Here is a 144179-nt window from a genome sequence, read left to right as displayed (position 1 = left end):
TATAGTATCCCTAGCCCTATTTATTTTATTACCGGCTTAGCTATAGAGCGCCCTTAGTTATAATTAGTTTTTCCTAGCTTAGCTATACTACGCCCCCGGCCCTATTTATTTATTACCTTAGTTTAGCTACTTAGCGCCCTTAGTCCTAGTAGTATTTTACTCCTAGCTTAGCCGCCTCGCGCCCTTAGTATTAGTTATACTAGGTTATATTTTAAATAAGAGATAAGTTATTCCTTATACTAACCTTAGAAATCTATATAACTTTACTACGATTCCCTATTAGCGCGACTCCCGCTTAAATACTATAGGAAACCGATAGGAACGTTAGTTAATTTTTTCGCCCTAGGTATTTATTATAGGATACCTTATAGTCGATAATCTAAGTACCTATAACGATATCGGCCTCTTTTAAGGAAGTTACCCTTAACTCTTTAAGGCTCCTTATAAAAGAAGGAACCTAGAAGCTATTAAGTAAACTCTAGGAAATTACCTAGAAATCCTAGAAATAATAACTAAGCGGATTATATAGATATTTTATAGAGACTTCCCTTAGGGATATATTATATAGGGAATATACTATAATTTCCTAAGTAATAATAGTTCCTTAGGGATTATACCGATATTTCCTTAAGAAGTTACTATAAGAATATAGCGGGGAAATTATAAAGAAATACCTATGCTTACCTAAGGAAAATACTAGGAAATACCGCTAATACGCTATACTACTATTATATAATTATAAGGTTAAGATATTACTTAGTTAAAGCCCTAAGTAAGGTCTAACGCTTACTATAGTATATATAGAAGATAAAGAACCTATTAAATCTTAGGTAAGTAGAAAAGAATATAGATAGTTATTACTACTCTTACTTTAACTTATAAGACTAGTAGCTAGTTTATATTTAACGCGCGTAATAATATATAGTAGCTAGTTTATATAATATATTTAATTATATATAGTAGCTAGTCTATTTAATTACCTATTAAACCTATACTAAATCTAGGTAGATAGTAAGGTTAACGTACTAGCCCTATACTAAGGGACTAGTATATAATAGTTAATATAATATTAGAACGTAGCTAAGGTACCTACTAAGCTAAAAGGGGTAACTATTTACTTAAATAAGCTATATCTTATATAAAACGCTATCTTTTACTCCTCCTTATATACTATTTATACCTTATAGAATACTTAGATAATATTGAGCTTTATAAACTACTTTACCTTTACTAGGTTATAAAGGGTCTCTCTTATAAGTAAAAGGAGGTACTAATCTAAGCGTATAATTATATTTAATACTTAGTAGTTTATATAAAAGTAAAGACCCTCCCTTTATAAGAGTCTTTAACTATTATAGGTTATAGGCTTAGGCTACGGCCTAAGCTATATAGTTACGAACGGAGGGCCGGATCCTATACGTATATATATAGGCTAGCCGCGTATAAAAGAGCTCTATATAGCTTATTAATATTATCTAACGGATAGTACCTATATATACGCCTCTACCTACTCCGTAATAGTATAAGCTATTAACTAATAAACCTAATAGATATCTCCTTAGAAAGGGCGCCGCTTTCTTAAGGGAGTACCCCGCTACCCCTTAAGCGGATAGGAAGTATTATTGCTATCCTAGAAGCGATTAAAAGCGCGATAGCTAGCGAGAAAAATAAGGTTCTCGCTATACTAAGGGAGCCGTCTATAAGACTAGCGTTAACCCCTACGACCTCCGTAATACTAGTTATAGCAGTAGCACTACTAATATAGAAGCCGCTTCCTTAGCCGACTTAGGACGGTAAGCCTAAGTCCTTTTACTTCTTTCTTAGCCGGCTATAGATAAAGTTTATAATAAATAAGAAATAGGGCCTAAATAGCTATCGTAATATAGCGTAGTATTTACTCCTCTATATACTACTAGAGCCCTAGATATAAAGGATCTTTAGATTCTAGGATAAGGGCGGCCCTAGGGGTAAACGCGACCTATAAGACTTCTTTTAATATCTTATATATACGTTTAGCAACGTATAAGAGCGCGAGAAAGCGTAGGATAGGCTATAGACCCTTAGGTAGAAGGATAGGTAGTCCTTTAGCGAATTCCTCCTTAACTTTAAAGAGACGCTCTTACGGGCGGCGGGAACTATAGTATAAGAAGATAGCGCGAAGCTTATATACTTATAGAACTCGATTACGCCGGCCTTATAGGAGCTACTTATCCTTATAATTATACTTACTAACTATAGTAAGTATATAAGCCGGTTAATAAAGGTAGTATAAGGCTATAAGTAGACGCTATATTTCTAGAAGCTTTATAAGCGTACGCCGTATAATAGTAATAGGATTACCGCTCCTTTATAAAAGGAATAGCCGACTATTAATACTAATAGGGACACCTTAATATCGGCTACCTATATAAACCGAGCTAAATATAGTAGGAAGTTATTATCGAATACCCCTTATACTATTCCGCTCTCTAAGTAGCGGGCGAAGTAAGTAATAAGTAAGGAAATCGGGAAAAGGAAGGCTAACGGCCGCTGCCTATATTACGGCGCGTCTATATACTTTATATTAAAATACCCCTTATTTTTAGCTAAGCGGCCTATAGTAGTTCGAGTAGCGAAGATAGAACCGCTCCTTACCTTAAACGACGAAGAGGACTCTACGCCCCTAGGCTTAGAGGAAAAAGAGTAGCTCTAGAGTAAAAACAGGCTCTAGAGCCTTAATTACTAGTACTAATAAAGGAGAAGAAGGAATTATCTACTTATATAGAAAAGGAGCCTACTTTAATATAGGTTATAATTAATAACTCCTTACTTATCGCCGCCCTTATAAATAAGGGCTATTAGTACTACGCTATAGTTAACGAGGCGCTTATATAAGAGATATAAGTACTAGTAAAAAAGATTGCTTTAAAGCGAGTATAGGGCGCCTTAAGTATAATAGAGGGTATAGTAATTAAGGGTATTATATAGCTAGCTATAAAGGTCGACGGCTACTATAAGCTTATTATAGCCTATATAATCCCTTAACTAGAGTTTCCCTTAATCCTTAGGAAACCCTAGTTATTATTTATAGAGTTATACTCGGTTTTATATTAAAAGAAGCTATAGTTTAGGCCTATATAATAGTAGGTCCGCTATAACGATAGTTCTATAAGCGTAGGACTAAGCGTACGAGCTTTATACTTAGCCTAAGAAGTCCTTACCTCTATCTTTATAAGAACTATATAATAAGTAAAGCGGGAGGAAGGCCGGGCAGCGGCTAATATAGCGGTCTACGTAGTTAGCTTAGCGGATATTAATAAGGCCCTCTAGATAAAGAAGCTAAGGTCGCCCTCTAAGCTATAGTAGTAGATACTAAAGCGCTTTTACGACCTCCTACTACTATTTAAGTCCTAGGAAGTAGATAAGCTTAACCTATATAAGCTAAAGGTAGATTATAGGATTATACTCTATACTAATAAGAAGGGGTAGGAACTACTTATACTATTTAGACCGTTATATAATATATTATACGTAGAGCTACTAGTATTAAAGAAGACGCTAAGGGACCTTTTAAATATAGGTTTTATTTAAGTAAGTAGCTCTAAAGTAAGAGCGCCGGTCTTATTTATATATAAACTAAGGGGCGGGATATAGTTCTATTACGACTATAGGGCTTTAAACGTAATTATAAGGCTAGACCGCTACCCCTTACCTTTAATCTTAGATACGCTCTATAACCTCTTAAAAGTAAAGTAGTTTATAAAGCTAGATATAAAATAAGCGTTTTATAAGGTATAGATCTTAAAGGGTAATAAGTAAAAGACAGCGTTCTATATATACTACGGCTTATTTAAGTAGCTTATAACGCCCTTCGGCCTATTAAGAGCGCCTGCTACCTTTTAGCGTTATATTAATAACGTACTTTATAACTTCCTAGATAAGTTCGCTTTTATATATATAAATAATATCCTTATCTATATAAGCGGCTCTTATAAGGACTATATATAGAAAGTATAGAGGGTCTTAGAGCGCCTCTAACTTTATAGGCTCTACCTTAACCTAGATAAGTACGAATTTAAGGTTAAGAGGGTTAAGTACCTAAGCTTTATTATCTACGTAAGCGTAGGTATATAGGCGGATCTTATAAAGATCTAAGCGATCTAGGACTAAGCGGCCCTAACTATATAAACGGGCGTATAGAGCTTCCTTAGGTTCGCGAACTATTATAAGATATTTATTAAGGGCTTCTCTTATATTATAATACCTTTAAATAAGATTACTAGGAAGTAGACCGCCTTTTATTAAGGGCCTATATAAGAAGGAGCGTTCTATACGCTTAAGAACCTATTCTCGTAAGCCTTAGTACTACTTTAGTAGGACTTCGACCGGTCTACGTTAGTCGAAGTAAACTATAGCGGCTAGGCACTTAAAGGAACGCTCTCTTAAGAGGTAGATAGGTAGAAGTAACTAATAGCGTTCTACTCCTATAAGCTAACCTTAGTAAAGTAGAATTACGCTATTTATAATAAAGAGATACTAGCGATTATTAGATACCTTAAGCGATAGTAAGCGGAGCTCTAAAGCTATAAGAGCTTTAAGGTTCTTATAGACTATAAGAACCTTAAGTACTTTATAACCCGCTAGTACCTCTTAAAGCGGTAAGCCCGCTAGGTAGAGTATTTCTTATACTTTAACTTCTCGATTAAGTACCGCCTTAGGCGGGACTTTATAGTCCTAGACGCGCTTTCCTAAAGGGATTAAGACCGGCCGACGAGAGTAGATATCGAGGCCTAGGATCTATAGCTTATCCTATAGGAAGCGCTATAGACTTATATAGGAGCTTCCCTAGTAAAGGAAGGCGTAGTACTAGCGGACGAGCTTCCCCTTATACCTTTACTACTAAACGAGCTTCCCTTAGCGCCTTTACCTTAGTCCGGCGAAGAGGGATAGACCGGCCTAAGGGCACGCGCGGTAAGAGTATTCTAAGATATAGCCCTTTAACGCTTATAAGATAGGATAGCGGCTCTAGACCGTACTTATAAGAGCGTACGCCGCGCTATAGAGTCTAGCACTCGATGCCTAGATCCGAAGCTAAAGCTAAAGGTATAGGTAGCCGACTACTATATTAACCTATAGGGGCATCTACTTTAGCGGGGGAGACTATAAGTACTAGGCGCACCGTATACTATAGAAGCTAAGGAGAAGGATAGACCGCCGGAGCTAGATAAACGGAATAAGCTCTAAGGGAGGCTAGTCTAGCTTATCTATAACTCTAGCGTTATAGGTTACCTAGGTAAGTAAGGTATAGTAGTAAGCCTCGCGAGGGACTTTTACTAGCCCCTCTTATAGTACTATATTTATCGCTTCCTTTATAACTATAATATCTATAGCTATATAAAGATTTAAAGGGCGTAGCTTAAAGGGCTACTTAAGTAGCTTTTAATACTAAACTAGTTCTATATATATATATAGATAGACTTTATAATAGACCTCCTACTTATAAAGAGCGGTAACCGCTATATATAAGTAATTAAGGACCGACTTAGTAAATTAGTAGTACTAAAGCTAATACTATTTATAGATATAAAAGCTTATATAAAGCGCTTCCTTTAGTACTAAGCCCGCTTATATAGCTAGCTAGCCTTTATTATAAGCGATAAAGGGTTAAACTAAACTAGCCGCTTTTAATAGTACCTATACTAGCTACTTTAGATTATATAGCTATTTAATATAGCCTATTACCTATAGACTAATAAGGGACCTAAGAGGGTTAACTAAGAAGCGTAGGCGTACCTATAGGTAGTTATAGCCCGTAACTAAGTAGACTAAGACCGCTAGCTCCCTACTACCTAGCTTACGCTAAATAGTAGACTATAATCCTTTATTTAAATAGCCCCCTTCTTTATAACTTATAGCTTTAAGCCGCCCTCCTTAATCCTATTTACCGCTAATATAGTAGTAGAGTAGTATAGTAGTACGTTACTAAAGAGCCGCGCTTCCGCGTTTATATAGAAGCTATAAGAAACTATAGAATACTATTAATCCGCGATAGCCGCGGCGGTATAGGATTAAGAGTAGCACGCTAATAAGACTAAGGCGCTAGTAGATAGGTTTATAGTAGGAGATAAGGTATAGCTCGACCTCTATAACTATAGGTTAGTATAACTAAAGAAGAAACTAAACTAGCTATATATAAAGTTTATAGTATAAAGGGTTATTAGCTTATAGGTAGTTAAGCTTAATAGTCTCTTAATAGGGGTCTATAATAAGATTAATATTAACCTCCTTTGCCGAGCCTCTTTTAACCCGCTACTTAGATAAAAAATAGCGGACGCTTAACCGCCTATAATTAAGGTAGAGAGGGATAATAAATTTAAGGTCGAGGAGATATAGGCCGTACGCTAAAGGAAGGTAAGCTAAGGGATATACTAAGAGGTTCTTATTAAGTAGCGTAGGTACCTTAACCTTATATAGGAACCTATATATAAGTTTATAGGAGCTATAGCCCTTAATAAGTTTAAGACCCTATATAAGCTAGTAGACGAGAACGATAAACTAATAGACTACTAATAGTAGCCTAGACTAAGACTATAAAATAAGTAAAGTAAAGTAAGTAGTTATAGTAATATAAGCGTAATAGTATAAGTAAAGATAAAAATAGTATTTATTTTAGGGCGGAGCCCTTAGACTTCTTAAGCTTATTCCTTATTATTACCCTTACCCTTACTATTATTATTATTATTATCCTCGTTAGCCTCCTCCTCCTCCTCCTCCTTAGCGGCGGCGGCAGCGCTCTTTAGCGCGCTAAGTCGGCTATCTAGGCCTATAAGCTAGTTAGCGGCGGCGGCGGCTCTAGGGGCGGAGGGGCGGCGGCTAGCTCTAGCAGCGGCGGTAGGGGTAGTAGTAGTAGCGGCGGCGGCGGGCACGGCTATAAGGATCGCTAATAAGGCAATAGAGGCGGTATCCCTAGTACTAGGAGAGTTAGTAGCAGAGGTAAGAGAGTAGAGGGGGAAGAACCTACTTAGGGATAAGCCCCTAGCGCTCTAGGGCGTAGAGGTTATAGTCGGCGGCTACGGCGGCGGTAAGGCGCTTCTTAGTAGCCCCCTAGGCCTACCTATACGCGCTAGCCTTCTAAGCTAACGCCGTAGTAAGTAGGATAGGAGGCGCTGCCTTATAAGCGCGGCCGGCACGTATATACTAGTAATAACTACCGCCGCGGCGGCGCCCGACTTAGTCGGCGTAAGGGAGCTCCTACGACGTATACTATATATAGGGGGCCGCTCGAGCGGCTCCGGCCTAGACCTAGCGCTTATACTTTAAGGAGTTAGCGGAAGATGTCTATTACGCTTACTTAGCTATAGACTTACGGGGGTAGCGGGGATAGAGGTAGGGGCCGAGGGGCTAGGCGTTATAGGTAGTAGCGGGGATAGCGTCGTTACCCTAAAGGGCGACGTAAGGGTAGCTAGCGTAGCGGAGGCAGTAGCGGCGGCGGTAGGCGCGGTAGTAGGGGCGCGGGTAGGAGTAGCGGTAGTAGCGGAGTTATTATCGGCCGTACTTAGTATAGCGTCGACGAACGACTCTATACGCTCTAAGAAAGAGGAGGCGGGGGAGGGGGAGGTAGATATATCTATCGCGGAAGTTAGTATTATAGATTACGGCCTCCTACTCTATAGGGCGGGGAACTTACTAGTTAAAGTTATTATTATTACTACTATTATTAAGGCTATTATTACTACTATAGCTATTACTATAAGTATATATTAATAGAGCGGCCTATATAGCTAGGAACGAACTAACGCCTTAAGTAGAGCGGAACTTACTTATTACTACTATTACTATAGTTAAAGAAAGAAGAGAAAGAAGGAAAGGAAGAAGGGGGGGATGCCGCCTTATATACCCCTTAGTAGAGGAGGCTGCCTAAGGCTAAGGGGACGGGTAACCTAAGGCTTACGTAGGTCTAGGCCGGCCGCCGGCTACTTAGGGGCGTATATAATAGGTTACGCCCTTATTTAAACGGCTAGCCGGCTAATAAGTATAGAGCCGGGTTCCGGCTACCTAGGCTAATAGGTATAGGGATAATAGGGCTAGTAGGGCTAGTATAATTAATAGGAAAGGGTAGGGTAGAGCTAGTAGTATAGGCCTAATAGTATAGAAGCCGTTAATAGGGCAGCGCCGCGCCGCGCTTAAGGGAAGGTATTATATAAGAGTCTTTAACTATTATAGGTTATAGGCTTAGGCTACGGCCTAAGCTATATAGTTATATATAAAGGGCCGGATCCTATATATATATATATAGGCTAGCCGCGTATAAAAGAGCTTTATATAGCTTATTAATATTATTTAATAAACGGTACCTATATATATGCCTTTACTTACTCTATAATACCCTTAGCTTTTATATAAATAGGACCGGAGCCGCTACTTTAAAGGAGCTAGCCTTAATAAATCCCTTATTAAGGAGGCTTATAAGGGTCTTTTTTAATACTAATAGTTCCTCTTATAATATATAATATAACGGCTTAAATTATAAGGGAAGCTCCTTACTATTATCCCTTATATAGAGCGGTATTAAGTAGTCTATACCTAGCTTATAGGGGTTTAACTTATTAGCCTTACTCTTTTAAAAGAGCGGTAGTAAGTTATAGAAACGCGGCGGGATAGCTTACTATAGCTCCTCTTTTAATATAGGGCGCTTTAGTTATAGCGCTTTCTTAATATCTATTAAGCTAACTACGTAGATCGATACTATAGCTATAGCTAGCTCCTTCCGCCTATAGATTTACTATATTATACTTATAAATACTAAGGCTAAGACTTACTAAGCGTCTTATAAGTTAAGTAAGGCGTTTAGCGCTCCCTCCTTATTACTATATTAAACCTAGGACTATATAAAGCTAAACTATAGCCTCCCCTTATATAGTATTAAATATAACTTTATATATATTAACTATAGCTTCCTAAGAATTAAGGGAAACTTAAGCTAAGGGACTATATATACTACTAATAGCTATAGGGGGCCGTTAACCTTTATAGCTACCTAAGCGATGCCTTTAATAACCGCGCTCTCTATCGCGGCTAAAGCGCCCTTTATATACTTAGGGCGAATCTTTTTTATTAATAAGTATAGCTTAAGGGCTTTCGCTTTATTAATTATAGTATAATACTAATAACCCTTATTTATAAAGGTAGAGAGGAAGTAAGTTTAGTTAATAATAACTAGTATTAAAGTAAGTTCTTTTTTAATATACCTTACTAGGTCCTCCTTAGCTAGTATTAGCTTACTAAGCTCTAGGGCCCGCCTTTATACTAAAGCTAAGCTTTTCCCTTTACTTTATATATAGCGAAGGTTCCTTTATCTCCCTTATTATTAGATTTTAATAAGGCGCGGGTAACCTATATCTTTACCGGCCTCCTTCTTAAGAGGTAAAAGTAAGACCTAACTATATATATACTTACGCTATAATATATTTTAATAAGGGTATCTATACCCTAAGGAATATATAGCCCGCGTAGTAAAGTCTTTAATAGGGTCCTTAGTAAGGTCCTTAGTAGGGTCCTTAGTAGGGTCCTTAATAGGATCCTTAGTAAAGTTTCTAGCTAGCCCTCTTCTTAATTAAATAATCCCTTAGCCCTTATCTATCTAAGAAAGAAAGAGGGAAAGAAAGAAAGAGGGAAAATCCGGTTTATAAAAGAGGTCTTTTTTCCTCCTTAGCTAGTAAATAGTATTAGTATCGATATCTTCTTTTATATCCTCTTTTACTAATATACCTTTTTTTAGCCCTCTTTACCTTTACCTTACCTTACTTAGTACTTTCTCTTTTCCTTTATTCCCCTTAGACCCTCTTATCCTTTAGTATTTAGCTACTACTATTACTATTAGTATAAGTATATCTTTAAGTATATACTATAGCTACTATTAAAGTATATAGCGGCCCTCTTTATATTATTTACTAATTTCCTTATAGGGCACCTACTTAGCTATCTTACTAAACTACGCTATTAGTAGAGCGGCTAGGGTCTTACTATTACCGCGCCCCTTAAGGCGTATAGCCGCTATTTAGATATTACCGTCTATATTAACCGCTAACTTAAGAGCGGGCCTAAGCATAGATAGGTTAAGTAAGGAGGAACTATCTAGCCTATTAGTCCCGCTTAAGGCTAAGCGCTTATATAGCTTTTAGAAACGCAGCGTTTACTTATATCCTTAGGCTACCTTTATAAGGCGGGCTATAAAGCCCTTATAGGTAGAGGGTATTATAATAAGGATAAGTAGCTCTTAGAGTACTAAGGAGATTAAGTTCTATAGCTAGGTAAGCTTTACGCTATCCTTTTAAGCGGTATTACCCGCCGCTTAAGTTAAGGTCTCTTTAAATTCTAGTAAGAACTCTTTAAAAGACTGCCCCTTTTACTAAGTAAGGGTCTATAGCCTATCCTATACCTTCTCTAATTCCTATACGTTGCTAAAGGTATAGACTAAGTAGTTATAAAATACTTAGGGGTCTTTTATCCCTTTAAGACCGCCCTACTCTTAAAAGCCCGCTACTCGCTATATCTAAGGCTCTAGTAGTATATATAAGAGCGAGAACTAAGCCGTCTCCTTATAGCTATTAAGGCCTTATTTCTTATTAATATAGTATTTTACTATTAAGCGGTTAAGGAAGAAGTAAAAGGTCTCTAGCTTACTATCTTAGGTAAGCTAAGGTAATAGCTTTTATTTACTAAGGGCCGCCTTACGCTTTAACCTCTTAGTAGTAAGGGGCGTATCTATTAAAGCTAGTATTAAGAGGGTATTAAGGATTTAGTATAAGGTTACTTATTAGTTTAGGTCTTATAATATCTAGTAAAATAGCTTTATAAATTAAGCTTATTTATCCTATTACTATTAAGTCTCTTCCTATAAGTATTACTAGTATAGCTCTTTTACTTATTACTATAGCTATTAGTACTAAGCATTTTCTTATAATAGCTACTACTACTACTACTACTTTAGCTAGTACTACTAAGGTTTTAATATTAAGTTTAATATAAGGATAACTTATATTATTATAAGGTAAGTAAAGGGTTATATTATAAGTGCCTTTTATTATATTATAACAATAAGCTATATAAGATCTAACTATACGCCGCGCCTACCGCTATTAAATACGCGTTTATATATATAGCTTACCTTACCTTATAACGCTATCGGCTAAGGTCTAGGCTAATACCTAGACCTATACTAAGGGTAAATACCCTTATACTAAGCTATAAAATAAGGTAGGCGTAGTAAGAGGTTATAAGCTATTTATAGATATAAGCGTTAGCGTAATTTACTTTAAAGGTATTAGGTTAGCTAGTAAATTAGTTCTCTTTATAGCTTTATATAGTAATAGCCTTAAAGTAATATTTTATATTATAGTAATAGCGGCTTTAAACTTAGTTACCTATTCCTTTTAGTATACCCTATAGTTAGTATACTATCCTATAAACTTAGTAGTATCCTTTATACTTTAAAATTTAACTTTAAATAGGTCTTACTTATAAGTATAATAGTTATAGACTACCTAGGGTATATTATACTCTATCTAACTATATATATATCTACCTCTTAATACTTAGACCGCTAGGTATAGCTTAGAAAGTAAGGCTTTAAAAGGGCTAATATTTAATACTATAATAGACCTTAATAAGGCGGTTATCTAAAGTAGTTAGATTAGGTCTAAATAATTAAAAGGGAACTAAACTACTTACTAAAAGTAAGGTAAATAAGGAATATTAAGAGGTAAGCTAGCTATAATAGTAATATATAAACTAAGATACCTATAGTAAACTAATAGGTTTAATAGATTTATTAGGAAAGGAAAGTAATAGCTATTTAAGCTAGTATAAGGAATATAAGGTATATAGCTTATTAAGCTAGAATTATATTTAAAAGTTTAATAAATAAATTATATTAAAGTAAAGAAGAACTAAAAGCTTTTAAAGAGCTTATTAGTTACTTAGTTAACGCTTAAGGGTTAACGCTTAAGGGTTAATACTAAGGCCTTTATTTAGTAGCGTTTATAGTTAATTAATTCCTATATAAGTTAAGTATAAGTAGAAGGCTTACTAGCTATAGCTTACGTAAAGACGCTTTTTAAAATAAAATTAGTAATAGGAGAAGGTTAGCGATAAGAGAGAGTTAGCGATAAGAGATAAGAGATAAGAGAAGTAAAAAAAGGATAGAAAGAAGAGTAAGGTTAAGAAATAAGATAAGGTAAGAGATATAGTATATTATTATAAGTAAAACTAAGATAAAGTAAAGGGGAGGTAAGATAAGCTAGTAAAAGGAGATTTTTCTTTATAAAGGTATAAAGGGTATAAAGAGATAGTAAGGTTAAAGATATATATAAGTAAGTAATATATATCTAAGTAAGTAAAAGACTTAAAGGATTTATAGGTACTATAAGTTATAAATATAATTAAAATAAAGAGTATATTAAGGAAGTTCTAACTTAATTATCTTTATAAAAAGGAGAATAAAAAAAGAGAATTTATTATATAAGCCTTTAGTATTTAAGTTTAAGGATAATAAAATATATTATTATATTATATTATTTCGTTTATTATATTAAAGATAATTCTTAGGCGGATATTAAGTATAAAGCGGTTAGGAAGAGATAAATATAAGAGGTTTAATAGAGCTAAAGGTAGATATACCTAGGTAATTAAATAGTTTAGTATTTATCTTTAACTCTATAAGGTCTTTTAAGGATAAAAAGGAAGAAGTATTAGATTTAGTAGTCTTAATTATTATAGGCGGTAATTATAATAAAAGTTTTAAGAGAAAGTCGCGGTCTCTTAGTTAGGGTTTAATAAAGATTAAGTAATAACTAACTTAATATTTATTAAAAGGTATAAGTAATAAGCATAGGATTAGGTAATTAATAATATAAGCGGAAGGATTAATTAAAAGAGTATAAAGTAGGATTTCGTTTAGAATTTATAATAAGTATATAAGGGGCTAAATAATATATTAAAAGAATAGCGTTATAAAAGATACTTATAAACTAAAATATATTTTTTTATTTATTAGGATAGGCTTATCTAAACTTACTTTTCTTAAAGGAAGGTATAGATATCTAGTAAAGGACTTTTATCTTTAAGGGTTATTCCCTTAAACTATATTATATAGCCTTTATTTATAAGCTTATTCTTTAAAGCCTCCTTATACTTATTATTTCTTTATAGTAGTAAAATAAGAATATAAAGGTATATTCTAATAGCCTCCTTTAAAGAGTACTAGGTAAATAGTACTCTTTACTAGTTATTTCTTTTATAGTAGAATTATCCTTATTAAGAATAAGGTATATAATAGGAATATAAAGGAAATTTTTAAAAACCCTTTCTAGGAAAAACCTTAGTAGGAAAAATCCTAGTTATAGTTATAATTAATTTTTTTTCTTTTTAAGTAAACCTTTATATAAGGAAAAAGCCTTATAAAGTTATTATAAGAAACCTTTAATAAGGAAAACCCTTATTTTTATAAGTTACTTTTTACTAATAAGAAACCTTTTTAAAGGAAAAAAACCTATTAGTTATATATAAAAGAAAAGCTAAGAAAGTAAAAGATAGCTAAAAAAACCCTTTATTAAAGGGATATAAGCTTTTCTTTTTAAGGCTCTTTTAATTCCTTAAGGGAAAGAAGCTCTTAAAACTTAAAGAATTTTTCTTTTCTTAGTTTCTTAGTAAATATATCGGTAATATTATCTTTAGATTTAATATAGAAAATCCGAATCTTCTTTTCCTTAATATTTTCTTAGGTATAAAAGTAAGTAATATCTATATACTTTATCTTTTTATAAAATTCTAGATTTTTAGCTAATTTAATAGCTACCTTATTATCTATTAAGATAAGAGGTATAGTATTAAGAATATTAATAGATAAGCTATTATTTATAGAATAAAATAGCCGATTTAAATATAAAGCTTCTTAATTAGCTTCCTTAAAATTAATAAATTTAGCTTTATAGGTTAATAGGGCTATAGACTTTTACTTTTAACTAGCCTAACTTATAATATTTTTATAAATAAAAAAATAGTATTTAAAAACGGATTTTCTATCTTTAAGGTTAAACGCTTAGCTAGTATTAAAATAACCTTTTATAAAATTATAAGTATAAGGGATATTATAGTAATAAGTTATCCCTAGGTTAGGGTATTTATTTAAATATTTCTAGATAGTATTTAATACCTTAAAATATATATTATCTAGTTTAAAAGTAAATCTAGTATAGGAAATAATAGTATATAAAATATTTAGCTTACTTATTATAGCTAGATATAATAAAGCCCTTATTTCCCTTTAATAAATAAGGATTTTATTTTATAAAAGCGTTATAATAACCTTTTTAAGCTTTATTCTTTTTATAATAGGTATATTAAAAGTCCTTAAGTCTTCTTTATTATATCCTTATATTTTATTATAAGCATACCTTTCCTAGGATATAAATATCTCCTTTCTACTTTAGTTTATAATTATATATATTCCTAAGAAGTCTTTTAGTTCTCTTAAAGGCTAAACCTTTATATAATATACTACTCTTTTAAGTAGACTATTTATTATACCTTTATTAGGCCCTATTATTAAGAGGTTATTTATATAGATTACTATTATAATTTTATATTACGTATTTATAAATACCCCTTTATTTATAAGAAGGGCCGAAAATCCTATCTTAGCTAAAATAGAGCTAAGATAGTTATACTAAAGCTTTAAGCTTTATTTAAGGCTATATAATACTTTCTTTAACTTTACTACTAGCCTTTTCTTTTTATATAGCTCTAGGAACTATAAATAGCTAATATTATACTTATATTAGTTTTTATTAAACTAGTCTTTAAGTATTAGCTCTTTATAGCTTATAAGGATTTTTATATAAATATCTATTTTTTTTAGTATATATAAAGGCATTTTTTATATTATATTATAGTAAAGTATAATTATTAAAATAGCTATTATAAGTAGTATTATAATAGATTTAGGTCTTACTATCGTAGAAAAGGTTTTTAAATAATCTAAGCTATAAACCTAATTAAATCCTTATATTATATAACGGGCTTTATATTTAATAATTAATATTATTATTATCTTGCTTTATTTTATAGACCTAACGGCCGCCTAGGGCCTCCTTATTACTAGGAAGAGGCTTTATTTACTAGGTATTTTAGTTTAAGAGCTATTTTATTTTTAGAAATAAAGCTCTTTTTTATTCTATAGCTTCTAAGCTATTTATAGCTTATTTAAATATTTTAGGCTCTATAGGATCCTTATTTTCTAGTAAAGATAAAATAATCTCTTTACTTTTCCTATTTAAAATAGTATTTATTTTAGGGTATATAATATAGTCTTTATAAAATCTATTTAGCTTCTTAGGTATATTAATATGGATTTTTAGATCCTTATTTAATCCCTTTTCTAAAAGAGGATTATTTCCCTTTTTTATAAAAGGGTTATCTTCCTTCTTTATAGGATAGTTATCTTTCTTTTTTATAAAAAGTTATTTTCTTACTCTATAAGAGGGTTATCTTCCTTCTTTATAAAAAGGTTATTTTCCTCTTTTTTTAAGGAAGAGTTATTACCTTCTTTATATATAGGTTCCCTTTATAAATAGTTATCTAAGACCTTATTTATAGAAGGTAAGGTATTAAAGTTAAAGTCCTTAAGGTCTTCTTCTTTTTAATTTTCTATAAATTTATTTTCTAAGATAATAATATTTCTAGAAATTATTACCTTTCTTTTTAAAATGTTATTTATTTTATAAGTATTTTTAGTATAGCCTATAATAATACCCTTATAAGCTCTTATTTCTAGCTTATTTAAGGGGTCTTTATTTTTATAATAAATAGTACTTTTAAAGGTCTTAAATTCCTCTAAGTCTTTTAAGGCTAGAGATTTATTTTCCTTTTTTTCTATAAGAGTTTAAAAGCCTATTTAGAAGTAAGGGGTCCTATTATATAAATAAGCTACTATAAAAATAACTTCTTCTTAAAGATATTTAGGTAGTTTTACCGTAAATAAAATAGCTCGGACTTTATTTAAAATAGTCCTATTAATCCTCTTTTTACTTTATTTAATTTAAGAGTCCTAGGAAGGCTAGTATAATATTTAATTCTCTTTCTTAAGAAGTAGGGTTTTATTTTATATAGGAATTCTTTTATATTATCCGAAAAGACTTCTTTTATATTAATATTATCCTAGTTATTTTTAACTAAGGCTTTATATTCTAAGAATTATTCTAGGGCTTTTACCTTAGACCTTATTAAATATAATTCTAAATATCTTATTCTTATATCTAAAAAGGATATAAAGGAGGTATATTTATTATAAGTAAGGGTCTTTATAAGGCCCTAAATATTAATAGTAACTTTATTAAGGTAATTATATACTTTATTAAATAGGAATTTATTCTTTCTATTAGTTACCTTTACTTTAATATAAGCTTTATATTTTTTTATTTTTATAATATCTTTCTTAGGGATAGTTATATATTTATTATATCTTTTAAAGGTTTTTAAAAAGGCTTTAGGACTTATATATCCTAGCGTTAAATACTATAAATAAATATTAAGGTCCTTTATATTATTCCTTATATTATTAATATTATATAGGAATATCGTTTTCTTTAAGAAAGGAATTTCTAAAGAGAAAATATAAAGGTTATCTTACTATTTTCCTTTAAATATAATATTAGCTTAGTTATATAGTAGGAAAATATCCTTGCTATTAATAAAGGTATAAGTATTTTTAAAATACGATTAGCTTATAATATTTACCCTTAATTTAAGTATTAAAAAGCAGTTTCTTAGAATAAATAGCCTTTTATTATTTAGAAATCTAAAAAGAAGATCTTTATAGCCTTTAATAACTATATAAGATGCTTTTCCTTAATTAACCTTAGTAGAAATAGTTCGAAAATTAATATAGAATTTCTTTTTTAATACTATATACTTAGTAGTACCGGTATTATATATAAAATTATAGAAATTTCTATTCTCTAAGGTTTTATAAGGGATTTCCTTCTCTTTTACCTTATATATAAGGTTTTTAATTTAAGAGGAATTTAAAGGTCCTTTACTTTTTCTTCGGAGCTTTTATAACCTTTAAGGGTAAGAGGAGGAATAGAAAAATCGATTTCTAGTTCTTTATCTATTTAAGTATCGATTTCTATTTTTTCTACTTCTAATATAAATAAAAAAAGGGGGTTTTCTTCTTCTTATCGATATAAGAGTCTAATTTAAAAGGATTTCCTTTTATAAAAGGCTTTCTAGGCCTCTTAAAAAGTATTCCTTTATTTTAATTTTTTAAATTTTTCGAAAAGCCTTTAAGAGCCTTTTCTAAGTAAAGATAATAGTATTATAAAGTAGGTAGAAATATAGGCTTAAGTACGGTCTATTAAAAGAAGGTTAATAATCTATAAAAGGGAAAAGGAAGAGAAGTATAGGCTTAGCCTATATAGGCGCGGAGGCTACTTATATATAGACTTAGCTTAGACCCTAGTCTAGGCCTATATAAGGTAAAAGCCCTTATATTATACCCTTACTTAGCTTTTAAAGAAGCGCGCCTTTAAATAATATAAGCCTAGCCTATATAAGCGCGGAGGCCGCTTATATATAGACTTAGCCTAGACCTTAGTCTAGGCCTATATAAGGTAAAAGCCCTTATAAATAGTAGTCTTTAACTAGATGCCCTTTCTTCTTATAGTAAGTATAATATAATATAATTTTTATCTTTTTCTAAGGCTTCTTAGTAAAGAAAGCTTACTTAAAAGGATTTTCTAAAGACTTAGTCCTCTTAAATTTATCTATAAGACTACTAAAGAGAGACTCTAAATTAAAAGCCTTTAAGTTATTTCGAAGAGCTTATATTATATTAGTTATATAGCTAGAAAACGAGCCTAAAAGGCTATTTAAAATCTAAGCTATAATAACTACTTTTAGAATTATAATATTCTATGCTTTTAGCTCCTTAAATACCTCTTTTACCTTATTTAGGTAGCCTTTTAAGGATTTAAAATCCCTTACTAAAGTATTAAAAAGCTCCTTTATAAGTAGGTAATTTTATCGCGTACTTTATATACGTTAATTAACGCTATCGCTTATATTTAATAGGCGGCTATATCTTTTTTATAATAGTTATAAGCTTAGGCGGAGTAGTTACCCTTTTAAGAACTTCCTAGTAACTATATATATACTTCTTTTAGCTAGCTTAGCGCGTACTACTTAAAAGGCCTAAGGTTTAAGTCCCGCCGAAGTAATTACGCGGTATTAGTATAGGGCCTACCTATATAAATATTCCCTCTATAGTCTAGGATATCTAGGTATCTTAAGACGAATTAACCTAGTATCCTTAAGGGGGTATAACGCGTACTCTATATATATTAATTAACGCTATCGCTTATATCTAATAAGCGGCTATATCTTTTTTTATAATAAATTTAAAGTAAAGGAAATAAGGTTATATAGGTTTTTTAACCTATCCTACGCCTCTTTAGTATTTATTATATACTTTATTTAGGTTAAGGGACTATCTTTTATATAAAGAAAAATTAAAGTAAGTGCTTCTTTTATTTTTAAGTAGTTTTCTTACTATATAATAGTAGAAAGCTTTTGCTTAACTAAAAGAGCCTATATTTAAATAGCCTAAAAGGTATAGTTAAAACTACCCTTAAGTTTAGTAAATTCGAACTTATCCTTAGAGCCTATTTTAGAGAATTCGAGGTCGTATAGTTAGTATTAGAATTTTAAAGATTTTTTAAAGTTATTACCCGACTTATAAAGAAGCTAGGCTTATAACCTATTAAGAGGTATAAGTAATAAGCATAGGATTAGGTAATCGATAACGTAAGTAGAAGGATTAGTCGAAAGAGTATAAGGTAGGATTCCGTCTAGAATTTATAATAAGTATATTAAGGGCTAAATAATATATTAAAAGAATAGCGTTATAAAAGATACTTACGAACTTATATATCCTATCTACTACTCTTAGGGAAATCCTTTATCTTTTATAGACTATTGCTTGCCTACTAGTAAACTAATTAGTTAGCTTTCTAGTATATTCTATAGTACTTAAAAAGCTCTATTTATACTATATCTTCCTAACTTAGTAGGTAGTCTAATTATAACGTAATAGTTAACGTAAGACTATAGGTTTTAGTATAAGTAGTAGATTTAACTAAAATATTCTATGCCTTACCTATTCTTATATCGCGGATATCTTTAAAACCGCTAAGCTAAAATAGGTAATAGGGTTTCTATTCTACTTATAATTAACTTATATATTTTATATATATTTTTATTTATTAAGATAGGCTTATCTTAACCTGCTTTTCTTAAAAGAAGGTATAGATATTTAATAGAGGTCTTTTATCTTTAAGGGTTACTCCCTTAGACTATATTATAAAGCCTCTTTTTACTAGCTTATTTTATAGAGCCTCCTTATACTTATTATTTCCTTATAATAGTAAAATAAGAATATAAGGGTATATTCTTATAAATACTTATAAGACTAGCTAGTAGTATAAGATAGTATATATATAAGTATACGCTACGTTATAGAGGTAGGGGCGCGCCCTTTTAACCGCGGCCTTAGGTTAAAAGTCTAAGTAAGTAACTACTATATTAACCCTTATAGCTACCTTTACTATAAAGGTAAGCTATAGGTCTTAGGCGCGCTAGTAATAATAAAGGCTATAGCTAAGGCGGCCCTTATAAAAGTTAAAGAGTAAGATATATTAAGAGGGCGGATTATATAGATAATTTATAACTTAAGCGTAATTAACTATCTTAGCTATAAGGGCACGCTAATAGTAATTAGCTAGGACTTTTACTAGCTGCTTATAGTACTATACGTCCGCTATTTCCTTTATAACTATAATATCTATAGCCGCTTAAAGATTTAGTAAGCGCTTAAGAGGGGGCTATTAAAGTTACTACTAGTCCTTAACTAGTTTTATATATATATATAAATAGACTTTATTATAAACCTCCCTTTTATAGCGGGCGGTAACTATAATCTCTAGGTAATTAAGGACTATTTAAGTAAGGAGGTAGTATTAAAGCTAATACTATTTATAAAAGTAAAGGCCTATACTAAGCGCTTCCTTTAATACTACGCTTACTTTTATTAATAGCTAGCCTTAATTACTAATAATAAAGGCACTAATTTAACTAGCTACTTTTAATAGTACCTTTATAAGCTACTTTAAGTTACTTAGTTACTAAGTATAGCTTATTACTTATAAACTAATAAGGGGCTTAAACGCTTTAACTAAGAAGTATAAGCCTACCTTTAAAGGGTAATAGCTTATAATTAAGCGGACTAAGATAAGTAGCTTCCTATAGCTTAAATAGCGCTTAATAGTAAGTTAAACTTATTTATTAGTATATCCTTCTTCCTTATACTATATAGGTTTAAACCGCTATTAGCGTAGCTTATTACTATAAATATAAGTATAAAGCGCTAATTAGCTAGCTCTTTAAAGGGTAGGGCGTTTACCTTTATATAAAAGCTATAATAAGTTATAAAGTTCTATTAATCTTTAATAGTATCTACTACCTAAGACTAAGAGTAGTAGGTAAATAAGTTATAAGATCCTATAAATAAGTTTATAGTAAGGGATAAGGTTTAGCTAGACCTTTATAACTATAAGTTAATAAAGCGAAAGAGAAAGCTTAACTAGTTATATACTAAGTATATAGTAAAGAGGGTACTAAGTCTATAAACTATAAAGCTAAAGGGGCTGCTTTTTAGTATTTATAGTATAATTAATATTAACCTTTTTATTACGCTATTATAGACCCCTTACTAAGCTAAGAGATAGTAGATCCTTAACTAGCTACTATCTTTATTAAGGGGGAGAAGGAGTTCTTAGTAAAAGAGTTATAAGTAGCTTATTAAAAGAATATAGGCTATAGTAAGAGGTATAAAGTCCTCGTTAAGTAACGCGGCTACTAAGACTTAATATAAGAGTTAGCTTTTAAGTTTAAGGGTATAGTAGCTCTAGATACGTTTAAAGCCCTTTATAGGCTAGTAAAAAAGAATAATAGCTTAGTTAAAGAAGCTACCCCCTTAGCGGTAAAGTAGCTAGGACCTTAAAATATAAGGGAGACTATACCCTACCCTTAAGAAAGTAGTAAGGCACTAAGCTTATAGCGGTTACTATACTAATATAAGCTATAAGTATATATTATAAATACCGCGACTATAAATAATAAGTAGGGTATACTTAGGTTAGCGGTAGTATAAATAAATCGTATTAGCTTTTATAAGTATACTTAAGGGTATATAAACTAAGCTTAATAGGCTTTTCTCTTTAATATGGTCTTAACTACTAAATAGTTATCCTTATCCTTCTCCTTATCTTCCTCCTTATCCTCCTCCTTAATATACGGCGCGGCCCTAGCCTTAAGGGTATAGATTAAGCCCTTTAAGCTACCTAGCTAAGTAGCGATAGCGGCGGCGTTAAGGATAGTAGTAGCGGCGGCGGCGGTATTAATAGTAGTAAAGGTAGCGGCGGTAGAGGTAGTAAGGGTAGCTAGGGTAGTAGCGACGGTGCCCTTAAGAAAAAGAGAGTTAGCGCTATAGAGAGTATAAGAAAAGGAGCTTATATACTTAGGTATAAAGGTAGCGCGCTTAAGGAACTATAAGTTATAGTAGGTAGCGGCGGTAGTAGTTAAGGCGCGCTTAGCTTTATTTTAATCCTTACCTAGCTCTATAGCGCTTTAAGCCGTAGTAGTATAAGTAAGAACGAGCGGCGTAACCTTATAAGCGCGGCTAGCTTAGGCGTATAAATAGTAGCTACCTTAAGGGCAGCTAGCTTAGTTAGTATAAGGGAGGGACTATAAGGTATACTATATATAAAGGGAATCGCGGGTAGCGCCTTAGGCTATATCGCGCTTATACTAATATAAGGAGTTAGTAATACTTATAAGAATAAAGCTAGAAGGGCTTATAAAAGAAGGCGGTAAGGACCTATACTTATTATTATTATTATTATTATTATTATTATTATAGCGGCTAGTAGTAAAGAGCGTAGTAAGGGCGGTAGCAGCGTAGGTAGTAAAGTTAACGGCTAAGAAGCTAAGTAGTAGGTAACGTAGAGCGGCGGTAAGCGCGACTAAGGCGGCGGGGGTAGTAGGTAAGGTAGCGGGCGAGGTAAGGGCGCGATTAATAAAGTTATTAATCTTAGTAAAGAAGTAAGATAAGGTAAAGGAGAATATATTAAATTATTTAAATAACTAGTAAGGGTATAGTTTAGCTTATATATAAGTAGTAGCGTATAGCTAGACGCTAAGAAACTTATAGTTATAGTTATAGCTACTACTATTAATATTAATAATAATAGTATAGTTAAAAAGAAAGAGTAATAAGAGTATACTAATAAGTTATTTACCTCTTAGCTATATACTAAGGTATAAGATTAACGTTATAAAAGACCGCTTATAAAGAAAGGGGTAGGAACCTTATATAAGGGCATTTACCCTTAGTATAGGTCTAGGTATTAGCTTAGACCTTAGCTAATAGTATTATAAGGTAAGGTAGGCTATATATATAAACGCGTATTTAATAGTAGTAAGCCTAGTATATAGTTAGATCCTATATAGCTTATTATTATAATATAATAAAAGGTACTTATAATATAACCCTTTAATTACCTTATAATATATAGCTATACTAATACCTTAGCTACCTAGGGATCTTTAGTAATAAGCTAGCTAACTAGCTAGCTAAGAGAGGCTTAAAGGCCCTTACTTAAAGGACCTCTTTAGTCTTTATTAGCTACTTATAAAGAAAGGTATAGTAAGCTATTAAAGACTACTAAAAGGGCCTTTAAGCTACTAAGGCAGCTAAAGGCTATAAGGCTAAAGGCCTAGGTAAGTACTATATATTTATTTAAAAGACCCCCTACCTAGCCCTTAGCTTAGAAAAGGACCTTATAAGGAGGCCTAGGCTAACCTTCTTAGCCTTTTACTAGCTCTTCTTTAAAGCTAGCTTCTTATTTTCCTTCTTAAAAAGGACTAATAAGGTAAACTAAGATAATTACCGCTATAGCTAAGGAAAGTATATAGCTGCCCTTATCTTAAAGTACTTAAACTATAAGAGGGAAAGAGAGGTCCTTTACTAAACCTTTAAGAGATAGAAGGGGGCCCTTAGCCTACCTCTTCTTTATAGCTTTAAGGAAAAAAAGGAAGCCCTTTTAACTATAACGACTAGTATTATTCTTAAGGGATAAACCTATTAAAGGGTTTATATTAATAGATATAATAGGGCGTAGTTTAAGTAGTAATAAGTATATTATATTAATAATAAGTTAGAGGTTATAGACTATAGACTATAACTAAGTAATTAAGTAATTAAAATTAAAGATAAGATTATAATAAAGATTATAATAATTATAATATTAAAATCTAGAGAGCTATCTATTTAAAGGAGTAAAAGTAAGTAGCTATATATACTTATAAAGACTATCCTTAGATTATAGGCCTAGCTATAATCCCTAATATTAAATTATATAAAGTATAGTAATCTTATTAATCTTAGATTACCTAGATCTTTATAATCCCTTTAATCTTATATCTATTAAATAGTTATACTAAATATTTATTTATTAAACTATATTATATACTTAATATAGTCGACTATTAGTAGCTTAGTAGCTATAATTATAATATAATATCTCCCTTCTTTTTTATCTTATTTATAAGACTTACTATAGCTACTTTAGCCGCTATATATAAATATACCTTTATTGCGTTATATATAAGTATATTATTCTTTATTTCTTTATCTTTTTAGGATATACTATTAATAGTATATTTAGTTATATACTTAAAAATCGTTCTTAAAAAGCTTTTAAGCGCGCTACTCTTATTAAATATATAGACTTAAGTAGAGATCCTATTAATATACTATATACTTAATACTTTAAGGTAAAGAAAATAAATTATTAAATAGCCGAAAATTCTTTACGCTATAATAATTATATTACTAGTAGTTATCCTTATTATAATAGTATCTTAGTAGCCTTTTCTATAAGTATCTTTTAATTCTTTCTATATATAGTAGCTAATATATTTCTTTTAGTAACTAAATTATTAATAAAGTAATATAGACTATATTTTAAAGAGGAGGAAGCTAGGGAAGCCTTATTAAAGCTTTAAGTATAGCTTATAAACCTTTAGTTATAAATATCTATTATAGTTAATCGTTTAGCTTATATCTAGAAGATTTAGAATTATATAAAGAAAAAGAGTTCTAAGTTATTTTATTATAGTATCTAAGAAGTAAATACTAAGGATAGCGTTTTACCTATACTTAATATATATAAGTATTAAGTAGTAAATAACTTATAATCGTAAAGTATTTTTAATAAAGTAAATTAGCCTTTATTTAATATTAGTAAAGAGTTTATAGATCTTAGTCTTTTAATCCCTCTTAAACCTTTTAGTAAAATTATTAAAGTAAAAAGCTATAGTAAGTTAAGTACTTAAGTAGTTCCTAAGTATTTTCCTTTAGTTTATATCCCTTTTACTTAATAAGGTATTCTTATTACTAACCTTATTTTCTTATATTTAGTATTTATTTTACTTTATATTCTTAATTATTATTAACTTTAATTTTTTCTTATAGTTTAGTATTTTATAGTACTAGTTTTAATAATAAGATATAAAATATTAAGTATATCTATATTATTATTAGTAGCGAAAGTTTATAGTTAACTTTTAAATTAGTTTTCTTAACTTTAAATAGTCTAAGTTTCTTAAAATTTAATTTATTACTTAGTCGTTTTATTTTAATATTTTATTATATAAGGTAAACTATATCTCCTTCTTAAAAGATTAGTCCTTATAAACGTTTCCGATTATAGTAATTAGATATTTACTCTTTAATAAATTAAAGTTCTTATTATATTTCTTTATATAGTTTTTATAGCTAATCTACTTATAGTATTACTTATTTTACTTATAGTCCTTATTAAGTAACTTTAAATACTTCTAGGTTATATCTATAATTAGTATATATTAGTAAGAGCTTAGTTATTTCTATAACTAAGCTATTATAGGCTAGTTATACTATTAATAGCTATTTAACCTAATTATTTTATTTATAGCTAATATAGTATTATAAATATTATTTAAGTATTTAGTTAAGTTATTTTATTTATTTATTTATTTATAGATAATAAGCTATACTAAGCTTATATTTTATCCTTAATTATACTATATAAGCTTACTAAAACTTAGCTATAAATATACCTTTTTTATTAAAGATAATCTTATTTAATAGTTTATAATTACTAATAATAGTTTATAAGAATATATATACTAGCTCCTTTATATTACTTACTTTTTTATATAGTAAGAAGTATCTATACTTTATTAGTCTATTAGTAATAATAAATATACTATTATACTTAACGTTAATTATAAGTTCTTTTAATAGTAATAGCTTTATAATATTATTAAAAGCTATTAAATCCTATAGTTTCCTTAATACTAATAGTAATTATAATTCTTTATATAGCTTATATTATTTAGCTTTACTTTTTATATAAAGTTCGTATTCTTTAATAACTTATTATACTACTTCCTTAAGCTATAAAAAGTTATATTATCGTTTAATATATTTTATTATCCTTTAGATTCCTTAGTATCTATATATTAAATATTTATATATATCTTATATAACTTTATCTTATAAAAATAATAGTATTTAGATTTTATTTTATATATTAAAACTTCTAAATATTTTATATTATATCTATTTAGTACTTTATATTCTTTTATTTATTTTAAGATCTTTTAGTATATTAAGTTATTAGGTTATACTTTAAATATTATATTTAGCTATTATTACTAGTAGTTTTTATTTTTAATAATTTCTAAGGGCTATCCTCTTACTATAGGTACTTTTATATTATAGTTACTTTATTAACTAAAGGTATTAGCTCGACTATTTTCTATTCCTTTTCTATAGATTATTTTATAGTTAAATTCTAATAGATATTTAGCCTATTAAATCTATTATCTATTTAACTATTACGTTATTATAAAATATAAGATACTCTTATAATCTATATAAACCTTAACTTTATATTTACTTTTAAAAAGGTAGTATTAAAATCCCTTAAAAGCTTAAATAATTATAAGAAATTCTTTATTATAGATAGGTTAATTAAGTTCTATACTATATAGCTTTTTTAAGTAGAATATAATTAGTTATAGTCTTCCTTTATTATCTTTTTATCTAATTTATACTCTTAAAGTAAAGTTTAATATATTAGTTTTAAGTTCGATTTATTATTTTAGATTAAAAGTAGTTAAGACTAGTTCTTATATAAGTATTATCTTAATATATTCGAAAGCTTTATTAGCTTTATTATCCTATATAAATCCTTTTTCCTTTTTTATTAAGTTATATAATAGTACTATAATCTTTCTAAAATCTTTAATAAATCGTTAGTAGTAATTTATAAATCCTAGAAAACTTTATATATCCTTAACGTTCTTTAATATTAGCTATTCTTTAACTAAGTTAATATTATCTTATTATATTTATATCTTTTTTAGTAAGATTATATACTTAAGGAAGTTTACTTTTTATATATAGAACTTACTTTTCTTTAACTTAACTAGTAACTTTATATTCTATAGTAAATAAAGTACCTTATAAACTTATTCCTTATATTCTTTTAGGGTATCTAAGAAGATTAAGATATTATTTAAGTATACTATTATAAAGATATTTAAGTATTTATATAGGATATTATTAATTATCCGTTAAAAAGTAGCTAGTATATTTATAAGTCTAAATAGTATTATTAGATATTTAAATAGTTTAAATTTCGGTTTAAAAGCTATTACCTATTTATATCCCTTTTTTATACGTATAAGGTTATAAGCGCCTTTAGGATTAAGGGCTATATACTATTTTTTACTATATAGTCGATCTTATAGTTTTAATATAAGCGGTAATAGTATTTAGTTTATTATTATAATATCGTTTAAGCTTTTATAGTTAATAACTAGTTATAGCCTACTATTTTTCTTTAAAATAAATATAACTAGGTAGCTTACTTTAAATATTAACGTTTATATATATCCCTTTTATAGATTTTCGTTTAAGTAGTTATATAGCGTTTATAATTACTTTTCGTTTAAGTTATAGATCTTATAAAACGTTAGCGTTATTCTATCCTTAAGATAAATTTTATAGTCTTATTAGCTATATTTAAGTAACCTTATCTTAAGTTCTTCCTTAAAAAGTTTATTATATTTCTAGTATTCCTAGGGGATATTTTTTATTTTATTTTATAAGCTTTATTCTTTTTTTAAGAGCTAGTTTCTCTTAACTTAAGCTCTTTATTAATTTATTTAAGGTCTTTCCTTAAAGTAGTAATAACTCTTTAAATCTTTATATTATATCCTTTATTTTATTTATATTAGATACTAGGTTATATAGCTATATTAATTAGTATATAAGTCTTATTAGTTAATCTTATTATATTTATTAGTTTAGTTACTATTTTTATTTATATTGCTAAAGCCTATAATAATTTACTTAAACGGTTATCCCTTTTATTTTATTTAGTAGCTAAATTATTATAAAATTTTACTTTCTTTTAAATCTATTAGTCTTAAAAGCTTATATCTTTATTTTGATATAGCTAGCTAGTTTTCTCTAGTTAATTAATAGGTTACTCTCTTATAGCTATAAAAGTCTTAATATAAGGTTATATTCTTTAATATCTATAATATTTAAGTTAACTTATTTATCGTAGCCTTAGATATTAATATTAAGGTAATTAATCTTTATATTAATAATTCCGTTATTATAGTTAAAGGCCTCTCCTTTAATATTTATAAGTTTATATAGATCTTTCTTATATCTTTATATAAGTTAGTAATAATTAATAACTCTAAGTAAAACGTAATTACTTATTACGCTATAGTCTAAAAGTATATACGTATAATATCCTATAATTTAAATATTTAATACTATTTAGTTATTATAGCTTACTACTATTATATATAGGGTCCTTAGATCTTATTATATTATATTAGTTTATAGCCCTTTTATAAATAGTATACCTTATTTTTTACTTAGTCCTTATTTATTTTATTTAGGTATTCTTTTTCGATTTATTATTAATATCGTTTCTTTATATTTTTATTATATAGTATTATATTAGGACTTAAGAGACTAATTTCTTATAGCTAATTAAATATTTCTTATTTTTAACGCTATATTATTTATATTATACTACTTTATAATTAATTATATACTATACTTTATAATTTTATTTATTTTTATACTAAAGGTTAAGTTTTTATTTAACGTCTTCTTACTTTCTATATAGCGTTTTTATATTAATTTTTCCTTAGTTAAATTTAGCTTATAGCCTTTATATATATTACTAATAATATTATAGTATACTATTATATTATTTATATTATATATATACTTTTATATTTATAAACTTTATAGTTTAAGTATATATATTTATTATAATCTTCTTTATTATATTTAACTTATATATAAGCCTTTAAAAGATTAATAGTTTAGATACCTTAAAGTAAGTAGCGCTATACTATTCTTTTATTTTAGCGTACTTATAGATTTTATATATCTTTAAAAGATATCTTATTAATAAACTATAATTATCGTAGTATTTAAGTAGCGTACTATAATTAGGTTTTAATAATATAACTTAGTTATTTAAGTAGTATTAATCGATTTTTTAGTAGTTTAGTTTTATACTTAGGTAGGGTTTTAAAAGTACTTATCCTTTAAACCTAACTAAGAAAGCGTTATATTATACCTTTATCTAAAAGTATATTATATAATCTAGGTAAATATATAATATCTATAAAATATACTTATAGTACTTATAAGTAAGTAGTATTTATAGATTATCTTTAAATTCTTCTTATAGTTATTATTCTTATTATAGAGCTATAAAGGTATTAACTATAGTAATAGCTATAGTATAGTCTCCTTTATATAGTACCGGTTAATATTAAATTAATATAGCTTATTAGTTTTCTATAAGAATTTAAGGTATTTATTAGGTTTTAATTTTAAGTATTTCTTTAAATTCTTTAAAGTATAGAGCGTATTCTTTAATTATAGTATTTTCCCTTAGTAGTAAGGGTAGTAATATAAGTTCGTTCTTATCTTTTATTTCTTTAGGTATTTCTTATTCTTTAAAGCTTATATTATTAATACTTTATTATATTATTTATAGACTACTTATTATTATTATCGATTTTTCTTTTATATATCTTCTTAGAATTATTTACTATTCTTCTTAATTTAGTCTTAAGAGACTCTTTTAAAATAAGGGTATTTTATTTCTATAAATTTAACTTATTTCTATATTTTAGGATCCCTTTATTATATTATTATAAGGGTTTTCTTTAATAACTTTAAGAACTATCTCGTACTATTCTTATTACTTAGGTATACTATATATTTATCGTTATAGTATATAGTTTAACTAAGGAGTTTATACTTTAGTTCTTATTTATTAGTAGTATTTAGGTCTTTCTTACCTATTAAGGCTAGTACTTAATAGGTTTTCTTCTCCTTATAAGGTTATCTATATTCTTTAAAGTAATATCTAAGTTTCTTATAGTTAAAATACTTTCTTTTATATTTCTATATTACGTTTAAATCTATTTTACTTAGGTTAGTTATATAGGTATAAGTAATAAGAGTTTTATGCTTTTTTTTATAGTTAGCGTATTAGTTAAAGTTATTCTTATAGAAAGGGTTTTAGTTTCCTCTTCCTTATTTCTTTTCTTAGTATTATATATACTATTTATTATTAATTTATACTATTATAATAATATAGTCTAAGAGGTTATTAAGTTAATTTTCCTTATAGAGCTTATCCTTAACTTCTTTTTTAAGCCTATTATAAAATTATAATATAAGAGGTTTATTATCTTAATTAAGTTTTAAGGTAACTTAATAAAACTTTATAGTATAATCTAATACTAAGATCCTTTATTAGAGTTCTTAAAGTTTCTATTTAGCTTCTTATTCCTTATTAGTTATTTTAAATACCTTTATAATATCTTCTTTAAATCCTTAGAAACTAGTAAAGACTTTATCTATCTTATTATCTTATTACGCTAGTTAGTTATTAAGAAAATCCCTTATAATAAGTCTAATCTAAGTAAGTACTATTTTAAATAAATAATTTCCTATATAAAGTACCTTTTTAACTAGGTCTAAGAGTTTAATAAGGTAAAACTAATAATAGGCCTTAAGTTAAGTAAGAAATCTTAAAGTATACTATAAGTACTATTAAATAGTCCTAGCTATTTTAGTTTAATTACTTTTTTAAGGTCCCTAACTTATTTATTACCTTCTTTATTCTTATATAACTATACCTTATATTAAAGGGTAATAATCTTATATATTATATCCTAAGCCGATATAATAGCTCTAAAGTTAGTTAATCTAGCTTACTATATAGGTATATTAATAGTTACGATATTACTTAGAGTAACGTAGTATTATACTAAATAAGAGCTTTTAACGTATAATAACTAGTATTATTCCTAAGGGATAAACCTATTAAGGAGTTTATATTAATAGATATAATAGGGCGTAGTCTAAGTAATAATAAGTATATTATATTAGTAATAAGTTAGAGGTTATAGACTATAAACTATAACTAAGTAATTAAGTAATTAGAATTAAAGATAAGATTATAATAAAGATCGTAATAATTATAATATTAAAAGCTTAAGAGCTATCTATTTAAAGGAGTAAAAGTAAGTAGCTATATATACCTATAAAGACTGTCCTTAGATTATAGGCCTAGCTATAATCCTTAACGTTAGATTATATAGAGCGTAGTAATCTTATTAATCCTAGATTACTTAGATCTCTATAATCCCCTTAATCTTATATCTATTAAATAGGTATACTAACTATTTATCCGTTAAACTATATTATATACTTAACTATTATAGGGTAAGTAGAGGGTTATATTATAGGTGCCTTCCGTTATATTATAATAATAAGCTATATAGGATCTAACTATACGCCGCGCCTACTACTACTAAATACGCGTTTATATATATAGCCTACCCTACCTCGTAACGCTATCGGCTAAGGTCTAAGCTAATACCTAGACCTATACTAAGGGTTAATTCTTATAAAGAGAGATACGAGAAGATATAAAAATACATAAAGGTAAAATTAAAAGTAAGGGGTTAGATAGGTAGGGTAGAGAGATTTAATTCTTATAAGAGCAGTAATTGCGGTAGGGGAGTAATTATTATATTGCCTTAATTCTCCTTCTTTCCTCTATCTAACGCCCTTCTTTATACCCGTCTAGTATCTTAATTAATAAAGAAGATCTTGCTTAAAGAAGCTACTAATATCCTTTTAACTACCGAGCTTTTTACTAGTTTTTCCCCTCCTTTCTAGCCGTTACTAGTATATCCGTCTTATCTCTCGCTACCTCTATAGGAAGCTATCGCTACTTCTGCTTCCCCTCTTACCCCTACCCCCCTCTCTATACCTCCTTTTAGCTCCTTCCTTAAAACCTGTTTTTTAGCTTCCTTAGTCCCTCTTACTATAGGATATCTCCGAGAACTACGAAATCAGGCCACGCTTCGTAGCCTGCCCCTAAGGGCATAGCTAATACGGCTTCAGGCTAGTAAGCGTATAAAGGAGGTTCTTAGCTCTATACTTCTCCCTTTACTCGAGGAAAGCAAGGGCCCTTTCGGGTCCCTAGGCTCTTTAGACCTACTTAAGGAATAGGGCCTAAGAGGGAAAGTCCTATAAGAAAGGGGGCCTTCTTAGAAGGGAAAAACCTAATTAAATAGGGGGCCCTCTAAAGGGAAAAACCTCTTCCTTTTCTTCGGCTATAGACGTTACCTTCTTATACGGGCTATTAGCTCCTCTCGTAGACTTTTAAGGCGGGCCTCTAAGAATAGCTTCTCTCGAACGTCTTTTAGCCTAATTTGCTATAAAAAGACAGCTAGCTTCTGCTCTAGTAGGGGCTTCGTAAGACCGTCGGCTTTTATTAATACCGTTAGAACCTAACGGACGGAAATAAGTCCCCTTTAGACCTCTTACCGTAACTAATACTAGTAAATATCGATATACCGTAGCTAGGTTAATAACTTACTATTTTCCGTAAGAATTCGTATAGTCTATATATTATCGTATTTTATAGCTAATAGGGTCGGAATTTATAGTCGTAGAGATATTAGTAGCCGGCTAAAGAAATTCGCTTCTTTTAACGCTTCTAAAAGAGCTAGTAGCTCTGCCTCTATACTAGAAGTCGTAACGGTAGCTTACTTCGAAGCTCTCTAAGTAATAGTTCCTCTAAAAAGGGATATAATATACCCTTATAAGCTCTTTCTATCTAAGGAATTGTCCGTAAAGGACGAATCGCTCGAATAAAGGAAGATTTCAGCAGCTTATTTCCTTCCCTACCCTCCTAGGCGTAGACTATATAATCTCGTTAAATAGAGATAAAGGATAGCTCTATCTACTACTTCTTAATGCCTAGGGCTAGGATTCTAGTTATGCCTAGCTAGCCGGGAGACCGTAAAGAGATATCCGGTCTAGTAGAAATAGCTAAAAAAAGCAGGGAGCCTACCTTCTATTAATATTAGTGTTTCTCTTACTCCCTAGCTTAAAAGGACGGATTAGGTAAAAGCTCTTCGTCTAATATAGGCATAGAGGGAAGCTTCTTATCGAGGGAAGTAGGGAGGAATTTATAAGCGACCTTATCGATATAGGCGTCCTAGGTAAGCTAGATAGTCCGTTAGGACCTATTCCTAAGGATTTATATCCCTAGGAACTACTTTAGCTCCCCTAGCCTAGTTATCTTATACCTTTATTATAGGCCTCGTATAGCCTCCTTAGTAATAGCTTCTTCCTCTTTTAGGTAGGCCTAGATAATATTATCGACGTAGAAGAAGACTGTGATTTTACCCTTCTATATTATACACGGTTCCTAAGGGACCTTCTTAAAGCCTAGGGCTTCGAGGGAACCTATTAAATGCTATTACTAAAGAAGGGGTAATCTTTATAGTTCGTATAGAGCTTTCCTAAGCTATAGAACCTTTACTAGCTATTAGAAGCTTAGTAGAAGGCGTATATAGATAACTTCTTCTTCTTCCTCGAGTAGATAGTTAATAAAGGCGTTGACTATATCTATCTATTCGAGCTCGAGGTCGAATTCTACTACTATAGCTATAAGGGTCCGAAAAGACATCCCTACTAAGGTAGTTGCCCTAGTAGGTAGATCCCCTTTTTCCTATTAATTCCTATAGATAACTAGCTAGGCTTTATACTTTTAAAGGAAGCTATATTTATTAGTCTTATAGATAAAGACCTACTTATAGCTAAGGACCTATTTTCCTCTTACTTTTTCCTTAAGGACCTCTTTAAAAGACCCTATCTTTTTATATAAGGCTAGGTAGTCTTTCTAGGCCTAGAAAAACTAGTCTTTAAAGGGGTGTCTTTCTAGCTGCTTTTAGTTTACTAGTAGGTCCGGGAGGTCTCTTTTATATACCTTCCTTGCTAATAACTATAGCTTAAAGAGCCGGCCTACTATAAACGCTCCGTAGGAACCGTCTTTTATTAGCGTTAGGTAGAAGTTAGAAAAACGATCGAAATAAGGGAGAGGTTAGTCTTCTTTAGTATCTATATCGGGCCCTATACCTTCCTTTACTTCTCGAAGTAGGGATAAAAAGGCAGCTAGGTAATCCTTTAAGAGAGGTGCCTTTCCTACCCCCTTAGGGGCCGAGATAGGAAGACTAACTAAAAAAGCTGCTTCTAGATCTTCTTCTTATTCCGTAAGAGGAAGCATAGGGAGGTAAGCGTATTCTAGCTCTACCGCTTTCCTATAGTCTCCTTCTTCGTCTAGATTATCTAATCTAGCAGCTTCCTCTTTTTCTTCTTTAAAGTTAGCGTTATCCTCGACTACTTCGACGTTAGTTCCTTCTTTTATTTCCTCGTCTAGGACCTCTTCTTAAGACTATTAGGAAGGGGGAATTTAGATCTTTTAAATTAGCTAACGTTAAGAGAGTAAGAGGGGCTATTAATCCCTCTTTCCGTCGAAGAAGCTAGATTCGTCGAAAATTATATCCCTAATTAAAATAACCTTCTATAGAAGAGGAATCTAGATCTAGAAGATATTTATAGAATTATACTTAACGAGGTAACTAATAAAGGCTCTATAATTAAGCTTTCTTTTCTTCTTCCTTTTTAGCTATATATCGGTAATTATTACGTATACCTTATAGCCGTAGGCATAAAGGTAGGCTAGCGAGGCCCTCTTCTTTATAAAGAGCTCGAGGGGGGATTTCTAGTTTATTCCTTAGGTCTTAAAAAGGGTCTCTAGGTCCCTATAGTCCCTTAGTCCCCTTAGGGTCCGGTTCTAAAGGTAATAGGCGGTCTTAACGACTTCCCTTTAAAGGTCGTATAGAAGCTTTATAGTAAGTCTTATCGTACGGGCCCTTTCTATTATAGCACCCCCTAATCTTTCTACCCCTCCGTTCTAGGCCTAGGTATTCGGTGCTAACGGGAGGGGTAAAATGCCCCTTTTTTAAAGCTAATTTAAGATATCCTTCGTAAATAGCTCTCCGTTAAACTATATCTTCTTTACCTCGTAGCTAAAGTAGGATTTTATTTAGTTAACGAAGTCCCGGAGGGCAGACTAGTTATACTTACTTAGGTAGGTCAGTAAGAAATAGGGGAAAACTATCCCTAAAAAAGCGTCTATAAAAAACATTGCCCTAACGAAGCTTTCCTAATCCCTAGAGACGTTAGTCTAGTCGACCTAAATTTCCTTATACGGCTGGTCCGGCCGTAAAGGCGTTCGTCTAGAAATTCGTCTCCTAGTCTTCCCTTAGCCGTAGTATTCGCATTCGACGGTCTTTAGGCCCCTTATTCGTACGCCCTATTATTAGCCTAGCTTATATAAAGCTAGGGGGCCTAGGTAACTAAGTTATACGTACTAAAGAATACCGTCTCCTTAGGCTACTAGAAGAGGGTCCTTTATAATAGACCTATTCCTCCTAGTAGGGAAAGCTAACTTCTCGAGAGGTTCCTTTCTAAGGATAGGTCGGAATTCGAGAATAAATTAACCGAACTTTTCCTTAATAAGCCTAATAGTTTAATTCTTCTAAACTAGCCTCGTAGGCTTAGACGTTATATCCTAGAAGATTCCTTCCTCTCGAAGAAGGCGGAAGGAAATTAGGCTCGTTAAAAATCGAGGGCAAAAAGCTACCCTTTTCCGTCGAAGAATTCGCATAGATCCGTTAGGTAATTTTATCGCGAAATTTACCCTTCCGTATCCCTCTATCCGTATAGTTAATTCCCTAGTAATAAGATATTCCCTTCGTGCCTTCTTAAAGGACCGGAATCGTAAGAGTATATTATAGATATCGAGGGAAGCACTAAAGTTAAGGATAGCTAATTTTCGTAGGGGATAGTCGGAGGGTCCTAACGGTTGGTCTTAGCCTTATTAATCCGTAGGGAAGATAAAGGCCGGATTTACTATACTAACGATTTTTCCTTAAATTTACGGCTCGAATAAGGGTAGCGGCGTTAGTTACTATTTCTTAGCAACCTAAATCTCGTCTATCTTCTTCTATAACGAGGGGTCCTCTTTATAAGACTATTATACTATTTCTCGTAGCCTCTTTAAAGGGTTAATTCCTTTAGGTCTATTTTCCTCGAAGACCTACTAGTAGTCTTCTAGCCGATAGGGCTTTTTATATGCTTAGTAGGTAGGTCGATTCCTTCTCGTTTATTTCTTCGAGGAATCCTCGTCCTAGTCCGGAAGGTTTGCTTAGAAACCCCTCCTTTTTACCCCGTATTACTAATTTTAACGAAGAGGTTCGATTTCGACTAGTTCCTTGATTTTTCGACTAACGGACTAAAAGGTCTATTAGGGGACTAGTCGGGCCGGTCTAACTAACGGGACCGGGGCCGGGCCCGGAGCAAGATACGGAGCCGGGGCCGGGGCCATAGCTATAGTTTACGACGGCGTTAAGGCTCTCGAGGGAGGAGGAGCCGAAGGAACAACAGCCGCAGCAGCAGTAGCGGGAGCCGCAGCAGCTATAGGGGCAGCAGGTCGAGCCGTCTAGGTCGAGTGCTAGCTACGAAGGAATAAGACTACTTACTATTATACTCTAGCAGCCTCTTTATCTAGTTCCTAGCTAGCCTCTCGGAAGATAGTCGAGTAGCCGTTACTAATAGGCTTTATTAGCAGAGATATATCCCGTAGCTACTAGCCGGAAAGAGCTTCTATAAGGAAGTATTAGTTAGCTTCCTCGAGGATTTCTTCCTACTTAACTAGCTACGAAGAAGCTAGTAGGTTCCTAGCAAAAAAGGCTCCTAGGTATACCGTATAGGTCTTCCTAATACGGTTAGTTATATAGCCCCTTAAGGGAGCTATTAAGGTCTCGAGCTTTAAAAGCTACTGCCTAGGAGTCTCTTCTTCTTAAAGAGTGATTAGCTTTACGGCACTAACGGATTCCGTTATCGCTATACGTATAGTAGTTAGCAGCTTTATCTTATAAAGGTATTCCTTACGGTAACTCTCGTAGTTACCTAAGGCAGCAGAAAAAGCTCTCTATTATATAGAGGTTAGCTTAGAGAAGAGGGACGCTCCCTTTATAAATTCCGTTGCTCTAGGATAAAGAGGGGGCTCGAGAGGGTCCTACTTATTAGAGAAGACTAAATTATAGATATTTCTATCTATACGAGCCCGTAGCTCCTTTACCTACTTATCTTAATCTTAGGGCTCTATAAGAATCGTCCTATAGACCGTAGGGACGGTAGAGGAGTCGGTTTTCGTTATCGTTGCGGAAGAGGGGGGGTAGAAAAGTTAGGTAAAAATCGGCTTTTCTAATAAGAGGGGTAAAAGGAAGCTATAAGGGATATAAGAAAGGTGCCTTTTGCAGCAGCCGGAAGGTATAGGAATTCTATTCCTCCCGGGCTTATAACTCTCGCGAAGAGAGATATAAGAAGTATATAAAAATATATAAAGGTAAAATTAGAAGTAAGGGGTCGGATAGGTAAGGCAGAGAGATTTAATTCTTATAGGAGCAGTAATTACGGTAGGGGAGTAATTATTATATTACCTTAATTCTCCTTCTTTCCTCTATCTAACGCCCTTCTTTATACCTATCTAGTATCTTAATTAATAAAGAAGATCCTACTTAAAGAAGCTACTAATATCCTTTTAACTACAGAGCTTTTTACCGGTTTTTCCCCTCCTTTCTAGCCGTTGCCGGCATATCCGTCTTATCTCTCGCTACCTCTATAGGAAGCTATCGCTACTTTTACTTCCCCTCTTACCCCTACCCCCCTCTCTATACCTCCTTTTAGCTCCTTCCTTAAAACCTGTTTTTTAGCTTCCTTAGTCCCTCTTACTACGGGATATCTCCGAGAACTGCGAAATCAGGCCACGCTTCGCGACATTAATACCCTTATATAAGGTCCCTACCCCTCTCTTTATAGGCGGTCCCTTATAACTTTAATCCTATACCTCGGCGTATAGCTAGGAGGTAAATAACCTACTAGCGCGTTCCTATCGCTCTTTCCTCTTAACTATACTATTATTATTATTATTATTAGTAGTAGCCGTAACTATAACTATAAGTCTCCTAGCGCCTAGCTATACGCTACTGCCTATATACGAGCTAACCTATACCCCTATATAAGAATATACCCTTATATTCCTATTTTACTATTATAAAGAAATAATAGGAATAGGGAGGCTCTATAGAATAAGCTAGTAAAAAGAGGTTTTATAATATAGTCTAAGGGAATAACCCTTAAAGACAAAGACCTTTACTAGGCATTTATACCTTCCTCTAGGAAAAGCGGGTTAGGATAAGCCTATCCTTATAAATAAAAATATATATAAAATGCATAAGTTAATTACGAGCGGAACGGATACCCTATTGCCTATTTTAGCCTAGTGGTTCCGAAGATATCCGCGATACGAGAATAGGTAGGGCATAGAACATTCTAGTTAAATCCACTACTTATACTAGAACCTATAGTCTTACGTTAACCATTACGCTACAATTAGACCACCTACTAAGTTAGGAAGATATACTATAGATAGAGCATTTTAAGCACTATAGAATATGCTAGAAAGCTAACTAATTAGTCTACTAGTAGGCGAGCAATAGTCTATAAAAGACAAAGGATTTCCCTAGGAGTAGTAGATAGAATAAGTAAGTTTGCAAGCATCCTTTATAACGCTATTCTTTTAATATATTATTCAGCCCCTTATATACTCGTTATAAATTCCGGACGAAATCCTACCCTATACTCCTTCGACCTTTCTTTCCGCTTACGTTATCGATTACCCGATTCTACGCTTATTGCTTATACCTTCTTATAGGTTATAAGTCCGGCTTCTCTATAAGTCGGGTAATAACTTCGAAAAATCTTTGAAATTCTAATACTAACTATACGACCTCGAATTATCTAAAATAGGCTCTAGGGATAAGTTCGAATTTGCTAAACTTAAGGGTAGTTCTAACTATACCTTCTAGGCTATTCGAATATAGGCTCTTTTAGTTAGGGAGAAGCTTTCTACTACTATATAGTAAGAAAATTACTTAAAGATAGAAGAAGCACTTACTTTGATTTTTCTTTGCATTAAAGATAGTCCTTTAACCTAAATAAAGTATATAACAAATGCTAAAGAGGCGTAGGATAGGTTAAAAAACCTATATAACCCTATTTCCTTTACTTTAAATTACCTACCTATAAAGGAGCTTTTTAATACTTCGGTAGGGGATTTCGAATCCCTAGAAGGCTACCTAAATAAGGTAAAAGAGGTATTTAAGGAGCTAAAAGCACGGAATATTATAATTCCGGAAGTAGTTATTATAGCTTAGATTTTAAACAGCCTTTCGGGCTCGTTTTCTAGCTATATAACTAATATAATATAAGCTCTTCGAAATAACTTAGAGGCTTTTAATCTAGAGTCTCTCTCTAGTAGTCTTATAGACGAATCTAAGAGGACTAAGTCTCTAGAAAATCCCTTTAAGTAGGCTTTCTTTACTAAGAAGCCCTAGAAAAAGATAAAAATTGCATTATAATGCACTTACTATAAGAAGAAAGGGCATCTAGTTAAAGATTACTACTATCTTTACCCGGAAAAGGCCCTTAAAGGCTTTTCTAAAAATGTAAAAAATTAAAATAAAGGAATACCTTCTAAGAGGCCTAGAAAACCTTCTATAGAAGGAAATCCTATCGAATTAGACTCTTATATCGATAAGAAGACGAAAAAACCCTCTTCTCTATATATATCTAAAGCAGAAAAAATAGAAATCGATAATTAAACGGACGAAGAACCGGAAATCGATTTTTCTATTCCTCCTCCTACCCCTAGAGGTTATAAAAGCTCCGAAGAAGAAGCAAAGGTATATATCTCTTCGAATATCCTTAAAAAAGCCGTATTTAATAATAGGTAAATAGGACCTTTAAATTCCTCTCGAATTAAAGACCTTATATATAAGGTAAAAGAGAAGGAAATCCCTTATAAAACCTTAGAGAATAGAAATTTCTATAATTTTATATACGATACCGGTGCTACTAGGTATATAGTATCGGAAAAGAAATTCCTTATTAATTTTCGAACTATCTCTACTAAGGTTAATTAGGGAAAGGCATCCTATATAGTTATTAAAGGCTACGGAGATCTTCTTTTTAGATTTCTAAATAATAAAAGGCTATTTATCTTAAGAAACTACCTTTTTATACCTAAATTAAGGGTAAATATTATAAGCTAATTGTATTTTAAAAATACTTATGCCTTTATTAATAGCAAGGAAATTTTCCTACTAGATAACTAGGCTAATATTATATTTAAAGGAAAATAGTAAGATAACCTTTATATCTTCTCTTTAGAAATTCCTTTCTTAAAGAAGAAGACATTCCTATATAATATTAATAATATAAGTAATAATATAAAGGACCTTAACTTTTATTTATAGTATTTAAGGCTAGGATATATAAGTCTTAAAGCCTTACTAGAAACCTTTAAAAGATATAATAAAGATATAACTATCCCTAAGAAGGATATTATAAAAATAAAAGAATACGAGGCTTATATTAAAGTAAAGGCAACTAATAAGAAGAATAAATCCCTATTTAATAAGGTATATAATTACCTTAATAGAGTTACTATTAATATTTAGGGACCGATAAAGACCCCTACTTATAATAAATAGACCTCCTTTATATCCTTTTTAGATATAAGGATAAGATATTTAGAAATATCTTTAATAAAATCTAAGGTAGAAGCCCTAGATAAATTCTTAGAATATAAAGCCTTAGTTAAAAATAACCGGGATAATATTACTATAAAGGAAGTCTTTTCGGATAATATAAAAGAATTCCTATATAAAATAAAACCCTACTACTTAAGAAAGGGAATTAAATATTATACTAGCCCTCCTAGGACTCCCGAATTAAACGGAGTAATAGAGAGGATTAATAGGACTATTTTAAATAAAGTCCGAGCTATTTTATTTACGGTAAACCTACTTAAATATCTATAGGGAGAAGCTATTTTAATAGCAGCCTATTTATATAATAGGACCCCTTACTTACGAATAGGCTTTTAAACTCCTATAAAGAAGAAGGAAAATAAATCTCTAGCCTTAAAAGACTTAGAGAAAATTAAGACCTTCGGAAGTACTATTTATTATAAAAATAAAGACCCCTTAGATAAGCTAGAGATAAGAGCTTATAAGGGTATTATTATAGGCTATACTAAAAATGTTTATAAAATATATAACTTTTCGAAAAGAAAGGTAATAATTTCTAGAGATATTATTATCCTAGAAAATAAATTTATAGAAAATTAAAAGAAAGAAGACCTTAAGGACTTTAACTTTAATACCTTACCTTCTATAAATAAGGTCCTAGATAATTATTTATAAAGGGAACCTATATATAAAGAAGGTAATAACTCTTCTTTAAATAAAGAGGAAAATAACCCTCTTATAGAAAAGGAAGATAACCCTCTTATAGAGAAGAAAGATAACCCTCTTATAGAGAAGGAAGATAACCCTTTTATAGAGAAGGACGATAACCTTTTTATAAAAAAGGGAAATAATCCTCTTTTAAAAAAGGGATTAAATAAGGATCTAAAAATCTATATTAATATACCTAAGAAGCTAAACGGATTTTATAAAGACTATATCGCATACCCCGAAATAAACACTATATTAAATAGTAAAAGTAAAGAGATTATTCTATCTTTACTAGAAAATAAGGATCCTATAAAGCCTAAAATATTTAAATAGGCTATAAATAGCTTAGAAGCTATAGAATAAAAAAGAGCTATGTTTCTAGAAATAAAAGAGCTCTTAAACTAAAATACCTAGGAATTAAAGCCTTTTCCTAGCGATAGGGAGGCCCTAGGCGGCCGTTAGGTCTATAAAATAAAGCGGATAATAGTAATAATATTATTAAATATAAAGCCCGCTACGTAGTATAAGGATTTAATTAGGTCTATAGCCTAGATTATTTAGAAACCTTTTCTACGATAGTAAGACCTGAATCTATTAGAATGCTACTTATAATAGCTATTTCTAATAATTATACTCTACTATAATACGATATAAAAATGCCTTTATATATACCGAAATAGATACGGATATTTATATAAAAATCCCTATAGGCTACGAAGAGCTAATACTTAAAGACTAGTTTAATAAAAACTAGTATAAGTATAATATTAGCTATTTATAGTTTCTAGAGCTATATAAAAAGAAAAGGCTAGTAGCAAAATTAAAGAAAGTATTATACGGCCTTAAATAAAGCCTAAAGCTCTAGTATAACTATCTTAGCTCTATATTAGCTAAGATAGGATTTTCGGCCCTCCTTATAGATAAAGGGGTATTTATAAATACGTAATATAAAATTACGATAGTAATCTACGTAGATAACCTCCTAATAATAGGGCCTAATAAAGGTATAATAAATAGTCTACTTAAAAAAGTAGTAGATTATATAAAGGTTTAGCCTTTAGGCGAACTAAAAGACTTCTTAGGAATATATATAATTATAAACTAAAGTAGAAAGGAGATATTTTTATCCTAGGAAAAATATACTTATAATAAGATACGAGAATATAATAAAGAAGACTTAGGGACTTTTAATACGCCTACTATAGTAAGAGTAAAGCTTAAAAAGGCTACTATAACGCCTTTATAAAAAGAAATCCTTATTTACTAAAGGGAAATAAGGGCTTTATTATATCTAGCTATAATAAGTAAGCTAGACATTTTATATACTATTATTTCCTATGCTAGATTTACTTCTAAACTAGATAATATATATTTTAAAGCGTTAAATACTATCTAGAAATATTTAAATAAATATCCTAACCTAGGGATAATTTATTATTATAATATCCCTTATACTTATAATTTTATAAAAGGTTATTCCGACGCTAGCTAAGCGTCTAACCTTATAGATAGAAAATCCGTTTCTAGATACTATTTCTATATTTATAAAAATATTATAAGTTAGGCCTACTAGAAGCAAAAATCTATAGCCCTATTAACCTATAAAGCTAAATTTATTGCCCTTAGGAAGGCTAATAAAAAAGCTTTATATCTAAATCGGCTATTTTATACGATAAATAATAGCTTGTTTATTAGAATTCCTAATACTATACCTCTTATCTTAACGGATAACGAGGCAGCTATTAAATTAGCTAAAAATCCGGAATTTTATAAAAAGACAAAGTATATAGACATTGCTTACTTCTATACCTAAGAAAATATTAGGGAAAAGAAGATTCGGATTTTCTATATTAAATCCGAAGATAATATTGCCGATATATTTACTAAGGAACTAAGAAGAGAAAAATTCTTTAAGTTCTAAGAGCTTCTTTCCCTTAGGGAATTAAAAGAGCCTTAAAAAAGAAAAGCTTCTATCCCGTTAATAGAGGTTTTTTAGCTGTCTTTCGCTTTCTTAGCTTTTCCTCTATATATAACTAATAGGTTTTTTCCTTTAAAAAGGTTTCCTATTAATAAAAAACAACTTATAAAAATAGGGGTTTTCCTTATTAAAGGTTTCCTATAATAACTCTATAAGGCTTTTTCCTTATAAAAAGGTTTGCTTAAAAAGAGGAGAAAAAATTATAATAATAACTAGGATTTTTCCTACTAAGGTTTTTCCTAGAAAGGGTTTTAAAATTTTCCCTTATATTCCTATTATATACCTTATTCTTAATAAGGATAATTCTACTATAAAAGATATAACTAGTAAAGAGTACTATTTACCTAGTACTCTTTAAGGGAGGCTATAAGAATATACCTTAATATTCCTATTTTACTATTATAAAGAAATAATAGGTATAGGGAGGCTCTATAGAATAAGCTAGTAAAAAGAGGTTCTATAATATAGTCTAAGGGAATAACCCTTGAAGATAAAGACCTCTACTAGGCATCTATACCTTCCTCTAGGAAAAGCGGGTTAGGATAAACCTATCCTTATAAATAAAAATATATATAAAATGCATAAGTTAATTACGAGCGGAACGGATACCCTATTGCCTATTTTAGCCTAGTAGTTCTAAAGATATCCGCGATACGAGAATAGGTAGGGCATAGAACATTCTAGTTAAATCTATTACTTATACTAGAACCTATAGTCTTATATTAACTATCACGCTATAATTAGACCACCTACTAAGTTAAGAAGATATACTATAGATAGAGCTTTTTAAGCACTATAGAATATACTAGAAAGCTAACTAATTAGTCTACTAGTAGGTAAGTAATAGTCTATAAAAGATAAAGGATTTCCCTAGGAGTAGTAGATAGAATAAGTAAGTTTATAAGTATCCTTTATAACGCTATTCTTTTAATATATTATTTAGCCCCTTATATACTCGTTATAAATTCTAGATAAAATCCTACCCTATACTCCTTCGACCTTTCTTTCCGCTTATATTATCAATTACCCGATTCTACGCTTATTGCTTATACCTTCTTATACCCCGCTAGTTATTTAAATAATTTAATATATCCTCCCTTGCTTTATTTTACTTCTCTGCTAAGATCGATAACTTCGTCGATCGCGCCCTCGCCTCGCCCGCTACCCTACCTACTGCCCCCGCCGCCCTAGTCGCGCCTACCGCCGCTCCGCACTACCCGCTACCTAGCTTCTTAGCCGTTAACTTTACTACCCGCGCCGCCGCCGCCCCCGCTACGCTCTTTACTACTAGCCGCCGCGATAACGCTAACGATAACGACGATAATAATAAGTATAGGTCCTCGCTACCTTCTTCTATAAGCCCCTCTACCCTTATTTTCGCGAGTATTACTAACTCCTTATACTAATATAAGCGCGCTATAGCCTAGGGCGCTACCCGCGATTCCCCTTATATATAGTATACCTTATAGTCCCTCCCTTACGCTAACTAGGCCGGCCGCCCTTAGGGTAGCTACTTCCTATACGCTTAGGCTAGCCGAGCTTATAAGGTTACGCCGCCTATCCTTACCTATACTACTATAGCTTAGAGCGCCGCGGAGCTAGGTAAGGACTAAAATAAGGCTAAGCGCGCCTTAACCGCTACCGCCGCTGCTTACTATAACTTATAGTTCCTTAAGCGCGCCGCCCTTATACCTAAGTATATAAGCTCCCTTTCTTATACTTACTACGGCGCTAACTCTCTCTCTCTTAGGGGTACCGTCGCCGCCGCCTTAGCCGCCCCCGCTACCTCTACCGCCGCCGCCTCTACTACTACCGGTACCGCCGCTACCGCCGCCGCCGTCCTTAACGCCGCCGCTATCGCTGCTTAGCTATATAGCCTAGAGGGCCGGATCCGCGCCCTCGAGGCTAGGGCCGCGCCTTATACTAAGGAGGAGGACGAGGAGGAGGATAAGGAGGAGGATAAGGCTAACTATTTAGTAGTCGAGACCCCGCTAAAGAAGAAGGCCCGCTAGGCTTAGTCTATATACCCTTAAGCGCGCTTATAGGGGCTAATATAATTTATTTATACTACCGCCGACCTAAGTACGCCCCGCTTATTATCTATAGTCGCGGTATCCGTAATATATACTTATAGCTTATATTAGTATAGCGACCGCCGCGGGCCCGGTACCCCGCTACTTCCTTAAGGGCGGGGTATAGTCTCCCTTATATCTTAAGGTACTAGCTACTTTACTACTAAGGGGGTAGCTTCTCTCGCTAAGCTATTATTTTCCTCTATTAGCTTATAAACGGCCTTAAACTTATCTAGAGCTACCGCGCCCTAGAACTTAAAAGCTAGCTTTTATATTAGGTTTTAGTAGCCGCGCTACTTAACGAGGACTTCGCGCCTCTTACTATAGCCTACGTTCTTTTAATAGGCTGCCTATAACTCCTTTACCGAGAACTCCTCCTCCCCCTTAATAAGGATAGCGGCTAGTTAAGGATCCGCTATCTCTTAGCCTAGTAAGGGGTCTATAGCGGCGCGATAAAAGAGGTCGATATTAATTATATTATAGATATTAAAGGGCAGCCCTTTTAGCTCTATAGCCTATAGACTTAGTACCTTCTTTACCGTATACTTAGCGTATAGCTAGTTAAGCTTCTTCTTTAGCCTTATCGACCTATAGTTATAGAGGTCTAGCTAGACCTTATCCCTTACTATAAATCTATCTATAGGATCTTATAACTTATTAGCTTACCGCTCTTAGTCCTAAGTAGTAGACGCTATCGAGGATTAATAGAACTCTAAAACTTATTATAGCTTTTATATAAAGGCGGGCGCCCTACCTTTTAGGGAGCTAGCTAAGTAGCGCTCTATACCTATATCTATAGTAATAGGCTATATTAATAGCGGTTCGAACCTATATAGCGCGAGGAAGGGGGATATACTAATAAATAAGTTTAACTTACTATTAAGCGCTATCTAGGCTATAGGAAGCTACTTATCTTAGTCTGCTTAGTTATAAGTAATTACCCCTTAAAGGTAGGCTTAGACTTCTTAGTTAAAGCGTTTAGGCCCTTTATTAGTCTATAGGTAGTAGGCTATACTTAGTAACTAAGTAACTTAAAGTAGCTTATAAAGGTACTATTAAAAGCGGCCGATTTAATTAGTGCCCTTATTAGTAGTAATCGAGGCTAGCTATTAATAGAAGTAAGTATAGTACTAAAGGAAACGCTTAGTATAGGCCTCTACTTTTATAGATAGTATTAGCTTTAGTACTACCTCCTTACTTAAATAGTCCTTAATTACTTAGAGATTATAGTTACCGCCCGCTATAAAGGGGAGGTCTATAATAAAGTCTATTTATATATATATATAAAACTAGTTAGGGACTAGTAGTTACTTTAATAGCCCCCTTTTAAGCGCTCGCTGGATCTTCGAGCAGCCGTAGATATTATAGTTATAGAGGAAACGGCGGATATACGGTACTATAAGCGGCTAGTAAAAGTCCCGGCTAATCGCTACTAGCGTGCCCTCGCGGCTAGGATAGCTAATTACGCTTAAGTTATAGATTATCTATACGATCTACCTTCTTAACTTATCCCGCTCCTTAACTTTTAAGGGGGCCGCCCTAGCTATAGCCTCTATTATTGCTAGCGCGCCTAGGACCTATAGCCTACCCTTATAGCGAAGGTAGCTATAGGGGTCGATATAGTAGTCGCTTACTTAGACTTTTAACCTAAGGCCACGGTTAAGTAAGCGCGCCCCCGCCTCTATAGCGCGGCGTACGCTTATATATATACTATCTTATACCGCTAGCTAGTCCTATAGGCGTTAGAGCTCCTTATCTTAAAAGATATACTAAGGGACGTCGGGCGTACCCTTAGGGGGGGCCGGGACCCCGGCCGCTCCTAGGGGGTTACCCTCCGCCCTTAATAAAGTAGCGCCGAGGTAAGTCTAGAGCGCCTTATCTAGGATTATCTATATATCTCGCGCGTTAAGGTTTATAGAGGTAGGCCGGTCTTACTCTCTCTATAAAAGGGCGTCTAGGACTATAGCCTCCTTACCTAGTCTATATTTAATACGGAACTAAAAGCGCGAGAGATACTCCGCCTAGCGCGCTTACCGCTCTAAGAGATACTATTAGGTTATAAGGTATTTAAGGTTCCTATAGTCTATAAAGATCTCGAAGCTCTCGTAGCTATAGAGCTCCGCTTACTACTATTCGAGGTAGCTAATAATCGCTAATATCTCCTTATTATAGATTAAGTAGTTCCTCTCCGCCGCGGTAAGCTTATATAAGTAGAACGCTACTAGCCTCCTCTACCTTTCTACTTCTTAGGATAGGGTTCCCTTAAGTATATAGCTACTATAGTCCGCTTTTATAGTTAAGGGATTATTAAAGTCCTATTATAGTAGTATTAGGGCCTATAAAAATAAGTCCTTAAGGGCTTAGAACGCCTCTACTTATATAAGTTCCTAAGAGAAGGGGGCCCTATCCTTTATTAGCTTATTAAGTAGTAGTACGATCTATAAGAACTCCTTAATAAAGACCTAGTAGTAGTTAGCGAAGCTAAGGAAGCTCTATACGCCTTATTATAATATTAAGGTCGCTTAGTCGCGGATAGCTTAAATCTTAGCTAGGTCCGCTTATACGCTAACGCCCGCGATAATAATAAAGCTAAGGTATTTAACGCGCTTAACGCTAAATTTATATTTATCTAGGTCTAAGTATAAGCTATACTCCGCTAGGCGGTTTAGTACCTTCTATACCTTTTATATATAGTCTTCGTAGCTCCCGCTTAAATAGATAAGAATATTATCTATATATATAAATATAAACTTATTAAGGAAACCCTTAAGCACCCGGTTAATATAATATTAGAACGTAGCTAGGGCACCTACTAAGCTAAAGGGGGTAACTATCTACTTAAATAAGCTATATTTTATATAAAACGCTATCTTCTACTCCTCCCTATACGCTATTTATACCTTATAAAACGCTTAGATAATATCGAGCTTTATAAACTACTTTGCCTTTACTAGGTTATAGAGGGTGTTTCTTATAAGCGGGAGGGGGTACCGGTCTAGGCGTATAATCGCGTTTAACGCTTAGTAGTTTACGTAGAAGTAAAGTCCCCCCCTTAGCTTCTATATAAATAGGACTAGAGCCGCTGCCTTAGAGGAGCTAGCCCTAATAAATCCCTTATTAAGGAGGTCTATAAGGGTCTTCTTTAATACTAGTAGTTCCTCTTATAATATACTATATAGCGGCCCGAATAGCGGGGGAAGCTCCTTACCGTTATCCCTTATATAGAGCGGTATCGAGTAGTCTACGCCCGGCTTATAGGGGTTTAACTTATCGGCCTCGCTCTTCTAAAAGAGCGGTAGTAGGTCGTAGAACCGCGGCGGGATAGCCTACTATAGCTCCTCTTTTAATAAAGGGCGCTTTAGTTATAGCGCTTTCTTAATATCCGCTAAGCTAACCGTATAGATCGACGCTATAGTTATAGCCGGCCCCTTCCGCCTATAGATTTACTATATAATGCCTATAAATACCGAGGCTAAGACTTCCTAGGCGTCTTATAAGTTAGGTAGGGCGTCCGGCGCTCCCTCCCTACCGCTATACCGGACCTAGGACTATATAGGGCTAAACTATAGCCTCCCCTTATACGGTACCGAATATAACTCCGTATACGTTAACTATAGCTTCCTAAGAATTAAGGGAAACTTAAGCTAAGGGACTATATATACTACTAGAAGCCGCGGGAGGCCGTTAACCTCTATAGCTACCTAGGCGACGCCTTTAATAACCGCGCCCTCTATCGCGGCCGAGGCGCCCTTTATATACCTAGGGCGAATCTTCTCTACTAGTAAGTATAGCTTAAGGGCTTTCGCTTTATTAATTACGGCGTAATACTAGTAACCCTCGTCTATAAGGGTAGAGAGGAGGTAAGTCTAGTTAATAATAACTAGTATTAAAGTAGGTTCTTCTTTAATACGCCTTACTAGGTCCTCCTTAGCTAGTATTAGCTTACTAAGCTCTAAGGCCCGCCTTTATACCGGAGCTAAGCTTTTCCCTCCGCTTTATATATAGCGGAGGTTCCCCTATCTCCCTTATCGTTAGATTCTAATAAGGCATAGGTAATTTATATCTCTACTAGCTTCCTTACTAAGAGTAGATTTTAATAGGGCGTAGGTAATTTATATCTCTACTAGCCTCCTTACTAAGAGGTAGGAGTAAGACTTAACTATATATATACTTACGCTATAACGTATATAGCGGCCCTCTTTACGTCGTTTACTAATTTCTTCGTAAGGCACCTACTTAGCCGTCTTACTAGACTACGCCGCTAGTAAAGCGGCTAGGGTTTTACTATTGCCGCGCCCCCTAAGGCGTATAAGCGCTATCTAGACGTCGCCGTCCGCATCGACCGCCGACTTAGGAGCGGGCCCGGGCGTAGACGGGTTAAGCGGGGAGGAGCTATCCGGCCCGTTAATCCCGCTTAAGGCTAGGCGCTTATATAGCTTCTAAAAGCGCGGCGTCTACTTATATCCCTAGGCCACCTTTATAAGGCGGCCTACGTAGCCCTCGTAGGCAGAGGGCATTATAATAGGGATAAGCAGCTTATAGAGCGCTAGGGAGATCGAGTTCTATAGCTAGGTAAGCTTAGCGCCGTTATCCTAGGCGGTATTACCCGCCGCCCGGGTTAGGGTCTCTTCGAATTCCGGTAAGAACTCCCTAAAGGACTGCCCCTCTTACTAAGTAAGGGTCTATAGCCTATCCTACGCCTTCTCCTATTCCTATACGTTGCTAAAGGCGTAGACTAAGTAGTTAAAGAATACTTAAGGGTCTTTCGTCCCCCTAGGACCGCCCCGCTCTTAAAAGCCCGCTACTTACTATATTTAGGGCTCTAGTAGCGTATAGAGGAGCGAGAACTAAGCCGTCTCCTTATAGCTATTAAGGCCTTATTTCTCGTTAATATAGTATTTTACTATTAAGCGGTTAAGGAAGAAGTAAAAGGTCTCTAGCTTACCGTCCTAGGTAGGCTAAGGTAGTAGCTTCCGTCTACTAAGGGCCGCCTCGCGCTCCGACCTCTTAGTAGTAAGGGGCGTATTTATTAGAGCTAGCGTTAGGAGGGTATTAAGGATCCGGCGTAGGGTTACTCGTTAGTTTAGGTCTTATAATATCTAGTAGAATAGCTTTATAAACCGGGCTTATTCGTCCTATTACTACTAGGCCTCTTCCTATAGGTGTTGCTAGTATAGCTCTTCTGCCTATTACCGTAGCTATTATTGCTAGGCTTCTTCCTATAGTAGCTGCTACTGCTACTGCTGCCCTAGCTAGTACTACTAAGGTTCTAACATCGGGACTAATATAATAATAGCTTATACTATTACGGGGTAGGCAGAGGGTTATACTATAGGTGCCTTCCGTTATATTATAATAATAAGCTATATAGGATCTAACTATGCGCCGCGCCCACCGCTACTAAATACGCGTTTATGCGTGCGGCCTACCCTGCCCCGCAACGCTGTCGGCTAAGGTCTAGGCTAATGCCTAGACCTATACCAAGGGTAAATACCCTTATATTAACGCGGTCGACCGTTAGCGGCCTAGTAGCCGTGGTCGTAATACTAACCTTAGCTAAGATAGAGATAGGGACAGCTAAGTGGCTTAAAAAGGAGTAACCTAGGGGCCCTAGGGCCCTTAGGGGGGGGAAAGCACCGCGTAGGAGGAACCAGATTAACCTTTCCTTTACCTTTACCTTTATAGCTACCCTTTCCCTAATTAGTTATAAGCCCCCGGGCTCTATAGCTAGCTAGGACTGCTAATAGGGGCCTAGGCCCCTATTAGCCTCGCTATGGCCCTAGAGGCTGCATGCGAGTAATAATATAAATTTGTTTTTACTATAGAATTTATACCCGCAGGGTGTGCAGACAAGCCGGAGGTTCGGCTATAAGGAGCCACGCTCACGATTCTTAGACTAAGTCAACTCGTTTACAAGAACAACTACATAGTCACGGGACGGAGGACCTGCGAGTGCAACGAGCAAAGGGACGAGATGAAAGCATAACAGACGGAAACACGGACTGAGTGAGTGCAACAACACACACAACACTCTAATCTACTCTACTGCTCACTCAGTCACCTACTCACTTGACTACACAATACACTGACACTGACAAACACACGGAAGTCACCCCAACACCCGAAACACCCCAAAACAATACACCGTTGGCCAGGAGCCGAGCGACTTGTTCGACCGGAGGTCAAAGGTACGTGACAGGCGGGAGCGGACAATAGGAGGGGTGGAGTCCCTTCTACCCAGGGCCCCCGAATACTCAAGTTTGGTTTATAGGGGGCATATAGGCCCATAGTCTAGCGCCTAGTCATTAGACACCATACGCAGCTTAAGTATAGTATTAGACCGAAATGGACGGGACGGACTATAGGTGGTCATAACGACGAATAAGATAGGCGGGATTACGTCGGTCATATAGAGTGCAGGTTACGGTTAGTTTCTATGCACGCACCTAGACGGCGGCGGGGCAGATATAACCTAGACGCTAGTAGGGACCAATAACCCGAGAGGAATATCAGACGGAGGGGTCGCCTACCTTATAGAACCTGGGTGGTTCTCTATCTCTTCCTCCTTTAAAATCCTAAGAAGGGGATAAAGGCGCTATCGCCCCTCGACTAGACAGTAATTGGCCAACATGTCAGATCTTGACGGCATGGAGGTTCAATGGGACCTGCGTTTAGTTGAGTGTCAGGTCTCGTACCTGGCCGCATTGAAGTTCACACGGGCTTGGAGAATGTTTGATAGACTCGAGGCCACGTCCACTTGCGGGCTCATGGTAGATCTCAAAACTCCGTGTAAATCCGAGGCCTTCTCTATCCTAACATGATTGATGCTGAAATCGAGCAATCCATGCTACGCCTTGTCGTCGTTCTGCTCGATATGGCGAGGCTCTTTGACCAACTCATCGGGGCCGTTGACGGCTGACGACGAGGACGATTGAAACGGATTTTCGTGCCGGGGCTGGTTGTCTTCGGGCCTTGGGCTGGATTGTGCCGGGGCCCCCATCTCCTTCATCCCAACCGCCTCCTCTTTCTTTTTCCAGATGGTGCCGCGCATGGCGTCGGGCACCTTGACGGCCAGCAGACTAAGAGCGAGAGCGATTGCGCACAGTATGATGCACGAGTAGTAGACGCTTTGGTAGCCGACCTCGGACAGCTCAGCGCCGGTTGTGCCGAATCGGGAGTTGATGCCTTCGGCCACGGCGGTCAGGACGGCGAGCCCGAGAACGCTGCCCCCGACTTGGAGGGCGACGTTGAAGACGCCGGCTACGGCGCCCTGATCGCTCTTTGCCGCCGAGGAGACAACTACGAAGTTGGCGGTGATGTAGACGGCGCTGAGGCCGGAAATGTAGAGAATCATGCCGGGAAAGGTGAAGCGCCAGTAGCTCGACTCGGGGGTGATGAGGCTGAAGAGGACGACGCCGGGAATGCACAGGGCCCAGCCGAGAACAAACATGGCACGGGCTCCCAGGATGGGCACGAGGCGTCCGGCGACGGAGTTTGCCAGCAGGGCGGACACGCCGACGGGCAGAAACAGGAGGGCGGTGCGCAAGGGCGAGTTGCCGTATGACTGCAGCTGCAGAGTCAGAAAATAGGAGCAGGCCTGACGCACGGCATAGGTGGCGACGGCGAGCATCAGCGTCATGGTGAAGGACAGATTGTCAAAGAAGCGCGGGTTGACGAGGGCCTGGCTGGCGCGCGACTCCTGCAGCGCAAACAAGGCGAGCAGGACGGCGGCGAGGACGAGCGTCGAAACAATGGACGCCGACCCCCAGCCCGAGATGTTGCCGGACGTCAGGGCGTAGGTGAGCAGCAGCAGGCCGGGGACTCCGAGGCAGATGCCGACGACGTCGAAGCGGATCAGGCGCGCCTTGAGGGAGCGAAACAGCTTCTTCTCTTCGCGCTGCGGCAGCACGACGGGCGCCGCATCGTCCTGGTCCGAAGCCGAGGGAGGGTGCGACGAGCAGGCCTTGCTGGCGTCGGGTCGGGGGAGAACCAGGTGAGCGGCGGGGATGACGAGGGCGGACAGGATGAGAGAGATCCAGAAGATCCAGCGCCAGGACAACAGGGCCGTCAGGACGCCGCCGAGGATGAGGCCGGCGATGAAGCCGACGGAGCCGGCGGCGGCCCAGAAGCCGAGGGCCTTTGCGCGCTCAGAAGGGCTGGGGAAGTGGATGGCAACGTGAGCCTGGGCCGAGGGGATGGTGAAGCCGGCGCCGATGCCCTGGAAGGCCCGGCCGATGACGAGGCCAACAAAGGTGGGCGCCAGAGCGCAGACGAGGGTGAAGAGGGCGAAGAAGTAGGAGCCGAAGAGCAGGACACGGCGGTGGCCGAAGATGTCGCCGCCGCGGCCGCCGAGGAGCAGGAAGCTGCCAAACTGCGGCCCGTCAGTTGAGCCCACGCGACAGGAACTGCAGAAGCATGCGTCTTACAGTCAAGGCATAGGCGGCGATGACCCACTGCAGCTGCGACTGGTCGACGCCGAGCTGCTCGCCCATTGTCGGCAGCGCGATTGTGACGGCCGACAGGTTCGACACTAACAGGTCGTAAGCAAACATGTGTCTGGGCCTCTAGCTAGAGAGAAAAGACGGGTGACTGCGTGTACTCACAATCAAGAAACATGGCGGAGCAGACGATGAGCAGGATCAAATAGGGACGTCGCTGCTCCTCGGTGCGGTCTGGGTAGGCGGCCATGCGCCGGAGGATTTGAACTACACCGCCCATGGCGGCGACGGCAAAGGATGAGGTCGTTGAGGCTCTCGAATGCAGGTCCAGATGGCGATGAAGATCTGTGTGTGATGTGACGGTTGCGTTCGGTGAGAGGGAGAGATGGAAAGGGGGTGGGGACCAGGGGAGGGCCGGGTTCAGGGGCGGCCGAAAGGAGAGAATGGACAGGATAAGCCGTCCCAAAAGTCGGCCAAGAATTTACAAGTCGGACCTCGCTTGGTGACTCGAACGGGGAGCGGAAGCGAGAGAGGGAGAGGGAGGATTTTCGGGCGGATCCGATACTGGGCCGAGTTTGGCTCGCCGTGGCAGGGATGTCTCGAGCGAGCCAAGACAACGTAAGCAATGCCACCCACGGCCCAGTGTTTAAGTTATTCCATTGAAGCTTTGTCTGTGCCATGGTTGGGGGCTCGGGGCAGAAAGCATTGACGAGAGCAGCCAACGTCGAAAGCCCAGTCGCCCCCGTCTTGCCACCAACCAAGCAGCGACTAAGCCACAAAGCCACCCACTCCGTCCGCCCGCTTGGCAGTCAAATATTGACACCAAACCGTCATGGTGGATCGGTTCCTCGGCCTCGCGCCTTCAATGCCCCTTGTCGGTCCGCATCGCCGAAGGCGGCGGGGCGGGCCGTCGAAAAAATATGCAACGCAATTGCATGCGAGGTACTTTGGCGAGGCGCACAATTTGCCGCTTCGCCGAGGGACCCTGGATATATGTCAGTTGCTGGGTTGGGGTGGATGCTAATGGCTGCCGCTCCATCACGACCAGAGAGGCGAACGGAGCAGCAGGGGTGACACGCATGAAACGTATAGAGATTAGAGAACAGTTTGGCCCTAAGAATAGACATGCGTTAATGACTCTCGGCGAGAATATGATCGACTCCCTGTTTGATCTTGTCCTCAATACAGGCCCGGATGTCAACCACCAAGATATGCTGCCTCCACGTCCATTGCTCGTCTTTAGATATACCTGCATAAACCCCATCTAGCCTACCTCTGCAGCCGGCACAGTGATCCGGCGTACATAGCCTGTGGACACATATAGCCAACCCATCAAGACACGGTCCGAATAGGACATCGGACCCTTGGTGAGTCCAGACCCACTGCCCGTTCCTGATCCCAAGATTGTCGCGGCAGCCAAGGCTCGTTTGAAATCTAGCATAGGCCACAGTAGGTTTCGGATGCTTAGCGAGAGCTACTTGACCGGGACTGCATATGACTCTGTGTCACGTTGCCCAGTTTACCAAGGCCAGACCCCTCTGATACGAACTACCGAGCCCTTCATCAAGACCAATCTGCGCGATGTACACGTAGTTCGACTAAACGCGCAGACGAGGCTCTGCGCTTGAGAAAGTTAAGGTTATTCTTCCCGTCATGAACAATAAGATTCTCGTTCTCCCCCCCACCCTGTCTGACTCCCACGACATGCCCGAGAATCGCGGGTGGGGAATGGGTTCTCTTTCAGACCCAACTCTTGGATAGTACTGTACATACCCCGTCATCATCACATGCTTGGCTAGGACTTGGCTCTGCTCGGTTTATACGCTGTATGTCGGACGTGAACAGCCGAGGTATCCATGAATTAGGAGCAATGCTAGTCGAATTTTTAAAGACAAGAGCTCATCTCATCATTAATGCTTGCTCCTTATTCTCCAATATATATCCCTCATGCAATGCTCCTGCCGGTCAGCTTGTTACATGTAAGCATAGAGAATCGCAGCTTTGGCGCTTCCCATCGGCCTCAGTCTGGACATAGTTTTCGTAGCATGATTGGGTTGCAAAAGTCCCCTTTCGCAACCCATATAGATGCCACGTCAATGATACCCCGTCGCAGCACATCGCAACATGACTCAATATTGGCTACATTAGACACTCTTTGATACGGAAATAGATAAAAGAGCCCTAGTGTTTGCTCTTACCAACATGAATACGAATCCACCGCTCGTCTTATCTATGCGCCTCGCCGTCCAAGTGATGCAATGCTCGATGGAAACTCGCCATATACGTCAACTTAGCGATGGTGTTGATCAGGCCTTTAAGATCTGCGGTAGTCGTATCTAAGCTCGTTCGTGAGGAGAAGCTGGAGTCGTCCGAGACAAAATCAGAAGCCCCGCCTGAGATATGATTTGGTCAAATGTATGTATGAAGCCCTCGCGTCTTCTGCCCATGCATTGGGACTCCAAGGACGTCCGAGTCGGCATTTGACGCCGCTAAGTGCGGCGGAGCTGAGTCTATCGGGCTGTCAGCGCTGCAAAGACTAGAAACGCGCAGGCCGGGGGCAAGCCGAGGACGGAAATGCGATTGGAGGATCGATCCAACAATGCTGGACTGCGGTGGAGAATCTTGCGGCTATTCGACGACTGCCCCGGGATGATGGATCCTTCGACTTACACGAGAGCATAAGAAGACTAGGTTAGACGTAATTGTGCCCTGTCCTGTCTCCACGTGCCATGGAACTCTCGTACGAGCGTAGTTACTTGTACCAGAAGCAGGGTAGGTCTGCCGCCCTATCTTCTGGCCCGCCCTAGCCTTGCTCGGCGGCCGTTGGCGCCTCGGAGAAATTTACGTATCCATATTGCCTGGCATGTTTATGCCTACGGCTGTAGACTTTCAAACAGGGACAGCAAGCGAGAGTTTGCCAAGATGATGGGCGGGATTGTACGATACAGGCCATTACTTGGCTGTCTTGGGCTGGAGAAGAGAGCGATATACTCGATATATCGAAAAGACGCACTCACATTCGTGTAACTCATTGACGGGTTTTATGCCTACCAGAGCGCGGCAACAGCACGGCTTTCGTCGATAGATTGCTACGGTAGCGGGTGATGAAGCCGCTAATTGATGGAAGTACGGCCAGCGGGGACAAGACCCTCTCTCCGGAGGTTCCAGGGACCGAAAGTCCCCGCTCCGTGTGCCGGTGCAACCCGTCTTTGCCCTCGTTTTCTTTAAGGAAACGTTGCTTCTCATTAATTCTCGGAGAAGGGTAAAGTTGATAATAGGGCGCTATAGTCGTGAACTGGACATGAAGGCGTCAAAGTATCAAGCTCCAGGGTCTGCCAGACTGTGCGTGTTGAGCACGCAATGCACCTATCTGGTGGGCTTTGCTCGGTTCATTCTCTCGGAGGCCCACTGCGATGCCCACATATAGGTGGTGGGCTATGTCGCTTGTTGCTTCCATGCGGCCGGACGACCACGTCCCCGGGGACTGGGGCCAGGACTGCGGCCCGGCTGGCGGATCGAGCCGCGCTTCCCCGTTTACTCCATGCGATCTACGGGACCGCCAGGAACCTGATCACGTTGAACGTAGTGATACTAAAGGCCCGGGTCTATTCCTAACAATGTTGCCGCTGCCGCCTGCGGTGGTACAACTGAGGCTGACTATGTGACCTGGCCGTAATCCTTTCTGCCGGAGCGAACGCGGAGTCCATCGGGAAGCCTCAAAGTGCTTCGTCACTCGACCAGGTTGGGTCTTATGCGGCTCTTTCCCAGCCCGAACATATTGCGTGTGCACTACCTCGACCAAGCATCCATCTATCGCCAAGTCGACCTCAAAAACTCTTCGCCCCATATATGTAACCCAGCCCACGTACATCCACCACCGTCCGGCACCATCCCGCTCACCCGGTTCCAAAAGTTCAACTAATACCAAGAGGGGGGCCGTAGGGGAGAACTTCCAAACTCCATGCCATCGTCCTCACGGGCAATGGCCGCGACCAAGCTCCACCTATAAGGAGAAGTGCGGTGATCAGGAAAGCCCTCGACTTCGCCGACTCCGTATATCACGCATTCTCGCCTTGGCCTTGGCCGACAACGTAACAGGCTGCTGAGAATTGGCACGCCCGACCACTGGTGGGTAACCAATTTCTTCAAGTTTCTGCAAGTGGGCTGTGTGGCCTGGTGTGTTCCAATGCTGTTTGCTGATGGCGACAATGTATGCATGGCTGGGAGGTCACACCCTGAGAATCATTTATATATCAAACTGGCCATTCCCAGCAACATAGATGAAGTCGCCAAGATTGTATCCAGCCATCTAAACCACCCTGCCCTTCCCCTCAAATACCCCCCTCTCTTGAAACGCAAGTTCACTACACAGACGAGTCTCTCCATTTCCCTCCATATCTTTGAATCTCCCAACGCCATGGCTCACTCTCCGATGCCTTTCATCACAGGGCCCGTCACCATTCCCGACTCCCAGTTGCGCCTGTCACCTCCTCAGGGAGATCTTGTCGCCATCGTCCCTCTTTCCAAAGTGCAAGAAGTCCTTTGGCTCGACTACATCCGTCGCCCGTGGGCCACTCACTATGCCCTGACTCTCCGGATTGACTTGACAGAGTCGAAGCTCTCTCTAGAAACCATTCTCAACTGTAAGTCGGGTCTACCGAGCAACTGTATTAAACCTTGGCTGTTGACAAGGCTTGGTCCTTCACAGACATTCATCAACTCGGCATCGAAAATGACATGCTACGCACAACCTTTCACATGGACGGCACCGCCCAAGATATGTCCCAGTCCTACATGGCCGTCCATGATTCGACCGACTGCATTCAAAACGCCGAAATCATGGGCGACGACGCGAAGTTGGCACAAGCGCTGCGGCGGCCGTTTGACCTTTCGAAAGAGTTCCCGGTTCGATGGGTCATACATCAGCACTTCGCCTCCAACGAGGGCTTCTTGAAGTCGTCCTACACCGTATATGCCATGGGCCACCACATCGCCGTCGACGGTAGCAGCATCAGCTACCTCTCACGCCGCTTTCTCGAGCTCGTCTCCCAAGACGGTGTGGTTGCCCCGTCATCGAGCTCTGCGCCATCGTATGGCGAATTCGTCCAGAGGCAAAACGCCTATCTCCGGAGCTCGGCGGCCAAGGTGGCCCGGAGCTTCTGGCTGTCACAGACGGCCAACACGACGCCGTGCGAATGGAAGCACGCCACTCCTTCTGCGCCGCCACCGGCCGGTCGAGACTACAGGCAGATGAACACCTGGGGCTTCTTCACCTTTGACGAGCTCGCAGAGTGGTCTAAGCTCTACGGCACGTCGTGGTTCCGCATCGCCACTTCAATCGTTGGTCTCGTCGTGGCCGGACACTCAAAGCCGACGCCACATCACGATCACACACTGCAGGTCGCCTTGGGAGCACGGGAGCCCCGATTCGCTGAGTGCATCTCGCACATGGCAAACACGATGCCCATCCGGCAGCCCGTGTGGGAACTGCTGCAGCGCGACGGCACCTTTGCCGAGCTGGTCAAGAATGTCGGCAAGCGCATTTCGCAGGCTAAGAAGCATGAGATGTTCCCCTTCATGTCCCTGCTCGAGGCGGCGCGCCAGGAGGCTAGAGGCGACGAGGTCATGTCGGAGAAGGTCGTCGTCACATACAGCCCCAAGCTGGCCGACGCTCGCTGCACTCTGTATCCCGTGCAGGGAGTGTGGGATCTGTTCTTCTGCTTCCTGGAAGCTGGTGACGGTGTCTCGCTCGGCGTCATCACCGACCCGGCTGCCTTTGACCATGCTGCCGTCGAGGCGCTCAAGACGGACTTTATGAGCACCGTCCGCCTCTCTCAGGCCTCTGCAGGCTTCAAGCTAAGCTCGCTCTTCTATCTCCAAGGGCACGAGACGGCCGCACTCGTCGGGGGTCCCAAAATAACCGACGCGGATGCTGTCTCTTCGAGCCGTGTTACCGACTGGATTCGTCAGCGAGCAGCCGCACAGCCGGACGCTATCGCCCTCTACTCTGGTGAAGAGAAGACATCAATGACCTATGGAGAGCTTGACGAGAAGTCGGACAGCAAGGCGCTGCGTAAGTCTTAGCCCTGAGCTGACCCCGGCTTTTGTGAGCGTGTCAGATATCATCAGAATCGATGCAGTCGTCCTCCATGGCTTTATCCGCCATGTTGCCAAACGCTAACCCGAAATGCTGTACCAGATCTCCAGCAACACGGTGTCAGCCGAGAGGATGTCGTCGTGCTCCACATCGATCGATCGTTCGACGTAGTGGTCTGGATTCTCGCCATTCTCAAGGCCGGCGCCTGCTACGTCGTCCTCGAGAAGAGTCTTCCCCTGGCCAGGAAGCAAGCCATCCTTGGCGTGGCCGAGGCTAAGCTCTTCGTGACAGACATAATCGACAACGCCCTCTTCGCCAACTGCGCCTGGATCCCGGAGGTCCTCAACATCTGGGCTAAGGCGGACCTGCCGGCCGGACGGCCGCAACCCGTGGCCGGCCAAGACCCGACAGACCTAGCCTACATCATCTTCACCTCGGGCTCCACCGGCATGCCCAAAGCCATCATGGTCGAGCACCAGAACCTGAGCAGCTACGTGAGTTCGGCCAGGGAAACCGTCAAGATCGGACCAGGCTCGCGCGTTCTCCAGCTCGCCACCTTTGCGTTTGATGCGTCAATCCTGGAGTGTGCCGTCACGCTGTCGTATGGCGGCACCATGTGCTTTGTCAACCATCCTTCCCTTCTCGTCGGAGACTATCTCGCAGACATGGTTGACCTCAATAAAATCAACTTTATCCACTTAACGCCCTCGGTGCTGTCGACAATCCCGGATGGCCGCCGGCTGCCGTCTTTGCGGATGCTGTCTGTCGGCGGAGAGGCATCCTCAGCTGGACTCTTGGACAAGTGGAGCAAGAGACTGACGCTCATCCACGCCTACGGTCCCACGGAAACAACCGTCATCTGTGCCACCGAGACAGTGGTCCCTAGCGGCGAGAAGTTGCCGTCTCCTTCCAACATCGGTCGGGCGAACCCCAACATGGCCACCATCATCTGCTCCGAAGGCTCGGACCAGACCCTCGAGCAGGGTCAGATGGGCGAGATCTGCATCGTCGGGCCCCAGGTTACTCGAGGCTACAAGGGACAACCGGAACTGACTGCGGACAAGTTTCGGACCATAGAGTTTGAAGGCAGAAGCGCCAGGATGTATCGGTCAGGCGACAAGGGGTACATCGACGCCGAGGGTAAGCTTAACATTTTCGGCCGCATGAATCGCGAGATCAAGCTTCGTGGCTACCGTATGGATCTCGCGGCCATCGAGAAGAGCATCCTTGACTACTGCCCCGAAGTCATGATGGCGTCTGTCCAAGTCGTCAAAGAGAGTCTTGTTGCCTTTGTCGCCCCCAATACGATCCAGGGCAGGTTGATCCGCGAGAGAATCTCCAAGGACCTCCCGTCCTACTCTGTGCCGACTCTTTTCACGGCCCTCAATAACCTGCCGCTCAATGCCAACGGCAAGGTGGACCATGCGCAGGTCCTCGAACAGTTCTGCAACGAAGACAACGAGTCGGTGCCAGAAGCCACACTGCAGACCGAGCCCGACATCTTCGTGGACGGGCTGCCGGAGAGCCCGGGCATCGATGCCGGCCATGTTGCTAGTCTCGAAGCATCTATTGCGTCTCTATGGAGGCAGGTGCTTGGATGTCGAGACCTGCCGTCCTTAGACACGACGTTTTACGACGCCGGCGGCCACAGCATCCTCCTGACTGCCCTGCACAAGAAGCTGGCACTCCAATACCCCGGCTCGGGCATCTCCCTTCTCGATGTCTTCTATAACCCGACCATCCGCCGGCAGGCAGCTCATCTGGCGGACCTCGTCGCCGTAAACAGCCCGCCACCCTGCACCGTCTCCGACGAGAGCCTGTCGATGACGAGAACGCATTCCTCGCGCAGCTCCATCACAAACGCGTCATTGCTGCTGCAACAGCAGGAGAGCCTGTTTGCCATTGTCGGCATGGCCGGGCGCTTCCCGGGCGCGGACTCGGTCGACGACATGTGGGACTTGCTGATGGAGCAGCGCGACGGCATCACCACGAGCAGCGCGACGGGCGACGAGCTCGAGCCGGGTGAAGTCTTTGTCCCGCGATACGGAAGTATCAACGGACTCGAGGCCTTCCGCGGAAGCGACTGGGCCATGTCGGACGAAGAGGCCAACAACTTGGATCCGCAGGTAAGCACCCGTGAGCCTAAAGCCCTCTTGTCCGCAGCAAAATTGGATAAGGACTTTTCTAACCGAGGCAAAAGAAACGCATGTTCCTCGTAGTCGCCCAAGAGGCACTCAAGGACGCGTCGATATCGACTTCGAGGACTCAGGGCACCAACATCGGAACCTTTATCGGCATCGCACACAACACGTTCCTTCACTCAGGCTCGGAGGCAGCGGTTACGGATTCGTTTGAGAGACGCTACCGGGTTGTCCTGGACCCCAACGCATCCACCTTTACTGCTTACAAGCTGAATCTGACGGGGCCCAGCGTTGATATCAACACGGCCTGCGCCTCGTCGCTCGTCGCCATCCATCAGGCCATCAACTCGCTGCGCGCCGGCGACTGCGAGACGGCGCTGGTCGGAGGAGTGTCCGTCTCGTTCCCGCAGCTCGGCGGCTACGCCACGTCCGACGGCAAGATCTTTTCCGTCAGCGGCGAGTGCCGGCCTCTGGATGCGCGCTCGGACGGGTCGGTGCCGGCCGACGGCGTCTCGGCGGTGGTGCTGAAGCCCCTGAGTGCGGCAAGGGCAGCCGGGGACCGCATCTACGCCGTCATCGAGGGCCACGCCATCGGGACGGACGGCGCCGTCGACAAGATTGGCTTCACCGTGCCAAGCTCGACGGGCCAGGCCAAGGTAGTGCGTGATGCCATTGTCAGCTCGGGCGTCGACCCGCAGTCCATCCGGTACGTCGAGATGCACGGCAGCGGCACCAGTATCGGCGACGCCCTCGAGGCACAGGGCCTGGAGCGTGCCTTTTCAGCGGCCGAGGCGGCCTGGGCCGGCGGCGAGCTGCCCAGCACGACGTCGAGCACACGTCTCAGCAGCGGCACCGGGTCGGCCGCCATGAGCCGGTCGGCGTCTCGCGCCAAGGCCGTGCCATCGCCCGCCGCCCGCGAGCTGCTCGTCGGCTCCAACAAGGGCAGCTTCGGCAACTCGGAGGCGGCGTCGGGTCTGACGTCGCTTATCAAAGCGTCTCTGGCCGTCCACCGGGGCGTCGTGCCGCCAATGCCCCAGATCGGCGACGTCAACCCTCTCATCGACCTTTCAAAGACACGCGTCCGACCACTGCGCAGCCATCTCAAGCTTGAGATAGGAGACCGGGTCGGCGTCACCGCGCTCGGCTACGGCGGCGTCAACGCCCACTGCATCGTCTCCAGCCCGGAGACTGCCGACTTGGAGCAGAGAGTGCAGGCGTAAGCACCATGGTCCAACGACTTGAACAGCCTTGCTACTGTGGAGTCCTGAAAACAGCGTGCCCCCTCGACATCAAGCTACAAGTATGACGGCGACAAACGGAAGAGACGGTAAACCTCATCTCGGATGAAGCCTTCCGAGTCGGGACCCGTTCCTCGACTATATGTCTCAAAGCTATATGCATGAAAAAAAACTTCGAGGGCGTTCTGTTCTGACTCGCTATCTTGAGATAAATGACACTTGACCAAAAGATTAAAGAACGGAATAGCCAGTTGAGATCAAAGAGCATTACGTAGTTATTTGATCCAATATTGTTGCTGCTCTAGTATTGACCTATACCTGGGTCTCTCTCCAACCAAGCGGTTGAGAGAGCGACATTAGGAACGTGGCTCTCTTTACATACAATTCCTAGAAGAATCCAACAAATAGTGGCGATAAGAGTTTGATCCCAACTTGCATGTATCGCTGAAAGTCTTTCATTCAACACTCCTGTCCGCAGTTATGACTAACTTTGCAAGCTACGACGCCTAAGGACATGAATCCAGCGTAGATTCGATATCAGCAGAGATCGATGCGGCCCTGTGATGAATGATACCTCTGCTTTTTTCTCCCATATTGCACTGGAGGCTTGGCTCCAGCTGCAAGGGCGACTAGTCATACAAAAAAGTGTCTCCCTCCTCCTAGGATACATATGTACAACAGCAGCGGAAGTGGCTAGAGACGCTGAAGCGGGCAGTCAACACATGAGACACGCAGAAAGTTACAGGCGGTTCTAGATATCTATCTCAGGCCTATTTTGTAAGGAGTCCATTTAAGACCACGAAGTAGGATGAAGAGCGACTGCAGCGTAGTATACCGCGCACTCTATCAGTTTGATGTAGTATTTTCCAACTTCTTCCATCCCGGTTCAACGTTGATCGCGAGATGCTCGGAACAAGGCACATCCTTGGCTAGTTGCTGGACTTTGTGGAGCTTTATCAACCCGATCTGTCCATCTATATGTTCATAGCCTCCCTCATCTCAACCAATCTAGCTTTATGGCCTACCACCTCTCACTATCCATGCTTATTAGTAGCACTCTAGTATTAGCATGTGGGCGGCGGTGAAACCCCGGCTCGTGGGGCGAATGTGGAAGAAATGTGGTGGAATGTCTATCCTCGTCGGCATAGGGTGGATTTCAAAGAGAGACACAGACGCAGCCTGAGTCTAGAAGGTCGATTGTGCGACTCACTGCTAGGGTAGGACCTGGCCTTGCGTCAAGGTTATCCGTGTCCAGAGAACTTAGTCTTTACGAAGTAATACCAAACGAGGGGTCAGGCTATGTTCGCATTGTCGAAAATACATATGAAGTAGGATAATATAAGAATCAGACAATCCCGTCTTTATTTTTGAGGCTTTAAGGCTTCTTTATTCCACAACGTCCTTCGTGGCGGTGATATAACTCAGATGCCGCCACTTGCGATTCGCCCCGTTTCGCCCTCATTCCCTGCCTGTATTTCCGGGGATTCCACCGCATACTTAATTCTGGGTTGCCCCCATTTGTGTGTCTCTGGGAACAAGCCACAGCCGCATTATAGGGGTTTATCCTCCTTAAACCAGCCAACCCTTGCGGGCCAGCCGACCCTTTCATGTTCTAACAGCTGCTTCCCTGGAATGCCATCGGCTCACCTGATTAGCCCTCGTCTGATATCCTATGAAGCCTTCATTTCCGCGGCCGCTGACCTGGTCATCGGCCAGGATACATAAGCCAGTAGATGGCACCTTTCCATATCCGTGGAGTCTTTCTTCAACGCCCTCGTCACCTCCCCTGGCTCCTTCTTCGACCTTGCAACTGTCCATTCTCCTGTTGTGCTGTCACAGCAGTAGATAGTACGCGCCTTTGTACTGCAATGTGTGAAAGGCCTCTAGTGAGTTGATACAACTAACTAGTCCCTATGCTGTTTACTATCAAGATAGAGAAGAAAGAAAGAAAGAAAGAGAATCTACTACATGAGAGCACAATAGCATTTTATAGCTTCGAGCCAATGGAAGGTTCTAGAAGCTAGGCGGCGCAGCCGCCGTTAAAGCGGCTTGCCCGTTACAAATGTTGCTATCGGCTGTTGTACTTGGAGCCCTTTCGCTGGGCGCTCCAGCAAGATCGTAAGTTTAGACTTATGATCCTTTTGTCACTCTCACCTCTTCCTCTCTCCCCCGTATCTCTTTGAGTCCGCTAAAGAGTCTTCGGGAAATCCCTTGAATAACACCCTCTTCAACTATCGAGGTCGTTGGCTGACGGGAAGGAGGGTAGTGGCTTTATCCGGGAGGTGGATCCAGCTGCCGAATATGACTATATTATTGTCGGTTCCGGCGCCGGAGGCTCGCCTCTCGCGGCGCGACTGGCTACGTATGGGCACAGCGTCTTGCTTATCGACGCTGGAACCGACGAAACTGATAGTTTATTGTACCGGATTCCCGCAATGAGCTTAGCGGCATCTGAGGCTCCCAGCATGTCGTGGAACTTCTTCGTTAATCATTACCCAGACTTGGAACGGCAAAGGAGAGATCCCAAAATGACCTGGACGCTCCGGTCCGGCAAGGAGTATATCGGCAGCAACCCTCCCAGGGGGGCGAAACCAAAGGGCATTTTCTACCCGCGTGCCGGAACTTTAGGTGGTTGCACCGCTCACAATGCTATTATCACGGCTTATCCAAACGACGAGGATTGGGAATATATTGCTAGGCTTACGGGAGACTGGAGCTAGGAGCAGAAGAAGATAAGGAAGATTTTCGAGAGGCTCGAGCGGTGCCAATATAACCCGCGCTTAGGCAGCGGGCACGGCGCCAAGGGCTGGCTAACGACGAGCGCCACAAGTGAATCCTTTACCCCTAAGGACTCTAAGCTTGCATATATGGTCCTTTCCGCAGCATCGGCTATCGGCGATAAAATAAGCAGGATCACACTAGACGCCAAGGGCCTTACCCGAATGTTTTCCAAGGACTTAAACTCAGACTCCGCGGACCGCGATTATAACGAGGGGATGTTCTAGATGCCCCTAGCTATTAACGACGGCGAGCGCTCGGGGCCCGTCGACTTTCTTAGGGAGGTCCTCAACAACGGAGATAACCGCCTAGATATCCTACTCAGCACCTTGTTACCCGTATTAACTTCAAGCCCGGCTACGGGGGCAAACCACGGGCGACTGGGGTCGAGTATGTCCGGGGACGAAGCATCTACCGCGCGGACCCGCGCGCCAAGTACGGGTCCCCGCTGCCCCGGACCTATCGTGTCAAAGCCCGGCGCGAGGTCATCATCTCCGGCGGCGCCTTTAACACCCCCCACCCCAGTTACTTAAGCTTAGCGGTATCGGCCCTGGTAAGGAATTACGGCGATGGGGAATCCCCGTTGTCGTCGACTTGCCCGGCGTGGGCACCAACCTACAGGATCGGTCGTCACCAAGAGCCCCATAAAATTCTTCTTTCTCGAGAAGTGCACCGGTCTGCAGGGCACAGACCCGTGCCTCAAGGCCTGGAATAGCAGGGGCTCCATCGCCGAGCGAGGAGCGTACACGACCAGTGGCCTCGCGCTCGCCATCCTCAAGAAGTCATCCGTCGCCCCGGAGATTCCCGATGTCTTCATCGCCGGCACCGCCGCCAAGTTCAAAGGTTACTTTCCCGGCTACTCGAGAGAAGCAGGGGCGGATCCAAGGTACTGGACCTGGGTCGTCCTCAAAGCGCACACGAGGAACCGCGGGGGCACCATCCAGCTTAGATCTGCCGACCCGCGCGATGTCCCCATCATCAACTTTAACTACTTTGAGTCGGGAACAAACTATGCCCACGAGGCCGACAAGGACGCTCAGGCGCTAGTTGAAGGGCTCAACTTTGCTCGAAAGGCCTCCAACATCAACGACACCGCCGAATTCCAGGAGAACTGGCCAGGCCGCGAATTCGGCTCGAAAGAAGCCGAGAAACAGTGGGTTAAGGACCAGGCCTGGGGCCACCACGCTTCCTGCACGTGCCCCATCGGCGCCGATAACGACCCCATGGCCGTCCTGGACTCGAGATTTCGCGTGCGAGGTGTCGACGGCTTACGCGTCGTCGATGCGAGCATTTTCCCCAATATTCCCGGATACTTCCTCGTTTTGCCCGTTTACATGATTAGCGAGAAGGCTGCCGATACCATTCACCAGGATTCTCGAAGGAGGTATTGATTTGAGGCCGCCCATTAGCCAACTTTCCGTGAACTGCGAAGATTTAAGATGAGTGTAAAATGAGAGACACAGAAAGAATCGAATGTTTATATACGGCCCTGCCATCATAGAGCGTGCAGGTTGGCGAGTGAATTAGCGAGTACTTGATTAACGAGGGACTAAAACGGCCTAACTATAGTTCTTAAACCTATACACCTTCTAGCAAAAGTTAGGCGTACTGTTTGAGTAGTGTTATGGGGTTGACACCCTGTGTGTTGGTGCGGAATGTCTGCTGTTCCCGCACGTGTGTATATAAGCGGCTGCCGCACCTATAGGGGCTACGCTCGCATTTCTTTTTCCTTTCCTCCTTAAAGATCCATTAACCTTCTTGCCAGGGACCTCCTTTGTGTGCCTTACTCGGACCAATCCTCTTTTTGCGATATAAGCTTTCCAGCCTCTACCTCACACTTAAGATTATAGCATCTATGTGAGGCACAAGCAAGCTACAGTAAGAGAAGCCGGTGTACCTTCGCATCGCTCTGTGCTCTTAGAGGAGCTTATAAGCGCCAATGTGCCCTTGTGTTGTTCCTACTAGCTTGCATTATTATTTCTCATTAAAATCTATTTGCGAACCGCAGCTATACCTTCTCACCCATCACGTAGCCCGCTTGATTCTGTCTTCCCTCCTTCTTTCTTTAGCTTTAGAATGCTCGTTATACCCCGGTAGTCTGTTGTAATTAAACTTGCTGAACCACTATAAATAGTTTTTCTCTTTTTCGCCTTCAAAAGAAAGGTAGGTGTGTTAAAAGCTTTATAAAGAATTTTATAACTAGTAGCTTTTAAAAAGTATTATATATAGGTAAATAAATAGAAAGCTTAGCAAGGACTATTACTATAAATAGATATCCCCAGCTACCAAAGAGTATAAGGACCTCCTAGACGCCTAACCTATTCAGCGTTTTCTCTGTCCTTCTTTATAATGTCAGCTGCCCTCTCAGCTACAGCATACACTGTAGACTGGATATTGCCAAGCGGCTCGAGGGGGAAAATACTCGCATCTATAACGCGCAAGTTTTTTACGCCATAGACACGAAGACGCGAGTCGACGACACCTCCTGCTTCCCTTGGCAGCATCGCTGCGCTGCTGCTAACATGGAAGACCGAGACTTGGCGCTTCCGAACGACGTCCTTGGCCGCATCGAGGCTCTCCCCCTCGGACGAGCGTTTGCCGCCCTCCTTGATGATCTTCCTCAGCGGCTGCGTCGCCACGAGCTTGCTGACAAATTGGACGCCCCTCACGAGGAGCTCCATATCGATGTCCTCGTCGTTATATCGAGGGTCCCACACTGGCTTGTCTTCCACGTGCGGGGAGACAATGTGGCATGAGCCGCGCGAGAAGGGGTAGTTGAGAATTGTCATTATGGTGAGGTAGTTCTCAGGAAGGACCGGCACCAGATATTCGCCCACGTGTGTCGGATTGTCCATGATATTGCTCTGCATTGGAAATAGCAGACACTGATAGGCTGCCTCATTGTCAGTTTCTAGAATTGCCCGGATCACACCTCGCTCTGCTTCTGAACACTTTGTAGCGGCTCCGAGGTGTCTGTCCAACAGCTGTCGGCGAGCATCAGTGCTTAGGACTCCAGAGGAGTCAGCCACTGCTCGATTTTGTTAGCCCGTTTACGTTTCTGGTACCGGGGCAGTATGAAGGAGCTCTTACTTGGAACATAGGCAGAACTGATAATGCTCTGGCTCAGGGGTCCTTCCTGATTTGCTTGGTACTGAGCAACAACGGCCTGAATAAGAGCAGGATCTCGAAGCATGTCCCCTGACGTTACACTATCTGCAACCTCGAAGTTCTCAGCCACAACAGGGTGGTCCTGCATATGTTCGCCGACATTTGGGTTGTCCTTTCGCACATATTAGCACAGTGAGTGAGAATACCACACACGCGGGTAGGGAAGCCACTAGCAGGGAGGAATCTCACAATCAACACGGGCACTCCATGCTTCTCAAGAAGCTCGCGGCTCCCGATCCCAGAGAGTTCGAGGATTTGGGGGGTGTGGAGCGCCCCGGCAGCGAGGATAACCTCATTTCGAGCGCCAACCCGACGGTTACTGCCATCTTCGGACCTGATTTCCACGCCTTTCGCGACGAACTCGACATTATCGCCACTGACCACAGGTTCGAGAATGATCCTCTTGACCAGTGTATTTGTTAGGATTGTTAGATTGCCTCGGCTCCTTACCTTCGGCGTCAAATAGGCCGAGACTGCCGATGTCCTCGTCTTCGCAATGGGATCGATGGTCGCCGGCTGCTGGAAGGCGCCTACGCCTGCCATTCCAGTCCGCGGATCAGTGGCCATATTCAGACCGAGTTCTTCGAACGCGTCGAACCATGCCGCGTTGTTGGGTCCAAACCCTTCGCCAAAGGTCACCGCAAGGGGCCCAGTCTCCGCCGCAGAGATCCCCTGAATACAAAGTCCGTCCAGACGGCAGAACTCCCGGGCATTCTGGGATGGCGGGTGGGTTTTCGCGAATTTGCGATAGTAGGGGGCCAGCGCGTCGTAGTTCCAGCCCCCGTTCCCCAGAGCGCCCCAGGCGTCGATGCTGGCCTTGCTGGGGTAGACAACCATAAGGAAGTTCAGCAAAGAACTTCCCCCAAGCATACGACCCCTCGCTTGGGGTATGGTTCGGTTGTTGAGTTTGGGCTAGCGACTTATTTTGAGTACATATATGATCCTTGCGAGAAGGCATACGAGGAATAGCCTGGAAGCTAAGCTTACTTGTGGCGGAGAGATGAAGTTCCAGTCATATTGGTCTTTCCCGTACATGGCTGTCATCATGCCTGGAGTCAATACAAGGGGATCATGGCTCCTATCGCCGCCAGCTTCGATTACGAGGACACTCGTGCTTGCGTCTTCGCTCAAGCGGGATGCAACCACGAGGCCAGCGGTACCGCCACCAATGACGATATAGTCATAGTGTTCTATTTGTGACTCGTCAACGGACATGTGCAAAGTAGTGTTGATTAAATCGAGAGGATTCAAGGAACCAAGTGGACTAGAGCGGTGGGAGGCCAGAGAGGATGAAGGTTTGAAGCTGAACACCGACCAGATTTTGTGTGCTTGCTTGAAGTATATGCAGTAAGTAACTACAGCGGCCCCCCCCTTTATGATATGTGGGACGTGCCAGGAAAAAATATGCTATCCGCCAGCTGAGGAACTTTTGTTACACAAATATATTCGGGCCCCGCTAATACAATGGGCGATGACCGCTGGTATCCCTCCCCATCCAGAACGGTTTCTTGCAGCATCTGGGCTCTCTTTCGGGGGCCACTTGCTTTCAGCGGGGCCCCATGACAGGCGGACATGTAGCACAGCCCCGAGCCTAGAGAAGGATGCAGCCGCCACTTGGCCAGCTCACCGAGTTGCGTAATTGCATTAGTAGCAACAAGGCGTGGAGGGCTCCGAGCCAGTGAACCCCAGTTCGGCCGCTGCCCCGAGCCAACAAGCTGACATCCCAAAGCCACAAAGTTGGGGCGGCATGCTCGTCGAGTCGTGCAAAGTGGGGTCCCTTTCTGACATACATAAGCCATCTGCTATAGCGAAACTCTCCCCTGCCAAGGACTCTCTGTTGTCTGGTGTTTATTTTGTGACAACAGTGCCCAAATTCTGCTGTCTTATTATTATGACCTAGCTTGAAAAGAACCAACGTCTGGCTATTGCTGATATATGGCTCGGCTTTCCTGCTCACTCAAGGCTCACGGGTCGTGGTCAGTTATGGCAAGGCATCTACAGGTTCCGTGCCTCTCAGCCAGACCATAATTACCTGCTTTCCAAACGAATCGCGTAAGCTTCCAAGATGGAGGTTGTATAACATGCCGTAAAGCTTAAATCACGCCTGTTGGCAAATCTCATTGCCAATTCTCTCATAGTACTGATCGCCTGGACAATTGTTGCCCTACGAGGGTTCGGTGCCCATGCTCAAGGCAAGACGCGGGACAGGCTGCGCAAAGTTGTCGCTCCTCTCTTACAGTATACAAGGTTGATCTACGGGGTTGGCCTTCAGAGCGACACTCCGTCCCTCCAGTAACAACGGCGTCCGCTCAGCAGCAGCCCGCTGGCGCCGGGAGCGTCTAGTGGTCTTTCAGACTCTCAAACGTGCCCCGGAGCTTCCGTGCGCTCTCCCTTGACACCCCCTCGAAGGTCTCTCTACAATGTACAGACAGAACCTGGCTATGACAGTGTGGCTGCGCCCGCGACGAGGCTAACTGAGATATCCGGCTGCCTGGGCCCGGACGTCGTCACAGCCCATCTACTAGCCCGAGCCAAGCACCCACGAAACTCCAAACATCTGCTACTGCCAGGAGCCCTCGGCCTGCGACAACTCGAGAGCAGCGCCCCAGTCTCCGAGCATTCCTCCGTCTGGCTACCCGCGCTTGCCGAAAAACGTCATGTCCCGGTCCAACTGCTCGTCCACAGACCGGCCACTGGTTGTACACGGCGTGTCTGCCGTCGACCCGCGCGCTGAGGCACTCGAGCCAGCGGATGAAGCTCGGGTCCATGCTACTGTCCTGCTGTGCTGGCTGCTTCTCCCGCACGTCCAGCTCCCTATCCATGATGAACGCCATGACCTGCGAGAGCGCGATCCAGTGAGAGTGCAGCAACACCATGGTCTGGCGGCTGAGGTTGATGAGCTCCTGGAACGAGGCGTGGGGCAGCATCATCCACCAGGCGTATTCCCTCGCGTTGGCCTTATAGGCTCCACCGTCGTCAGCCCCTACGTCGGGACGAGGGGGCGAGGCGGGACTCACCGTCAAACGAGCTCTTACGCAGCTTCATGGGCGATGCCGAGCAGCTGTTGGTAGTATTCCACGGCGATCAGATCCACGCAGAGTGGCCGCAGGCCCGATATGGCCTCGACTGCGGCGTCTGCCTGCCCGCCCTGGATCAATGGCAGATCTTGCATCAGCGGCGCCACCAGTTCGGTTTGGCGGTCATCGAACAGGCTTTCGAAGACGGGCTCGATGCCCCTGAGCATCATCTGCATGTCGCGTAGACGATAGCGTCAAGCTCCTTAGCATATGCGCGAGATATGAAGTACGGCCAGTTCACGCTAGTGCTAGTAGTGTAACGGCTATCAAGACACTAACTGATTCAGTCGGCCGACCGCAATCACCGACTGAGCGAGGTCCCTCATCGCCAGTAAGAGTTCGATGGCCATGGCCGCAGAGTAGCGTCTGGCTGGCGAGACTGTGTAGGTGTGATTTCAAACTGCGGGAACTCCTCCACGAAACGGCTTTCCTCAATGTCCGGCAAAAGTCGGCGCTTCTCCTGGTTGAAAGAGGCCGAGGTCGAGAGCCCACCGAACATCATAGCCACAAGCGTCCAGTAATGATTCTCAAAATCCCCTTCGCCCAGCTTGGTGTTCTCTTTGAACTGTTTGACGTGTTCTTTAACGTCCTTTGGTGGCTTCTTGTTCTTCTCGAGATAACACTTCTCAACCAGGAACTTGACAGTGTCAACTCGCATAGACACTTGCCACTTACTAAAGCCCCTCACTTCATCAAGCCAGCTGGTATAACGGCGACTAATCACCCGGGGAACAGCCCCAAAGACTGCGGCCTCGAGAAGAGATACGGGCCTCGGCCCGCCTGATAATACATATTTGAACGCTTCTTGATCTTTACTATGCAGCACTTCAGGGCTCCCGTCACACTTCCCCTGAAGGAACGGAAGGCAGCTCCAGGATGCTGCCAAGGCTAAGAAGCCATTTTGAACCAATCTACTCTTCCTTGAGAATTGAGTTTTGTGAAAGATTGTGTCCACGTCTAGTGGTGGTAGAAGCCCTTCCAACTCCAACTGGTCAAGAATGGCTGCTAGCTGTCGTCTGTTCTCTGCCGTGTTGGTGACACCTCTGGAGAACTTGAGAATTCGGAAAACGCACTGTCTTCGGTGCTCTCTCCGTGTCGTAGTATCATTGCTGACTTCTTCCAAAGATCGCAGATGGCCGACCAAAGTGGCGATCAAAGTAAGACAGCTTTGAAATCCAGAGGGTTGTTGTGAACATATCTTCTCCCAGTTGTCTTTCTCCTTCAGCCAGTCAAAGGCTGTTCGGTGAAGGAAATCGACGGTCTGGGTTGGGCTCCCAGAGACCTGCAAGATTCCCTTGGTATGTTCCTCCAAAAGTCTTTTGACCATTCCAGGGATGAAGGCATGGCCTTGCATTGCCGGATACAGAAGTTGCTTCGTGGGGTCCTGGCATCCCACGGCAAGCCATAGAAGAATAGCATCAATTTGGCCGCTCCAATTCCGCTTCCATTCCATGACTAGCTGGTACAACCTGGATGCAGTCTTCTTTTTAGCAGCGTCAACTGTGCTCATTATACGTTCGTAGAGCTCGTTTAGGTCCCTGGGAAGTTGATTGAAGACTTCCCAAATTTCTCCGAAAAGGGGCGTTCCCTGGGCTGTCTTGATAAGCCGCTCCATAACAAGGACGACCCAGAGAAACACTCCATTAGCTCTTTGCCGCATTTCCGTCTTCAGATATTGGACATCACCTGATACAATTTTGCTCAGGTTTCGCAGAGCCCTGCTTTCATTGAAACGGCTATTGATATATGTCTCAATGTCGTTGGCCGTAAGATTTTCCATCTTCAGTGAGGGGCTCGAGCCAAACGCATCCTCGAACTCATTCCAAGGCCGGCTTGAGACGCAAAGCTTTAGGTTGTAGTCTTGATGCATCTGTTTGAGAAGGGCGATTAGATCTTGGGTGGTTCCGTCGTATTTGTCGTATTCGTCGAGTCCATCAACAAAAAGAGCCAGTCGCGCGCGGTTGCGAGTATGGGACCCGAACCTCAGTAAACATTTCTGCAGCTCGACCCAGTTCCAATCCGGAGACTCAGCCTTGTCCCCGGCGAGGTCGAAAAAGATCCGCCTTCTTGGAGCGACCAACTCGCAAAGATCCGGTCGCTGTTCGAGGAGTTGATAAAGCAAGGACCTCAGAAGGCCGATGCGAGACTTCTGGATCTTCGATCCGGGACCCCAGAAGTAAAACTTGGCAGTGAGAAGTGCGGAACTACCAGCCCATTCTTCAAGATAGGGCCGTAGGTCTTTGTGGGTAGAGATGTACTTCATCAAAGTGCTCTTCCCTGATGCTGGTTTGCCAGTGATCCAGAAAATATCCTCGGTTTGTGACCCCAGCCACTGCATGAAGTTCATAGACTGGCCATTCCCCGGTTCACATCCACCTTCGGCGTGAAATAACCAACCAAAAGTATCTGGATACGCGGTTGGAATTTTCTTGCTGCGTTCGGCCATGCCCCCGAATGCAAGACTGCGTAGGATTTTTTCGCGAAGTTGGTGTTGTCTTGGTCTGGATGATGAGGTCGAGGAAGACGGCGGGTCTGGATACTGAGAAGGTATGTCGCAAGAAATGTCGACAAGCCCGGTCACAGCCCAAAGTGCATCATCGATTCTCTCCCACCCCTCGTCTCCCAGCGGCTTGCGCTCTGAGATGCTCTTGAAATCACCCTTTAAAGCATTCATTGTGACTTGGACGCGAGATACGATGTCTGTGACGTGATCGGCCCCTTCATCGGTGCTTTGCATTCGCTCACGCGCCTCCTTAGCATCATATCTACCCTGTAATTAGCAAGATGATCTGGCTCAAGTCGGTGGGCTCAAACTCACAAAGTACACATTAAAGCATTCATTACAACCCGTTCGCGAATTCTTTCGGCTCTCCGCCTCCATTCTGATAGATGCTCGGCAGGCCAGAGGGTTTGAAGGGATATCCGGCCTTGGTCAAGTTTCTCCTTCGCCACTACTGCCAGCCTCACGAGCTGTTCGCGAAGGTTTTTTTCAAAACTGACACATTCGGTGTAGAGGTGATCGATTGAATCGGAATGAGTACGGTAGCTCAATCTAAGGCTGTCAATTTTGCTCAGGACTTCCGAAGCGACGGCCCGCAATGTGTTGATAGTATCCGTGAGCCTGACCACCTCCACTTTCGGAGGCTGGTCGGACTCCCGCACGACGAAGGACCTGCTAATCAGTTCACCTCCAAAGTCGGTAAAATCAAAAACTTCGGATGCGACGACAAGGGCAAACAGTGGCTCCATGGCTGTGGCTAAAGGAACAAGCGTTAAAGTTTAAACGACGGGGAACGGCAGGTGGAAGCATTGAGGGGGATTTTGTCAGCGACGAGGAGGGGATTGCGGGGGTTTATATGATAATACGTACGGAGTATGCACACGAAGTATACGTACGCATACTGTCAGAATGTACAGGTCTGAGGCCTCCCTGCAAGCCGAGCCAAGATGGTCAGGCCACGAGATCAGAAGCCCAAGAAGGAGAGACAGTTGCAAGCCCCGGCGGGGAAGTTCTTCTCCTCCATCATCATCTTTATGATGCTCTTTAATCACCATTCAAACAACTGAACCTCTCTATAAATTGCTCAATTGGGTAATTCTGTGACTGCCTCTCTGCTGCGGGAAGGTGAAAGAACCACCGCGTTTCTGATATGTACTGTACTGTGCCACACAGGAGGAGAAACGCATTGCTATCCATGTTAAGGGGTGAACAAGGCATTAATGAGATGAGGCCAATTCGACGAATTACAGTAGAAGAGGACATTTGACTGAGGCATTGCTATGGTGTTATGTCGTAGTGTGGCTTGATAGTTGGATTTGAGTGTGTGGTGACTGCGGTTTTAAGTGGCTCAGCGGTTCCTCGACTGCTGATAAGGGCACTGCACGATGATTTTACGTGTTGGGCATTACAAAACCATGTCATTTTGGCCTGATGGCGGGATGTGAGGCTGTTGAGGCTGCGGTCCTAATTGGTTCTTCGGCTGCTGACATATGCGTGATAAGACCAAACGGATAGGAAAATGGAAAATTTATGGTCGGCTTGACTGCTACGAAAAGCGTGGCGCCGGTCAGGTTACATGGGCATTGGGGGGGGGGGGATGGTCAGGGGGGGGGGATGGTCAGCTTGACCACATACTCGAAAACGACTGGCGAAGATTGCACAGTCTGTGTCGCCTCTTTATGCACAGGATGCAGATCTTTGCGCCAATTCTTTGCATATGTAATTACCCCGTTTCTTGCAGAATATCATACTGTAACTGTACCTTGATCGCGCTGGCCAACTGGTGCTATCCCGCAGCCTGTCTTCAAACTGCTATATTCTAGGCTCTTGTCAGTGATAAATCCAGATTTCGAGCCTGACCGTTTTTAAAGGGCCAGATAGGATTCTGACAGATCTCGATATAAATTTCGTCGGCGGCACATTTCACCATGCTAAAATTCATAATCCTCCTTCTCTTTGCAGCTGGCAGGTCTCATACCTACACGCGATTTAACACGACCTGTACAGTCCCAGACACGCCGGTCAATTTCGTCTCGTCTCCGGACTCGCGGGGTACTCTCAACATCCTATGGAGCTGCCTTTTCACCATCTTTGCTTGCACTTGGTCTATTCAACACCTCAATATCCCAGAGCAGCGAGATCAGGTCCAAGAGCCGTTGCAAAATCGTCTCGACAAGATCGACTTTCTTGAGCAGAAGCCCAATTTTTGCCGCCGTTTGTGGTACGACATAAGGTCAGGGGCAAAAGGCTGCTGGAGCAGTGTCACGGGGAGCATTCCAGGGTTCTCTACCAACCTCAAGTGGATGGTTTTCACGATTCTCGGGCCAGAATTCATCATGGGCAAGGCCATAGGCGACTTTGTGGTGGCAAGGGCGGTAAAAAGGGATATGCACGGATTTGCGGTAATTGACAATGTCGAGTGGGGATTGACTCATGGATTTTTCGCAATGATGGGCGGATTTACCATGGTTGTACGCGAGGGACAACAGCAGCCAGAGACTCGACAAGAAGACGGCCATGACAATAGACAGCCCCAGATAAGCGAAGAGGGTCGAATAGCTGCAGCTCCCGTCATCGAGCATGCCAATGCGAAAAAAAAAACTCCGCCCGTCAAGGTCCTCATTCCAGAATTGGGCCCTCAGGGCTTGACGAAATCCTACATCTTGGGTAGCAAAGATATATTCGAAATGCGACGGGAGAGAGTCATGAAGAGACTACCAATGATCACAACAGCCGAAATTCACGACAAGAGCAAGGCTAACTCATTCGTAAAACTTGTTGCCATCGTTCAAATTCTCTGGACAGCGATTCAGGTCATCGTTAGGGCTGCAAAAGGTCTTGCGATAGCCCAGCTCGAGTTAGTTGTCACCGCCTTCTCAGTGTGCGCTGTCGTCACATACATATTCCTTGTCCCGAAACCTCAGGGTGCTCAAGTCCCCTTGCCACTAATAGAGGCCGACTCAGAGCGACACGTAAACTGGATCGGAAACACAACTGAATCTGCTCCACTTCGAATACTCTTCATTCCTGGCACCGACCCCTACCTCCAAATCAGGAATCCCCCAAATGCCAGGATTCCCAACGACTCTATCATCAAAGGAAACTTTCCGGTATATGCACTCGGCATGAGCATTGGTGGAGTCGTGTTCGGCGCAGTTCATGTCGCTGGATGGAACTTGCATTTCCCAACTCCGCTCGAGGAGCGGCTCTGGCATATTTCGAGCATCCTCTCAACATGCCTCATGCCAATAGCTTTCCTCCCGTATCTCATCTTCATTGTCAACGACAAGCTATTATCCTTTGGAGAAAACCCAACGCTAAGAATGCAGTGGTGGGGCTTTGTGTCTGTGCTGATTTACATTCTTGCCCGGCTTGCTCTACTAGTCGAAACTTTTAGAGCTCTGGCTAGTCTCCCCCCGGATGCGTTTGTCTCAACTTGGGTCTCGAATATACCAAATCTAAACTAATGTCTCCGGCAGGAGCTGGAAGTATGGAGGAGTAAATTCCTGCTTGGACAGGAGCAGGTCGCAAAAACTGGAACTTAAATTCGACACGAAAAGTGCCTTCAGGACAACGGTATGAGGTTCGGTTGAAAGCCCGTGGTACTATCCTCGCTCGATTGAACAACCGAGGAAATCCACGGTAAAAAGAGAAACAGTTTGTCGAGCTTTCGGAAATTACAATGGCGGAACTTGATCATGTCTACACACTTAGCCGCCTTTTGGGTAAGCTGGCGGAGGCTCTCTCTCTCTCTGCAAAATAGCGTAGAATAAATACTACTGAAAAAGAAACACACACACACTCTCTCTCTCTCACCAGACGTCGAGGGTCGCAAGCCAACATTCCTTACAAGTGGCGGTTGAAGATCCCCCCTGGGTGTCCCGGGCTCGCCCTCAGTAGGTAGCACTGGGAAAGCACGCGAATTCCCGCCCGCTGCATACATTTACGTGCATGTACATCCATTGTATTGCCTGATAGACATAGCTTGAATCAATGGACCTTAACTAATTGGCTGTATTCTTCCCACCCTGGTAAGCAAGTCGCCCAGACCCTGGTCTCTCATGCACTGGTTGACCAGACCACTAATTGCATTCAACTCCTCCTGGTTGCTGCCTTTACCCTCGAACTTGTAGTCTCGATCCACGGGTCCGTACAAGTACCAGCCACTCATGGGCTCGGCGACGGGCCTGCCGTCAGGCGCCATCGTCCTAGACACGCCAACGTTACCGGCTAACAGGTATGCATCCATCCCCTCGCTGATTAGTTTGACCGGCACCTTGGCATAGCTGACGGGAAGATTTTCCGCCATCTGGGTTAAGTAGTTGACGTCGCCCAGTACCGTGGCGGCCTTTCGCTTCTCGCGCTGCTCTCGGCTTGCAATCATGTTCCCTTGCTTGTTCCAGAAGTAGAAGCCGGTGATCCAGCCGCTGATGACGTTGACTCTGGTGCAAATATGGTCCTCTACCGCCCCGCTGACGATCTTGGACCAGAATTCCTTTGTGTCGGGGGAGTCTTTGTTATCCCAAGTGTTGACGAAACCATCCAAGATCGGCGTGAGCACCCTAGCGTACTCGGCAGGCTCCTCGCCGAACTTGGACAAGTCGTCGAGCTTGCGTCGGAGGCTGATCCAGTCATCCTTGGTGCCAAGTAGTGACACGGAAGGCAAACCACAAATCGCCAAGGCCGCGTATTCAAAGTAGTGCTGCATAAGACCCATCATGAGCACCGTAGCCGTGAGCTCGTCCTCGGCAGACGAAGTGCTAAAGCCCGGCTTGATCCAATCCGACAGCCAAGGCGCTTTGACCTTTTCCTTTAGTACGTTTTCAAAACTGGTGATCATAGCCTCGATATCTTTTTGAGCCGTTCGATCGAGGCGGACAACGATACTCTGCTTGGCCTCGTGGGAGACGAAGACATGGCGGACCTTATCGGCGTTCTTCTCCATATAGAAGTTAAGCTGGGCTAGAATCTCAAACCAGACTTCCTCTGGGCGCAGCACGAGGTGCTGGTGCCGGCCCCATGCCTCAATGGCGCCACGGACAAAGCTAGAGGACGAAGCAAAAATCTCTCGTCGTTCAAACGCATCCGTCTGCACCACGTCGTAGGAAGACCCCAAGACCCTAGGTCTCCGGGGGTTCGCCGCCTCCTCGGGGCAGCTCAGGCGAAACAGCTCCACGGGGGACGCAGCGGCAAGCGCGGTATTTAGCGGAATGACGGCGACGTTTGGATCAATTTGGACGACGATATGACTTTCGCCCCCGTCGACGGCCATGTCCGCTGCGGCAGCGACGTTGAAGATGGCCGACCAGAACAGGATCACATTGGAGCGCATGGTTGGACTTCTAACGAATGGATAGATGACGAGCGAATTTGAAGTTGGCCACGATCTTGGCAACGCCTGTAGGAATGATTAGACAGGTAACTCGATAAACGAAGGGAGGTGGTGTGGCCAGTCAACCATCAGCGGATCCGTCGCCTTATTTATCTTGCTTAGGCTACTGCCCTAGTGGCACGAATGGGCAAGGCCTTGCGTGACAATGAGTGGCCCAATGAGGCATAATGGCATGGCGGCCTAGTGGGTGTGCTGGGAGTGGCCGAAATATCAAAGCCCGGTCTCGGCCCATAACTTTGCGCCAAGTGATTCATGCCTCTCTTGTTCTGGCAACGGCTGCTCTAGCCTGTGTCTGCGGCGTTGTTGCTGTAGATTCAGCTCTCCGATAGTCTACAGACAACGTAGGCGCCGTTGCCGGCCACTGTGGTCACCAATGGCTCGAAGGGAAGGGTTTTGTTGGCAATTGGGACGAGCGCCAAGTTCGAGATGCCTAAGCCAGACATTACCCCTGTCGGTGCCCCAAACAAGCCTCTCGCTGCAGGCATAGTTGCCCCGAAGGTGCCTACAGGCACCAGTTCCAAGGTGACGAAGCCGTCGGCGACAGACATCACCGTGGCCGCCGCTGAAAACATAGTCAAGGCCACCGACAAGCCTGATTCCAAGCCTTCAACGAGCTCTACGAGCGACACAACTAGCTCCAGCTCCGTACGAGCCGAGTCTTCTCTGTCGAGTTCATCACCGGGTATGAAAGCCCAACAGACCGGCGAGCCTGGTGCATCAGGGACCCCCCGGAGCTCTTCGGGAGACTTTAGCTCTCAAGTTACAACAGGCCTCACCAGCTCCAGTGAATCAAGCCCCTCGAGCGTCCCTCCAGCCCCAATTAAGATGGCAACTATCATTGCCTCGGATGTGGTATTCCCAGTCGCCACCTACACAGGTTTGGTGCCGTGCATCCAAGGGCGAATCTTCTACCAGGACCATTACCCCTTAAACTGTTATCTGCCCGGCAGACCTCGTGGCCCCAGCTCAGCAGACTGCCCTGCCTCAAGGCGATGCAAAGCGGGACTATCAGCGCCACAATATCCATCATTTACATCGTCGAAGGCTGCGGCAAAGCGGGGGCAAAATGCCCTGTCGGCGGCATCTCCACCGAGAACGTTTCGGTGTCGTACAGCCCCCCGGACAGGAAAAGTCTCGAAGACCTTTTCGTGAACTTGGAAGTGCGGGGGATCTATCAGTGTGCCTGATGTTGCTACTCGTGGCCAGGTCGTTGCTATCGGTCGTGGTACCGTGGGTGAAGGCGGTTCTTCTGGAAATGCTATCAATGGTATTGAAGGGAACAGCGTCTCCAACCGCCATGAAAATGCCGATGCCCGGCCTCATGTTGCCTGTACCAAGTAACTTCAGACTGGCAGAATCATCCTCTCATTCATGAATAGAAGTTCGTCGTCGAGACTTGGCGCGACGTAGTTATTGTGAGAAGTCCAAGCTCGATGAAGCAGACGGTGAATAACGGGGGGCTATCGGTTCAATTGTTCCGAGGGTCGCGTAGACGTAGGCGTCTCTATTTACCCATATCTCGGTATTTCCTTTCCGATCGTAGCCCCGCTTTAAGTACTTGCTGGCTACATACTGTAGAGGAGGTACTACTGGCCAATCTTACTGCAAGCAGTTGAGAAAGGTAGGGAGCGATAAATGGGGTGGGACTATATTCAGTTGGCGGCTATGGGGCTGGCTGCTTTGATCATAGGGGAGCTGGCTGAATGCCAATACCGTAATGTGCAGCACCCGCCCAGGTTGACGCATCATGTATATACCTTTTCTTATAGCCAGCTGGAGTCGAAGATAGCAGCTAAATATAACATTCGAAGGACTAGGTTTCCGTTTAGCTTACATGTAGATCGGCCTTTCAAAGACATGATTTGAAATATAATCAGGATCAGAGGACGAAAACTGTTAACGTACCGGCATGCTATGATTTAACCCGCCTTTTGCCTCGTTTGCAGGTAGTGGGAAACAGCTGACATCTGCTTGTAAAGCAGGGCCTGGATGACGTCTAACAGGCCTTGATGTCACATGGCAGAAGAAGTGCAGAGGGTGGACGCGAGTGAGTTGTGCTGTGTAAGTGTCAGCAGGAGGAAGACATATAAATTATACCAATAATAACTCTATCGGGGATGCCCCTATTTTGCTAGTGGTCAAGTGGCATTTGCTATGTTTGACACTAAGGTTTAAAAATGGGGGGACTAATTAACCGGCCGACGTGCCTGCCTAACCGGCCGAAAAAAGCTGGGGATGTGTGGCTGGTCACGCCCGCACGTGACACTATCTCCTTGGCCCGCTGGCTTTGGGTTTTCATATGGGGTTGAAAACGGGCCTAATCTCGCGCTAGGCTGTCCTTGCACTAGGTCGGCTTCGATCCTATTGGCCACCGCCTTTTCCCTTATCGGCATTCGCGCGATATACAACCCTATTATCGTCACTATTAAAAAATATTTTACTAAATCGACAACTGCTTATTTCTCACTCAATACGCTTAGCTTGCATCTGCAAATTAGATAATTTAAATCGTGTATTTTTAGGCTTTCTCCCTATACAATTGTATGCTCTTAAACTGCCATTTAACGTACCCTCTATTGAACGCCAAATTCTCCGTGGAGGATACCCCCTGTCTTTAGTAGTGGGTCTGCCGTTTGTATAGGAGTCTTCCGTGGAGGGTACTACCCTCCTCGTCGCAGCTATATTAGGTGGCGATGTTGCCACTTGCCACCTAGGCTGCTTAGGTGACGTTGTTATCTAGAACGTTCGACACCATCGCTCTAATCCTTAGTAATGTGACAGTGATATTATTGCACAGTCTGTCCAACTCATTGCCGTCGGCAGGGGGCGGTTGTGGCAAGGCCTTCATCTGGTGGCGTTAACATTCGACCAATTCGCACACGAGTTGAGCACAGGCCAGGCCAATTAGCTAATCAGATGAGGTTTTATACTTTCTTTCTGACTGAGTAAAACGCCCTTCGGGCTGAATTATGCATATTCCTTAGACGGCCTACCCTCGCGCCCACCAAGCTAACATAATTATTAACCATAACCAAATTCCAAGCCCTGGCGAGCGTGGCACTAGGAGACGTCCTGCCGTGCTTATATGTACGGCAGAAATAGAACCAGCAAGCGACCCCTTGCTCCTCCGGCAGGCCTTGAAGGACGAGGCAGCTACTTGCTGGAGATTCGATGACAGCTTTTGATAGTAGATTTCCGGAATTTCGCACCACTCGTAGCATCCATTAGCAAGCCTAACGGGGCTAGGCGCGCAGCATTCAGCGAAGGCGTGACTCGAGTTATATCCAGAGACGATAAAATAGCTAATATTTGCGGGAATGTCTAAGATCTCGAGGTCGGGGAGGGTGCCTATAGGAGTGCAATTCGGGCGTGACATAGTCGAGGGCAAATATGAGACAAAGTGGCGAAGATCTGAGTAAAACCTCGGGCAATATTTTAGTTTAAAGCTAAGATAGCGTTGTTTTTAGAGTTTTCTTGTTTCTTTAAAGGAGAAAAATTAGCAGTCTCGTAGGCTTATAGCGTTATAGCTAATATTACCCCTTTTTATAGGTAAGGGGTTCTATAGGCTATATACCCAAGTCGCCCCTTATTAAGAAGATTAAAAGAAAAGGCTTATAATAATAGTCTTCCCTCCTCCTATAGCCGCGCCTTACTACGGGCGCGATATATATAGTATAGTAATTTAGGCGTAGCGTTAAGTAATATATACTAGGCTTATAATATCGTATTTACTAGCGCGGAGGCGTAGCTATAGGTATAAAGGAGGGCATAATAGGGGGGCTTAAATAATATATATATATATAACTTATCTGTCCTCTTACTAGCTAGGGGAAGGGCTCTTAGGCCTCCTTAAATAGGTGCCTAAGAGGCCGCGGTGTCTTATATGCGTAGGGGGCCGGGGTCCCTTGCATTAATATAGGTCTGCCGTGATGCGACAGCCTCAGAGCGGTGCAAGCCTTGTTTAACATTGGCAGCAGGGCCCGGAGTTGGTGTAGCGCCCTTGACCTTGGCGGATAAGACAGCATCTATCTCCTTGGGGCCGGTGGCAAGGGCGGTGCCTAAGGTGTTGCAAGCCAAGCTGGTGTTCTTGGTTTGGGTCCGAGTATGCGCAGTTGCGATTGAATCGGTAGTGTCGGTCGAAATGGAGGCACTCCAAAGCCCTGTCGCCGGCCTCTTGCCCTCTGGTGCAGGTGATGCCTCAACACAAGTACCGCCCCCTCAGATGGCTTTCTTGGCGGCGGCCCAGGCCGTGGCAGGCGAGTTGACGTTGTCCGCGGTGAAGAAAAGTCGGCACTCGGCAGATTGATAATCGAATTGAAGGAAAAGATTGCCGTTGTCCATATAGTATTTATTTTGAAAGTTAACCGATCTTGCCAAGCCGAATGAAGCGTCAAACCCGGGGAGCTTTGTCTTGGCGAGCTCCCTATCAGCATCGGTGAACCAGTCACCGGTAAGGTTAGTGGTAGTGTGGTTAGTGGCTTCCGTAGAAACCACCTCGCGTGCCAACTCTGCAAGTGCAGAAAACTGGACGACATTTCCGCCTCGAACACCCCTAATTCCTTGTATGGGTCCGAGCTGCGGGCGACCGCCGAAAACCACGGTTCGAACCTTGGCAATATGGCTCAACAGATCGACAAAGGCAGCACAAGATAAATGGCAATAGCCGTCGGTGATAATAAGTACATCTTCAGGCCCATACCCAAGCGTCTTGTTAATGTCACCGAGAGCGGCTCCATGTCCGCGAATCGGCCTCTCTGCGGTCGACTCTTTGGTAAAGTTGACTGTGTGGAGAGCGGTAAGTTTCGTCCCAGAAATCTCTTCCTCCCCAAGGAACTCGGCCAGAGACGAGAAGCCTCGTTGCCGATCTGGTCTTAAGAAATCTTGGTAATTCAAAGACACATTCGTATTTGAATCGTTGGCCGAAGGTGATTCTAGAAATTTGGCCATGATTGCAGTGCTATCGCTCCTTCGAATGCGTAGCGCATCGTAGGGAAATGGATCTGGGAACAAGAGGGAGAAGTTATTAAAGTAGCGATTTTGTTCGCCGCCATTATTGCCAGAGACGTCAACGATGAGCTTGCTTCGGCCGGAGGCTTTTGCCTGAGTAATGATTTCGGTGGCCTTCTTTGCAACAGTTGCCGAGTTGTTTGATCTTCCAAATGTAGGAATTCGCATGACGACTGTTTCAGAATCTAAATCAAACCCTAAGATCTGGTTAAGGTCGTCGCGAATCCGTGGCTCAGGATAGCCCTCAGGACCTGTTTGGAACGGCCCTTCATCGTCTGAGTCAGCGTTTAGGCTCGCTAGGAACGACGGAGAGCCGCATGTAGCATCGAAAACATGCCGTGAAGTGGTAAAAGCAGTCGAGGAAATATTGAGGCTAAGGCTCGCCACTGTGTCAAACACCTTAACTGAGCCGTCACGTAGTGCAATGGTTGTTTGGTTCGCTCCCGGCCACAAGGATGTCACTGCCAAGCCAGAGGGTCTTCCTGCCTTATTCATCATTAAAGAGTTCCACCGAGCGTCTGGATCTTGCTCCACGCTCGCAGCACTAGCTGTTTCAACATATTGCATTGCACCTTGCGCGTTGATGCTAGCAATGGGAGAAGCGTTGACACTGCCTCGTGAGCTGCTGATGTCGCTATAAAGGTAGAGGTCGGGCAGATCTAGCCCGTTTTTAGAGACGGATACCAAGTGGGCGCCATGTTGAGAGGAGTAGAAGAGCCCTAGTGAACAAGGTTTGTAATCGAAATGACTGTCGTGAGCGGAGGTGAAGAGCCGCTGGAGGTCGAGATCGAACTTATATTAGCTGCTGTAATCCTTCTCGCCGATCCTTTCAAGGCCGCCAACAATGTCTACTGCTCTGGACATATATGTTTTTGGCGGATTCTTTAGGAGCTCTAGGCTCGATCGGAACTCGACGTACTTCCTGAGCTCCCGGATGGTTTTGTTGGCGAAGTCGCGGTCATAAGGAAAAGACAAGAGACAGTCTTGGGCTAGCTGGCCAGGTCTAACTGCTTGCGAGGTCTGATTCCCTAACTGGCCGGCAACATAATCGAAATATTCGCCGACGAGACCGCAAGGATCCAAGCTGGTGCCGTTTGTACTCTGGCGGCGGTGAGCCAGAGCGAGAGCCGGGAGCGCATACTGAGCGAGCGTGACAAGAATTCGCATGGTGAGTATATAAGTTTAGTACAAGTGCCGAGTGAATAAGACAGTCTGCATGCTCTGAAAATTGCTGTAAACTTGGTGCTCTGAAAATGGCTGTAAACTTGGTACTCTTTCGAGGCTTTTAAGTTGCAATCATAGCTTCGGACTCTAGGAGCGCATCATTGGCGACGGTGTGCGGGTCCCTCGAGGATGCCATGGCTTCTTAGGCACATGTGATCTTTTGCGAGGCTCAGAGTGACCTCACTGCCACTGCTGCGCCGTACGAAGGATTGGAAGATTGTTATAATACGGCGAGGACTTATAATATATACTAAATATCACCCTAGCCAGGCCATCCCCTTCCAGGCCATAGAGGCGTAGGTCGGTGCGTTGACCGTCTTGTCTCGTCAGTGGCGGTTGTTGACGTTCTTGCCGGCGCGTGTGGAGTGTGGGGGCTGTTGAGCGCGTCTTCCTAGTAGCTGAGGAAGCCGCGTGAAAAGTCCTTGGCGAAGTTGAGCGCAGGGCCCGAGGGTAGGCAGCCGTCTGGTCGAAGGCGGTGTAGAGTGCGCGAAAGACGGTCAGCTTTGCCTGCTGCGCTTCCATCAAGGCAGAGATGAGTCTCTCTGCCGACCGTTACTGCTAGGTCTTAAGCCTCGGGCAGGTCGTCTAGTTCATGGGTCTCGGGTTTGTCTGCTGCGTCTCCCACTATAGTATCTAGCTAGTCGGTGTTAGTGTCGGTGCTATGGCTACATGTGGAGCCGAATAGAGAGTCGTTGGGTTGCTGTGCTCATCGTCGCAACTGCAATTCGGCAAGGCCGTCGCGTGGGGCCTGCCGGAGGAGCGCTTCTCTAGCTGCGGTCGGGGGAGTCATCGGCTCCTGTTTCGAGGGCGTTAGTCGCGCCTCGTCCGCGGGGTTGGGTGCCATTGCCGCCCCTTTCCTGGAGCCATGCCCGTTGCTGTATATCGCGTGGCTTACTGCGTAACGGCAGATCTATGCCACACACGGGCGAGGCGGTTTGTGACTCGATGAGGCATTAAAGCTGGAGGACTAGGCGGTTCTGCTTGCGGGGCGGAGAATCCATACACACCGAGGTGACAAGAATTCAAGAAGTAAGGCGGAGTGGAGACGTGTATGCAGCGTGCGACAATATATAATATACCTTGATCCGGCGTAGCAGCGGCGCAGCAGTGGCAGTGATCCGGCATTTCAGAAGTTGTGATAAAAAGCTGTGATATACGTGATATAATAATTAAAAACATAATAACTAAAACAAATACCCGTGAGGCACCTAGGGACGACCGGTGGTAATCCTTCGTGCAGTGCGCTGGAACTTCTAGCGGCTTTTAGTCTTCCTAGCTCTGCCTAATCCCGAATTACAGGCTTGCCTCATCCCTTGACTTGTACTCCAGCTCCAATAAAGGGAACAAGGAGGTGTTTGACTATAGCATTTTTGGCTTAAGCTTAATTTAAGTGCAGCGTTTGGCTATAAAGACTCATTTAATGAGGGCGACGGGGCCTATATCAATAGATCCACTAATGATCTTATAAGATCAGCTTAGTCCTGCCCCGGCCATGCTCCCCGCCCATAAGACATATATATATTTCTATATGTAATATTAGATTATATTTCGTTTCGGGCGGGCAACATAAGCAGATGCTCCGCCGTTGAAGGCCCGTAACCGGGGCGCCCGAAGGTCCAGAATGCCAGCAACAGCAGCCCTTTCCTCGTCAAGGTCAGGTGAACAGCGGCACTCATGCATCTGCAGCGGTCAAACTTGATGGGAAAGGCAAAGGAAGCCCAGGCCGACGAGTCAGGCGATACATGGAGCATTGCAACGGCTTTGGAGGCTTCGGAGACGGATCCCTGGTACTTTAGGTGTAATATTACCGTCGGTCCTGTCGCCAACGCGGGTCATCAAGGAGCACAAGCTGGGCACCAGCCTCTCGCGCCTAGCCGCTCCCGCCATCGCGCTCCGAGGCGACGTCGATGATGACGCCGAGCAGATGCAGTTCCAGAGCTATCCCGCCGTGCTATTTTTCCGATTCGGCCTACAGGGCGACTTAGAACAATTTGCATTGGGCGTCATTGCTATAACAGCCAGGTCAAACTCCTGTGTCTATATACCCGGGGCGCGTGCCTATCAGGGGCATCTCGCTAGAGATACTCGGCTGGAACAAGATACACTACATCCTGGGCCTCACCGTGGGCTTCCAGCTATTTCTCGCTGTGGTCTCGGTCCTCGTTGCCAACAGGATCCAGGTGCGCCACGGCAGCCATCTGGCAATGGCGACGCTCCTGCGGCCGGTGCTGCGAGGCGTATGCGACGGCGCCAGCGCGGCCAATGGCAGGGAGGTTGGCGCCATGCTCGGGCCCGATGCAATGCCATCGTACGTCCCGGCTTAACTAAAAGATATATTATAACCCTTGATTAGGATTATAGTTAATTATGGTCTCTTGCATACTTAAGGTTATAAAATCTAAGGATAGCTATAGGTTTATTATGCCTATATGGCGTGCTAAGTTGTAGGTTAATTAATTCTATAAGGGTGGTGACAGAATACATGTCGACAGTTTCGCATGAAGCATATAAAAGTCGAAACAGAATAGGCGTTGCGTAGTTGATGAATAGCGATAAGGCCCGGGCGGCAACTACGAAATATATATCGTGGAATTTAAACGGGGAGAGACCCGTCCTATGTCCGCATCTTCACACTCGGTACGGAGCACGGAGTAATTACTTGATATACATGTCCGCTCGGGAGGGTTCCCAAGCAGTGATGTTATTGGATTGGATTGTAGCTGGATCCGAGCCTCGCTCCAGTCCAGTCTAGAACGGCGCGTCGGGGCCCTCTAGGATACCCAGAACGGATCCAGTTCCTATTTTACCCCAAGGGTAATTACCTCGTCCGTCGGAGGTGGTGCCACAGAACGTCGGTGAGCGAGGTGTCGTAACCAGCGACAAGGTGCTTGTTGGGGTACCAAATTGGACTTAGACTAAGTTATTTGTTTATCGGGTTAGACTATTGGAGCTCCAGAACCGCTGCCAATCGATCAAATCCAATCCAATTCTTCGAGAATCGGAATCCAGTCCAGCCATTTTTCTGTCTAATCCAGTCTAATCCAATTTGCCTCCAATTCAATAACATCACTGTCCCAAAGAGCGTGCCGCAATACCAAATAGGGGACCAAGTAGTTATTAGCAGCCGCCTTAGTGTGGGGCGAGCGCGCATCGGTACCAGCAGACCCCTATATAGTTTGACACTTCCCTACCGCAGAGGGATGGCCCGGAGGTTCATCGGAAAAGGGACCTTCCAGATTATCTAATCGACCAAACCGAAGACCAAGTGACTTAGTGGCGGCGGCTGGGCCGTTGTATCGCCAGAGGGTTGTGAAACTGTAGTCCCAGTTGTCCATTATAGGCGGCGGCGACATGCCTGGAATGCAAAACGTGCTGTGAAAGGGAGAAGAGTTTGAGGAGGCTAGCTACAAGCCCCTTCCAGCGAGGCTGCGTATTGTAGGCGTTCACTTTTGCACCCACTTCTAACTTAACTTAATTCGTAGTCCGTAGCTGTCATGTCACTATGGGGTGACCCTAGCCTGCGGGCTACAGCCTCGCCGGAGACCTAGGCATATCATATATGTAGGCACGCCCCTTCTACCAGGGAAGAGGCCAGGTAGAGCTACTCTCGCACAGTTTTCCCTCTTAATGCTGTGCACTTGGGGGCTGGGGTCACTGCATAGTTACTACGCAGACCCTTGCCACGTAAATGCCTATAACATGATTGTTCCTAAGAAGACGTTTAAGGAGTATAACTCGGGTATAGGAACCTCGTTTAAACCTTACTTAAACCTATATTACTAGTTATACTAAACTACTAGAAGTATTCTCTATTAGTTTTATCTATTATAATAGTACCGGTATATACTACTTTAATGCCCTACTAGTTTAAAATATTATATATATATAAATACGATTATATTAAGGAGAGTAAGTATAAGAGGCTATAAGTATACCTAGTAGACCTAACAGTTTATATATAGGGAAGCCTGCCTAACTAATATAACTCCTTTAGCCTAAGGATATTATATAGGCTTAACTTAGGTATAGGAATATCTTAATACCCTCTTTTAGCTAGCTATATATAGTTACTATACTTATATAAGCCCCTCTCTTATCCTAATAAATAGACTAAGATATATATTACTAAATTTACCTTTTTATACCCCTATTTCTTTTACTATACTCTTAAGCCCCTACTTAAGAGTTATAAGCCCGGTCTATATAACTAGATTATTTTTTACTTATTAATATTACCTTTAAAGCTATTTACGAGCTATTAACGCTATTATAATACTTAAATTATAGTATTAAAGTAAAGAACCTAGCTATATTAAAAGGCACTACTAGAAATATATAAATTATATATCCCTTAAAAAAGGATATTACTTATTAAGCTAGAACCCTTAATTTTCCTAAGATATTTTTAAAGGAAGTAAGGGGGAATAATTATATTATATAAGAGCTTTTACCTTATATAGGCCTAGACTAGGGTCTAGGCTAAGTCTATATATAAGCGGCCTCCGCGCCTATATAGGCTAGGCCCGTACTTCTCTTCCTTTTCCCCTTTATAGATTATTAACCTTCTTTTAATAGACCGCACCTAAGCCTACGCCTTTACTTACTTTATAGTAGTATAATCTACCCTTTACTTTACCTTCTCTATATCCCTATATATAGAATAGCTATTTTTAGCTACCTTTAAAGCTAACGTTTAATTACCTAGTCTAGTTAAACCGCCTATACCGATATATATATACGTAAAATATCTATACTCTTATAGTCGTAAATTAAAGGTAAATATAATACTTAGTTCGCCTAGGCAATTAAGAGCCTCTTATAATAGCATAGCTTTATATAACTAAGAGCGGTACTACTATTATCGCGAAGCGTGGCCTGATTTCGCAGTTCTCGAAGATATCCCTTAGCAAGAGGGACCAAGGAAGCTGAAAACACCCGGTATAGAAGAAGGAGCCGAGAAGAGGTGCAGAAAGGAGGGTAGGGGCATAAGGGAAAGCATAAAGTAGCGAGAGATAAGACGGATATGCCGGAAACGGCTATAAAGGAAGGAAAAAACCGGTAAAAAGCTCGGTAGTTAAAAGGACATTAGTGGCTTCTTTAAGCAGGATCTTCTTTGTTAATTGAGATGCTAGACGGGTATAAATAGGGGCGTTAGATAGAGGAAAGAAGGACAATTAAGGCAATATAACAATCACTCCCCTACTATAATTGCTGCCCCTATAAGATTTAAATATCTCTGCCCTGCCTATCTAACCCCTTACTTCTAATTTTACCTTTATGCATTTTATATATACTTCTCGCATCTCTCTTCGCGAGAATTATAAGCCCGGGAGGAATAGTATTCCTATACCTTCCGGCTGCTATAAAAGGCACCTTTCTTATATCCCTCGTAGCTTCCTTTTACCCCTCTTACTAGAAAAGCCGATTTTTACCTAACTTTTCTACTCTTCCCCGCAATAATAACGAAATCCGACTCTACCGTCCCTACGGTCCGTAGGACGATTCTAGTAGAGCCCTAAGATTGGGATAAGTAGGTAAAGGAGCTACGGGCTCGTATAGATAGAACTATCTATAATTTAGTCTTCTCTAATAAGTAGGACCCTCTCGAGCCCCCTCTTCGTCCTAGGGCAACGGACTTTATAGAGGGAGCTACCCTCTTCTCCGAGCTAACCTCTGCATAACAGAGAGCTTTTTCTGCTACCTTAGGCGACTACGAGAGTCACCGAAAGGAATACCTTTACGAGACGAAGTTACTAACGGCTGCTCGTACGGCGATAACGGAATCCGTTAGTGCCGTAAAGCTCTTCGAGAGGAAGAGACTCCTAGGCAGTAGCTTTTAAAGCTCGAGACCTTAATAGCTCCCTCGAGAGGTTATATAACTAACCGTATTAGGAAGACCTATACGGCCTACCTAGGAGCCTTTTCTGCTAGGAACCTACTAGCTTCTTCGTAGCTAGCTAAGTAGGAAGAGATCCTCGAGGAAGCTAACTAATACTTCCTTATAGAAGCTCTTTCTAGCTAGTAGCTACGGGATATATCTCTGCTAATAAAGCCTATTAGTAACGGTTACTCGACTATCTTTCGAGAGGCTAGCCGGGAACTAGACGAAGAGGCTGCTAGAGTATAATAGTAAGTAGTCTTATTCCTTCGTAGCTAGCACTCGACCTAGACGGCTCGACCTGCAGCTGCTGCAGCCCTTATTGCTGCGGCCCCCGCTGCTGCTGCTGCGGCTGTTGCTCCTTCGGCTCCTCCTCCCTCGAGAGCCTTAACCCCGTCTTTAATAGCTGCCCTAGTCCTGGCCCCGGCTTCGCCTTTTACACCGGGCCCGGTCCCGTCTATTAGACCGGCCCGACTAGTCCCCTAATAGACCTTTTAGTCCGTTAGTCGAAAAATCAGGGAACTAGTCGAAATCGAACCTCTTCGTTAATATTAGCAATAAGGGGTAAAAAGGGGGGGTTTTTAAGCAGACCTTCTAGACCGGGACGAGGATTCCTCGAAGAAACGAACGAGGAGGAATCGACCTACCTACTAAGTATATAAAAAGCCCTATTAGCTAGAGGACTGCTAGCAGGTCTTCGAGGAAAACCGACCTAAAGGAGTTAACCCTTTAAAGAGGCTATAAGAAATAGTATAATAGTCTCTTAAGGAGGACCCCTCGTTATAGAAGAAGATAGACGAGATTCGGGTTGCTAAGAAATAGTAACTAACGCCGCTACCGCAAATTCGAGGAAAAATCGTTAGTATAGTAAATCCGGCATTCGTCTTCCCTATAGATTAGTAAGACCACCCGTTAGGACCCTCCGACTATCCCCTACGAAAGTTAGCTATCCTCGACTCCGGTGCTTCCCTCGATATCTATAATATACTCTTACGATTCTAGTCCTTTAAGAAGGCACGGAGGGAATACCTTATTGCCGGGGAATTAACCGTATAGATAGAGGGATACGGAAGGGTAAATTTCACGATAAAATTACCTAACGGGTCTATACGAATTCTTCGACGAAAAAGGGTAGCTTTTTGCCCTCGATTTTTAACGAGCCTAATTTCCTTCCGCTTTCTTCGAGAGGAAGGAATCTTCTAGGATATAACGTCTAAGCCTACGAGGCTAGTCTAGAAGAATCAGACTATCGGGCTTATCGAGGAAAAATTCGGTTAATTTATTCTCGAATTCCGACCTATCCTTAGGAAGGAACCTCCTAAGAAGTTAGCTTTCCCTACTAGGAGGAATAGGTCTACTATAAAGGACCCTCTTCCGGCAGCCTAAGGAGACGGTCTTTTTTAGCACGCACGACTTAGTTACCCGGGCCCCCTAGCTTTATATAAGCTAGGCCTATAATAAGGCGTACGAATAAGGGGCCTAAAGACCGTCGAATGCGAATACTGCGGCTAAGGAAAGACTAAGAGACGAATTTCTAGACGGACCCTAATACGGCCGGACCAGCCGTGTAAGGAAATTTAGGTCGATTAGACCGACGTCTCTAGGGACTAGGAAAGCTTCGTTAGGGTAATGTTTTTTATAGACGCCTTTTTAGGGATAGTTTTCCCCTATTTCTTACGGACCTACCTAAGTAAGTATAACTAGTCTGCCCTTAGGGACTTCGTTAACTAGATAAAATCCTACTTCGGCTACGAGGTAAAGAAGATACGGTCTAACGGAGAGCTATTTACGAAGGATATCTTAAATTAGCTTCGAAAAAGGGGCATCTTAACCCCCTTCCGTTAGCACCGAATACCTAGGCCTAGAACGGAGGGCAGAAAGATTAGGGGTGCTATAATAGAAAGGGCCCGTATAATAAGACTTGCTATAAGGCTTCTATACGACCTTTAGAGGAAGTCGTTAAGACCGCCTATTACCTTCGGAACCGGACCCTAAGGGACCCTAGGGGACTAAGGGACTATAGGGACCTAGAGACCCTTTTTAAGACCTAAGGAATAGACTAGAAATCCCTACTCGAGCTCTTTACGAAGAAGAGGGCCTCGCTAGCCTACCTTCGTGCCTACGGCTGCAAGGCATATATAATAACTACCGATATATAGCTAAAAAGGAAGAAGAAAAGAAAGCTTAATCCTAGAGCCTTTATTGGTTACCTCGTTAGGTATAATTCTATAAATATCTTTAAGATCTAGATTCCTCTTTTACGGAAGGTTATTTTAACTAGGGATATAATTTTCGATAAATCTAGCTTCTTCGACGGAAAGAAGGATTAATAGCCCCTCTTACTCTTATAACGTTAGCTAATTTAGAAGATCTAAATCCCCCCTTCCTAATAGTCTTAAGAAGAGGTCTTAGACGAGGAAACGGAAGAAGAAACCGACGTCGAAGTAGTCGAGGATAACGCCGACTTTAAAGAAAAAGAGGAAGCTACTAGATTAGATGATCTAGACGAAGAAGGAGACTATAGGAAAGTGGTAGAGCTAGAATACGCATGCCTACCTACGCCTCCTCTTACGGAAGAAGAAGATCTAGAAGCAGCTTTCTTAGTTAGTCTTCCCGTCTCGACCCCTAAGGGGGTAGGAAAGGCACCTTTCTCGAAGGATTATCCGGCTGCCTTTTTATCCCTACTTCGAGAAGCAAAGGAAGGTATAGGGCCCGATACGAAAGAAGACTAACCTTTCCCTTATTTCGATCGTTTTTCCGACTTCTACCTAACGCTAATAGAAGACGGTTCCTATAGAGCGTTTATAGCAGGCCGGCTTTTAAGCTAGTATTAGCAAGGAAGGTATATAAAAGAGACCTCCCGGACCTACTAGCAAACTAGAAGCAGCTAGAAAAACACCCCTTTAGAGACTAGTTTTTCTAGGCCTAGAAAGACTACCTAGCCTTATATAAAGAGATAGGGTCTTTCGAAGAAGTCCTTAAGGAAAAGGCAAGAGGAAAACAGGTCCTTAGCTATAAGTAGGTCTTTATCTATAAGACTAATAAACACGGCTTCCTTTAAAAGTGCAAAGCCCGGCTAGTTGTCTACGGGAACTAGTAGGAAAAAGGGGATCTTCCTACTAGGGCAACTACCCTAGCAGGGATGTCTTTTCGGACCCTTATAGCTATAGCAGCAGAATTCGACCTCGAACTCGATTAGATAGATATAGTTAACGCCTTTATTAACTGCCTACTCGAGGAAGAAGAAGTTATCTATATGCGCCCTCTACTAAGCTTCTAATAGCTAGGAAAGGTTCTATAGCTTAGGAAAGCTCTATACGGACTACGAAGATCACCCCTTCTTTAGTAATAGCATTTAATAGGTTCCCTCGAAGCCCTAGGCTTTAAGAAAGTCCCTTAGGAACTGTGTATAATATAGAAGGGTAAAATCACGGTCTTCTTCTACGTCGATAATATTATCTAGGCCTACCTAAAAGAGGAAGAAGCTGCTGCTAAGGAGGCTATACGAGGCCTACAATAAAGGTATAAGATAACTAGGCTAGGGGAGCTAAAGTGGTTCCTAGGGATACGAATCCTTCGGAATAGGTCCTAACGGACTATCTAGCTTACCTAGGACGCCTATCTCGATAAGGTCGCTTATAAATTCCTCCCTAATTCCCTCGATAAGAAGCTTCCCTCTACGCCTATATTAGATAAAGAGCTTTTACTTAATCCGTCCTTTTAAGCTAGGGAGCAAGAGAAACACTAATATTAATAGAAGGTAGGCTCCCTGCTTTTTTTAGCTATTTCTACTAGACTGGATATCTCTTTTACGGTCTCCCGGCTAGCTAGGCATAACTAGAATCCTAGCCCTAGGCATTAAGAAGCAGTAGATAGAGCTATCCTTTATCTTTATTTAACGAGATTATATAGTCTGCGCCTAGGAGGGCAGGAAAGGAAGAAATTAGCTGCCGAAATCTTCCTCTATTTAAGCGATTCGTCCTTTATAGACAATTCCTTAGATAGAAAGAGCTTATAGGGGTATATTATATCCCTTTTTAGAGGAACTATTGCTTAGAGAGCTTCGAAGTAGGCTACCGTTATAACTTCTAGTACGGAGGCAGAGCTACTAGCTCTTTTAGAAGCGTTAAAAGAAGCGATTTTCCTTAGCCGGCTATTAATATCTCTACGACTATAAATTCCGACCCTATTAGCTATAGAATGCGATAACACGCAGACTATACGAATTCTTACGGAAAATAGTAAGTTATCGACCTAGCTACGGTATATCGATATCTACTAGTATTAGTTACGCTAAGAGGTCTAAAGGGGACTTATTTCCGTCTATTAGGTTCTAACGGTATTAATAAAAGCCGACGGTCTTACGAAGCCCCTACCGAAGTAGAAGCTAGCTATCTTCTTATAGTAAATTAGGCTAGAAGACGTTCGAGAGAAGCTATCCTTAGAGGCCCGCCTTAAGAGTCTACGAGAGGAGCTAATAGCCCGTATAAGAAGGTAACGTCTATAGCTAAAGAAAAGGAAGAGGTTTTTCCCTTTAGAGGGCCCCCTATTTTAATTAGGTTTTTCCCTTCTAAGGCCCCTTTCTTATAGGACTTTCCCTCTTTAGGCCCCTTTTCCTTAAGTAGGTCTAAAGAGCCTAGGGACCGAAAGGGCCCCTGCTCCTCGAGTAAAGGGAGAAGTGCAGAGCTAAGAACCTCCTCTATACGCTTACTAGCCCAAAGCCGTATTAGCTATGCCCTTACTATAAGGGCAGGCCATAGCTAAGGGGTATGTCGAAGCGGCCTAATTCGTAGTTCTCGAAGATATCCCTTAGTAAGAGGGACTAAGGAAGCTAAAAACACCCGGTATAGAAGAAGGAGCCGAGAAGAGGTATAGAAAGGAGGGTAGGGGCATAAGGGAAAGCATAAAGTAGCGAGAGATAAGACGGATATACCGGAAACGGCTATAAAGGAAGGAAAAAACCGGCAAAAAGCTCGGTAGTTAAAAGGACATTAGTAGCTTCTTTAAGCAGGATCTTCTTTGTTAATTAAGATGCTAGACGGGTATAAATAGGGGCGTTAGATAGAGGAAAGAAGGACAATTAAGGCAATATAACAATCACTCCCCTACTATAATTGCTGCCCCCGTAAGATTTAGATATCTCTGCCCTGCCTATCCGACCCCTTACTTTTAATTTTACCTTTATGCATTTTATATGCACTTCTCGTATCTCTCTTCGCGAGAACTATACCTTAGTAGGTTTAACGGCTCCTCTATAGAGCTTAAGCTATAGCTACTTTATATAAAAGCGAAGCTCTATACTAATAGCGCTATAATAAGGGATATCCGCGCTTAATTTAACTATCTTTACGCGAGCCTATCCCTATACCTATAAAAGTATCTCTTACTATTTATATATACTAGTATAAACGGACTAGCTAATCTCCTTATAAAGCTCTATACTAATTACGGCGAACCTAATATAGCTAAGTTAGTAGGCTAGGAGCTTATAACGCTTTATTAAAAGTAAAGTAAAGCTATTCTAGCTTACCTTATATAGTTTAAAGAGGTACTTTATTAAGTAAGTAAATATAGCTAGCTTAATATAGTAAAGTATAATTACCTTATTATAAGCTTAAATATAGATTAGTATACCTATCTAAGCGAAAGGTCTATACTACTAAATATATATACCGATCTTATTTACCTTCTTCGCGAGCTTAATAGTAATAAGTTTCTTTTTTCGTCTTCTTTTATAATATAAAAATAGGATAATACTAGTAATACTATATCTCTATCTCTGCCTTAAGGAGTAAGGCTAGAAAGAGGAAGCGATAGGAGGGTCGCTATATAGGCTACGGTAGTAAATCCTATTACTTTCTAAAGTGCCCGCGCTAAGAAGCGCGGGTAAACGTACTCTAAGTAGTAGAGGGGCATATATACTAGGACGGAAAGGAGGTTAGGTTCGACGATAGCGACTCTAATAATAAGTAATCTTAGTAATACCTTTATAGGCTTTATCGGCGTTCCCTCGCTTATAGTAGTAGCTACTATATAAATAGAACGTATACTTATAGCGACCGAAAAGGCGGCTAAGATATAGGAAGGCCGCTAATATAATATAACTATAGTAAAAAGGAGTACCTATATAGCCCTATATAAGAGAGAGCGGAGCTTTATATACTAGAGTACCGTCCCTTATATTACGGTACTAAGAGCTACTACTATACGCTAATATAAAGGGGGCGGGATACTATAAGCTTATTAAAGCTAGCTACGCGCCGTTTTATATACCTTTACTCCCTAGCTATAAGTATTAAAGCCTAACTCCTAGGGCGCGGCCCCTACTAATAATATAGTCTATCTAAGAAGCTTACTTAGGAGGGTATTATATATTATTTACGTATATTTTTTCCGCGACTAAGCGTATATAGTCTACGTAAGGATTCCGTTCCCTTAAATATAGTATTAAGTATTATTTAAAAGCGCGCCTCTTTAAAAGCTAGGTAAGCGTATAATATAAAGGCTTTTACCCTATATAGGCCTAGACTAAGGTCTAGGCTAAGTTTATATATAAGCGGCCTCTACGCTTATATAGGCTAGGCCTATACTTTTCTTTCTTTTCCCCTTTATAAATTATTAACCTTTTTTTAATAGACCGTACCTAAGCCTATGCCTTTACTTACTTTATAATATATTATAAGACTAAAAGAAAGCCTTAATTAGACCTTATAGATTAAGGGGATTAAGTTATAGGCCTAGACTTATAAGATTTAGGAATATACTAACTTAGATAGTATAAAGGAGCTTAAATAGTATTAATAGCTAGACTAAGAGTAATTTATTATTAATCTTAAAGGGAGACCTTCTTAATAAGAAGATAAAGCTAAGGCTATATTTATTATAAAGCGAATAGGCTATAATAAATAATACTAGGATATAAAAAACTTTTTTTATAACCTTAAAAAAGGTTCTAGCTATAATTTAATCGCTATAAGGTTTAGTAAAAAGCCTTAATTATACTTAAAGAATTAATTAAGAAAACAATTAATAAAAGGCTTTAAAGGGTAACCCTAATATAAAATAGCTTAAGAGAGAAAATTAAGGAATTAAAAAAATAAATCTTATTATTATAAGCTATACCTATAAAGGGCTAAGGTTATATTATAGCGACTATATTAAAGTTAAGCTAAAGTAAACCTATATATTAGTAGAGCTCGACCTAAACTTAGGCTAAATAGTACTTAAATATAAGTTAAGCTAGGGACTAAAGAAGATAAATAACTAATATAACTAAGATAGAGTTTTCCTCCATTCTCCTTAGCTTTAGATAAATAATTATTCGGCCTTATACTACTACGCTAAGTATACGCTAGCCCTTAATACTTACTTTTAAGGGTAAAGAAGAAAAAGCTAATTTATAAGAGATATATAAGCTTTATTAATAAATAAAAATATAAAACTAGAAAGCTTAAGCGGAATAGCTCGACTAAATTATTATAGATTTATAAGACCTTAAGGTCGATATACTTAACGATAAAAGAATTAAATAGGATTTTCTTATAGTAGTAAATAAGTAGGACTTATATTAGTCTATAATAATAAAGGCTCTTAACCTTTATAATAAAAGATATAGTAAAGATTAACTTTCTTTAAGAAACTTAATTACTAACTTTAAATAAGAATATACTTATAAAAGAAGTTATAACTACTTATAAAAAAAGGAAGCGCTAATTAAATCTCTAGGAAAGTAGATACCTAAGCTAAGTATATTAGCTATAAGTAGTATGTTAAGAGCTTAATAGTTTAATAGGAAATTTACTATTTATTATAGGTAGTATATAATAAGAAACCCTTATTAAGCTAGAAATATAGTAATTTAGCTAAATAAAATATTAAAAAACGGCTAAAGGACTATTTAAATAAGAAAATAAAATGCCTAGCTTAGACCCTTAATTTATATATTAAAGGAAGAGAACTAATAAATACTATTATTAGTAATTATAAGCTAAGGAAGACTATTAATATAGTTACTTTATCTAAAGTAAATATAGCTATTAAGGGAACGCTATAACTTACTAATAAATTAATCTATAACTTAAGGGCCGATATTAGCCTCTTTAATAACCTAGGATAGTTTTAAGAAGGAACCTTTAAGTAGGGTTTTAATAATAAAGTCTAGGTTAAAGACTAAGCCTTTAAGGTATAAAGAGTAAGAATAGTAGTTATCCCTATAATTAATAGTAAAAGGATAACTTTACTAGATACTTACTTTATTTTAGAAATACTAATAAGCGTCTTTTTAGCTAAGCTAGGGATAATAATAAGGATATTTTAAAACTAGCTCTTAGGATACTTTTATTTAAAACCTATAAAAGATATTTATACTAAACTAACTAACTTTAAAGGCTAATTTATAATAGGAATACTCCTATAATATAAAAAGCAGGTATTTATAGTTATATAAGCGCTTAAACCGCTACCTAAAAGGGTAGGTAACCTATAATATCGCTGCCTTAAGTATCTTAGTTTAAGATTACTAAAGAAGCTATTAAAAGCCTACTTAAGTACTAAGCTTTAAGGCCCTATAATATATAGCTATTAAATATATATAATAAGGAAAGCTAAGAGTAAAGTTTTAAGAAAAATACTATCTTTAAGGCCTAAAGGTCTAAGGGTATAAGTTAGCTTTAACCTTTACCTTAGCTTTAGAATAGTATATAATAAGGAAAAGAACTTTACTTTATTTATAAATATAGATATATTTATAAGGTTTTATTACTTAATAAAAGAAAAATAAGTATTAAAGATATCTTTAATAACTTTATAGTATTACTTAAGACTTAATATAAAGTTAAGATAACTATATTAATTATTAATAGGGAAAGGGCTCTTTTAATAATAAAATAAATAGATTATATAACTAATAAAGGGATATAAGTTATATAGTTAGCCCTTTTAACGCTTATATAAAATAGTTATATAAAGAGATTAAGAGTAATAGTAAAGGAAAAAGTAAGGGTTATAAGGCTTAACTTAAAGCTTTTAAAAAAGCTATAGCTAGAGATATACTATATAGCGGTATACTTACTTAATATAATACCTTTTAAATTTTATATTTATAGCTAGTAAAGCCTATATAAGTATTAATAGACTTAATAAAAAGAAAATAATCTACTATATTTATTATAAAGCGTAGCTTAATATTATAGTACTTAGAGATATCCTTTAGTAAGAGGGACTAAGGAAGCTAAAAATACTTAGTATAAAAGAAGAAAGAAAGAGCTAAAATAAGGTATAGAAAGGAAGGTAAGGGTATAAGGGGAAGTAAAAGTAGCGATAGCTTTTTATAAAGGTAGTAAGAGATAAGATAGATATACTAGCAACGGCTAGAAAGGAGGGGAAAAACTAGTAAAAAGCTTAGTAGTTAAAAGGATATTAATAGCTTCTTTAAGTAAGATCTTCTTTATTAATTAAGATATTAAATAAGTATAAAGAAAGGCGTTAGATAAAGGAAAAAAGGAGAATTAAAGTAATATAATAATTACTCCCTTACTAAAATTACTACCCCTATAAGTATTAAATATCTCTATACTACCTATCCGACCCCTTACTTTTACTCTTACCTTTATATATTTTATATATAGTTCTTATATCTCTCTTTATAAGAGTTATAAGCCTAGGATAAATAGAATTCCTATACCTTCTAGCTACTATAAAAAGGCACCTTTCTTATATCCTTTTACCCTTCTTACTAAAAAAGCCGATTTTTAACTAACTTTTCTACCCTTCCTTATAATAATATCGAAAAACGACTCCTTTAATATCCCTATAGTCTATAAGACGATTCTTATAGAGCCCTAAGATTAAGATAAGTAGGTAAAGGAGCTACGGGCTTATATAGATAGAACTATCTATAATTTAGTCTTCTTTAGTAAGTAGGACCCTCTTAAGCCCCCTCTTTATCCTAAGGTAATAGAATTTATAAAGGGAGCTTCCCTCTTCTTTAAGCTAACCTTTATATAGTAGAGAGCTTTTTCTACTACCTTAGGTAACTATAAGAGTTATTATAGGGAATACCTTTATAAGATAAAGCTACTAACTACTACTTATATACTAAGAATAAAATCTATTAGTGCTATAAAGCTAATCTCTCTTTAAAAGGAAGAGACTTTAAAGTAATAGATTTTAAAGCTTAAGACCTTAATAGCTCCCTTAAGGGGATATATAACTAACCGTATTAAGAAGACCTATATAGCCTACTTAGGAGCTTTTTCTACTAAGAATCTACTAGCTTCTTTATAGCTAGCTAAGTAAGAAGAGATCCTTAAGGAAGCTAACTAATACTTCCTAATAAAAGCTCTTTCTAGCTAGTAGCTATAGGATATATCTCTACTAATAAAGCCTATTAGTAATAGTTACTTAACTATCTTTTAAGAAGCTAGCTAGGAACTAAATAAAGAAGCTACTAGAGTATAATAGTAAGTAGTCTTATTCCTTTATAGCTAGCACTTAACCTAGACGGTTCGACTTATAGCCTTTATTACTATAGCCCTTACTACTACTACTATAACTATTACTTCTTTAGCTCTTCCTCCCTCGATAGCCTTAACCCTATCTTTAATAGCTGCCTTAGTCCTAGCCCTAGCTCCGCCTTCTACTCTAGGCCCGGTCCCGTTAGTTAAATAGGCCCGACTAGTACCCTAATAGACCTTTTAGTCCGTTAGTCGAAAAATTAAAGAACTAGTCGAAATCGAACCTCTTTATTAAAATTAGTAATAAGGGGTAAAAAGGGGGGTTTTTAAGCAAACCTTCTAAAAAGGGATAAGGACTCCTTAAAGAGATAATAAATAAAAAGTAATCGACCTACCTACTTATAAGGAACGGTGTTCCTACTATAAATAAAGTAGCTATAATATTCTCTCCCGATTATATAAGCTAATAAGTAGTATATTAATTATAGATAAAATCTTATCCTATAGAGTAAGAATCGCTCGTTATTTTATATGTTATTATGCATTAAACGGGTTGCCGGGTATCGTATAATCGGGAATCGAAGGAACAGAGCTAGCTTGGAATGCTAGCTAAGACCTCTTAAGAACACCGGCACGACCAACCTCCTCTAAACACGAATATCAGTGGAACCAAGACACTTCTAGATTCACTCGAGATATCACGGAATTCCCTAGTCTTAGGGCTATACGGCAGCCTAAATCTAGTCCCGAAAGGTTCTTCCGTTCAGCTATAATTATCTATATAAGACAGCATGTCCGCTAGTAGATAGATAGAGAATCATTAACTTTAACACCTCTTCTATATACTAATACACTACTAATAAATTCCGTTGAAAATCCTACCTTATACTCCTTCTTCCCCTCTATCACGTAGTCTTACGTAATTCCTTAATTTCCTAAAATTCCGCTTTTGCTTATATACCTTTAGAGGTTATAAGCCCGGCTTACTCCTTTTAAGCCGGGAAATCAACTACTTATACCTTTGAAATTCCTTATCGAAATACCCGATTAAAATTCCTTTCGAAAATCCCCCTAACGACTTTTTCTACCTTCCTATGCTCTTAAACTCCCGCCTAGACTTCTCGATCCCTACGAACGAAATAATACCGAATTTATATAAAATAGGTAGATAGAAAGAATATAAATTCTCTAGACTTAAGGGAAATTTAAATTATACTCTTTAGACTACGAGGATAAGAGCTATCCTTACTAAGGAAAAGCTTATCGCTACCTTAGAGCAAGAAAATTATATAAAGACTGCAGAAGCTTTATCCTAGATTTTTCTTTAAGTCGAAGATGGCCCTTTAATGCAAATTAAGCATTTAATAAATGCTAAAGCTGCTTAGGATAAGCTTATAAAGCTATATAATCCGTCGAATTTCTCGTCGAATTATTTACTTATAAAGCAGCTCTTTAATCTTAGTCCCTCGGACTCTAATTTAGAGAAATACCTTTATAAGGTAAAGGAAATCTACGAGGATTTAAAATCCCGTAATATAGAAATTCTAAAAGTTATCCTTATAGCATAGATTCTTAATTGCCTTAATAAGGAATTTAGAAGCTATATTATAAATATTACGTAGAGCCTTAGGCATAATTCTACGGCGTTTACCCTCGAATCCCTAACAGCTAGTCTTTTAGACGAAGCTAGAAGAATAGAGGATATAGATAAATCTTCGGAGAAAGCCTTCCTAATATAAAGGAAGCCTTAGAAATCCCATAGAAATTCTACGGATACACTTTATTATAAGGAATGCAAAAAACCAGGGCATTTTATAGTAAATTGCTATAAATTACACCTAAATAAGGCTCCCGCTTATTAGGTATTAAATAAAGGAAAAAGGGACGATAGGACTCGAATTTCTAAGAAGAGAAAATCTTCTTCTTCTTCTTCCTCTAAGAAGAAATCCCCTTCTAATAGCATTTCTACTACTAATAAAAGAAGGAAGGCTCGAATTACCGAGCTAGAGTCCGATTCGGAAGATAGTAATAAGGTCTTAAATATAGCTTCGTAAGAAAATATAGACCTAGATATCGACCTTATAGACCTTTCTAGGGCTCCGACCCCTATATAAACGTCTAAGGATTTAGAGGTAATTTTAACCTCTATAAATACCCCTATAGTAGAAGCTAATAAAGACTCTCTTTTAGGACCTCTAGAAGCCTCGATTCCTAGAATAAAGGAATTAGTCTTAAAGGTAAGAGAAGGAGGATTTCCTAGTTATAAGAATAAAAGGATCTTTAATTTTATATATAATACCGGAGCTACTAGGCATATAGTATCTAATAAGAATTTCCTTATTAACTATAAAGAAATTAAGTCTAAAGTTTACTAGGGAAAAGCTTCCTTTATATTAGTAAAAGGAAAGGGGGAAAAATAAGGCAATGCGAAATATATATTAGAGCTAAAGCAACGAATAAGGTTAATAAACATCCTTCGTATAAGTCTTATTCTTATTTAGAAAAAATAGTATTAGATATTTAGGGGCTAATTAAAGTGCCTACTTATAATAAATATTACTATTATATCTCTTTCTAGACGTAGGAACCCGATATCTAGAAATATACCTTCTTGAAAAAGGAGAAGCTCTAGATAGGTTCCTAGAAATTAAAAATAGGGTGAAAATAACCTAAAAATACTAGGATTAGAAGCATTTTCTAATAATGCTAAAGAATTTATATATAAAATAAAGCTCTATTACGAAAAAGAAGGAATTATCTTTAATTCTAGTCCTCCTAAGACGCCGGAATCTAATAGTAGAATAGAAAGAATAAATCGTACTATATTAGAAAAAGTACGAGCTCTTTTATTTACTGCTAGGCTTCCTAAATATCTATAGGGAGAAGCTGTTTTAACAGCTACCTATTTATATAATAGATCACCGTATTCTACGATAGGATTTAAAGTCCTATAGAAAGAGGATAATATAATACTACCTTCGAGACCTTAAATAAATTTAAGACCTTCGGAAGCCTTATATATTATAAGAATAAAGACCTAAAGATAAGCTAGATAATAGAGCTTTTAAGGGAATAATAGTAGGCTATTTAGAAAATGTATATAAAATCTAGGATTTTCTAAGAGAAAGATTACTATCTCTAGAGATATTACTATACTAGAAAATAAATTTATAAAAATCTAGAAATCTCTAGTAGTAATAATACCTTTGATTTTAATTCTATTCGAATAAAGATAAGCTAGAAAGCTATATCCCTATAGAGGAAGCTACTAGAGAACCTAGAGATAAAAGTCCCTCGCCCTTTATAGAAGAAGAGTCTCTAAATAACGATCCTATTCCTACTACTAGTAGAATAGTAGTAGAATTACCTAAGAAGCCGGAAGGGTTCGATTCTAACTATATCGAATACCCTAACGTTAATTTATTTCTAAACTGCGATTTTATAGAGTTAATTCTAGCTAGTATAGAAAATCAGGATCTAAAAATTCTAAAGACCTATAAACAGGCAATAAATAGCCCTAAAATAGCATTTTAGAAAGATACTATAATTAAGGAAATTATCTAGCTAATTAAATATAAAACTTAGGAATTTTCCTACCTCCTAGGGATAAGGAGGCTATAGGAGGCCGCTAGGTTTATACTATTAAGAAGGATAGTTAAAATAATATAATAAAATATAAAGCCCGTTTCGTAATATAGGGATTTAAGTAGATCTATAGCTTAGATTTCCTAGATACCTTCTCGACTACGGCTAGACCTAAATCTATTAGAATTCTACTTATTTTAGCTATTATCTACGAATTTAAAGCTTTGCAAATAGATATAATAAATGCCTTCGTATATACCGATATAAATAGCGAAGTATATATCGATCTTCCTATAGGCTATAAAGAATACGCTCTTAAAGAATATTATTTAAAATATAGATTAGCTTATAGAGCTAAAGGAATTAAATTAACTAAATTCCTAGACCTATATAAACCGGTCAAATTAAAGCAAAGCTAAAGAAAGCATTATATAGCCTAAAACAAAGTCCTAAGCTCTAGTATAATCATTTAAAAATTATACTAAATAATCTTAGATTTCTTCCTCTTTTAATAGACAAAGGAGTATTTATAAATAAGGACTATAGTATAGCCTTAGCAATTTACGTCGACGACTTTCTTATAGTAGGGCCCTCTAAATCTATAATAGAAGAAAGATTATTTAAAGAATTATCTAAATTCCTAGATTTTACTATCTTAGGAGATATAAAAGACTTCTTAGGTCTAAATATTATAATAAACCGAGAAAATAAAGAGCTATATATATCCTAAGAAAATTATACCTTAAATAAATTAAAGGAATTTAATAAAGAAGGTTTAGGAACTTGAATTTACCGCTATAGTAGGCTTTAAGCTTATAAAAGCAAAGGAATTACCTTCTAAGGAAGATATATTGCAATTTTAGAAAGAAATAGGATCTCTATTATACTTAGCCTTATTTACTAGGCTAGATATCTTATATTCTATAATTTCCTACGCTAGATTCGCGGCTAAGCCTAACTAGACGCATTTTAAGGCTTTAAATATAATTTAGAAATATTTAAATAAATTCCCTAACCTAAAGATTAAATATAATTGCAATATCCCTTTTACCTATCTATATATAAAAGGTTTTACTAACTCTAGCTAAGCGTTGGATTTAACGGACGGAAAATCCTTTTCCGGTTACTATTTTTATATATATAATAATATAATAAGCTAGGCTTGCTCTAAGCAGAAAGCTATTGCCCTTTCTACCTACGAAGCAGAGTATATTAGCCTTAAGAAGGCAAATAAAGAAGCTGTTTATTTAAACATGCTTTTTAAAAATATTACTAAGGATCTATCTATTAAGATTCCTAATACTATACCTCCTATTTTAACGGATAATACTACTGCTATTAAATTAGTAGAAAATCCGGAATTTTATAAAAGGTCTAAGTATATAAGATTAGCCTATTACTATACTAGAACTAGTATAAGAGAAGGGGAAATTAGAGTTTTTTATATTAAATTAGAAGATAATATAGCTAATATTTTTACGAAGGAATTAAGACCTAGATTACTCTATAAATTTAGAAACAGTCTATCCTTAATATAAGTTCCTAAGTAATTAAAAGGGGTTTTTAGATATTTCTTATGCTTTCTATATCTTTCCCCTACTAGGTTTTTCCTTTTTTAGGTTTCCTAGAGAAATATTTACTAGGTTTTTATCTATTAAGATTTTCCTAGTAATAATAGGTTTTACCTTATATAAGGTTATCCTATAAATAATTATTATAACTATAGATTTTTCCTACTATAGGTTTTTCTATTAGTTTATACCTAATGATTTTTTTTTTCCTAAGAAAGAATAGGTTTTTATATATCCTATTAAGGTATAAGAATGGTTTTCCTATATTAGGTTTTTACCTTATATATATACTACTATAAATAAATCAGTAAAGAGTATATAAATCTACTCTTTAAGGGAGGCTATAAGGAACGGTGTTCCTACTATAAATAAAGCAGCTATAATATACTCTCCCGATTATATAAGCCAATAAGTAGTATATTAATTATAGACAAAATCTTATCCTATAGAGCAAGAATCGCTCGTCATTTTGCATATTATTATGCATTAAACGGGTTGCCGGGTATCGTATAATCGGGAATCGAAGGAATAGAGCTAGCTTAGAATGCTAGCTAAGACCTCTTAAGAACACCGGCACGACCAACCTCCTCTAAACACGAATATTAGTAGAACTAAGACACTTCTAGATTTACTCGAGATATCACGGAATTCCCTAGTCTTAGGGCTATACGGCAGCCTAAATCTAGTCCCGAAAGGTTCTTCCGTTCAGCTACAATTGTCTATATAAGACAGCATGTCCGCTAGTAGATAGATAGAGAATCATTAACTTTAACACCTCTTCTATATACTAATACACTACTAATAAATTCTATTAAAAATCCTCCCTTATACTCCTTCTTCCCCTCTATTACGTAGCCTTACGTAATTCCTTAATTTCCTAAAATTCCGCTTTTACTTATATACCTTTAGACTACTAAGTATATAAAAAGCCCTATTAGCTAGAAGACTACTAATAGGTCTTCGAGGAAAACTAACTTAAAGGAGTTAACCTTTTAAAGAGGCTATAAGAAATAGTATAATAGTCTCTTAAGGAGGACCCCTTATTATAAAAGAAGATAGATAAGATTTAGGTTACTAAGAAATAGTAACTAATAACGCTACTACCTTTATTTAAACCGTAAATTTAAGGAAAAAGTATTAGTATAGTAAATCCGGCCTTTATATTCCTTATAGATTAATAAAGCAAAGACTAACTATTAGGACCCTCTAACTATCCCTTATAAAAATCTGCTATCCTTAACTCTAGTACTTCCCTTAATATCTATAATATACTCTTATACTTCTAGTCCTTTAAAAAAGTAAGGAGGGAATATCTTATTACTAGGGAATTAACTATATAGATAAAGGGATATAGAAGGGTGAATTTCACGATAAAATTACTTAATAGGTCTATATAAATTCTTCGATAAAAAAGGGTAGCTTTTTACCCTTAATTTTTAACGAGCTTAATTTCCTTCCGCTTTCTTTAAGAGGAAGGAATCTTTTAAGATATAACGTCTAAGCCTATAAAGCTAGTTTAGAAGAATTAGACTATAAAACTTATTAAGGAGAAATTTAGTTAATTTATTCTTAAATTCCGACTTATCTTTAAGAAGGAATCTCTTAAGAAGTTAGCTTTTCCTATTAAAAGGATAGGTTCTAAGAACCCTCTTTTAGTAAGCTAAGGAAATAGTCTTCCTTAATATATATAACTTAGTTACTTAGGCCCCCTAGCTTTATATAAGCTAGGCTTATAATAAGGCGTATAAATAAAGGGCTTAAAGACCGTTAAATATAAATACTATAGCTAAAGAAAGACTAAGAGATAAATTTCTAAATAAACCCTTTTATAGCTAGACTAGCTATATAAGGAAATTTAGGTTAACTAAACTAACGTCTCTAAGGATTAAGAAAGCTTTATTAAGGTAATGTTTTTTATAAACGCTTTTTAAGGGATAGGTTTCCTTTATTTCTTATAGACCTACTTAAGTAAGTATAACTAGTTTACTTTTTAGGACTTCGTTAACTAAATAAAATCCTACTTTAGCTATAAAGTAAAGAAGATATAGTTTAATAGAGAGCTATTTACTAAAGATATCTTAAATTAGCTTTAAAAAGGGGTATCTTACCCCTCTTATTAGTATTATATACCTAGGCCTAAAATAGAAGGGTAAAAAGATTAAGGGGTACTATAATAAAAAGGGCCTATATAATAAGACTTCTTATAAGGCTTCCCTATAACCTTTAAAGGGAAGTTATTAAGACCGCTTATTACTTTTAAAACCGGACCTTTAAGGACCCTAAGGACCCTAAGAAACTAAACTAAGGAATAAACTAAAAATCCCCTTTTAAGCTCTTTATAAAGAAAAGGGCCTTACTAGCCTACTATTATACCTATAGCTATAAGGTATACGCTATAACTACTAATATATAGCTAAATAAAAAGAAGAAAAGAAAGCTTAATCTTAGAGCTTTTATTAGTTACCTTATTAGCTATAATTCTATAAATATCTTTTAGATCTAGATTCCTCTTTTATAAAAGGTTATTTTAACTAAGGATATAATTTCTAATAAATATAGCTTCTTTAATAAAAAGAAGGATTAATAGCCCTTCTTACTCTTTTAATATTAATAAATTTAGAAAATTTAAATCCCCCCTTTTTTATAGTTTTAAGAAGAGGTCTTAGATAAGGAAATAAAAGAAGAAACTAATATTAAAGTAGTTAAAGATAATGCTAACTTTAAAGAAAAAGAAAAGGAAGCTATTAGATTAAATAATCTAAATAAAGAAAGAGACTATAAGAAAGTAGTAGAGCTAAAATACGCTTACTTTCTTATACTTCTTTTTATAGAATAAGAAGAAGATTTAAAAGTAGCTTTTTTTATTAGTCTTCCTATCTTAACCTTTAAGGGGGTAAGAAAGGCACCTCTTTCTTTCTTAAAGGATTACCTAGCTACCTTTTTATCTTTACTTTAAGAAGTAAAAGAAGGTATAGGGCCTAATATAAAAGAAGATTAACCTCTCTTTTATTTCGATTATTTTTCTAACTTTTATTTAACGCTTATAAAAGATAGTTCTTATAAAGTATTTATAGTAAGCTAGCTTTTTAAGCTACTATTAGTAAGGAAGGTATATAAAAGAGACCTCCTAGACCTACTAGTAAACTAAAAGTAGCTAGAAAAACACCCCTTTAAAGACTAGTTTTTCTAGGCCTAGAAAGACTTCCTAGCCTTATATAAAGAGATAGGGTCTTTTAAAGAGGACTTTAAAGAAAAGGTAAGAGGAAAATAGGTCCTTAGCCATAAGTAGGTCTTTATCTATAAGACTAATAAATATAGCTTCCTTTTAAAGTATAAGGCCTAAATAGTTATCTATAGGAATTAATAGGAAAAATAAGATCTACTTATTAAGGCGACTACCTTAGTAAGGATATCTTTTTAGACCTTTATAGCTATAGTAGTAGAATTCGACCTCGACCTTAATTAAATAGATATAGTTAATGCCTTTATTAACTACTTACTTAAGGAGGAAGAAGTTATCTATATATATCTTTTACTAAGCTTTTAATAGCTAGGAAAGGTTTTATAGCTTAGAAAAGCTTTATATAGATTATAGAGATTACCCTTTCTTTTATAATAGTATTTAATAGGTTCCTTAAAAGCCCTAAGCTTTAAGAAAGTCCCTTAGGAACTATATATAATATAAAAGGGTAAAATTATAGTCTTTTTCTATATCGATAATATTATCTAAGCTTACTTAAAAGAGGAAGAAGTAATAGCTAGGGAGGCTATATAAGGCCTATAATAAAGGTATAAGATAACTAAGCTAGGGAATAGCTAAAGTAGTTCCTAGGGATATAAATCCTTTAAAATAGGTCTTAATAAACTATCTAGGTTACTTAAGACGCTTATATTAATAAGGTTACTAATAAATTCCTCCTTAATTCCCTTAATAAAAAGCTTCCCTTTACGCTTATATTAAATAAAGAGCTTTTACTTAATTTATCCTTTTAAGCTAGGGAGTAATAGAAATACTAATATTAATAGAAGGTAAGCGCCTTACTTTTTTTAGCTATTTTTACTAGACCGGATATCTCTTTTATAATCTCTTAGCTAGCTAAGTATAACTAGAATCCTAGCCCTAAGTACTAAGAAGTAATAGACTAAGCTATCCTTTATCTTTATTTAATAAGATTATATAGTTTATACTTAGGAGGGTAGGAATAAAAGAAATTAGCTATTAAAATCTTCTTTTATTTAAGCGATTTATCTTTTATAGATAATTTATTAAATAGAAAGAGCTTATAAAGGTATATTATATCCCTTTTTAAAGGAACTATTACTTAAAGAGCTTTAAAGTAAGCTATTATTATAACTTTTAGTATAGAGGTAAAGCTACTAGCTCTTTTAAAAGCATTAAAAAAAGTAATTTTCCTTAGCTAGCTAGTAATATCTTTATAACTATAAATTCTAACCTTATTAGCTATAAAATATAATAATATATAGACTATATAAATTCTTATAGAAAATAGTAAGCTATTAACCTAGCTATAGTATATCGATATTTATTAGTATTAGTTACGCTAAGAGCTTTAAAGGGGACTTATTTCTATTTATTAGGTTTTAATAATATCGATAAAAGTAAACGGTCTTATAAAGCCCTTACTAAAGTAAAAGCTAGCTATTATTTTATAGTAAATTAAGCTAAAAGACGTCTATAAGAAGCTATCTTTAAAGGCCTACCTTAAGAGTTAACGAGATAATCTAATAGCCTATATAAGAAGGTAACGTTTATAGCTAAAGAAAAAGAAAGAGGTTTTCCCTTTAACGGGCCCCTTATTTTAATTAGGTATTTCCCTTTAAAAAAGGCCCTTTTTTATAGGACTTTCTTATCTTTAAGCCCTTATTCCTTAAGTAGGTCTAAAAGAGCCTAGGGACCTAAAAGGGCCCTTACTTTCCTTAAGTAAATAGATAAGTATAAAGCTAAGAACCTCTTTTATATACTTACTAAACTAAAGCTATATTAGCTATACTATTACTATAAGGGTAAGCTATAGCGAAGGGGGTATATTATAAAGTATAGCTTAATTTTATAGTTCTTAGAGATATCTATTAGTAAGAGGGACTAAGGAAGCTAAAAAAAATAGGTTTTAAGGAAGGAGCTAAAAAAGGGTATAAAGAAAAGGGTAGGGGTAAAAGGGAAAGTAAAAGTAGCGATAGCTTCTTATAAAGGTAGTAAGAGATAAGATAGATATACTAGTAACGGCTAAAAAGGAGGGGGAAAACTAGTAAAAAGCTTAGTAGTTAAAAGGATATTAATAGCTTCTTTAAGTAGGATCTTCTTTATTAATTAAGATATTAAATAGGTATTAATAAGGGCGTTAGATAAAGGATAAAAGGATAATTAAGGTAATATAATAATTACTCTCTTACTATAATTACTACCCTTATAAGAATTAAATATCTCTACTTTATTTATCTAACCCCTTACTTTTAATTTTACCTTTATATATTTTATATATACTTCTTATATCTCTCTTATAAGATATATACTACGTTTAATTATATAGTAAAAGTATAATAAAAGCAATTAAGTATATAATCTAATATAATTGAAGTTACTTTTTTTCTATTTTATTTAATAGCTCTTATTATATATATATATAATAGTACGTTTATATTACTATTTAATAGCTTACTACTTATAGATACTACTTAAATATATCTTAGTCTATATCTTAATATATTTCTAGGTAATCTTTTAATACTATATAAGAGATAATAGTAATATTTAAAGTAAAAGCTTAATAAGTAAAAACGTTTAAGTACTACCTTATCTTAACCTTATTAATTAACCTTTATATATCTACTATCTTAGCTAACTTATAATCTATTTATATAACTACTAAAACCTTTCTTATAGTATTATATACTAAATTAACTACCTTAATAATCTAAGTATATTTTAAACTTAACGCCTTACTAGTAAAATATAGCTTCCTCTTAATAGCTAGTATTATTTAAGCTAATAGTATAAAGCTATACTTATTAACGCCGAAAATAGTAAACGCGCTTACTATATCTTAGCCTTTATACTAGTTTTATAAATAAGAGTTAATATACTATAATTTAAGGAATTTTTATTACGTTATATATAGCGGCGAGGTTTAAAAGGGTAATTTTAATAATTCTTTTCCGCGCGTTATTATATATATAGTAAGCTCTTAAGCGAGCACTATCTTAGCCCTAAGTATAAGAAGTAATTATAGTCCTTACTATATTAGCGGTATTAAGACTATAAGATAGGTAAACGTAATAGTAGATAAGGAGGTTAGAGAAGGATTACTTACCTTAAAAGGAGCCTAAGTTAAGCCTCTCTTACTTATAGGTTAGTAGTTAGTTAAGCTTATAGTAAGGGGATAATTAAAATATACTATTAGCTCTTAACCTTTATCTTAATTTTCTTAGTAGGTTTATATTAAAGCCTTTTAATAGTATATATCTTATAATAGTTAAGATCTACCTTAGTTATATTTATTACCTATATAGCGCCTAAGGGTATAGTATTAATAATATAATTATAGGTTCTTTCTTTATTACTATTAATAATAACTTTTAAAGTACTATTATCTACTACCTTAATTTCTTATAAAGAGAGATATAAGAAGCTTATATAAAATATATAAAGGTAAAAGTAAAAGTAAGGGATCGGATAGGTAGGGTAGAGATATTTATTTCTTATAAAGGTAGTAATTATATTAAGGGAGTAATTATTATATTACCTTAATTATCCTTCTTTCCTTTATTTAACGCCCTTTTTTATACCTATTTAGTATCTTAATTAATAAATAAGATCCTACTTTTAGAGGCTATTAATATCCTTTTAACTACTAAGCTTTTTACTTGTTTTTCCCTTCTTTTTTAGCTATTACTAGTATATCTATCTTATCTCTTACTACTTTTATAGGAAGCTATTACTACTTTTACTTTCCCTCTTACTCCTACCCTCCTTTCTATACTTCCTTTTAGCTCCTTTTTTATTATTATTATTATTATAAAGATTATAATAGTAACCTATTTAAAGGTATCTAGAACTTTAATGTTAAATAAAAGAGAAAAACTATTATAACTACGGTCTAGTAAACCGCGGGGACTAATATATATTACGAGGTTACGTAATATAGGAAGTAAGGAATATTAGATAGACTAATAGGCTAATTAAGTTTAGAGCGATAGGTTACTCTAGCGCTTTAACGCTCTATAGCTAGGATCGTAGGATCGCTTTAGCGCTTTAGCGCTCCTAGATAATAGGATTACCTAGCGCTCTCGGCGATCTAAGGAAGCTCTTAAGATATATAAGGAAGGAATAGAATACTCCTTTAGATAGATAGCTCGATAGCTTTTAATATTATAATTATTATAATCTCTATTACGATCTTATCTTTAATTCCGATTACTTAATTACCTAGTTTTAGTTTATAGCCTATAACCTCTAACTTATTACTAATATAATATATATATTACTACTTAGACCACGCCCTATTATATCTATTAATATAAACCCCTTAATAGGTTTATCCTTTAAGAATAATACTATTAGTCGTTATATATTAAAAGCTCTTATTTAGTATATATAAGAAGGTATAAGCAATAAGCATAGAATTAGGTAATCGATAAGGTAAGCGGAAAGATCGGTCGAAGGAAAATAGGGTAGGACTTTATCTAGAATTTATAACGAGTATATAAGGGGCTAAATAATATATTAAAAGAATAGCGTTATAAAAGATATATACGAACTTACTTATTCTATCTACTACTCCTAGGGAAATCCTTTGTCTTTTATAGACTATTGCTCGCCTACTAGTAGACTAATTAGTTAGCTTTCTAGTATATTCTATAGTACTTAAAAGGCTCTATCTATAGTATATCTTCTTAACTTAGTAGGTAGTTTAATTATAGCGTAATAGTTAACGTAAGACTATAGGTTCTAGTATAAGTAGTAGATTTAACTAGAATGTTCTATACCCTACCTATTCTCGTATCGCGGATATCTTCGGAACCGCGAGGCTAAAATAGGCAATAGGGTATCCGTTCTACTCGTAATTAACTTATGCATTTTATATATATTTTTGTTTATAAGGATAGGCTTACCCTGACCCGCTTTTCCTAGAGGAAGGTATAGATATCTAGTAGAGGTCTTTATCTTTTAAGGGTTATTCCCTTAAACTATATTATAAAGCCTCTTTTTACTAGCTTATTTTATAAAGCCTCCCTATACCTATTATTTCTTTATAATAGTAAAATAGGAATATAAGGGTATATTCTTATAGTATAATACCGCGTTACTCTAAGTAATATCGTAACTATTAATATACCTATATAGTAAGCTAGATTAACTAATTCTAGAGCTACTATATCGCCTTAGGATATAATACGTAGGATTATTACCCTTCGATATAAGGTATAGTTACTTAGGAATAAAAGAGGTAATAGATAAGTTAGGGACCTTAGAGAAGTAGTTAAACTAAAATAGCTAGGACTATTCGACGGTACTTATAGTATACTTCGAGACTTTCTTACCTAACGTAAGGCCTACTACCGGTTTTACCTTACTAAACTCTCGGACCTAGTCGAAAAGGTACTTTATATAGGAAATTATTTATCTAGAACGGTACTAGCTTAGTTTAGACCTATTATAAGGGACTTTCTTAATAACTAACTAGCGCGATAAGATAATAAGATAGATAAAGTCTTTACTAGTTTCTAAGGATTTAAAGAAGCTATTATAAAGGTATTTAGAATAACTAATAAGGAATAAGAAGCTAAATAGAAACTTTAAGAACTTTAATAAAGGATCTTAGTATTAGATTATATTATAAAGTTCCGTTAAGTTACCTTAAAGCTTAATTAAGACGACGAACCTCTTATATTATAATTCTACGATAGGCTTAAAAAAGAAGTTAAGGATAAGCTCTATAAGGAAAATCGACTTAATAACCTCTTAGACTATATTACTATAGTAGTATAAATTAACGATAGATAGTATACGCGATACTAAGAAAAGAAATAAGGAAGAGGAAACTAGAACCCTTTTTATAGGAATAACTTTAACTAACGCGCTAACTATAAGAAGAAGCGCGAAACTCCTATTACCTATACTAATATAACTAACCTAAGTAAGATAGATCTAAATATAATATAGAAAAGTAAAGGAAAGTATTTTAACTATAGGAAACCTAGATATTACTTTAAAGAATATAGATAACTTTATAAGGAGAAGAAAACCTACTAGGTACTAGCCTTAAAAGGTAAGAAATACTTAAATGCTATTAATAGATAAGAACTAAAGTATAAACTCCTTAGTTAGACTATATACTACGACGACGAATATATAGTATACTTAAGCAATAAAAATAGTATAAGATAGTTCTTAAAGCTATTAAAGAAAACCCTTATAATAATATAATAAAGGGATCTTAAAATATAGAAATAAGTTAAATTCGTAGAACTAAAATACCCTTATCTTAAAGGAGTCTCTTAAGACTAAATTAGGGAGAATAGTAAACGATTCTAAGAAGATATATAAAATAAAAATCGATAATAATAATAAGTAGTTTATAAATAATATAATAAAGAAGATATAGATATAGCTTTTATACTTATAAAACTTAGATAATAACCTAACGAGGAATAATAAAGTATCGACGATATAAGCTTTAAAAAATAAGAAATACTTAGAGAAACGGAAGATAAGAACGAACTTATACTACTACCCTTATTATTAAGAGAGAATACTATAATTAAAGAATACGCTTTATACTTTAAAGAATTTAAAGAAATACTTAAAATTAGAACCTAATAAACGCCTTAAATTCTTATAGAAAACTAATAAGCTATATTAATTTAATATTAACCGGTACTATATAAAGGAGACTATACTATAGCTATTACTATACTTAATACCTTTATAGCTCTATAATAAGAATAGTAACTATAAGGAGAATTTAAAGATAATCTATAAATACTACTTACTTATAAGTACTATAAGTATATTTTATAGATATTATACGTCTACCTAGATTATATAATATACTTTTAGATAAAGGTATAATATAACGCCTTCTTAGTTAAGTTTAAGGGATAAGTACTTTCGAAACCCTACTTAAGTATAGAACTAAACTACTAGAAAATCGATTAACGCTACTTAAACGACTAAGTTATATTATTAGAACCTAATTATAGCACGCTATTAAAATACCGTAATAATTACGGTTTATTAATAAGATATCTTTTAGAAATATATAAAATCTATAAATATACTAAAATAAAGGAATAGTATAACGCTACTCGCTTTAAAGTATCTAAACTACTAATCTTTTAAAGGCTTATATAATAAGTTAAATATAATAAAGAAGATTATAATAAATATATATACCTAAGCTATAGAATTTATAAATACGAAAAGTATAAGTATAGTATAAATAATATAATAGTATACTAAAAGATTATTAGTAATACGTATAAAGGCTATAAGCTATATTTAACTAAGGAAAAATTAATATAGAAATACTATATAAAAAACAAAAAGATACTAAATAAAAACTTAACCTTTAGTATAAAAACAAATAAAATTATAAAGTATAGTATATAATTAACTACAAAGTAATATAATATAAACGATATAACGTCGAGAAATAAGAAATCTTTAATTAGCTATAAGAAATTAGTCTCTTAAGCCCTAATATAATACTATACAACGAAAATATAAAGAAACGATATTAATAATAAATTAAAGAAAAATACCTAAATAAAATAAATAAGGACTAGGTAAAAAATAAGGTATACTATTTATAAAAGGGCTATAGACTAGTAAGATATAATAAGATCTAAGGACCTTATATATAGTAACGGTAAGCTATAGCGACTAAATAGTATTAGATATCTAAATCGCGGGATATTATATATATATACTTTTAGGCTATAGCGCAATAGGTAATTATATTTTACCTAAAGTTATTAATTATTACTAACTTATATAGAGATATAAGATAGATCTATATAAACTTATAAATATCGAAAAAGAGGCCTTTAACTATAATAACGGAATTATTAATATAGAGATTAATTACCTCGATATTAATATCTAGAGCTATAATAAATAAGTTAACTTTAATATTATAAATATTAAAGAATACGACCTTATATTAAGGCTTCTATAGCTATAGGAGAGCAACCTATTAATTAACTAGAAAACTAGCTAGCTATATTAAGACGAAGATATAAGTTTCTAGGACTAGTAGATTTAAAAGAAAGTAAACTTTTATAATAATTTAGCTATTAAATAAGATAAAAGGGATAACCGTTTAAGTAAATTATTATAGGCTTTAGTAATATAAACGAAAATAGTAACCGAACTAATAGATATAAAATTAACTAATAAGACCTATATACTAACTAATATAGCTATATAACCTAGTATTTAATATAAATAAAATAAAGGATATAATATAAAGATCTAAAGAGTTATTACTACTTTAAGGAAAGACCTTAAATAAATTAATAAAGAGCTTAAGTTAAGAGAAACTAGCTCTTAAAAGAAAGAATAAAGCCTATAAAATAGAATAAAGAATATCCCCTAAGAATACCGAAAATATAATAAACTCTTTAAGGAAGAACTTAAGATAGGGTTACTTAAATAAAGCTAATAGGACTATAAAATTTATCTTAAGGATAGAATAACGCCGACGTTTTATAAGATCTATAACCTAAACGAAAAGCAACTATAAACGCTACGCGACTACCTTAATAAGAATCTATAAAAGGGATATATATAAACGTTAATATTTAAACTAAGCTAACTAGTTATATTTATTCTAAAGAAAAATAGTAAGCTATAACTAGTTATTAATTATAAACGCTTAAACGATATTATAATAAAGGACCGAATACTATTACTACTTATATTAGAACTATAAGATCGACTATATAGTAAAAAATAGTTTATAGCCCTTAACCTTAAAGGCGCCTATAACTTAATATATATAAAAAAGGGATATAAATAGATAATAGCCTTTAAAACGAAATTCGGACTATTTAAATATCTAGTAATACTATTAAGACTTATAAATATACTAGCTACCTTTTAACGGATAATTAATAATATCCTATATAAATACTTAAATATCTTTATAGTAGTATACCTAGATAATATCCTAATCTTCTTAGATACCCTAAAAGAATATAAGGAATATATCTATAAGGTACTCTATATACTTTAGAATATAAAGTTACTAGTTAAACTAAAGAAAAGTAAGTTTTATATATAAGAAGTTCTCGCGAAGAGAGATGCGAGAAGTATATGAAAAATGCACGAAGGTGAAATTAGAAGTAAGGGGTCGGATAGGCAGGGCAGAGATATTTAAATCTTACGGGAGCAGTAATTACGGCAGGGGAGTAATTATTATATTGCCTTAATTATCCTTCTTTCCTCTATCTAACGCCCCTCTTTATACCCTTCTAGCATCTTAATTAATAAAGAAGATCCTGCTTAAAGAAGCTACTAATATCCTTTCGACTACCGAGCTTTTTGCCGGTTTTCCCCCTCTTTTCTAGCCGTTGCCGGCACATCCGTCTTATCTCTCGCCACCTCTATAGGAAGCCGTCGCTACTTCTGCTTCCCCTTATGCCCCCACCCTCCTTTCTGCACCTCTTTTTAGCTCCTTCTTCCTTCTTCTATACCGGGTGTTTTTTAGCTTCCTTGGTCCCTCGTGCTAAGGGATATCTCCGAGAACTACGAAATCAGGCCACGCTTGACACACCCCTTAGCTATGGCCTGCCCCTTAAGGGCATAGCTAATACGGCTTCAGGCTAGTAAGCGTATAGAGGAGGTTCTTAGCTCTGCACTTCCCTTTACTCGAGGAAAGCAGGGGCCCTTTCGGGTCCCTAGGCTCTTTAGACCTACTTAAGGAAAAGGGGCCTAAAGAGGGAAAGTCCTATAAGAAAGGGGGCCTTCTTAGAAGGAAAACCCAATCAAAATAGGGGCCCTCTAAAGGAAAAACCTCTTCCTTTTCTTCGGCTGCAGACGTTACCTTCTCGTACGTGCTATTAGCTCCTCTCGTAGACTCTTAAGGCGGGCCTCTAAGGACAGCTTCTCTCGAACGTCTTCTAGCCCTATTTGCTGTAAAAAGACAGCTAGCTTCTGCTTCGGTAGGGGCTTCGTAAGACCATCGGCTTTTATTGATGCCGTTAGAACCTAACGGACGGAAATAAGTCCCCTTTAGACCTCTTAGCGTAACCAATGCTAGTAGATATCGATATACCGTAGCCGGGTCGATAGCTTACTATTTTCCGTAAGAATTCGTATAGTCTGCGTGTTATCGCATTCTATAGCTAATAGGGTCGGAATTTGCAGTCGTAGAGATATTAATAGCCGGCTAAGGAAAATCGCTTCTTTTAACGCTTCTAAAAGAGCTAGTAGCTCTGCCTCTATACTAGAAGTCGTAACGGTGGCTTGCTTCGAAGCTCTCTAAGCAATAGTTCCTCTAAAAAGGGACATAATATACCCTTATAAGCTCTTTCTGTCTAAGGAATTGTCTATAAAGGACGAATCGCTCGAATAAAGGAAGATTTCGGTAGCTTGTTTCCTTCCCTGCCCTCCTAGGCGCAGACTATATAATCTCGTTAAATAGAGATAAAGGATAGCTCTGTCTACTGCTTCTTAATGCCTAGGGCTAGGATTCTAGTTGTGCCTAGCTAGCCGGGAGACCGTAAAAGAGATATCCGGTCTAGTAGAAATAGCTGAAAAAAGCAGGGAGCCTACCTTCTATTAGTATTGGTGTTTCTCTTACTCCCTAGCTTAAAAGGACGGATTAGGTAAAAGCTCTTCGTCTAATATAGGCGTAGAGGGAAGCTTCTTATCGAGGGAATTAAGGAGGAATTTATAAGCGACCTTATTAATATAGGCGTCCTAGGTAAGCTAGATAGTCCGTTGGGACCTATTCCTAAGGAGTCGTATCCCTAGGAACCACTTTAGCTCCCCTAGCCTAGTTATCTTATACCTTTGTTATAGGCCTTTTATAGCCTCCCTAGCAGTTGCTTCTTCCTCTTTCGGGTAGGCCTAGATAATATCGTCGACGTAGAAGAAGACCGTGATTTTACCCTTCTATATTATATACGGTTCCTAAGGGACTTTCTTAAAGCCTAGGGCTTCGAGGGAACCTGTTAAATGCTATTGCTAAAGAAGGGGTGATCTTCGTAGTCCGTATAGAGCTTTCCTAAGCCGTAGAACCTTTCCTAGCTATTAGAAGCCTAGTGGAAGGCGTATATAGATAACTTCTTCTTCTTCCTCGAGTAGATAGTTAATAAAGGCGTTAACTGCATCTATCTATTCGAGCTCGAGGTCGAATTCTGCTGCTATAGCTATAAGGGTCTAAAAAGACATCCCTGCTAGGGTGGTTGCCCTAGTAGGTAGATCCCCTTTTTCCTGCTAGTTCCCGTAGATAACTAGCCGGGCCTTGCACTTTTAAAGGAAGCCGTGTTTATTAGTCTTATAGATAAAGACCCACTTATAGCTAAGGACCTATTTTCCTCTTGCCTTTTCCTTAAGGACCTCTTCGAAAGACCCTATCTCTTCGTATAAGGCTAGGTGGTCTTTCTAGGCCTAGAAAAACTGGTCTCTAAAGGGGTGTTTTTCTAGCTGCTTCTAGTTTACTAGTGGGTCCGTGAGGTCTCTTTTATATACCTTCCTTGCTAATAGCTGTGGCTTAAAGAGCCGGCCTACTGTGAACGCTCCGTGGGAACCGTCTTCTATTAGCGTTAGGTAGAAGTCGGAAAAACGATCGAAATAAGGGAGAAACTAGTCTTCTTTTATATCGGGCCCTATACCTTCCTTTGCTTCTCGAAGCAGGGATAAAAAGGCAGCCGGGTAATCCTTCGAGAGAGGTGCCTTTCCTACCCCCTTAGGGGTCGAGACGGGAAGACTGACTAAAAAAGCTGCTTCTAGATCTTCTTCTTATTCCGTAAGAGGAGGCGTAGGGAGGTAGGCGTATTCTAGCTCTACCGCTTTCCTATAGTCTCCTTCTTCGTCTAGATTATCTAATCTAGCAGCTTTCTCTTCTTCTTCTTCTTCGAAGTCGGCGTTATCCTCGACTACTTCGACGTCGGTTTCTTCTTCCGTTTCCTCGTCTAGGACCTCTTCTTAAGACTATTAGGAAGGGGGGATTTAGATCTTCTAAATTAGCTAACGTTGAGAGAGTAAGAGGGGCTTTTAATCCCTCTTTCCGTCGAAGAAGCTAGATTCGTCGAAAATCATATCCCTAGTCGAAATAACCTTCCGTAGAAGAGGAATCTAGATCCGGAAGATATTCGTAGAATTATAACTAACGAGGTAACCAACAAAGGCTCTAGGATCAAGCTTTCTTTTCTTCTTCCTTTTTAGCTATGCATCGGCAGTTATAGCGTATGCCTTATAGCCGTAGGCACGAAGGTGGGCTAGCGAGGCCCTCTTCTTCGTAAAGAGCTCGAGGGGGGATTTCTAGTCTATTCCTTAGTTTAGTCCCCTAGGGTCCTTTAGGGTCCGGTTCCGAAGGTAACAGGCGGTCTCAACGACTTCCCTCTAAAGGTCGTATGGAAGCTTTATAGCAAGTCTCATCGTACGGGCCCTTTCTATTACAGCACCCCCTAATCTTTCTGCCCCTCCGTTCTAGGCCTGGGTATTCGGTGCTAACGGGAGGGGTAAAATGCCCCTTTTTCGAAGCTAATTTAAGATATCCTTCGTAAATAGCTCTCCGTTAGACCGTATCTTCTTTACCTCGTAGCTAAAGTAGGATTTTATCTAGTTAACGAAGTCCCGGAGGGCAGACTAGTTATGCTTGCTTAGGTAGGTCTATAAGAAATAGGGGAAAACTATCCCTAAAAAGGCGTCTATGAAAAACATTACCCTAACGAAGCTTTCCTGATCCCTAGAGACGTCGGTCTAGTCGACCTAAATTTCCTTATACGGCTGGTCCGGCCGTAAAGGCGTTCGTCTGGAAATTCGTCTCCTAGTCTTTCCTTAGCCGCAGTGTTCGCATTCGACGGTCTTTAGTCCCCTTATTCGTACGCCCTGTTATTGTCCTAGTTTATATAAAGCTAAGGGGCCCGGGTAACTAAGTCGTGCGTGCTAAAGAATGCCGTCTCCTTAGGCTGCCGGAAGAGGGTCCTTTATAGTAGACCTATTCCTCCTAGTAGGGAAAGCTGACTTCTCGAGTAGTTCCTTCCTAAGGATAGGTCGGAATTCGAGAATAAATTAACCGAATTTTTCCTCGATAAGCCTAATAGTCTGATTCTTCTAGACTAGCCTCGTAGGCTTAGACGTCGTATCCTAGAAGATTCCTTCCTCTTAAAGAAGGCGGAAGGAAATTAGGCTCGTTAAAAATCGAGGGCAAAAAGCTACCCTTTTTCGTCGAAGAATTCGTATAGACCTATTAGGTAATTTTATCGTAAAATTCACCCTTCTATACCCCTCTATCCGTACGGTTAATTCCCCGGTAATAAGGTATTCCCTCCGTGCCTTCTTAAAGGACCGGAATCGTAAGAGTGTATTATAAATGTCGAGGGAAGCACTAGAGTTAAGGATAGCTGATTTTCGTAGGGGATAATCGGAGGGCTCTAACGGTTGGTCTTAGCCTTGTTAATCCGTAGGGAAGATAAAGGCCGGATTTACTATACTAACGATTTTTCCTCGAATTTGCGGCTCGAATAGGGGCAGCGGCGTTAGTTGCTATTTCTTAGCAACCCGAATCTCGTCTATCTTCTTCTGCAACGAGGGGTCCTCCTTAAGAGACTGTTGTACTGTTTCTCGTAGCCTCTTTAAAGGGTTGATTCCTTCGGGTCGGTTTTCCTCGAAGACCTGCTAGCAGTCTTCTAGCCGATGGGGCTTTTTGCATGCTTAGTAGGTAGGTCGATTCCTTCTCGTACGTTGTCTCTTCGAGGAATCCTCGTCCCGGTCTAGAAGGTCTACTTAAAAACCCCCCCTTTTTACCCCTTATTGCTAATGTTAACGAGGTTCGATTTCGACTAGTTCCCTGATTTTTCGACTAACGGACTGAAAGGTCTATTAGGGGACTAGTCGGGCCGGTCTGACTGACAGGACCGGGGCCGGGCCCGGAGCAAGAGGCGGAGCCGGGGCCGGGCCTGGGGCCGCAGCTGCAGTTGACGACAACGTTGAGGCTCTCGAGGGAGGAGGAGCCGAAGGAGCAACAGCCGCAGCAGCAGCAGCGGGAGCCGTAGCAACAGGGGCTACAGCAGCTGCAGGGGCAGCAGGTCGAGCCGTCTAGGTCGAGTGCTGGCCACGAAGGAATAAGACTGCTTGTTGTTGCACTCTAGCAGCCTCTTCGTCTAGTTCCCAGCTAGCTTCTCGAAAGATAGTCAAGTAACCGTCACTAATAGGCTTTATTAGCAGAGATATATCCCGTAGCCACTAGCCGGAAAGAGCTTCTATGAGGAAGTATTGATTAGCTTCCTCGAGGATTTCTTCCTACTTAGCTAGCCACGAAGAAGCTAGTAGGTTCCTAGCAGAAAAGGCTCCTAGGTGGGCCGTATAGGTCTTCCTAATACGGTTAGTTATATAACCTCTCGAGGGAGCTATTAAGGTCTCGAGCTTTAAAAGCCACTGCCTAGGAGTCTCTTCCTCTTAAAGAGATATTAGCTTTACGGCACTAACGGATTCCGTTATCGCTATGCGAGCAGCCGTTAGTAACTTCGTCTCGTAAAGGTATTCCTTTCGGTGACTCTCGTAGTCGCCTAAGGTAGCAGAAAAAGCTCTCTATTATGCAGAGGTTAGCTTAGAGAAGAGGGTAGCTCCCTCTATAAAGTCCGTTGCCCTAGGTCGAAGAGGGGGCTCGAGAGGGTCCTGCTTATCAGAGAAGACCAAATTATAGATGGTTCTGTCCACACGAGCCCGTAGCTCCTTTACCTATTTATCCTAATCTTAGGGCTCTGCAAGAATCGTCCTACGGACCGTAGGGGTGGCAGAGTCGTTTTTCGACATCGTTGCGGAAGAGGGGGGGCAGAAAAGTCGGTTAAAAATCGGCTTTTCTAGTAAGAGGGGTAAAAGGAAGCCACGAGGGGCGCAAGAAAGGTGCCTTTTGCAGCAGCCGGAAGGTATAGGAATACTATTCCTCCCGGGCTTATAACTCTCGCGAAGAGAGATGCGAGAAGTGCATAAAAAATGCACGAAGGTGAAATTAGAAGTAAGGGGTCGGACAGGCAGGGCAGAGATGTTTGAATCTTGCGGGAGCAGCAATTGCGGCAGGGGAGTGATTGTTGTATTGCCTTAATTGTCCTTCTTTCCTCTATCCAACGCCCCTCTTTATACCCTTCTAGCATCTCAATTAACAAAGAAGATCCTGCTTAAAGAAGCCACTAATGTCCTTTCGACTACCGAGCTTTTTGCCGGTTTTTCCCCTCCTTTCCAGCCGTTGCCGGCACATCCGTCTTATCTCTCGCCACCTCTATAGGAAGCCGTCGCTACTTCTGCTTCCCCTTATTACCCCCACCCTCCTTTCTACACCTCTTTTTAGCTCCTTCTTCCTTCTTCTACACCGGGTGTTTTTTAGCTTCCTTGGTCCCTCGTGCTAAGGGATATCTCCGAGAACTGCGAAATCAGGCCACGCTTCGCGACAGAAGTAGACTTCCTTAGATATATAATCTTACTAAGAGAGATATAAATATAATAAGATAAGATTAACTTAGTTAAAGAATAGCTAACGCTAAAGAACGTTAAGGATATATAAAGTTTCCTAGGATTTATAAATTACTACCGACGATTTATTAAATTTTTTAGAAAGATTATAGTACTACTATATAACTTAATAAAGAAGGAAAAAAATTTATATAATATAATAAAGCTAACGAAGCTTTTAAATATATTAAAACTACGATTATATAAGAACTAGTCTTAACTACCTTTAATTTAAAACGATAAGTCGAGCTCGAAACTAATATATTAGACTTTACTTTAAGCGTATAAATTAAATAAAAAGATAATAAAAGAAGACTATAACTAATTATATTTTACTCGAAAAATCTATATAGTATAAAACTTAACTACCCTATCTATAATAAAGAACTCCTTATAATTATCTAAGCTTTTAAGGAATTTTAATACTACCTTCTTAGAAGTAAGTATAAAGTTAAGGTCTATATAGATTATAAGAATATCTTATATTTTATAATAATATAATAATTAAACGGAAGATAAATCTAATAAGCTAAATATCTATTATAATTTAACTATAAAATAATCTATAGGAAAGGAATAAAAAACGGTTAAGCTAATACCCTTAGCTAACGATCCGACTATAATATAGGAGCACTTATTATAAAAGGATAACTCCTTAAGCTTAACGATAAAGGAAATATATAATAATAATAGCTTAATATAATCTTTAAGGTTAATCTAAACGAAAGCCTAACAAAGAAAATCTAATAAGCCTACGATAAGGTTAATTAGGAACTACTTCTAGTTATTTAAGAAGACAAGCTAGTAAAGTATTAAGGAAAGATCTTTATACTAAAAGAACTTTAAGATAAAGTTATATATAAAATCTATAGATTCCCGATATATAGATACTAAGGAATCTAAAGAACGATAGAAAGAATTTAATAAATCTATAACTTTCTATAAATAAAGAAATAAATTAGCGAAACTATTAGAAAATACGAACTTTATATATAAAGTAAAGCGGAATAATATAAGCTATATAAAGAATTATAACCGCTACTAGTACTAGAGAAACTATAAGACTTAATAGCTTTCGACTATATTATAAAGCTACTATCGTTAAAAGAACTTATAACTAACGTTAAGTACGATAGTATATTTATTATTACCGATAGATTAATAAAGTATAGGTACTTCTTACTATATAAAGAAGTAAGTAATATAAAAGAGCTAGTATATATATTCCTATAAACTATTATTAGTAATTATAGACTACTAAATAAGATTATCTTTAATAAAGGAAGTATATTTATAGCTAAGTTTTAGTAAGCTCTTATAGTATAATTAGGGACGAAATATAAGCTTAGTATAGCTTATTACCTATAAATAAATAGATAAATAGAACGACTTAACTAAACGCTTAAATAATATTTACGATACTATATTAGCTATAAATAAAACATTTAAGTTAAATAGCTATTAATAGCGTAACTAGCTTATAATAGCTTAGTTATAGAAATAACTAAGCTCTTACTAGTATACGCTAATTATAGATATAACCTAGAAGTATTTAAGGTTACTCGATAAGGACTATAAGTAGAACGAGCGATATTATAAGTAAATTAGCTATAAAAATTATATAAAGAAATATAATAAGAACTTTAATTTATTAGGGAACGAATATCTACTTACTATAATCGGAAAAGATTATAGGGACTAATCTTTCGAGAGGGAGATATAGTCTACCTTATATAACGAAATATTAAAATAAAACGACTAAGTAATAAATTAGATTTTAAGAAACTTAAACTATTTAAAATTAAAAAGGTTATTTCGAAAGTTAACTACGAACTTTCGCTACTAATAATAATACGGATATACCTAATATTTTATATCTTATTATTAAAACTAGTACTATAAAACGCTAAATTATAAGATAAAATCGAAGTTAATAATAATTAGGAATATAAAGCTAAATAAATACTAAATATAAGAAAATAAGGTTAGTAATAGGAATACCTTATTAAGTAGAAGGGATATAGACTAAAGGAAAATACCTAGGAACTACTTAAGCACTTAACCTATTATAGCTCTCTACTCCGATAGTTCTACTAAGCGAACCCTTAATTAAAAATATAAGGTTACTAAGAATAGCGTCTTAGTTTAATACGTCTAAGGCACTAAACGATTAAACCTCGCTAATAGTAATAGTTTCCTTATTTAATAAATAAACTAATTTATCTTAAGAAGAACGCGTTATACTATCTTTTTTATTAATAGCTTATATACCCCGCTAAAATAACTTACTACCTTAGTCTTTTAGGAAACGCTTCTATTTCTTAATCTAAGCTAGGCGAGCTATTACTTCCTTTAATACTTCTTTTACTTTCCGTTCGTCCGAATTAATCTTTTATTATTAATTTATAATATAACGAACTAAAAAAGAAGGAATATTAGTAAAAAGAATAATAAGGAAGGAAAGGGATAAAATAAATAAGCGGACGCTATATTATACCTATTATAAGAACGGCCTATAGAAGTATATTTAAAATACTAATTAAAACGCTCGCCGACTTTATAATTTAAGCTTAACCGAAAATAATAAGAGTAAAGTATAATTTTAATACTATAGATCTCGGTCTAGGATACTAGCTCCGATCGTTAATATAATTTATTAGAATTATAAGAACGGGATTTTTAAATACGACTAAATATACTATTAGTAATATATCCTAAAAGGATAAAAGAATAAGGAACAATATACTTATATATAACGCGATAAGGGTATATTTATATACGGCGGCTAAACTAATAAGTCTTAGAGATAAGACTAAAAGGAAGAGAGGCATCCTATTACGACTATAGTCTAGCGAACCGCGGGGACTAATATATATTATAAGGTTATATAACGTAGGAAGCAAGGAATATTAGACGGACTAACGGGCTAATTAAGTTTAGAGCGATAGGTTACTTTAGCGCTCTAACGCTTTATAGCTAGGATCGTAGGATCGCTTTAGCGCTCTAGCTCTCTTTAACGACGGGATCACCTAGCGCTCTCGGCGATCTAGGGAAGCTCTCGAGATATATAAGGAAAGAACGGAATACTCCTTTAGATAGATAGCTTAATAGCTTTTAATATTATAATTATTACGATCTCTATTACGATCTTATCTCTAATTCCGATTACTTAATTACCTAGTTATAGTCTATAGTTTATAACCTCTAACTTATTACTAACGTAATATATATATTATTACTTAGACTACGCTATATTATATCTATTAATATAAACCCCTTAATAGGTTTATCCCTTAGGAATAATACTAGTCGTTATAAAAACTAAAGTACTTAAAGGAAAACCCTCCCTTCTTTTATAGCTAGTCCGCCCTTATACTAAGTCGCGGTTATAATATATAGAAATCTTACGCTAGCTATCTTAGGTATCGTTATAGTTAGTCGAAATTATATTAGCTTTATTATAAAGTAACCTTAGAAAGTAACTCCTTTATATATATAGGGTATATAGTATTAATTAGTAGTACGAGCGTTTTTTAGTTAACGGTTAATAGTTAATTATATAATTATCTTTAACCTTATCTTATAACGATATCTTCCTAGGCTTTACTTTATTTTTCCGCTATAAGGCTTAGTAAGCTATTTTTTATTAATACCGGCCTTTAGCTAGGCCGGTAGTTAGGTTATCGTACTAGCTTCCTACTATACTTATTAAGTTACTAGTATCGGCCCTAGGTTTTTATTTTCTAGGTTAAGGGGCCTAGACCGGGGTTAAGGGGAGGTCCTAACGAAATTATCGCTAGGTCTAAGTAGGCGAGGTCTAGGCCGGCCTACTTATAGCGAGGCTAGACTACTAGTATATTTATAAGCGCTTCTAAAAGCGCTAATTAACTAATTAATAAGTAAGTAAGCGTAGTCTATTAGTTTAACTAAAAAGTAATCGTGCCCTTAGCTAGATTTAAACCGACTCTAGCGTTATAGCTAGTAAGCTTCCTAGGTATATAACTACTATACTATAAGGGTATTAGCTCCCTCTTTAAAACTTATTTTTTAGCTTCCTAGGTCCCTTATACTAAGGGATATCTCTAAGAACTATAAAATTAAGTTATGCTTTATAATATACCCCCTTAGCTATAGCCTGCCCTTATAAAAAGGGTGAAGCTAAATACTTAGGCTAGTAAGCGTATAGAGGAGGTCTTAGTTTATAATTATCCCTTACTTAAGAAATCTAGGTTTTAGCCCTAGGCTCTTTTAGACTTACTTTTAGAAAAAAGGGGCCTAAGGAGGAAATTAAGTCTTATAAAAAAGGGGGGCTTCTCTAAGAATAAGTCCTTAAATAGGGAGCTTTTAAGAAGAATAAGTCCTAATTAAGCTAGGGGCCTTCCTTTAAGATAAGTCCTAATTCCTCTCTTTAGCTATAGACGTCTCCTTCCTCTTATATACTATTAGCTCCTCTTATAAACTCTTAAGGCAGGCTTCTAAGGATAGCTTCTCTTAAACGTCTTCTAGCCTAATTTACTATAAAAAGATAGCTAGCTTTTACTTTAGTAAGGGCTTTATAAGATCGTTAGCTTTTATTAATACCGTTAAAACCTAAAAGATAGGAATAAGTCCCTTTTAAACCTCTTAGTATAACTAATACTAATAGATATTAATATACTATAGCTAGGTTAATAGCTTACTTTTTTCCTTTATAAGAATCTATATAGTCTATATATTATTATATTTTATAGCTACTAAGGTCGGAAGTTATAGTTATAAAGATATTAATAGCTAGCTAAGGAAAATCGCTTCTTTTAATACTTTTAAAAGAGCTAATAGCTTTACCTTTATACTTAAAGTAGTAATAATAGCTTACTTTAAAGCTCTCTAAGTAATAGTTCCTTTAAAAAGGGATATAATATACCCTTATAAGCTCTTTCTATCTAAGGAATTATTTATAAAGGATAAATCGCTTAAATAAAAGAAGATTTCGGTAGCTAATTTCCTTTCCTACCCTCCTAGGTATAGACTATATAATCTCGTTAAATAGAGATAAAAGGTTACTTAGTTTACTACTTCTTAGTGCCTAGGGCTAGGATTCTAGTTATACTTAGCTAGCTAAGAGACTATAAAAAGATATTTAGTTTAGTAAAAATAGCTAAAAAAAAAGCAAAGAGCTTACCTTCTATTAATATTAGTATTTCTCTTACTCCTTAGTTTAACGGGGGCATCTATACCCTAAGGAATATATAGCCCGCGTAGTAAAGTCTTTAGCTAGCCCTCTTCTTAATTAAATAATCCCTTAGCCCTTATTTATCTAAGGAAGAAGGAGGAAAGTTCGGTCTACAAAAGAGGTCTCTTTTCCTCCTTAGCTAGTAAATAGTATTAGTATCGATATCTTCTTTTATATCCTCTTTTACTAATATACCTTTTTAGCCCTCTTTACTTTTACCTTACCTTACTTAGTACTTTCTCGTTTCCTTTATTCCCCTTAGACCCCCTCGTCCTTTAGTATCTAGCTACGACTATTACTATTAGTATAGGTATATCTTTAGGTATATACTATAGCTACCGTTAAACTAGCTTAAAAGGATAGATTAAGTAAAACCTCTTTATTTAATATTAGTATAGAGGGAAGCTTCTTATTAAGGGAATTAAGGAGGAATTTATAAGCGACCTTATTAATATAAGCGTCTTAGGTAAGCTAGATAGTTCCTTAGGATTTATTTTAAAGGATTTATATCCCTAGGAACTACTTTAGCTCCCTTAGCTTAGTTATCTTATACTTTTATTATAGGCCTTATATAGCCTCCTTAGTAGTAGCTTCTTTTTCTTTTAGGTAGGCCTAGATAATATTATTAATATAAAAGAAGACTAAATTTTTACCCTTTTATATTATATATAGTTCTTAAAGGACTTTCTTAAAGCCTAAGGCTTTAAGGGAACTTATTTAATACTATTACTAAAGAAAGGGTAATCTATATAGTCTATATAAAGCTTTCCTAAGCTATAGAATCTTTCTTAGTTTTTAGAAACTAAGAGGAAGTTATATATAGATAACTTTTTCTTTCTTAAGTAAGCAGTTAATAAAGGTATTAACTATATCTATCTAATTAAGTTTAAGGTTAAATTCTATTACTATAGCTATAAGGGTCTAAAATAATATCCTTACTAAGATAGTTACTTTAGTAAGTAAATCCCCTTTTTTCTATTAATTCCTATAAATAACTAGCTAGGCTTTATACCTTTAAAGGAAGCTATATTTATTAGTTTTATAGATAAAGACCTACTTATAGCTAAGGACCTATTTTCTTCTTACTATTTCTTTAAGGACCTCTTTAAAAGACCTTATCTCTTTATATAAGGCTAGGTAGTCTTTCTAGGCCTAGAAAAACTAGTCTTTAAAAGGGTATCTTTCTAGCTACTTTTAGTTTACTAGTAGGTCTAAGAGGTCTCTTTTATATACCTTCCCTACTAATAGAGGCTTAAAAAGCTAGCTTACTATAAATACTTTATAAGAACTATCTTTTATAGGCGTTAAATAAAAGTCGGAAAAACAATCGAAATAAGGGAGAAGTTAGTCTTCTTTAGTAACTATATCGGGCCCTATACCTTCCTTTACTTCTCGAAGTAAAGATAAAAAAGTAGCTAGGTAATCCTTTAAGAGAGGTGCCTTTCCTACCCCCTTAAGGGTTAAGATAAGAAGACTAACTAAAAAAGCTACTTTTAGATCTTCTTCTTATATAAAAGGAGGCGTAGGAAGGTAGGCGTATTCTAGCTCTACTACTTTTTAATAGTCTCCTTCTTTATCTAGATTATTTAATTTAATAGCTTCTTCTTTTTCGAAGTTAGTATTATCCTTAACTACTTTAACGTTAGTTTCTTCTTTAATTTCCTTATTTAAGACCTTTTTTTAAGACTATTAAGAAGGGGGAATTTAGATCTTTTAAATTAGCGAATATTATAAAAGTAAGATAGACTATTAATCCTTCTTTTAGTTAAAGAAGCTAGATTCGTTAAAAATTATATCCCTAGTTAAAATAACCTTTTATAAAAGAGAAATCTAGATTTAAAAGATATTTATAGAATTATAGCCGATTAGGAAACTAATAAAAGCTCTAGGATTAAGCTTTCTTTTCTTCTTCCTTTTTAGCTATATATCGGTAGTTATAGTATATACCTTATAGCTATAGGCATAAAGGTAGGCTAGCGAAGCCCTCTTTTTTATAAAGAGCTTAAGGGGTAATTTCTAGTTTATTCCTTAGTTTAGTTCCTTAAGGTCCTTAAGGTCCCTAGGAGTTTAGTTCTAAAGGTAATAAGCGGTCTTAATAACTTCCCTTTAAAGGTTATAGGGAAGCCTTATAGTAAGTCTTATTAGATAGGCCCTTTCTTTTATAGTACCCTTTAATCTTTCTACCCCTCCGTTCGAGGCCTAGGTATTTAGTACTAATAAGAAGGGTAAAATACCCCTTTTTCGAAGCTAATTTAAGATATCCTTTATAAATAGCTCTCTATTAAACTATATCTTCTTTACCTTATAGCTAAACTAGGATTTTATCTAGTTAATAAAGTCTTAAAAAGTAAACTAGTTATACTTACTTAGGTAGGTCTATAAGAAATAAAGGAAAACTATCCTTAAAAAAGCGTCTATAAAAATATTACCTTAATAAAGCTTTCTTAGTCCTTAAAGACGTCGGTCTAGTCGACCTAAATTTCCTTATATAGCTAGTCTAGCTATAAAAGGGATCGTCTAGAAATTCGTCTCCTAGTCTTTTCTTAGCTATAGTATTTATATTTAACGGTCTTTAGGCCCCTTATTTATACGCCCTATTATAGGCCTAGCTTATATAAAGCTAGGGGGCCTAGGTAACTAAGTTATATATACTAAAGAAGACTATCTCCTTAGGCTACTAGTAGAGGGTCCTTAAAACCTACCCTCTTAGGAAGGAAAGCTAACTTCTTAAGTAATTCCTTCCTAAGGATAGGTCGGAATTTAAAAATAAATTAACCGAACTTTTCCTCGATAAGCTTAATAGTTTAATTCTTTTAGACTAGCTTTATAGGCTTAAACGTTATATCCTAGAAGATTCCTTCCTTTTAAAAAAGATAAAAGGAAATTAAGCTCGTTAAAAATCGAGGGTAAAAAGCTACCCTTTTTCGTCGAAGAATTTATATAGACCTATTAAGTAATTTTATCGTAAAATTCACCCTTCTATATCCCTTTATCTATATAGTTAATTCCCTAGTAATAAGATATTCCCTTTATACTTTCTTAAAGGACTAGAATTATAAGAGTATATTATAGATATTAAGGGAAGTACTAGAGTCGAGGATAGCTAATTTTTATAGGGGATAGTTAGAGGGTCTTAATAGGTAGTCTTACTAATCTATAGGGAAGATAAAGGCTAGATTTACTATACTAATAATTTATCCTTAAATTTATAGCTCGAATAAGGGCAGCGGCGTTATTAGTTACTATTTCTTAGTAACTTAAACCTTATCTATCTTCTTTTATAATAAGGGGTCCTCCTTAAGAGACTATTATACTATTTCTTATAGCTTCTTTAAAGGGTTAATTCCTTTAAGTCGGTTTTCCTTAAAGACCTACTAGTAGTCTTCTAGCCGATAGGGCTTTTTATATACTTAATAGGTAGGTCGATTCCTCCTTATACGTTATCTCTTCGAGGAATCCTTATTTATTTTTAAAAGGTCTGCTTAAAAACCCCCCTTTTTTACCCCTTATTACTAATTTTAATAAAGAGGTTTAATTTCGACTAGTTCCTTAATTTTTCGACTAACGGACTAAAAGGTCTATTAAGGGACTAGTTAGGCTAGTCTAACTAATAGGACCGGGCCTAGAGTAATAAGCGGAGCTAGGGCCGGGACTAAGGCAGCCGTTAAAGATAAGGTTAAGGCTCTTAAGGGAGGAGGAGCTAAAGGAGTAATAGCCGTAGTAGCGGGGGCCGTAATAATAAGGGCTATAGGTCGAACCGTCTAGGTCGAGTGCTAGCTATAAAGGAATAAGACTACTTACTATTATACTCTACTAGCCTCTTTATTTAGTTCTTAGCTAGCTTCTTAAAAGATAGTTAAGTAACCGTTATTAATAGGCTTTATTAGTAGAGATATATCCTATAGCTACTAGCTAGAAAGAGCTTCTATTAAGAAGTATTAGTTAGCTTCCTTAAGGATTTCTTTTTACTTAGCTAGCTACGAAAACGCTAGTAGGTTCTTAGTAGAAAAGGCTCCTAGGTATACTATATAGGTCTTCTTAATACGGTTAGTTATATATCCCCTTAAGGGAGCTATCGAGGTCTTAAGCTTTAAAAGCTACTACCTAGGAGTCTCTTCCTCTTAAAGAGAGATTAGCTTTATAATACTAACGGATTCCGTTATCGCTATATAAGTAGTAGTTAATAGCTTTATCTCGTAAAGGTATTCCTTTCGATAACTCTTATAGTTACCTAAGGTAGTAGAAAAAGCTCTTTACTATATAGAGGTTAGCTTAGAAAAGAGGGTAGCTCCCTTTATAAAGTCTATTGCCCTAGGATAAAGAGGGGGCTTAAGAGGGTCTTACTTATTAAAGAAGACTAAATTATAGATAGTTCTATTTATACGAGCCCGTAGCTCCTTTACCTACTTATCCTAATCTTAGGGCTCTACTAAAATCGTCCTATAGACTATAGGGATAGTAGAAAAGTCGGTTTTCGTTATTATTCTAAGGAAGGGTAGAAAAGTTAAGTAAAATTAGCTTTTTTAGTAATAAAGGTAAAAGGAAGCTATAAGGGATATAAGAAAGGTACTTTTTATAGTAGCTAGAAAGTATAAGAATACTATTCCTCCTAGGCTTATAACTCTTACGTAGAGAGATATAAAAAGTATATATAAAATATATAAAGATAAAATTAAAAGTAAGGGGTTAGATAGGCAGGGCTAAGCTATTTAATTCTTATAGGGGTAGTAATTAAGGTAAGGGAGTAATTATTATATTACCTTAATTATCCTTCTTTCCTTTAACTAACGCCCTTTTTTATACCTATTTAGTATCTTAATTAATAAAGAAGATCCTACTTAAAGAAGCTACTAATATCCTTTTAACTACTAAGCTTTTTACTAGTTTTTCCCTTCCTTTTTAGCCGTTACTAGTATATCTATCTTATCTCTTACTATATCTACTTCCCCTTATACTCCTACCCTTCTTTTTATACCTCTTTTTAGCTCTTTCTTCCTTCTTTTATACTAAGTATTTTTAGCTTTCTTAGTCCCTCTTACTAAGGGATATCTCTAAGAACTATAAAATTAGGCCACGCTTTATAATAATTATAAAATAGTAATTTCGACCTTTAATCTCCTCCTACCTCCTTTACTTTCCTTACTTACTTATCTTTTACTACCTCTTATTATTACGAAAAAGATATAGCCGCTTATTAAATATAAGCAAAAGCGTTAATTAACGTATATAGTATATATAATATACCCCCTTAGGGATACTAGGTTAATTCGTCCTAGGATACCTAGATATCCTAGACTATAGAGGGAATTTTTATATAGGTAGGCCCTATATAAAAACCGCGCTTAATTGCGCTAGCGGGACTCGAACTATAGGCCTTTAGGTAATACGCGCTAGGCTAGCTAGAAGAGGTACGTGCGTAGTTACCGGGAAGTTCCTAGAGGGGTAAATACTCCGCCTAGGCTTATAACTATTACGAAAAAGATATAGCCGCCTATTAGATATATAAGAATATACCCTTATATTCCCATTTTACTGTTATAAAGAAATAATAGGCATAGGGAGGCTTTATAGAATAAGCTAGTAGAAAGAGGCTCTATAATACAGTCTAAGGGAATAACCCTTAAAAGACAAAGACCTCTACTAGACATCTATACCTTCCTCTAGGAAAGGCGGGTTAGGATAAGCCTATCCTTATAAACAAAAATATGCATAAAATGCATAAGTTAATTACGAGCAGAACGGATACCCTATTGCCTATTTTGGCCTAGCGGTTCCGAAGATATCCGCGATACAAGAATAGGTAGGGCATAGAACATTCTAGTTAAATCCACTACTTATACTAGAACCCATAGTCTTACGTTAACCATCACGCTATAATTAGACCACCTACTAAGTTAGGAAGATATACTATAGATAGAGCTTTTTAAGTACTATAGAATGTGCTAGAAAGCTAACTAATTAGTTTACTAGTAGGCGAGCAATGGTCTATAAAAGACGAAGGATTTCCCTAGGAGTAGTAGATAGAACAAGCAAGTTTATATATATCTTTTGCAACGCTATTCTTTTAATATATTATTCAGCCCCTTATATGCTCGTTATAAATTCCGGACGAAATCCTACCCTATACTCCTTCGACCGATCTTTCCGCTTATATTATTAATTACCCGATTCTACGCTTATTGCTTATACCTTCTTATAAGATATAAGCGATAGCGTTAATTAACGTATATAGTATACGCGATACTTATAAATAGCCTTAAAACGGCGCCGTTTAATATATATAAAAGATTTAATAGTTAAGGCAATTTTTAATATTATAGATAATAGTCTTTTATAATACTAGGCCGCTTAGAAATAAGGAATACCTTAGAGGACTATTTTTAGTAAAATATAAGGTTAGTTAGTATTAGATAACTAAAGCTAGCTTTAATAATACTTACTTAAAGATTAAGAGGTTAAATTAGTTGCTTAAATACTTTTTTAAGAGTTTATAAGTATACTCTATCTTAAAGTTAGATCTATACTTATATTATATCTATTTTAAAATAATAAGGTAAGTTATATTTAAGCGTTTACTAGGTAGTTAAGTTTATTAAACGCTTGCTTTTAACTAACTAAAAGCTATATTCTTTATAGTACTTATTTTAGCTTTATATAACTATAGTAAGAAAACTATACTTAAAATAAACGCCTTAAACTAAGCGCCTAAAAGAGTCCTATCTTAGTATAACGATAAAGGTATATTACGACCTATAGCTTAGTTCTTATTAAAATACTTAGCCTAGGAATATAACTATAAGATCTATAATAAGGAACTACTAGTAATTATTAAGGCTTTAAAAGAATAAAGGCCTAAGCTTTAAGGGACCTAAGAACTATTTAAAGTTATTATAGACTATAAGAACCTTTAATATTTTATAAAAACTAAGGCTCTAAACTAATAATAAGTCTATTAGTTTAAGTTCCTATTAAGATTTAACCTTTATATTATTTATTAACTAGGTATTAAAGCCGTCCGTCTAAATACGCTAAGTTAAAAGCTAGAAGACCGACCTAAGCGCGTAAATATAAATAATAACTATATTAAGAACCGCTAATAGGCTATTTTACTAGAATATATCTTTAACCTATAGGCCCTAGCTAAACTAAAATAAGATATTAATTAGGAATTTAACCTTACTACTACCTTAATAAATATAATAATACTAGCTATAAATAAACCTATTAATAAACTAATCGATAGAGCCTATAAAAATTTAGAGATAGCCTAAGATATACTAACGGCCGTAAAGGGCGTATTAACCCGCCGCCGCTAGCCTAACAAATAGTAAAAAGAGCTTTATATAGTAATAATAAACTACTTTATTATTAAGAATCGTATATACTACTATAAGAAGCTCTTTATCTTACTTAAAGATTAAAAACTAAAAACCTAAGTTATTTATTATATATACTTTATAGGCCCTATAGGATATATAGGGTAGATAAAGATAATAAATATAGTTAGCTAAGCTTACTAATAGCTATATATAACCTAAGATATTAAGGAATATATTAAAGCTTATAAGCTATATAATTAAGTTAAAGCTTTAAGGTCGGTACCCCTAGGATTCCTTTAACCGCTACTAGTACTATTCTAAGCTTAGTTAGATATACCTATTAACTATATTACGCCCTTACTAAAATATAAGCCTAATAGTAAAATATACTAATATATCCTTATTATTATATACTAATTAATAAAGATATACTATTTTATCTTAGTTATAGGCCTAGTAGCTAAAGAACTAGCTTCTATCTTTATTAGCCGAGTCTATTGCCTCTATAGTATACCCGATAATATTATCTCCGACCGCGGTTCTTAATTTATCTCTAAGTTTTAGCTCTAACTCTCCGACTACCTAAGAGTTTAACTCCGCTATTCTTCTACCTTCTACTTAGAGATAGATAGATAAATAAAACGGGTTAATATAAGGATCGAATAATATCTAAGAGTATTTATAAGCTTCTACTAAGACGACTAGGTCGACTAGCTGCCCTTAGCTAAGTTCGCCGTAAATAACGTTATATCTAAGACTATAGGAGTATTACTATTCTTCGCTAACTATAGGTTTTACCTTAAACTTAGCACCGAACTAACTAAGCTACTATCGCTAAACTAGTCTATAGCTTAACGACGAGAGTTCCTTAAAGTAAATAATATCGCCGATCGCTTTAAGCGTATTATTACCTAGCTAAAAGCCCTTGCAACCTAAGCCGCTAAAAGCTATAAAGAGAACGCTAACCTTAATTAAGAAGATACTCCTTAGTATACTAAAGGTTAAGGAGTCTATATAAGTATAAAGAATATAAAGATAAACCGGCCGATAAAGAAAGGAGATAATAAGTAGGTAGGACTATTCCTAATTTTAAAAGTCTACTCTTATTTATACCTACTTAAACTCCTTAAGGGAATAAAGATCTTTCTTATATTCTATAACTCGCTCTTATAACTAAAACCGGAAGTAAATAGTCTACCTAGCTAAGACGTTATTAATAAGGCCGAGTTAAAAAATATCCGAGGACGAGTCCTAGAACGCGATAACGAGATAGGAGAACTAGTCGAAAAATAGCTATTTAACGGGCTACTAAATAGCTATAGAAAAGCTAATAGCCTATATTACCTAGTTAAGTAGAAATACTATAACCCTACTTAGTAACCGGCTAGAGACCTAAAAGGATATAACTAAGTACTCCTTAACTTTTATAGAGTTTACCTAAATAAGCTAGGCCCCCTAGTCTAAGTAAAGAAGTAAAAGGTATAACTATATACTTTATACCTAGGCGGCTCTTAGTCGTTAAGGCTATTTAAGGATAAATAGCCGTTTAAGAAGGGGGTATTATTATAGTACTAACCTAGTTTTAGTTATATACCTCCTTATACTTAGTCTAGACTTTATTCTACCTTTATAGTTTGCCCTCCTTATAGTATAATATAGATCTTCCTTAGTATCTTAGGTCTACCCTATAATAAGTAAGGCAAACTATATAAATACCTTATAAGCTCCCTTAAGTACTTTACGGCCTCGCGAACCCTCTTAATTAAAGGTTTATAGGTAGAGTAAGAGGATAATTCCGTAAATATAATATTAGGAGCTATTAATAGTATTTACTTTTAATTACTCTGTTCTAAATATAAAAGAATTATTAAAGAAATAAATACTATTGTATTTTTAAAGCATTTCTATAACCTAAGGTAATAGTTCTTCCTAACCTATTAACGTCTATATATACTATTTCTCGTATAATTAGTTTATAGCAAATAAAGCCTTAGAGCTAAATTATAGAGACCTTCGATATAACTCCTTTTCCTTTAGCCTTATTACGCCGAATAACTAATAAGTAGTATCTTCGAGGCGTAGGAGCTAAGAAAAGAAGAGGAATAAGCTATACACCGCCTTATATAGTGCCTAACGGAAACGCTTTTCGACCTAAAGTAGCTAAGAATATAAACTTATACGTTTAAGAGCGGTAAAATATAGACCTAACTAACGGATTATTACGGTCTTTGCCTAGCTTAGTAGACCTAGCTATCCTAGGCCCGGTAGGTTATGCCCTAGCCTTAGGTCCTAGGTCCTAGCTCCGCTCTATAAAGCCGATAGCTATAAGAATATTCTTTAATAGGCGATATAAACTTATACTTAGGACTATACCTTAATCCTTACTTTCTATTTTTCTTAGCTTTAGATAGATAATACTTAAGGACCTACTTTATATAGACTATAATTATAACGAAACTATAAGAAATAAAGACTAATAATTAAATTATTAATTTTTAAAGAGCCCTTTTAATACTTAAGAGGCGGGGTCCTTTAAGTAATAGTATCTATATATTTCTAACGCTATATCTTAGAGGTCTACTATAGCTAGTATATAATATACTTCTTAAATAAACTTAGGCTAGCCTCTTTTACGAATTTATTAAATATAATATTATATTTAGCGGTATATAGTATATAACCTATTAAGAGTAAAGGTACTATACCTTTAGCGCTACTTATTTAAGACGTAATAAAAATAAAAGTAAGATTAACTTAAGCCGTCTAAAGCGTTGCTTAGCCGCTAAGATATATAAGATTATAAAAATAAGGCGTATTTTATAGTTAGTTATATTAAGATAAAGATAAAGAGAAAGAAGGATAAAATATAAAGACTATTAATTATCGACGTTTTATCTATATCTTTAAAGAAGTCTCTTTTATAGGGGTATAGGTAATAAAGGAGATAAAGTTAAGGTTCCTAATAACTATAAGATTTAAGAAGACTAAGATAAACTTAAAGATTCTAAATTTATATATATCTCTACTAGCTCGTTATATTAAGAGTATATTCGTTTTAAAGGTCGTTAAAGACTTTACTTATAGGAACTAAATTAATAGGGAGCTATTCTAAGATTACGATCGCTACGTAGTATTACGTATAAGGTGCCGCCGGATTATTAGACCGCGCACCATATTCTTTTATAGATACGTAGTACGTTATAGGTTTATATAAAATATTTAAAAGGGCAATCGTGCTCTTTTTACTAGTATAGGTAACTAGTAACGAAGGATAGTATCTAATTAGCACCGAATCGAGATAGTTATAATAAGACACTAAGGTCTATATATATATTATACTATCTATGCTATATAGGTAATTTATGCTTAATAGAAAGTAAGAGGTATAAATCGGCGAGCTTAGAAGTTATCGAGTCTTAATTAACGAGGTTTAAAACGGCTAAGTTTAGTATAGCAAGGTTTAGCGTAGCAAGGTTTAGTATAGCAGGCAAGGTTTAGCGTGGTAAGGTTTAGCGTGGCAAGGTTTAGCGTGGCAAGGTTTAGCGTGGCAAGGTTTAGCGTGGCAAGGTTTAACATCCCATTATTTAATATGCTAGAGTTTATAGCAGGTCACCACCACTAACTAGATCAAACTTGGTGCACCAGCGCTAATTCCAACAATCATCTACGCAGTCTTCACTAAGCACTAGCAGGGGCCCGCCCTTTATTTTCATTACCCTCCTTTAATATAAGCGTTACTTAGACTGTATTTCTTATTAACCCGAAAACTCGTTCGACCTAATACCTTGGCGTGAACCTAACGATAGCCTAATCGATAATGGGCGTATTAGCGCCGACAACGACTCTATAGACGAAGCTATTCGCGACCTTGATCTTGATCTTGTCATTAGAGGCTTGCGCGGCATAATACGCACGAAAAGCACCGCTTATACTCACGCCGCTGCTTGTTCTTGTCTTCTCTCGGCTATGCCGACGTGGCGCGATAGGGACGGCCGACGGAGGTAGATATCGGTCGACACCTACCCCGCCGATCAACTCGACCTATATGAGTAGTTAGCCAATGGGCAGCGCTCGATCCTGCAGTTGTCTCTTCCGCAACGAAGGCAACGCCCTTCACGGTAACGGGCGTCTATCTCGGTCTGATCGACCCACTTTGCACGCTTGCCCAACAGCGCTTGGTCTTCTGGTCGGTTGGATTAGTGACCATATATGTTCTTATTACTGCGGGTGCGCGCAGCGTTTACTTTCGCGGATGCTTATAGAGTTAGCTCCTATTCTATTATATCCTCTCGTCTAACTTTAGTTTTATAGCCGGACTATTTCTAGGCGGCCTAGCCTCTATAGTTCTAGTAGTTATTATAGTTATCCGAACTCTTTATATTGCCTCGGGGCCTTTTCTACTAACCTAATAGTTCTATCTAGCTACTTAGCGAATCGCATCTCCTCGCTAGCCTAATATAGCTGCTAATAGTAGAGGGGTTAGAGCCTATAAGGGCTGCTTTTATTTTATCGTTTAATGCCTCCGAGAGGTAGGAAATCTTGCTATCGTCTGGCCAATACTCGGCGTTAGCATTGGCGATCTCCCTCTTAAAGCGGGGGTAAAAGGACGTAAATAGTTTATTCTCCCCTTGCTTAATCGAATATAAGTTGCGTGTAGCTCTTTGCTTATGATCCCTCTCCCCGTATAATAACTCGAGGCGGTTAAGTAGTTTAGCAATATTAAACGTTTTCTTCTCGGTTTATATCTCTATAAATATAGTTACGTTATCTTTAGTCTTACCTTCTAGGCTTATAAAGATATATATAAAGTGGCCCTCTATATCTCTAAGGGCTTATTTATCGACTTATAGTTTTCCTTCGGTTTCTAGTTTCTAGCTTCGCTACTAGGCCTTATCGCCGCCGAATTTTAGGATATCTCGTAATTTAAGGCGCTTAGTTAGATAAGGGCTATAAGTGGCGACTATATAGATGTCCTCGATAGGGATAGCCGGGGTAATAGATAGCGTTAGCTCTAGGAGTTTAGACGAACGGGATTACTAGTATTGCTAGAGTTCTAGGGCAATAAACCGTTCTTTAAACTAGGTATTTCTTTAGGAATTCTCTTCTCTTAAACTTCGTATCTCGGCAACTAGGGCGCTAAGGACGTCCGGCTAAAATATTATTATCTTCGGCTATCGCGACTTCGTTAAACGTTAATAGTTCCGACGGGACTTAGTTACTTTAGTGTCTTTAGTGTCTTTAGTAATCTTAATAGTATATAAAAGGCCTCTAGTAAGTTAATATAACTAACTAGACCCTATGCTGTTTACTATTAAGATATAGAAGAAAGGAAGAAAGAAAGAGAATCTGCTATATAAG

At 38.4% G+C, this 144179-nt stretch overlaps 10 protein-coding genes across 10 annotated transcripts; 4 read left to right on the top strand and 6 right to left on the bottom strand.

Annotated features, from left to right (window-relative positions):
- Window positions 1–51889: 51889 nt before the first annotated feature.
- HRG_09473 (major facilitator superfamily domain-containing protein) lies at window positions 51890–53760 on the bottom strand (the record flags this gene model as incomplete). The annotated part of the gene is made up of 3 exons (XM_044867944.1): window positions 51890–53413; window positions 53469–53572; window positions 53646–53760. 3 exons carry the CDS (start codon window positions 53758–53760, stop codon window positions 51890–51892), a joined length of 1743 nt encoding a protein of 580 aa, XP_044717204.1.
- A 4137-nt stretch (window positions 53761–57897) lies between these two features.
- HRG_09472 (AMP-binding enzyme domain-containing protein) lies at window positions 57898–62938 on the top strand (the record flags this gene model as incomplete). The annotated part of the gene is made up of 5 exons (XM_044867943.1): window positions 57898–58123; window positions 58189–59553; window positions 59680–61119; window positions 61198–61703; window positions 61778–62938. The coding sequence occupies 5 exons, from the start codon at window positions 57898–57900 to the stop codon at window positions 62936–62938; spliced, it is 4698 nt and encodes a 1565-aa protein (XP_044717203.1).
- Window positions 62939–66126: 3188 nt separating this feature from the next.
- On the top strand, window positions 66127–67125 carry HRG_09471 (GMC oxidoreductase domain-containing protein; the record flags this gene model as incomplete). Its single annotated transcript, XM_044867942.1, has 3 exons — window positions 66127–66213; window positions 66260–66360; window positions 66453–67125. The coding sequence occupies 3 exons, from the start codon at window positions 66127–66129 to the stop codon at window positions 67123–67125; spliced, it is 861 nt and encodes a 286-aa protein (XP_044717202.1).
- Window positions 67126–68052: 927 nt separating this feature from the next.
- HRG_09470 (GMC oxidoreductase domain-containing protein) lies at window positions 68053–69937 on the bottom strand (the record flags this gene model as incomplete). Its single annotated transcript, XM_044867941.1, has 7 exons — window positions 68053–68121; window positions 68257–68762; window positions 68825–69014; window positions 69092–69304; window positions 69353–69391; window positions 69437–69814; window positions 69890–69937. The coding sequence occupies 7 exons, from the start codon at window positions 69935–69937 to the stop codon at window positions 68053–68055; spliced, it is 1443 nt and encodes a 480-aa protein (XP_044717201.1).
- A 1525-nt stretch (window positions 69938–71462) lies between these two features.
- On the bottom strand, window positions 71463–72155 carry HRG_09469 (uncharacterized protein; the record flags this gene model as incomplete). The annotated part of the gene is made up of 3 exons (XM_044867940.1): window positions 71463–71534; window positions 71590–71788; window positions 71938–72155. The coding sequence occupies 3 exons, from the start codon at window positions 72153–72155 to the stop codon at window positions 71463–71465; spliced, it is 489 nt and encodes a 162-aa protein (XP_044717200.1).
- Window positions 72156–72301: 146 nt separating this feature from the next.
- On the bottom strand, window positions 72302–75228 carry HRG_09468 (NACHT domain-containing protein; the record flags this gene model as incomplete). The annotated part of the gene is made up of 2 exons (XM_044867939.1): window positions 72302–74749; window positions 74980–75228. The coding sequence occupies 2 exons, from the start codon at window positions 75226–75228 to the stop codon at window positions 72302–72304; spliced, it is 2697 nt and encodes an 898-aa protein (XP_044717199.1).
- Window positions 75229–76407: 1179 nt separating this feature from the next.
- Window positions 76408–77946, top strand: HRG_09467 (uncharacterized protein; the record flags this gene model as incomplete). The annotated part of the gene is made up of 1 exon (XM_044867938.1): window positions 76408–77946. The coding sequence occupies one exon, from the start codon at window positions 76408–76410 to the stop codon at window positions 77944–77946; it is 1539 nt and encodes a 512-aa protein (XP_044717198.1).
- Window positions 77947–78479: 533 nt separating this feature from the next.
- HRG_09466 (uncharacterized protein) lies at window positions 78480–79424 on the bottom strand (the record flags this gene model as incomplete). Its single annotated transcript, XM_044867937.1, has 1 exon — window positions 78480–79424. One exon carries the CDS (start codon window positions 79422–79424, stop codon window positions 78480–78482), a length of 945 nt encoding a protein of 314 aa, XP_044717197.1.
- An 873-nt stretch (window positions 79425–80297) lies between these two features.
- Window positions 80298–81058, top strand: HRG_09465 (uncharacterized protein; the record flags this gene model as incomplete). The annotated part of the gene is made up of 2 exons (XM_044867936.1): window positions 80298–80753; window positions 80837–81058. The coding sequence occupies 2 exons, from the start codon at window positions 80298–80300 to the stop codon at window positions 81056–81058; spliced, it is 678 nt and encodes a 225-aa protein (XP_044717196.1).
- A 3031-nt stretch (window positions 81059–84089) lies between these two features.
- Window positions 84090–86045, bottom strand: HRG_09464 (peptidase S41 family protein ustP; the record flags this gene model as incomplete). The annotated part of the gene is made up of 2 exons (XM_044867935.1): window positions 84090–85670; window positions 85722–86045. The coding sequence occupies 2 exons, from the start codon at window positions 86043–86045 to the stop codon at window positions 84090–84092; spliced, it is 1905 nt and encodes a 634-aa protein (XP_044717195.1).
- Window positions 86046–144179: the final 58134 nt, after the last annotated feature.

The sequence above is a fragment of the Hirsutella rhossiliensis genome (assembly GCF_020360975.1).
Source record: "Hirsutella rhossiliensis strain HR02 chromosome Unknown scaffold00012, whole genome shotgun sequence".
In the NCBI taxonomy this organism is placed as follows: domain Eukaryota; kingdom Fungi; phylum Ascomycota; class Sordariomycetes; order Hypocreales; family Ophiocordycipitaceae; genus Hirsutella; species Hirsutella rhossiliensis.
Note: the sequence above shows the minus strand (reverse complement) of the source record. Positions and strands in the feature narration are given on the sequence as shown.